General features: G+C 37.3%; 2 protein-coding genes and 4 long non-coding RNA genes across 10 annotated transcripts; 3 read left to right on the top strand and 3 right to left on the bottom strand.

Moving 5' to 3' along the window:
- Window positions 1–12180: 12180 nt before the first annotated feature.
- Window positions 12181–17215, bottom strand: LOC130010939 (uncharacterized). Its single transcript, XR_008786224.1, has 4 exons — window positions 17159–17215; window positions 14466–14565; window positions 12685–12799; window positions 12181–12344 (listed from the first exon to the last, which is right to left on the bottom strand). It is a non-coding gene; the product is annotated as an uncharacterized LOC130010939 (long non-coding RNA).
- Window positions 17216–49334: 32119 nt separating this feature from the next.
- LOC126810261 (uncharacterized) lies at window positions 49335–56378 on the top strand. 2 transcript variants are annotated; one of them, XM_050535286.1, is made up of 6 exons: window positions 49335–49489; window positions 50884–50965; window positions 51415–51762; window positions 53107–53403; window positions 53702–53786; window positions 54900–56378. In XM_050535286.1, exons 2-6 carry the CDS (start codon window positions 50899–50901, stop codon window positions 55123–55125), a joined length of 1023 nt encoding a protein of 340 aa, XP_050391243.1. In that variant the 5' UTR covers window positions 49335–49489; window positions 50884–50898; the 3' UTR covers window positions 55126–56378. The 2 variants fall into 2 exon arrangements, with proteins under 2 accessions (XP_050391243.1, XP_050391241.1); XM_050535284.2 differs by having other exon boundaries at window positions 49401–49555.
- A 5725-nt stretch (window positions 56379–62103) lies between these two features.
- LOC126810276 (uncharacterized) lies at window positions 62104–73531 on the top strand. Its single transcript, XR_007675132.1, has 5 exons — window positions 62104–64123; window positions 66045–66395; window positions 68709–68816; window positions 70018–70096; window positions 71680–73531. It is a non-coding gene; the product is annotated as an uncharacterized LOC126810276 (long non-coding RNA).
- Window positions 73532–74395: 864 nt separating this feature from the next.
- On the bottom strand, window positions 74396–86058 carry LOC126810267 (uncharacterized). Of its 4 annotated transcripts, none has more exons than XM_050535295.1 (6): window positions 85917–86058; window positions 80704–80785; window positions 79550–79897; window positions 78789–78962; window positions 77838–77937; window positions 74396–77055 (listed from the first exon to the last, which is right to left on the bottom strand). In XM_050535295.1, exons 2-6 carry the CDS (start codon window positions 80750–80752, stop codon window positions 76758–76760), a joined length of 969 nt encoding a protein of 322 aa, XP_050391252.1. In that variant the 5' UTR covers window positions 80753–80785; window positions 85917–86058; the 3' UTR covers window positions 74396–76757. The 4 variants fall into 4 exon arrangements, with proteins under 4 accessions (XP_050391252.1, XP_055955049.1, XP_050391253.1 ...); XM_056099074.1 differs by lacking the exon at window positions 85917–86058 and adding an exon at window positions 84007–84027; XM_050535296.2 differs by lacking the exon at window positions 85917–86058 and adding an exon at window positions 81799–81985.
- Window positions 86059–105156: 19098 nt separating this feature from the next.
- Window positions 105157–111083, top strand: LOC126810273 (uncharacterized). The gene is made up of 4 exons (XR_007675125.2): window positions 105157–105204; window positions 107178–107277; window positions 109104–109218; window positions 110920–111083. It is a non-coding gene; the product is annotated as an uncharacterized LOC126810273 (long non-coding RNA).
- An 8005-nt stretch (window positions 111084–119088) lies between these two features.
- LOC126810302 (uncharacterized) lies at window positions 119089–122499 on the bottom strand. The gene is made up of 3 exons (XR_007675163.2): window positions 122138–122499; window positions 121703–121778; window positions 119089–119216 (listed from the first exon to the last, which is right to left on the bottom strand). It is a non-coding gene; the product is annotated as an uncharacterized LOC126810302 (long non-coding RNA).
- Window positions 122500–144179: the final 21680 nt, after the last annotated feature.

The raw sequence follows: 144179 nt of genomic DNA, 5'->3' as shown, positions 1-144179 counted from the left end.
AAAGAATGCAAGACAGACTACATGTTACTCCACATCAAGTGGAGCTCGCCATTGCATCCATTGATAGTACCGGAGAGCAAATTGGACACCCCTCGTTACAGTAAAATGTCAGGATGAAAAACACCGTTTTGACGTATTAGGAAACAACGTTTTTAAAACCAAGATGTAGTTAGATCCATGCATACTTTGTTTTGCTATTGATTTTAAAGCGGTATGAAGTGACAAATGTAGGTACGAATAACCCACGAACAGGAATTGGGCGAGCGTGCGCTAAAGAATGCTAGACAAACTAAATGTCAAGTGGAAATTAGACGTCACAGCTTTACAGTTCACATCTGTCTAAATGAGTTCGTATCACATCCCGTCTCACTACTCCACTGTAGACGGACTATATTACAACACTTTAAACTACTAATGAATCTATACGATATTCTGGAAGAAAAAAAGGATTAAATATTTCCTGATAATTGTTCCTTTATTTGTCATTCAGATGGCACAAAAACTCGAAGTCTCGTGTTCACATTGGCGTGTTATAGTTTTTTCACGACTAGAGGTCGGAACCAGAAACCGAACGCGGATGATCCGGACCATCGTCTGTTAAAGATGGCTGCCCCCAGGGACATGGTGATGTCATTTTACTCTGCTTTAGACCTCGACCATCACCCTAAAAAAACCTTAAGCTCAAGGAAGGTCTACACATCTCTCCATAGAGGATAACGAATCTCTGTATTATATAGTTCAATAAATAAAAATAATACTTTCATAAAGTTAAATTAGCGCGACTCAAATTAATTTTAGAGATGACAAAATTCCTTGTAATTTGACTTTACTTTTTTCATAGCGCAAGTATTGAAATTATGCGTAATTTTTAGACTTACATAGATTCAGACATAACAAACGAGACAAAAAATATCTGATCATAGAGGTAGCAACCATTTAAAATTCATTCAAGCTTTCGTAAAATCATATACTTAACAAAATAGATTCTTTTAAAATGGTATACACTTTGGTTTCATCGACACTGCCATCTTGGAACTAATCCGACCATGCCACAATAGCATGGTTCAATATTGTAGGACTATGTTCCGGACTAAATGAAATTCGGATTCAGTTAGTGAGGAAATCCCGATAACCGAAGGTCGCCCTGGCAGTCTGTACAAATTGTTCCCCATAGCACATTGCATGGCGTGTGCCCGTCTTTATTAAACGTTAAACCCCATTCCATTTTATTTCCCTTAACGGATGTTGTTAGAAATAGCATGTCAATTAAGCTTATATTGATTTCAGTGAAGTTGTAGTTTATCCTGGTAATATTATTTATAAAACAAAGCATGGGTGTTTTTATTATCGACCATTTCATGACGCTGTAAAAATAGTAATAATATTTCTAATAAGTACATAACAATTGATTATTAAAAGTAATCCAGTTTCCACTTTAATTTGAGGAGGTATATGTGCAAAAATAGAGTTAGGGTAAAGAGTAAGTGCAACTCTGTAATTGTCTTTGATAATAAACGGTGCTGCATCCATTAGCAATAAGACTCTTTAATTGCTTTATGGCAAACACTTGAAGAAAATTTAACAGTAAGAGTAACTGCAACTCTTAGAAATAATACTCTTTAATTGCTTCATGTCAGGCACTTGAAAGAGATCCAACAGTGAATGTTTACAAAAGAAACATTTTAACTGTATTTCAGTTAAAAGCGAGTAAAAGTAAAATGTGTGTTCATTATACGAAAATTAGGTTTCTCGATTATAGATAATGTGTTCATGTTTAATGGGCATTTATGTTGAAGAATAAAGCAAATCCCCAAACCGGTTCTCGTTAGTTCGTTAAGGTATTGATAGTAATGCCAACCAGTCAGTATCACCGGGTGTAATGAAGTAGTGACGCTATGGTGGTGCTCATGTATATCCATTTAAAACTCATTTGAAGAGTTCGTGGAAGTGTGATGAGTTGGATGAACTCAACTAATTAGTGGAGTCGGATGAAGAAATTAAATGATGCTTAACGTCATACTGTTCTGCACCGATTAGGATAATGAAAACGGGCATACAGTGTGCTATGAATATGTGCGGGGGGATGTTACACCCGGCCAGCGACACTACTGCCCACTCGAATTATAAATATCAGAGGTTCATTTACATGAACGCCTATGCGTACGGTACCTTTTTTTATAATCTTTGTCTTGTCTGGATATCGTTAACTTGAAATCCATATATTTTTGTTTGTTTTAGCGACAAAAACTTAACGAATTAATAGTGGATTTCATTAGCATCTACATAATTAAAAACAAATACCGCACCAAAAGATATGTTTTATAGCCTTGACAATCTATTTGAAAGCAATTAACTTCTTCTAGGTGACTCTGTCATTTTTTAAAAGTGTATACTGACACCATTTAACGTCAAAATAAGACGTTATGACGACATGGCGTTCATTTATAATAATTTCTGACTATATATTCTGAGTAGTAGGGGTCATGTTTCTATCACTAATAATTTTATAAAGTGAAAACTCCATATTAAAGTAGTTATGAGGCTCCAAAGGTTAATTTGGTGGCCATTTTGTATTTATGTAAATTAGACCCTTTCCCCGCCCCGAAAATCAGAGAACTGAATATATTATTTGCAAAATAGTAGCTGGTGCGACGCAAACAATTGTATGAATCTGCTGAATTATATCCACCCAAAACAAAACATTGAAATTCAGAATAAAGTTGTGCTCACTTGATATCAACCAAGCTCTTGTATTTGAATATAACAACAAGCGGTTGCCATGCAAGATACGCCCACATTTTGCAAGAGATGGACAGAGAACAAGCTCAGAAAAAGAAGTGATTTTTTCGTACAATCAAGGGCCATAATTCAGGAAGTTATAATCCAATATGTGCGAATATATAAAGGAACCAAGATCTTTGGGTTATAAATATGTATTTCAAGTTTCATCAAAATCGGATCAAAATTGTGACCTCTATAGGGTCCACAACCTTGATATACCATATTTTTACGCTATTTGAGAACGAACGGCGGCCATTTTGTCTGTCAATTTTGGGCCAATTTTCACGAAATTCGAACTCCGTCGTCCTTAGGGTGTAACGGTGACATAATAATACGTTTTTTTAAATCTGATAAAAATTATGACCTATATAGGGTCCACAAGCTAAAAACGCGATTTTTCGTACAATCATGGGCCATAATTCAGGAAGTTACGGTACGATATGCGCGAATATCGAACGGAACCGAGATCTTTGGGTTATAAACTTACATTTCAAGTTTCATTAAAATCGGATAAAAATTGTGACCTCTATAGGGTCCACAAGCTAAAAACGTGATTTTTCGTACAAACAGGGGCCATAATCCATGAAGTTTCGATAAAGCTATATTTCAAGTTTCGTCAAAATCGGACAAGAATTGTGACCTGTAGAGAGTCCACAAACAAATTGTGGATGGACAGGGGCGACGACAATATACGTCCACATGAAAATGTGGGCGTATAAAAAGTTTCTGTTGTTCTTAATTAGAAAGCCTGAGCTTGGCCACCTTTAAAATACATGAAGAGATAACTAATGTTGATAAAGCACTGTGAAAATAATATCAAGTCGTATTAATTTCATTGGTGGTTTAATATGTAATCAATATCTAGAAACTACCCGTGAGAATATTCCACGGTTTCAATCTAACTGGAAACAGGTGCGCGCTTGTAAAGACTGTACATGCTGGGAACCTTCTTAATTACAGTTACATAGAGAAGACAAAACGTTAGGGGCACCAAGCCTGTACAAGCTGGAAACCTTCTAAATTACAGTTACGTAGAGAAGCCAAAGCGTTAGGGGCACCAATACTTACAAGCTGGGAACCTTCTAAATTACAGTTACACAGAGAAGACAAAACGTTATGGGCACCAAGAATGTACAAGCTGGGAACCTTCTAAATTACAGTTACATAGAGAAGACAAAGGGTTAGGCACACTAAGACTTACAAGCTTAGACCTTCTAAATTACAGTTACTTAGAGAACACAGAGCGTTAGGGGCACCAAGACTGTGCAAGCTGGGAACCTTTTAAAATACAGTTACTAGAGAAGCCAAAGCGTTAGGGGCACCAAGACTGTACAAGCTGGGAACCTTCTAAATTAGTTACATAGAGAGGACAACACGTTAGGGGCACCAAGACTATACAAGCTGGGAACCTTCTAAGTTACGGTTACATAGAGAACACAGAGCGTTAGGGGCACCAATACTTACAAGCTGGGAACCTTCTAAATTAAAGTTACACAGAGAGAACAAGGCGTTATGATAAACAAATGCTGATTATCCACATTTTGTGGTGTTTTTCACACGGCGTGCTTTCTCGGAGATTCTTTCTCACAAACATATATAGGAACATATCAAGGAACCCTATTATTTTTTTAGTTTGAAGAAAGCAAGTATGATACTCTTGTTAAATGTAATCATTCTTTCGTTGATGTGCTATGTGGTTCATACACATCTAATTTCTGAATTTACAGAAACCAACATTATTGCTGATAAGTGTGTAGACGATGGTTTGCTAATAACCACTGCTCGTTCTAGAATAGATTGTGGTGCGTCTTGTAGTGCCAATCGTGAATGTCGACGATACGTATTTTGTTCTTCTGATTCAACATGTAAATTATTTCAGCATGGCACTGATTGCGTTGTTACTGGAGATTCGTCTAGCTGTACGTGTTATAGAAAGGTAAGGTTTTTTTTACTATTAATATTTTAATTGAAAGCTTTATTTATTATATTTATTTCTCTGTGCTAACAAATTTGTTAAAAGGCTTTGTGACCCCCTAGTGAAAAGACAAGCTTCAACATTCAATAAACTCAATTGCGTGTACCGATCTTTATTGAGTGGAGGCTGACCTCATGACCTAATGCATTTTGTAAACATTGAATTATTTAAAAAAAACTAAACGTATGTGCACGTGTTTTCAACATCCACCAATGTTTGCCGATAAATTTTATTTGTAGAATATTGGACGAAATGCAGATGCTACTACCACGTGTCCCATCGGATACTATGGTGATAACTGTCAGAGTGTTGTCCAAGGTAAGCTTTCAATGGCAGTTCAGTTCTTTCGGGGCATCGGCGCTATCGGAGAAAACGCAACCGACCTTATATTTTTGCTAGTTGATCTTTTAAATATAGTTTAGCAATATATATTTTACAATTTTTCGGTGCTGAGATGGTTCTAGGGATCGATCATCACTCTTTTAGATGAAACCAGGGTTTGAGATTTGAACTGGTAATTGGCCAGAAAACGTCACATGCCATCGGTTGGGAACTAGACTTTCAAACCTTGTCGGGGGTCCTTGACCATGCTATTCCAGAATTATCGGGTGTGTGTTAAGTGGACGTATAATTACCATTTATCTCTGTCACTTGCTAGCCACAATGGTTAAGTAGGTAGGGCGCTGGCTCGCTATTTCCGGGGGTCGCGCGTTCGATCCCTGCATTGGCCGAGAAAGTTCATCGAGATTTCCCTCTTGTCAGTGGTACAGGGCGGAGTGCATAACAAGGACAGCTGCCTAGTCGTTCGGATTGGACGAAAAACATACTTCTCATGTATACATTGGCGTGCACGTAAAAGATCCCTTGGCAGTTCGAATTCGATATAAGAGTAGCCATAGTGCCGCTGTCCGGGCAAACTTTTTCTCATAGCACACTGTATGGCCAATTTCCGTCTTTATTAGCCCAGTATAGGAGCAGAACAGTAGGACGTTAACCTCAACTTCATTTCATTTCTCTGTCACTATTTACCCCAGTGCTTTGACCTACATGTATATATCTCAATATAGCCGATATTGTTCTAGGTTTTATGATTTCCCCGTTTATCACATACCAGACGGACGTCTGTGGGGCTGACATGACACGATCTCAAGATTCGTTAGTCTACACATGGGGTTACAACTTCAAAAGTATGCACAGGGATTACTTTTATTCAAGATTACCGTATTTCATTACAAAAATACTGTATGTGCACGAAAGTACCGTTGGAAAATGGCGTTCATACTAAGCAATTAAGATGCCGATCCATTGAAAACCATAACAACTGTATTTTACATTTAATGTGACAAAAGTAACGCGTTGACTAAAAGATAGAAATGATTTACATCGCGTTCTCTCTCAATGCAATATGATTTTATATTTGTTTATTTTTTGTAGACTGTGAAGATGCTTTTACAAAAGGGATGCAGTTGAATTTTAATGATATATACATACTGACATACATAAAACCAGTGATGTCATCGGCGTCATTTGAAGTTAAATGCTATTTTACAAATGGTGGAAAGACGGAACTTTTACAGAGAGGCCGTTGTAGCAGTGTAAACTTCAATCGCTCCATGGTTGAATATGAACAAGGGTTTGGAAATATCGTCAAGAATTATTGGATTGGATTCAACAAGTTAGTTGATATTTTGCAGAGCTCGCCCTTGACATACCGATTAAGCGTTAAGTTATACAAGTCCGATTGGAATGCATGTATCACGTACTATAACGGATTCCAGATCGGCGACAAGACATCGGGGTACAACATTAGTTTCAAATCGATCGGTAACAATGGTTGTGGTGATTCAATAACTGGAAGTCTGAATTTAGCCGGTAATCCCTTCTCTACTTATGATGTTGATTACACTGGAGTCAATAAGTGTGCCAGCAGACTTGGAGGTGGCTGGTGGTTTGAGGATAGTCCTGATTGCACCCGAAGTTTCTTAACTTGCTCTCTAAATGGTTCAATATCAGAAATGTTTTGGACTGACAACTTAGGTGAAAATCCTTTAAAGGGGGCGATTTTAACTTTATCTAGAGATTTGCCTTGAGCATTAACTTTAATGGATCTATGCGCAATATAAGAATTTGCTATTATTATTATTCATAATTATTCATTCAACCTCTCGATTACGGTCTTAGAACTGTACAGATAAACAAGAGTGGTGATTGGAATGGGGGGGGGGTCTGTAATGTATTACCATGGTGGTGACCCCATTTTCATGTGCGCATATCGGACCGCAAGTTCCCGGATTATGGCCCCTAATTATACGAAAAAATCGGGTTTTGGCTTATGAACCCTTTTTAGGTCATAATTTTTATCCGATTTTAAAAATCAAAATACCACCGTCACACCCTGATAATAATAAAGTTCGAATTTCATAAAAAAAAATCGTACCGAAACTTCATGACAAAATGGCCGCTCCTTGAACGAACGTAGTGTAAACGTATGTAATACCAAGGTTGTGTACCTGCTAGAGGTTACAATTTTTGTCCGATTTTGATGAAACTTAAATATATGTTTATGCCCCAATAAAGCGGTTATTTTCGATATTCATGCATATCGGATCGTAACTTCAAAGATTATGGCCCTTGATTGTACAAATTATCCAGTTTTTAGCTTGTGGACCCTCTAGAGATCACAACTTTAACCCATTTAAAACAAAACCATTTACAACCTAATGAAGGTTGAGTTCGAATTTCGTGAAAATCAGACCGAAACCGACCGACAAAATGGCCGATCAGTATACGCGAATAGTGTAAAAGTATGCCATACCAATGTTGTGGAGTCTCGAGGAGTCATAATTTTTATCTGATTTTGATGAAACTTAAACCATATTTGTATATCCCATAGATTTCGATTCATTTTGATACTTACACATATCGGACCATAACTCCCCGGATTATGTCCCATGGTTGTACGAAAAAATCCTTTTTTTAGCTTGTTTTCTGTCCATCTTTTCCATGGCAATTGCTTGTTGTATTTATTCCGACTATAAAAGAGATCCAGTGATTTGCTCAGAAACGTCGTTGGGGACTGGAATTACTTTTAGATTTACTCATTTGAAACACAAACCTTGTTTAAATTTTGAAACAAGTATGCGTTAGTCAGATTACATGTAATTCTGTTTTGATGGAAATTAGCAGAACTGTCTCATTTAAAACAAAAATGTTACCGTATTGTATGGTATTTTTGTAACCAGTTTTTAACATCGGCCACAGCGCTAAGTCAGTATTTGCTTTATCACCAAAGGATTCAAAGCACTCTGTGGGCTTTTTGAATATTATAGTTGTACGTTGGCTGCATTCGGCAGACTCCGGTTACCTACATCTAACCTCGGCTGTATGATGGTATGTCGCTACACCCATACAATTGGTTTACTTACCAAGAAAACTTGCTGCCTTTAGAAAGAAGTTCTCAAAATGGCGAAGCCCAAAGAGTGTGTAGAGTTTGCATTGCAAAGTTATGCTTTATTCAAAAAGAAAATCAGATAAATTTGACACCCCCCCTCCCCAAAAAATCCAAGGGTTTTCCCTTCAACTGATGTAATTGTGAAACCCCCGTCCCTTCAACTTATAGTATCAAAACAATTCCTACACATTTAATCAGTCTATAGAGAAAGAAAAGCTTCCAGCTTTCACATATTATGAACTATTTACTCACATCAAGGCGATACGCAGGGAATGGGTTCCAATGTCTCTCTCATTTAGAAACGTATAATTACTATATATTGGAAATGAAATAAAATGGGGTTTAACGTCCTGTTGTTCTGCTCCGAACTGGGCTAATGAAGACGGGCATAAGCCATATAGTGTGCTATGGGGGAAATTTTGCCCAGACAGCGGCACTATGGCCTACTCTTATATCGAATGCCAACTGTCAAGGGATCTTTTACGTGTACGCGGAACCTCAGTTTTTCGTACCATCCAAAAGACTAGATAGCTGTCCTTGTCAGGCCCTCCGTCCTGCATCACTGACAAGCGGAACTATGCCGGAAAATCGAGATGAACTTTTTCGGCCAATGCATGGATCGAACACCCGATCTCCAGACTAGCGAGCCAGCGTCTTACCCACCTAACAAATGCATTCTTCCTTGTTCATATCTATGTTTCGAATTTTCAATCTTCCTGTTAATATTAGGATGAGCTTTTCCAATTAATTTTTTATTAATTTTTCTAAAGAGTTGTTGGTTCTTCGCGTGGTTTGGTTGTGGTACCATAGTATTTGTGTAAATTAGCCGCCTAACCATTGCGTAACCATATAGTCGGCCAATTGTCTATATTTCTCATTTTCACAGCACTGCCATGTCACTAAGTCGTTATCCTTTCTCTTTTGCTGTATAGGAATAAACTTAGATTGTAACTAAGCATTGGCTATCGTAGAAAAAAATGAATATGAAATGTCTTGGAATGATTTGCGTATTTAATTATATCTATGAGAAATAATCACAATGAGCTAAATTTCGATCAACTGCCAGCTTTATATTGAACTGTAGCCTATTATTTTATTAATTAATGAGTGAGTTGAATTCTAATAAAATTCAAGTTCATGTAATTTAAGTGAACTATATTCATAATTTTATTAATTAGTGAGTGAGTTGAATTCTGATTAAAATCAATTAATGTGAACTATATTCATTTTATTAATTAGTGAGTGATTTAATTCTGATTAAAACCAATTTAAGTGAACTATATTAATAACGACTGGTACCTGCCTCATTAACGCTTTTAATCCGTTTTTAACCCATCAAAGAGTGCCGCGGTCGACTTTCCAAATTCTGTTCCGTCGGCGATATGGGAAGACCCCATTATTATCTCTCATCTTGTTCATCTCTTATAAATATTAGTTGTATCTGCTAAATTCATCTCGTTTCTAATTAGTATCAATGTATTACATCTTGTTAATCCTTTGTGATTGTTATCAATATATTACTTCTTTCAGGTTATTAATTCTGTGTAATTAATGATTAATATGTTGTATGGTTTCCAATTGTTATCTATACATTGCTATCTCTCGTCTCGTTTATCTCTTATAATTGTTAGTTGTATATGCTAAATTCATCTCGTTTCTAATTGTTATCAATATATAAATATTACTTCTTATTATAATCATTTGTAATTGTTATCAATTCTTACACCGTGTTAATTCTTTGTAATTGTTAGTTGTATCTGCTAAATTCATCTCGTTTCTAATTGTTATCAATATATAAATATTACTTCTTATTATAATCCTTTGTAATTGTTATCAATTCTTACACCGTGTTAATTCTTTGTAATTAATGATTAATCTGTTATATGGTTTCGAATTGCTATCTATATATTGCACCACATTTTTGTTAAATATCATTATTTGCTTGATAACGATATCTATATGTGTATGGAAACGTAGCATGTTAATAAATTCTGAAGTAGTATATCCATATAAGTGTTTTTAATTTGATCAGATAACATGTATTTTAATTGGTTACCCATTATCAATATATTTGTTATTTCCCGCATTCTAATATTCCTGTTTGATCAATGGTCATTTATTTTAACTTAACTCTATTCCATAAGCCTGTATGTTCATCAACATGTTGCACTGTCTATAAATACGTCTTGGTTTAAACAATGGATATATTTTTTTTTATTATTTAAACAATATGTTAATCACATGATGTCGAAACTAATCTCCGTTTCCATTAGCCCCGTCGGAGCAGAACCATAGGACGTTAAACTCATTTCATTTTATTTATTTCCGAAAGTAGCCAATGGCTTAAAAAATGGCTTCGTGAGAGAACAGAGGGATTTCAAGACAGAATATAGTTTAATTTTGTTCAAATTAGTTCTACACTACAATCAGTACACGGTTTACAAATTTAGAGAAATACACTAATTATGGATATGAAATCTACTGGGCATAATAATGCAGTTATAGTCACTGGCATATATACATACTTTGTGCCCACATTATAAGTTTCCTTGTGTGTTGTTCTCGCTGAATTCGTGTAGGGAAGTCCACCTTTACTGTTGAGTTAAGTTTGTTTATAATTTTGACACGAGGGAGTTTTATTAGAAATCGTACCAAATGTTGTAATGATGAAGGGAGATAAACTGTGGATAACTTGTGGATGAAGATCACAGCAATAATAAAGCTACACGTTCCTAAAGAAATGAAATGAAATGGGGTTTAACGTCCAACTATTCTCCTCCTAAACTGGGCTAATGAAGACGGGCATACGCCATACAGTATGCTATCAGGAGATTTTGCCAGGGCAACGGCACTACGGCCTACTCTTATATCGAATTCCAACTGCCAAGGGATCTTTTACGTGCACGCCAATATGTACACGGGGCCTCGGTTTTTCGTCCCATCCGAACGACTAGACAGCTGTCCTTGGCAGGCCCTCCGTCCTGCCTCACTGACAAGGGGACACCACGCTGGAAATCTGGAGGAACTTTCTCGGCCAATGCAGGGATCGAACACCCGACCTCCAGGCTAGCGAGCCAGCGTCTTACCCACTTAGCCACGTGATCCCCCTAGTCGTTAAAAGTCCATAAAGAGAGAAAACACAAATAGAAAGTACATAAATGATATAATCATATAATGTAATTATCATGCATGTATGTAAAGTGTTGAATTACATATCATTACTTTACAGAAGAAATATAACCTTGTGTTAGCTACTCAAATAAATCTTTAAGACTCGTAATACATTGACAATCGAGAATAGCAACGGAACGCTGTATTAGCCTTTCGAATCCAAATGGCCCTGCCTAGTATTCATTCAGGATCGCGCCACAGATTTTTGTCCCACACCTTTCAAAGAAAACAGGGGGACTATTAAAATGGGTTCGTCCGTCTGTCTGTCCGTCACACTTTTTGGAACATAATAACTCTCCTTCTAATTGAGCTAGAATGTTCAAACTTGGTGTGGGTGTTTATTAAGTTCGATAATGGACATTTTCTGCTTAGGGTAACCAGAGCGATGAGCACTTTGATTTGTCGAGACTTTGGAACACAGTGACTCACCTTCTAATTTGGCAACATTGTTTACACTTAGTGTAGGTGTTTATTAGGTGAATGCCTTGATGGAGTTCGAAGATGATAAATTTCTGCCAAGGGTAACCATAGATAATCAATTTGATTGGTTGATGCTTTGGGACACGATAACTTTAGTACTAATTAAGTGAGAATCATGAACCTTGAGCTATAGGTTCGATAATGAACATGTTCTTCTGAGTGTAATTGAGGAAGAATGTTCAGACTTGGTGTAGGCATTCATTTATTAGGTGAATGTCGATGATGAACATTGTCTGCTTACGGAACCCCCGATTATAGATTCATTATATCAATACCTTGACTAAGTTTGATGAGAATTGTCTGCTTAGGCCAAGGAGCGATATTATTATAAGATTATACTTATTTTATTGGCAAAGTTACTATGGACATAATTTCTCCATGCAGATTTCCGATGAGTTTGAAGCATTTACAAACTGGTAACAACAATCGTCCAAATTTTGTTGGACACATCCGTGAACAGACATCGTACCAGCATTATAACCAATTCTGAAATAAAAGTCAACATGTTTGAATACAAATTGGCAAGGGGGGAGGGGATTTGGTATCATCAAAATAGTACTCGCTATTTCTGTTTTGAGTAAAGTAGACTGTTTTTACTTCCGACACAGCATGACGGATTACTCAGTACAGGAACATTAACAAAAAATCGAGGCCTTTCTTGACCGATTTTAAAATTGCATGTCGCTGACAGTTTTACATATATTTATCATCTATTTTTGAATTATTATAGCAAGAATGGCTAACTCGTTATTGAACTCTTAACTAATTAATGTATCTTTAATCAACAAATAAACAAATGGTGTTCGATTTCAAAAAGTAATCTTACCCACAATAAGAAATATAAGACGCTCCACAAGTATATCTTTGACATTCAGTGTAGTTTTTCACAGATTCTCCAACACTTAGATTACCCGCAGGTGTTATGCATGGTTCCTCGTCACCTAAAATATAGATACATTCAATTAAACAATTGGCCTGTGATATAAATAACTCATATGAATCAATTTTCCTATAATATAAATAACTCGAACGAACCAATTTAAATATAGTATAGGATACCTATAAAGAAACATATATGTATGCACGAAGGGAATAATGAAAATAGATAAATTGATCAATACTTCTGTCTGTTCGGGTTGGTCACTCCATTCTGGGTCTGTGTTACACGTGTTCGAACACGTTTTCGATCACGTGTAACAGCATTGGATCTTTGTGACAACCACTTATTTAACTCCATAATATACTAAGCAGCAAAAGAAACGTTAGGTTGGTATATTACTCTGAATAGAAGCATTACATAAATCTTGCCAAATGTTTTTATTGTATATTTGTGACCACATCTCCAACTTTACCTGAGCAATAAAACTCCTTCCCAAACACAGAATTGAACTCAGGAAATGTTCTCAAAAACGTAACCTGACTTCAGAGATGGTAATGTGTTCTCCATGATTTTCATGTAACTCATGCTGCACGTGCTGTTCACTGGGACAAGCCCTATAGAATGCACCCCCATACCTCGTTGAATCATTGACACTACAACGTCAGCAACATTCCACGACTCAAATCTCGGAGGAACCAGGCGCTTGGAAGACTCGACGCTGGTCACACTGCCCAAGCAAGGGCTTTCAGGCCACCAACACCAAGGATGATCGCCCCGAACTGGTAGACAAGACCGTCATGTTGTGCGACAGCACGTACAGAATCCCTTCACACAGGCATCTGAGACAGCACGTCAAACAGTGGGAACACAAGGAAGACCGATCAGTACCGATTCAATTCCCTCACCAGAGAGAACACCCATTGCCGTGGACCGATTCTCACTCCTCGCCATCGACGTGAACGTCTGCAGTTTGCCCAACAACACCAGCTCTCAGACCCCACGTCATACCAAATTTCGCATGTCACCGAAACAACGTTTTCCAGCATGACAACGCCCGTGCCCACACCGCCAGAGTTTCGCAAGACTTTCTACAGCAGAACGCTGTCAATGTTATGCAATGACCCGCCCTTAGCCCGAACTTAAACCCGATTGAACATCTTTGGGATGAAATTCAGAGGAGACTTAATAACGTCGTATCGAGTCGATGGATTGCGCCAGGCTTTTCTGAGAGTGAGGTTCCAAGTGCCAATGGTGTTAACCAATCGTCTGGTCTACTCCATGTACAGACGCTGCGCTGCTGTTATTGACACTCGCGGTGGACCTTATACACAGTTGTCGGCGCTCTGATCCTAACCGCCCACTACCGATCATGTCAAAAAATTTAACCCATCGGACACTGGTCAGTTGTCCAGCCCCAAAAGTCAGTCCCACGCTGATTGGATAGTCTTCAGTCGAGGATGGACTAGCATCAGGCGTTTGGTGCGTGACTAACGCTAACAAAGGATGCCAAAACGATTAACACTATATTGACTGAAATACGTACACAGACTAAACCAATATTAGCTATTTTAAAATTTGGGGAATCGTTTCAAATCGACCAAATTAATAAATCCCGAATATTCTTCTAAGCATAGTATACGATTCGAACCTGGTGTATTCTCGTTGGAGGGTACATTGACCTAACAAGACAACCAACCTCGCTCCCTACAAGATACTTTTCTACTTACCCGGGGGATTCTTTGCCATAAAGCCACAAGATGCTTCGAATTCATAAACTAGCACCGCTAAACACGCGACTACAAGGAATATACTAACACACTTCATCTTCTGAAAAATTTAAACAACTTTCATCTAATTCATATAATAATTAGAAATAAAGGATCCGTTTTGGATATATCTTATTTTATACTAATGGTTATCTTCCGTTTGAATGACCCCATAGAATGCTTATGCTAGTCCCACGCAACTGTGATATGATTATTTTTCGACATGTAAAGGTCATGACTTTCTGTGGATGATGACTGGTGTTCATATTACTAATTATATTTGCGTCTGGATATATAGAAAATATCCCAAGAGTCTTTTTTGATATCTAAAGAAGATATCGCAGTAGATTACGAAATCGATCACACAAGCGATATCTACTATAGAATGTATTATTGGGTGATAAAAGTCTATATGACGATAGCAATAACCAATGTACCGTATAGTCAATCTTACCCTTTTGCTAGGTCCCTACTATTAAGTCCCACGATATGTACGTGCGAAAAAGTTCGGATGCGACCAGCACGGTTGCTACGACTGACAACAAAATATGATACGACCCGATAGGATCACCACAATTAGTCCACTATTAAAACCACGATTTCAATCGTGGCGCGATAGTCGGAACCTAGCATTAGTTACGTTTGAGATAATTAAAGAAACTGTAACCATCCACAAATGAACAGCTGATCGTTACTCGTTCTACGACAAATAGCCTGTCACTCATAATGATCATATTGTGCAGCCCCTTTAAAACACCAGTCTGTTTTATGTATATGCTGACAACTACAAAACTGGGGTGTCTGATTAAAGCTCGTGTCGCCAGCCACAAATACAACAGAACACGAGGACCGCATCACACACAGACAAAACCCGCGGACTAGACAGAACACCTGGACATTACAACATCACAGAAGACAAACCCGCGGACAAGACACAAGGACATTACAACCAATTGTATCAGATCACTAAAATGGAAGTCGGAGAACGGCCTTGAGCGTCCCGGATTCTCGTGATTCACAGACTTCACCAGAAATGAAGACAAACTGGCAAAGGAGACATTCCACTAAAAAGGTGAATTGAGTTTAACTTCCTGTACCCACCTGTAAAATGGGGGACCTCTGGGAGTCAGCGGGTTAGGCCTGGAGCTCGCGTGTTCGATCCCTGCATTGGTCCGGAGTGGTTAACCCTTGTCAGTGGTGCTGGACAGAGGGCCTGCCAAGGGACAAGGTATAGTCGTTCAGCTCGGACGAAAATCCGGGGTAGCGCGTGTACATATTGGCGTGCGATATAAGAGTAGGCTGTAGTGCCGCTGTCCGAGCAAATTGCCTCATAGCACTATGGTTATGTACGTAGGCATTATCCCGGTCGGAGCAGAACAATAGGACGTTAAACCCCATTTAATTTCCAACCTGTAAAATGTAGAAGGTTATTTGCCATGCAGTGTGTTATAGAGCCCATTTTGCGCCTAGTGTGGCGCTACGGTTGCTCGTCCACGCAAAAGGCAAGACTATTTCCGAAGCGTTGTATAGCTCTAGTATAACCCAGGACCTTGTTTCACGAAATTTTAACTAAGATAAAATCCAAATTTTAGTAATTTGATTGGATAATATTAGATTGTTTTTAGTGTTTAGTCAATCAAAATTGAAGTATCTACTAAAATTTGGATTTTATCTTTAGTTAAACATACATTATGCAAGTCTTTATTTAGGCTTCAGATGTCATAGAAATTATAAATTAGCTCTTTATTTACACAACAAGCACAAAATCAACTCTGTAGACCCACGGATGGCTTGGATGCAGCTTGGATTTAAACGGGATTTCGGTGACTCATTTAATTTTAAATGGCGTCGTGAGCGGAGATTAACCGTTAAGTTGACGTCATACTCCCGGATCGAGGCTAAATGATAGAGTGTACGAAGCGAGGCCGCTGTTGAGCGATGCCTTAACAAATGGCATCTTAACAATTTAAAGTGCAATAAACTAAACACAGATAATGACAAATTATACAATTCCCGGAGACCGTGTGATGACTAATACAGACGGACAGGTCTTCTGTCTGAATAACATCAATAAACTAAACACAGATAATGACAAATTATACAATTCCCGCAGACCGTGTGATGACTAATTACAGACGGACAGGTCTTCTGTCTTAATAACATCAATAAAAATATTTTTATTTCCCCAATAGGCACGACGCCACTGGTGTATACCTATAGATTTATTATAATTGTATTATAATATTATGTCCAAAATACAAGTAAAATTAGTAAGAATGAAAATTTACCCTCTCACTCATTTTGTCCCATTATTATAAAAATCCAAAAAGGTAAAACACAAATTCGGATATGATGACAGCAGACAAAAGACGGCAGAGATTATGTAGGTGGAGTTAACGCCTGTCAACAAAACGATCGGCCATACTAAGAATCGGTGAAAATGGAATTCAATCCCATTTCTAGTCAAAAAATTACACTGGTGATAAATATGTTCAGAATAAAGTAATCTGACTGAAATTTTCAATATATTCTTCTTTTATCATCTATTTTTGAACTGTTATAGCAAGAATGGCTAACTCCTTATAAAAATCTCCCTAACATTTCGAGAAACAGAGCCCTTGTTAATACGTAAACGACCATGGAATCAAACTTACCCCGTATTTTACAGCAGCCAGTATAATAATAATATCAAAACAAACTAGCATGATATTTATATATTTTGTGTTGTTCACATCTGCTGTCCACGTGGCCATAGTTTTTTTTATTCACTGACAGATTCTTAATATTTACTTATTTTAATTGACAGATTTGTAATTTAAAACTACTAGATAAATATTATTAAATTGATTATACCGTGTTAATTTAAATATAGTTGTATAATATCGATACGTCTAAGGTATTTAAATTTAAGTCACAATTTTAAAACTGTCAAAGCAACCCGTCGCAAGCGAATAAAAGCAAACGGCACTGTTGGTTTTTGGGGTGGTTGCCACTTATTAAAATGAAAATAAAATATGCAACGGCTGGAGTTCTTCTTATATTAAAAGAAAATGCATATAGTTGATTAACTTTCATAGCAGCTTGAAAATTCTGTAATTTAAGTTGCAGGAAATACCTATAAAACACAAATTTATATGGAAAATAATCATAGGCGTACGGGGCCAGTATATTTTCCCGACAAATATATTTCTTTACAGTCCGCCGAGCCGCGGACGACCAAGCTGTCCGCCCACTCGCGCCAGAGGCGCGAAGCGTCCGACGGGGGTTATGGGGGGCCTGCCCCAGAAAATTTTGAAAACCAGACGGCCGTAGACGCGATTTCCAGGCATTTCGAATACTTTCTAGTAATTTGGAGTGGGTAGTAAATTATGTCAGTTGCAGCATAAAAACTGGTAAAAAGTCATCTTTAAAATACAAGCTCTATTACTACGAAAACAAGAATAAGTCGAACGATTTACTTTTGCCACATTTTTCATTTTATGAGACTTCACATTTTTTATCCAGATCTCACTATTCACTGGGCTCGTCCGGTGCATGGAGTTGCATGGTAGTATACAGGAACACAGTACTCAAGAACTGAGAAGGCCATGTGTACGTGCTAGTTTTATTCAGATTGCGTACGTGTTCATCATTGACTGGACTGCTTTCTTTCCGCTTCCATATTATTAAACATATTCAAAATCCGACAGACGGCGAAACGCTTCCCGACAAACTGAGCATTCATTCCCGACAAGACCATACCCCTACCCCCACCCCATTTTCAAAAACTCCTCGGCTAATGACCGATCTCACAATTCTGAGCTCTTTTCAGATTTCTATTTTTTTTCATGAAAATATTTGGGGGGGGGGGGGGGCGGTGCCTCGTACGCCTATGAAAATAATCACTGGGTTTATTTCACACTACGTTTGGTAAATTTATCATAAAACTTATGTCATGTTGTAATCTCTAATCACATTGATGTCAGAAAAAGGGGACCAACGGTTAGCGAATTCTTCAAATAGCATTTGTACATTTTACTTTTTTCTAAACTAATATCTATTTTGGTAAATTTATCATAAAACTTAGGTCATGTTGTAATCGCTAATCACAATGATGTCAGACGAAGGGGACCAATGGTTAGCGAATTCTTCAAATAACATTTGCACATTTCACTTTTTTTCAAAACTAATCGATAAGTGTCTGTTTACATAATTGGCCATTTATATTGTTACAGACGGAGCCGAACTCGAGTTACATTTTAAATACAATATACTTTTTTACTATCGTTTTATTAATTTTATAAAAACTACTAATCAGGTTATGAATTTAAAACAATTTTTTTTTTCTATGGTTTTAATTATTTTATAAACACTACTGATCACTATAGGAATTTAACACAAATCTTTTTTCTACTTAAAGGCTCAATACCACTCTTGTTGTAACTGAATAATATGTCCCAATCTTTATTCTGGTCAACAAATTGTACTATTTTACAATATTCCAAGTAATTGACGATACAAATTTCATCTTAACACACCTTATTTAACAATTTTGAAAAATCTAACATAATGGTTTGAAACGTCTAACGTAAACTTTTCAAATGAAACTTCGATTTACAAATATTTTCGAACCCTCTGGACAAGTAAAATAGGATGTAATGGATAATTTACACAACAGGTAGGACACTAAAACATCTAGTACTTAGATAGAGATATTATTTATTTTCTGGAGCTTTCAAGCCAGCAAGAGTGGTATTGTCCCTTTAATAGTAAACACCACCGTGCATGTTCATCTTGAAAACAACTACATAGATAATATTGAAATTGCGCTGTACTGTAAAAGATAATATTTCCATACAGTTTGTTTTTCTTCGTGTATTAATGCTTTCATTTTAAATAAAAGTAGAAACACACCCATTGGAAGTAATTTTAATTACTGGTTCCGAACTTCCATGTCAGTCAATCACCCATTTATGGAAGCCTATTGCTGCCATGTTAAAATCTCGACTTCTCGCCCCAAGGAAACGACTTATCGCATTCTTGTCTCGCAATTTCAATTCCGACGCATGTTCACTTACTATCAACATCAGCACAATTTACCCAAATCTACACTAATAGTCCAACTCAAATCGCATTAAGTATCATCGTGTGTCGTTTTATGAACGCTCCTGGTGACAATAAATATGTTATTTAAAAAATTAGAAACTGTAGTTTTTGTAAACATATACAAACTACGGCGCAGTTTATCAAACAATCTACGTTTCTGCACCAATGAAGATGATCGAGAAGTGCAGCTTATAGCATGGACCCAAAAGGCCACCGTGGCTGTAATAATTACTTAGTCCAAACGATTCCGAATGTGATCTCTACTGTACGCATATGATCTTATAATTTTTATCCAGAAATAAATATAATATTGTGCGTGTGTGAAGAGATCTTTTAAAGATACATTATGTAGGATAAAGAGCTAGCCATTCTTGCTATAACAGTTCAAAAAAAGATAATGCAAAAAATAATATATTGACTATATTTTATTCAAATTACTCTAATGTGAGCGAACATATTTGCCTTTAAAGGTTTGACAAGGTGTTTGTACTGGTTGTTCGAAGCTAGGCCTTGCTTCACCATTTTGAAATTAAAAATCAAAATATGGCTGAACCGTTCTAATCTACTTAATATCGAAGATATATGATGGCATCGATAGTTGAGTATGGATTTGTCATGTTAATAAATGTCTAATTAATATATACCAATCCAGGACTACATAAAAACTTGCAATAAGCAGGTTTAGCTCTTGCATAATGTATGTTTAACATTTGAGAAAAAATCGGATAACCCACAGATAAGCAAATTCTTGTAGTAAATAAATTAAATTGGTTTTAACGTCCTACATCAACAGGGCTAATCAAAACGAGCAAATGCCATCCCGTGTGCGTTGGTGGCAATTCGAGTTTTAACTGTCAGGGGTTCTTTTAAGTTCCCAACAGCATGTGCATTTTCCCTCAATTGTCCCTACAGGTTTCACGGCAGCTAATACATGTGCACCGAAATATATTATTTGTAGACGTTTGGACGGAATGCAGATGATACTACCACGTGCCCCATGGGTTACTATGACGCTAACTGCCAGAACGTTGTGCAAGGTAGAGTTAAAGTTTGGATTCCACGATAAACATTGGTCCATAATGTTTGCGAACTGGAGAGTCAACCATGTCTGGATTTTGAAGAACGTGCTGAAGACGTCCGCCAAAGCATCTAATTATTTCCAACACACCCCCATGACAAAGCTAGATTTGACAGACCCCTTCCCTACAGTTCAAAACACACGACTACAAATACGTAGTCGTACATAAGTATCAAAATGACACAACTCTGTCGCCACTCACATGTATATCGATCACGCATCTAAATTGAGTTATTTGAAATGATAAGCCCAAATTATCTGTGGTAGAATCATTCACTATTCAGTCATTTTGTTTTCTAAATGGAACCCAACGCAAGTGTGCATCCCTAAAAAAAACCATGCATAATATATAAATGTCCCCAGTTAAACTTATTATACATAACCTGTTCAAGACAAAAAATAAAGTCATAAAATGAAATCGACTAAATGTTTTTTTTTTTTTAAGTTCGCCATGAATATTGCTAATAAACTTTGAATATCGATTTTTCAATCTAACTTCCCAAGGAGCAGGGTGTCTTGAACCAGCTGACGATATTGCTTGTCAAATATGTAATTATTAAGGTGGTGGTGTGAACAGGTACTCGCCTTCTCTAGCGCGTGCGTTTTAAATCATAATGCATCAGCCAGAATTTGGCAGTAGGGCATAGATACGTGTATCACTGGTAAAAGGTTTATTTTGTCTTAAATATTGGATATCAGAAGCCCATCTTCTACCCGTAAGATCACAACATCAGTGTTGATTTTAACTGACAAATAATTTGTGATTTCATTGTCGAACACTTTAGACGATATTGAGTTCAAGACTTACCTAACTTAAATATAAGCATCTCAAAGATAACAGGCTCCGGGTTTAACTGCGGTCAGTTCTTGCGACATCTGTTTGTTTTTGTTTAAATGTATCTATTGATTCAGTGTAAATATCTCAAAGGGTCCAGTTTTACCCACTGGCAGTGTTTGTTTAACCGGATATTTTGACCTCGCCCCTGTCCGTTCGTCCACAATTTATACAGGTCACAATTTTTATCTGATTTTCACGAAGTGCAATATTGGTTTATATTCCAACGACCTCGGTTCCTTTTTACATTGGCATGTATCGGACTGTAACCTTATAGATTATCCAAAGATTGTACGAACAATCTCGTTTTTAGCTCGTGCCATCCCGTCGTACAGTACCACCTAGTTGTTTGGGTGCTGGAAGTTTTATGACTACGTCATTTTTGGAAAATGAAGCATCATCATTTTTATTCAAGACAAATGTTGCTTCTCTTTGTAAACGGCTGAATTATCGTTGCACCTTCATATCCATTACCATCTACAACATCTACCCGAGCTATGTTGGAGGACGCTTCGTCTCTTTGTATTAAATTTTACAACCACAAAAGTCTCTTCAATTATTTTGTCACCAAATTCTTCGAAATCACTACCACTGTCACATAGTTCCAAATCATCAAGATCACGTTCATTTGAAGAAGACATTTTAGGGCTTACCTCAAATAATGATCGTTTTGTTGTCGTCACCAGTTACAATTACCTTCAAAAGTCAAGTGGTGTGCTTGAGTGTAATTTTGCATAGGCAGCATTGTTTCGTCACAGTTTTAACTGTTCTTTAGTATGACTTAGTTTTGTTTCACCCTATTCCTCTTTCAGATATGGTACTAGAAATTAACAAGGGAATGAGGGAGAGTTGGACCATTGCAAAAATCTCCATGACTGTCCCAACCCTCCCTCATGTCAACCATATTTGAAAATCTCATTTCTCTTTATCTTACAATGATATCAAAGAATGTCAACAATATTTGAAAATCTCATTTTTCTTCACCTTACAATGGCCTCAGAGAATTTTGTATTTGACGTCATATAGATGCTTATCTAAGTTATCTATTTAGATCTTACTGTTCAGAAGAATGCATATTGTACAAGAACTGTAAAACAAATAACCTCTTTGTCAAATTTTTACAATTTTTTGTATAAAAAAAAACTTTTTTTGAATGAAAATCATACACTCTATGCCTAAGTTCATGGCGCCTTAAAAAAATAAGAAGACACTGGTCGAAGGCACCAACAGGTGGCAGCATCTGTAATAAATTACGTCATGTGACAATGCCCCTTTAATCTATTGGCACCGGTTCTATCTGATTAGATAGGATTTTATCCAACACTTAACAAGTGAACCAAGTCACTCATTCGCATTTTCATTGAAATGATGATACTTTAGTCGGCTTATATATAATAATATTAGTTATTGACCAATGTTGTCTAATTATAAAATAAAAGAAAGATGAACCATGTAACTAATGGTATATGTAACTAACTAACTGACAGCGTTAATACCATGATCTTGTAGGGTTTCGACTTGTTTTTTTCTTGATTTTATCACGCAATGATACAATCATTCAATCTATTTATTGTGAAATTCATTGAAATTATGTCAGTGCCTACACTTTAGAATTCCAAATACATGACGTTGACTGTGCATTATGAGTACTAAAATAAAGATAAAAGATGCAAGGGGCGATATTTTCTACCTGATAAAAAAATACATCCACCCTCGCCAAATGCAATACACAATTTTTTTTTTATCTTGCTGCGGTGGGCGCATGTATCGAATATGAAATCATTTTTTAAAAAAAACCTTATCCATGCTTCTTGTTTGGTTTCGCGTCTCTACTAAGCAGAAAATCCAGATATCTTAGCGAATGAAACATGTTAAGACTCTTAGAAAGTTAGATCTCTCCGATACAAACCAAGTGGAATGACATGGTGTTAAACATTCTACTGTTCTGCTCCTACTGGGCTAATAAACACGGGGGATCCTTCACAAGCTCTCGGTTGTTTATCAATGACGCATAAATCACCCCATGTTTGCGCAATATGGGTGAATCAGTGGGCAGCTCGTGCGCACGTTAACCAGGGGGTCCCGTATTCGATCCCTGCGTTGGCCGAGAAAGTTTATCGGGATTTTCCAGCGTGGTTCCCCCTGTCAGTGGTGTCGGACCTGGCAAGGGACAACGTAAGTCGTTCGGATAGGGCGGAAAACTAAGGTCCGTGTACAAATTGGTGTAGCCGTAAAAAAGAGCCCTTGACAGTTGAAATATTGAAATAAGAGTAGGCCATATGTACTACTATTTGATAATTTATGCGAAATTGTATTAGACGACTATAAGTGCACCAGAGGATATGAGTTATAATTTGATAAATACATATGTTTTATTTGTATTCTCTATTGTCAGTTTGTTAGTTATGGTTTGAGTTTATTTAGAACGCAAATTAATTTGTTTATGAAATATTGTGAGAATAACAGGACGGGGGGGCCTACGTTTAAGGACATAATCTTTGTCTTAAAGCACGTGATAGGAGAGTTACCATTTCATATTTGGCATGAGTGACCAATCATTATAAGTAATTATGTAATATTTGGCCAATTGAATAATTAGTAGCGTAAATCTAGGATATACAAGAAACTGGATTTGGGCGCTACGTCAGACAGCCATGTAGTTCATGTAGAGAGAAGATGTAATAATTTCCATCAGCATACTACACGCAAGCGAATTATTGAAATAACATTAAACCATATGTTAGTACCGAAATGGCCTGGTGTGTGTCGAGTGGACGTTAAACCCCTGTTATCTCTCTCTTTCAATTAACGCACACTGATCTTACATTGACAAACATTAATGATAATTGTAAATCGTAAATCTCATTCCCCCCATAGCACACCCTGTGGCACCTCATGTGACATCTTTCTTTATTTTGAATGAATTCATAGTCCACTTCCCAAATGAGCCACCGCAAATCACCCCCAATCTTACCTTCCAAATTGTTTGGCATCTTCAATAGTCTCTGGTAGAGTCTGGTTCAATGTTTCTGGTAGTAAAAGTGATAAGAGACCAGCGGCTACAGATACTCCACCAAATACCAGCTGGGGTAGAGCTGTGCCAATGTCACCTTTAACTACACTTCCCTAAAATGTGACCAATACATGCCAACGATCATAAACCTGTTTCCAGTAGATTTACTGGCATAAATCAGTCCCACGTTGCACACTAAAGAGAGAGCAATTGGTCGTATATGGTATAAACGTATTGGAACTGTTCAAGTTTATCAATTCGGCTTACGGTAGATTTACTGCCTGGAATGATAGCCCACAGCTTCCGGTGTTTAGCAAAAGTTCAGGTAATCTTGAAGACCCCACGCCAAACTTGCTAAAATACTTGGATACGTCTTGGCAATGATACTTTAACATATACATTGTTAGTTTTATAGTGTAGGAGGGACATGTTGGAAATTAGAACTCATGTACTAAATATGTTGCCTCAGAAAATAAAGTCATTATTATTATTATTATATTATTATTATTATTACATCAACAGGCCTCAGCACTTATTTTTCCAATTAAAGCTCTTTAACCTTTTTCAGGGATATGTTCACTTACCAAATCTGCGATATACGGCGACAACATTCCCCCAATACGAGAACAACTAGAACTGAATCCAAAGGCGGAGTTTCGTGTTACGGTAGGGAATAATTCTGCAGTATAGATATAAATAATGGCGAAAGCTGCCGATGCACCAAGCTTCCCAACCATCGATAAAGCTATTGTAATCCATTGGTAGGCTGTGTAGGAAGAATAACAGCGAATTAGGTTATGGGTTAAAAATATAAATATTAGTCCATAAACTATTCTGATTAATTTTCACAAATATCGACCACATGTGCTTACGATATAATAACAAGCCAGTGTTGGGTAAAGTATTTTTAATCCGACTGATATTTTGGTTTGGTTTTGCTCATTAAACATACATTATGCAAGAGCTAAATCCGCCTATTGGGAGTCTTTCTTTTAGCCTGAAATGTGATCTAAATTATTAATTAGACATTAATTAACTTATCCAGACCATAATCAACTTTTGGTGTCAACGCTAGCCTGTGATATTTATTGGATTATGATCCGATTTGCTGCCCAACTTTCATTCATGATTTAATCAGGAAATGGATAATCGAGTCTTATGTTTTTTATCGTACCGACTTTAATAATGATGACCGAAGCTAGGCCGAAATTTCAATCGCTTAATTCTCGGTTCATATTGGATCAATTTGACTGAAATTTTCAGTCTAGGTTTTAACTATTAAAGTGAGAACTGACAGCTTTTTATCTAATCGGCCATAATGTATCTTTAAGGAGTGGTTCTAAATGAATACGCAAATAGGTTAGATTTATTGACTTATATTATAACCATGTTTACCGCGGATTAAGCATTGACAAATTAAACAGTCCCAATACATGATCATAACGACCCCAAGTATTACACATCATAAAATATAAAAGTAACATCAAATTACAATACCTTAGCCTCGTTCACCCAAAACCTCATAGTCTTCAACGTACGGAGGGTCTGGGAGCCGTGGTCAGTATTTGACAAAAAGTTCCATTGCCCATGCGTAAGCGGGAGTTTTTTTTATGTGGTTCATTATCCAGTATATTTGGCCAAGTCAAGTAAGAGTTGCGCCCCTTCCCGTAATAAGTCCCTTAATTCTTGCATTATCATAAACAAACATGACCCGTGACGACGAATGAGGATTAATTGAAAAAAAAAACATAGATAAGGCCCATGAAGAGATAAATTTTACAATAAAAACTACTGTCTGTTCCAGGCGACACCACGATTCGAAAATTGCTTGCTATGTCTTCAATTGTTAATTAAAATGGTTAAAACTGAACGACCTACCTGAAAATGTCATCCTCTTAATACCTATCGCACGTTAACTAATTTCAGATCAAGCTATATAACCTTTCTCTCTTGAAAAATCGTTGTTTATATACTTCGCGGTATTGAAGACAGCCATGCTTGACCTAGTTATTTGGAATAAACCAAATCGAACAGGGGTGTGGATTTGACTTGGGGTCGTTTCGTCCTACTTGCATGTTTACATAGTTGTTTCGGCTCAGTAGAATATAACTTGCTTAAATGAGCTATTTACGGGAGGTAATATAAATTTGCTATTTGGTTTCAGACCACAGTTGTTTACTCCACTGCCTTAGATATTAAATTTGTGAAATGCCCCTAAGCAAGTGATAATACGACAGAAAACGGAACGGGTTGGTAGCCACACAAGGTCAACTCCTGATAGATAAAGTGCACGTAATTGCGTTTTTGTGTTCAGACCACGGGTGTTTTTTTTTTGTTTTACATTTAATTTATTCTTTTTGATTCATTTTGAACTTAATTCAATTGATGCAAGTCTACCTTTTAAACAAGAAAACGGAAAATAAACCGTTTTATACAAATCATTTATTTACACAAATTCACAGAAAATTCCCCGACTATATACAATATATATTACATAAGTTGCCTGGCCTATCATACAATTTACGCACACAATCTACACACTTCACCACACTTGCGCTTACATCAATCTCTTTCCCAGTACTTTCACATGCATCCACCTTTCACACAAATCACAGCCCACCCAATCCACAATCGCATCCGATTTATTTCCCGGTGGGTTCTCACAATCACATACACGTTTATATCATCTTCATTCGCAACACCACCGCCATCCATATTCTCAGCAACATTTTCACTACCACTCTCTACACTGACATTCTCGCCCAAATCCTCACCCTCGCATTCATACTTGCTGTCACTCCCTAACGAAATCACGTTTGGTGGTACTTCCACCGCTTCCCCAAACCGATCCCCCGCCTTGTCTATGACGTGTTGACATGCCTTAACCCAGTCTCCAGTTGTCACACTAGTATTGGCCTTCAAAACCATACGCTTAAGGCCTTTGATCTTAAGATTGATGTTTCTTCGGGCGACATAGGCCTTTTCTTGTGCTAAAATGAAAGTATATTTGATTTAATGTGGAGACACTGAAATGTTATATGGTGTAGTAAAAGCTTTCATAAATGAATGTTTTAACCCTTTTTAACGTCGCAGATAAGAAAAGATTTATTATCTTTCAATGCCGTTAACTTGACCGCCATCCACATTTCAGTGTTAAGTATTACCTTGAATTATTTCTATTTGGTTTAACTCGCAGTGCCTTACTGGTAACCGTAAGACTAAATGTCGATGCTGATGGGCTATGTCGTCGGTCTTATATTGTTGAGGAGGACGATGTAAGGTCAGCATTCTTAATAATTCTGCGTGTAAGTACAATACCTCATGTAATCAAAGCTGCAAACAAATTTCAATCCACTCACTTGTGGGACGTATTTCTTGGTAATATGTTGACGCGTAACGTCGTATAATGTGATATAGATAATCATTAAATCAAGTTTATTGAATACAGAACATATCATATGTGTGAAAGTCGAATATCAATGATGAAACATTTAAATGAACTGCACTTACATACTGGGCATTGTCGTGTAGTTTATGGATTGTCTCTCTTATTGTCATCAGGTCATAATTATCTAATTTTGTTGAACATTTGTTAACCTTGTTTTTTTTTGTTAAGGGTATATTCAATGCGTAGGCAATCTCTTTTTTGGAACGTCTATTATTCATTTTACTCTGTTTCTCAAAATAAGTAAATAAATGATTGATACATTGGTTCACATCTCGCGTAATCTTCATCTTAAAATTGTAAATAACAATAATCACTTACCTAGTATCCACCTTCTTATATACACACATCATCGTGCACTTGCAAGGCATGTGATGAAAGGATGATCCATTATTCAAGGAATTATATTTTCTACGATTCGTTTTTTTCTATCAATTCTACGACAATATCTGAAACAAATCTTGTGTGCCTGTCGAACGCAAAAATATAAAAAAAATAGTTACCGTTAATCAAAACTATTTAAGTCCATACAATTATAAGATATCGTACAAATTTACACTTTATCAGAAAGGTTACCATGCCATCTAATGCTGAAAATAAGTGTTTGTTCTGTGAGGAATATTTGAGGAGACATGCAATACTATGAATATCTAAGGAATATTAAAATACCGGTAACCAAATAAACCTAGACACATACACACCCACCACTCACACTGTCGCAAAACAAACGGGCGAATCCTCCTGCACAAATATTATTAACCCGAATAAACCAGATTTGTGGAATACCTTATACCCCTACATGATATACGAGTGACCCAACTTACGCAAGCGCAGTGGTAATGTTTATGTTCTGAGAAATTGATTAGTGTCGAAAAATGTGAAATTTACAAGAGAATAAAGGATATTATCGACCTTATTGGCGTTAAGGTTCGACGTAGAAAGTAACGGGGTGACATTTCCAGGTAGGTCGTTAAGTTTTAACCATTTTAATTAAAAATTGAAGATATAGTAAGCAATTATCGTGTCGTAGTGTCGCCTGGCACAGACAGTAATTGTCATATAAAAGGGTAAACGGACAACAATTTCATAACAAAACATTAAACTATTTATTTCACTATGGCGGTCGTTTCTGGCAGAGGTATCGTCTCAAGGTAGATAGACTGTACTTACATTTATCTAGGTATAACACGGGGAATATTGTTAAGATACAGGCTATTCCACCTAGCAACATACTCGTACAATGTAGAGCTTTTCTACCCCATCTATCCAGCAGCAAGATACATAGAAAATACGAAAACAGCTCCACGATATTAGCGATGGTAAAATTAACATAAATGTTTCCACTAAGATTTCCAACATTTAAACCTAAACCGTAATATACCATAATAACCACCACCCTGAAACAATATGTGATACAATTAAGGTCATTATTTGAACATACATTCTGCAAGAGCTAAATCTGCCTATTGCAGGCGTCCTTGCCACATCCGACACAATATTTTAATAATTCAACATTATTTTCATGTATAACTGTACGATACAAAAAACACAAATCTGCGCAGACCGGGGGTAACGGGTTTATAGTTTATGGAATTTTATCGTAAAGAAAATTCGTGCTATACAGCAATTAACGATCAACAAAGCCTTATTTTCGTATGTGTTGCCTATAGCATCGGGCAGTAACGGCTAGAGAGGACAGCCGATAAGAATCCGTTACTACTAGTCTAAATGGGAGAAACTGGGTCGAAATATTTATCGTACGTTGCCCTATTAAATTCTAAAATAAATAGACACATTCTTACCAACCCACAATGTAATGTCAACATAGTTCATTTACACGGTTTATATATTTATATGAATTTTATAGTGTGCAAAAATGTAAATCTATAGCGTACACGTAGGTAAATGTCTATGAGAGTTTTGTGTGTTGCAATTAGTGCAGTCGCATTCCTACCTTATTTGGGTATGAACGGATTATTGAAATAACAAATACTTATTGATATAGACAATGTCAAGTGCCAACACCCCCTACCCCTCCGTATATGGAACCGTGCTGCACACCCATCAAAACCAAAATCACATATACCAATTACAGTACCAACATTAAAATTTAGATATGCATATGCGTGACAAATTCAGAAAGCGTGAATGTCGGAACTGGCTAGTTTGCGATATCACCGTACCGGTGGATGCATAACAGGACAGATAGTTTCTAACATTAAAATGCAAAAAGGTATTTAACTGATTAGCTGACAGCTATGATTTATTACTGAATTAGGTATTCTTTCTAAACTCTTTGTTTTTACCGATTTAGTTGTTTTTAAAGATGCAGTATCTAAGAATGGCTACACGACCCACTGAGGCTCTGTGAGTATGACTCCTCAAGACCAAGAAAGAGATTGAGGAACAGACATGGCCTATATGTCATTAAAATAATTAGATGCTTATTAAATACTAGTAGTTTGAAAGTAATTAAAAAATTAAGGTTTTTCATCCTGGTAAGGCTATAATATACAATGTCAAATTGTTTTGGTGTTACAGGAATTACAAAAGGTGTGGATGAGGTCATATTTACAAAACAGGAGACTTCGTGAAAAGGTTAACGATGCCTTTTTCGATGTGAAACAAGTATAAGTACATTTTCCGTGCCACTGGGTAGCATCAATGTACTGTCCTACTCGGTTTTCTAACCCAGCACACTTGCATCCTGCATCTGACACAATCACAAATTAGTTGGTTACGCCAATGGCCACAGCTTGTATGCATTCGGAAATCTGGATACAGAATCCCGCAATGTTTCCATGCTACACTACAACGCATACCTAGATAACCAAATGTCGCCATGGACTTTTGAGTTCGGATTTGTTGCTGCCTATTTTTACCAAAAAGCAATTAATACCACGATTTGAACGATATGGATAATCTATATCTTCCCTCTTCAACAGTAAACCTTAAAATAAATACTTAAACGACACTGGATGTTTTCTGTATTGATCTTTTAAATAATATATTATGACAATAATCCATATCAATACAGAACAAGTTAGAAGACGGAATCCAAAACTTATAAATACAGAACAAGTTAGAAGACGGAGTCCAAAACTTATAAATACAGAACAAGTTAGAAGACGGAGTCCAAAACTTATACATACAGAACAAGTTGGACGACGGGGTCGAAAACTTATAAATTCAGAACAAGTTGGACGACGGGGTCGAAAACTTATAAATTTCACAAGACTAAGTATAATCGTAGAATATGATCGAGCTCGTGTATTTAAGCATAATTTCGACGATATTTGAAGTAGTCAAGACACACCCATCTTCTGACTATTCGAAAACCAAGAGTATTACAGATACGTGTAAGGAAGAAGATTTTCTGTTATCAACTAGTACTCGTTCCAAACTAGATTGTGGAAGTTCTTGTGGTGTGAATCCCGAATGTCGACGATTTGCTTTCTGTTCGTCTGATTTAACATGTAAATTATACCAACATGGTACTGATTGTATTCTATCAGGTGATTCTACTGGTTGTACCTGTTACAGAAAGGTGAGTATTCAACATGTATATTATATCAACATGGTACAGATTGTATTATATCAGGTGATTCTACTAGCTGTACCTGTTACAGAAAGGTAAGTATTGAACATGTACATTATACCAACATGGTACTGATTGTATTCTATCAGGTAATTCTACTGGTTTTACCTGTAACAGAAAGGTGAGTATTCAACAAGTATATTATATCAACATGGTACAGATTGTACTAGTTGTACCTGTTACAGAAAGGTGAGTATTCAACATGTATTTTATTCCAACATGGTACAGATTGTATTCTATCAGGTGATTCTAATGTTTGTAACTGTAAAACAAAGGTAAGTATTCAACATGTAAATTATATCAACGTGGGGGAGTAAGTCTGCTTAATGGAGTGGCGAATGTACTGCTGTTTTTATTAGAGGTAACCAAGGTATGTTAATAACAGGCCAATTGCCTACACATGAACATAGACAGTTCATATGGGCGGCTTATCTGACGACCCCATTTCACTCGCAAGGAGATACACCGTCAAAAGTGAAAATGGACGTTTTTGATTTTTGTCTTAATAATGAGTAATTGCTCCACCAATCCTCAGACATTCAGCAATTCGTCGTGGCATGCGCCTAATCAACCATGTTCCTAAAGCAACGACTGCGAGTTTTACAACATCTGGCCGCTGCTGGTTTACTTCACAATTCCCCAACTTATAGCTACACTATCTGCAGACACGTCAACAGTAGCATCCAATCCGAGATTGTGACATAGCGAACCCCACGGAAACCTTGACATTGGACGAAATTTGACCTTTGGAACTCGATTATCACAGGTAGACATTTTAGCTTGAAAGCGCGAGACCAAGGAATCTGATTTGATCACAAGCTGGGTTTATACCCAATCAAACTTAGTTCCGGAATATACAGAGTGTTACGTGAAGGGCTAGATAAGATGTACGTAGTTAAAGCGAGATCAAGCCTTCTATTGAAGATGCTAATCAACCGTCCAATCACGATTTGGGGAATCCTCTTGCAGTGCCACGGTCAATTCTTGCAGTGTTGTCGGTTGACGTTGACGAACACGTCTGCCGATCAAATTAAACGTAGCACACTAAAGCAAAGATACGCTAAACAGTAAATCTTATGCAAGAACCGATAGGAAAGCAAACATGGATAGATAAAAATGCACGCGGAAGTTTTTATCAACCCTTCCTTGAAGTGTCAAATTTGACAATGAACCCCCTCCCACGTGTATGGCGCTATTGCGTGTCGCATGTGCAGCTCAGTGGTTCTGTTGGGGCGATAAAATTCTTCATCTGTGAACATACTCTTAAAGCATGTCAAATGTCCATGGCTCTTTATCATATCGCATCCTGCATAGGTATTTGCATTCCAATATCCCCTACGTTTTTGAAGAGTATAATTAGGCCTACACTGTAACAGTAAATACCAAAATATAATTATTGAAAACAGTGTATCAAATAGATTATTATTATTATTATTATTATTATTACAGAATATTTATAGAGCGCCCTTTCATATAACATGTTCAGGGGCACTTTACAAAGTGGCAATGTAATCATAAATAAACAAACTAATTATGGACATGTTAACGATTGTATACAGAGCCAGTTAAAAGCCTGATTAAATAAATGTGTTTTAAGTTTTTTTTGAAAGAATATAGAGATGTACAACATCGTAAACTAAATGGTAGATTATTCCATAAAACAGATGCTTGATAATTAAAAGAGCGCTGAGCATAAGAGACTAGTTGAACATTTTATCTAAGGTACGTAATGTTCGGCCAGGTGTATAAAGTTCTAAAAGATTCGGGAGGTAAACAGGAGCTAAATTATTTAAACATTTAAAAGTAAGTAATAAAATCGTAAAATCAATTCGATATTTAACAGGTAACCCGTGTAAATTAAGTATATAAAACAGGAGTTATGTGGTCACATTTCTTAGTTAAAGTAACAAGTCTAGCAGCAGTATTCTGTACTCTTTGTAATTTATCTATAAGCTTTAAAGGTAAACCAACTAAAAGTGAATTAAAGTTATCTAATCGAGGAGTGACCAGATAATTAACAAGTGACTTAGTGGCCCCTACAGTTACACATTTACGTATTTTACCTATATTTCTGATATCAAAATAGCACAATTTACAAATATTATTTACTTGAGCTCCCATACGCATAAAACTATCAAAGATTGCGACAACATTACGAGCAGAATAAGATGAAAATATATCGCAATTACCAATTACAACAGGGGGTTTATCATGTGCAAATTTACTTAATTGATGCCTTGAGCCTAATAACAAATATTCGGTTTTATCATTCAATTTTAGAAAGTGCTTTGACGTCTATGTATTTAAGTGAAAGTTTCTTGCAATATAAGCTTATGCTTCAATGTTTTTTCTTCTGATTCCCACTTCAAAACTTCGAACTATAGTTTATAGTTAATTTAAAAATGATAAGCCTAAAGTCGTAACGACTTCATTTTTTTATGCAAAAGAGGCCTAGTATTTTTTTTTTAATTGATGCTACTGCAAAATTTTTTATTAAACATGCATTATGCAAGAGCTAAATCTGCCTATTGCAGGTCTTTCTCTAGGCCTAAAATGTTTTCTAAAGTATTAATAAGACATTAATTAACTGATCCAGGCCTTAATCAACTCTCGATGGCATCACATTTCTCCGATATTAAATAGATTAGAATGGTTCAGCGATACTTTTATTTAATCAGATATGGCGGACCGAGACTTAGCTTCGATCAACCAGTACGGTGGTTGAAATTATTGCACACGTCTGTCAAACATTCAAAGGCTTATATCTTCGCTTGCAATAGAGTAATTTGAATGAAATTTTCATATTATTAATTTTACATCATCTACTTTCGAACTATTATAGCAAGAATGGCCAGTTCTTTATCTAAATCTTACATAATGTATCTTTAATTTGGCCTTGCTTGCCATGTTTATATATTTTCATCCAACAATAGTTTTTTGGTAGATTATTTAATTTCAAATTTTATTTATTAATCACTAGGATGACGTTGTATAGGCGTTGTTATCAATCGGGTAGTCCTTTCAAATCGTCTAACAAATTGATTAGGCCCTAGATCTATTCAAACTAAAGCTTTATGTGAACTACGGGGAGTCCTGTTACAAATTTAGCGGAACACTTGAAGAATCTGGACGTTTTCGAGGACGATCACTTTCCTCAAATAATAAAATAAACATGATTTCTACTTTAATCATATGGATCACCGTCATTGTGACATATTCTATATAATAAAGCCCCAAAAGATACCAGTTAGCCAAAAAGACTTTATTTTTAACAAGACCTTTCAATCACCAATTTTTGGGTTGACATTGTTGAATTAGAACTGCATTTTAATTTCCCTTTGTTTACATATCATTCATCCGGGCACTTCCGTCATTCTTTCCCGGTTGAAACATGGCGGCCGATACCCAATGACGGCCCACATCGTTAACATTACGTCAATGGGGATCACGTGAGCACAACACACTCTAGTCAAAATATACACCCCCGTGGTCAGCTCTTTATCTAATGACACTATTTGATGAGACTAAAAACATATTTAAACATACATTATGACGTCACATTAATAATGATGTCATTGTACTAATCTTATTAAACATACATTATGCAAAAGCTAAATCTGCCTATAACAGCACTTTCTTTAGGCCTCAAATGGTTTCTAAATTATTAACTAGACGTTAATTAAGTCATCCAGGCCAAAATCAACTCTCGATGGCATAGAGTTAAACATGTTAAGGCGAAGATAACTGTTGCATGCCGTCGGGCTTATTTATCACGTGACTTGATTGAGTGAGAATTATTTAACAGCTTGTATTTTTCATCCGCCGCTGTCCATTTACCATCAAAGCCTGAATAAAGTGTTGTTAACTTATCGCAAGGTCTTCTGGACAATTAAGTGTCTCTATTTTCTTACAGCCGTTAGCCATTCGATCAACTCATAAAAAGCTTCCCTACATCACTCGACGAGACATCATATGTGTTTTGCGAGAAATTCAATTATGTTGATATCTTCAATATATACCGACCGAAATTGTGTTGATATCTTCAATAAATACAGACCGAAATTGTCATAATTTTATAGGCAATCACTTCCCGATAAACACTTTCGTGGGCACAAACCATCGAATACAACAGGGCCAACCTCTAATCTTCCGACTTTGTGCAGAATAACACTGATGACAACTGTACAGGAACTGTGTGGGCATTTATAAATTCTATGGTTACAATCTTATCGTATATTAATTATTTTGTCTCACTCCGGCTTCCGTACTGATAAGAGGAGACTTACGGTCCTTAGTTACAGTTCGCCATGTTTCTGTTTACAAAGTTGCGTGGTTTTTGGTTTTTCATAAGCTTGGTTGGCCACAATGTAAGAACCCTTTATTTGTGAATTATAAATGTATTTTACATTCCAATTCTTATTTACTGAACGTTTGTGTCCCTTGTACTTTTTGTTGGCAGGTCTAAATTCATTGTTTTGGTAATTGTCAACATTTCGATGTTTTCATGTCGTTTTTCTCACTGAAGAACAGACGACAGAAAGTGACACCAAAACGGACACACATTACGCATTTTCGGCTACTTGTCGTCCAATTCCACAATGAAATTTTTTTTTTTACCTCCACGGGACCTCGGGCTTTCGTCCCATCCCGAAATAAGGAAAATGAATACATTAACGTGAGAGAAATGGAGATTATGGTTCACTCGACAAAAACTAGGTCATTTCGGGACTAACGTATGATTCAATTTTATTTCAATGATCCGCTTTCGCGTATGTGTTTTTAGCTGTGTGAGGAAACCGGAGTACACGGTGAAAACCCACGAGTTTGAACAGACGACCCTACTCCTCGTCACGTATAACCGGGTAATCGAACCCACGCTACTTAACACAATGGTAGACGTTATGAGTCAGCGCGCACGCGCTAACCATTCGGCTATCCAATCCCCTTACATTAAAGTAGTTAAGTCTGACTCGGTATCCACCAAAGTCTTCGGCAATGAAAACACGAATTATTTGTAAATTTAAATCAACATAGGTGTTATGGTCTTACCGGGAAAAGATGAGCTTCTGATATCTAATATTTAAGACAAAATAAACATTTTAATATTGGAATACGAATCGTGTACCATAATGCGTGTCAGCGCCATTTGTAACAAGGGACTGGAAGAACGAGGCTAGGCATATTCCACAAGTCATGTCAAACTGTGACGTCATATTCTTATCTGGAGAGCATGCGCAGTAAATAATATCGGTGTAGACTGGAATAACCAGACGCTAGGTCAATTTCTAGGTCCCAAAATGTTAGCGATTTAGCTCCTTTAATGTTGATTATAAAAAATCATCAGCGTGAGAAAATCACCACATGTGATGATGCAAATGTCTAAAAAAAAATATATATTGCATACAACGATTTTCTTCATGTTTTACTTTTTCGATATCGGCCACTTTTCCAATAGTTTAATTTAATTGAAACAAGCGGTTGCCATGCAAGAGATGGACAGAGAACGAGCTAAAAAAATGATTTTTCTTACAATCAGGGGCCAAAATCAAGGAAGTGAAGGTCGGATATGCAGGAATATCGATAGGTACGAAGATTTTTGGGATAATAATAATAATAATAATGTTTTATTCAGTAAACAGGTCATCGACCCAAAGTTACAAGGTTGTAAATATATAAATAATAAATATATACATGTATACAAATATATCAAACAGGTCATTAAATAAATAAATTAGCTACTATTATGAACATTTTAAAAAGTGTTAATTTATTTACAATAAACAGTTTAATTCATAATTTGACGATTTCTAATCTTTATGGCTGCATTTATAAAATTTGACAAAGATAATAAAGATTCTCTATCTTTATATGTACACAATTTATAAAAATAATTAATATCGGAAGAGTCTACAAAATCTAAATATTTAACACGAGTGTCTTGTAATAATTTTTGGGATATATACATATATTTCAAGTTTCGTCAAAATCGGATCAAAATGGTGAACTCTAGAGGCTCCACAACCTTGGTCTTACATACTTTCACACTATTTGCGTTCACGGAGCGGTCATCAATACCGTGATATATTTTTTAAAACCGGGTAACCTGTAGTGTCTACAAGCTAAACACGTTATGTTTCGTACAATCAGGGACAATAATCCATGAAGTGTCGATCCATGGCAATATCGGTAGAAATCGATTATGACCTGTAGATAGTCCACACCAAAAAACCTGTGGAGGGACACGGACGTCCAGGGGCGACAATATACGTCTACATGAAAATGTGGGCGCATAAAAATGAAATAATTACACAAAGGTGGCCTCGGAAGTCCAAGCTTTGAAATTGTAGCTCTCCTAGAAATAGGTTAGAAAATGACTCCGGGACCGGATATCTAGTCTTCGATAGTTGCATCGTTTGAAAAACATGTAATAATAATAATCTATTTATAAAGCGCTGAATATCCAACAAACTTGTTGCTCGAGAGCGCTATATACACAAGATATATTTAAAAGATGAAAACCATTGGACGATAAACATAGCATGCTCTCATATAGCTGCGTAGCTGGTCTAGATATATATATATATTTGCAGAATATTGGAATGAATGGAGATGGTACTACTACATGTCCGTTGGGATTCTATGGTGCAAACTGTCAACATGTTGTCGAAGGTAATATTAACAATATGTGTATAGACCAGACCATTGATTCTCAATCAGTGCTAAGAAAATGCGAAAAACCACGTGATCGCAATTGGGTACTCACTGGTGTCTACTGATCAGTTTATATATGACTAGTCTCTATCAGCGGCTGTGTGCCTTCTGACTTGCCATGTTTTTATTTTGCAAAATCCAAATATTTTTCATGTATATTTAGCCAGGTTTCCGCTATTTTTTCATGTGTTCCTAGGTGTGCCGTTGGCAAAAAAAGGGTTGAGAACCACTAGAAAAGACACTCGGCGACATCCACATATTTTGTTAAGGCTCTAGATTAAGGACATTGATGTCAGCCAATGTTACATATACGATACATTCCAAATGTATCTTTAAAGCCTAATTTATGTCGCCCTACGACTCTATAAAACTGACGGCGACTAACGACAACAGACAGCTTATGTCGCTACGACTGAATTATCCATGAATGGACACAACCATGAGTAACCATTTGATCATAGTCGCAGGTGCGCTCATTTCGCCTGGCGTCCGCTGAAGAATCGGAGCTACAACTGATCACTTGACTGACACGTGATAACCTTCAAAATAGCCCCAAAATGAAATGAAATGAAATGGGGTTTAACGTCCTGCTGTTCTGCTCCTATACTGGGCTAATGAAGACGGATTCCACTTGTCCCCCATAGTTGTTACCGCCCCCTGGATACCACTTGACTAAATATCCGAATCTTATTGGCTCATAGGCTACGTCAGCGAAGCGCCGACTCAAGCCAGTCGTATGTGCGCTCATGTCGTTTGCGACTGGGGACAACTAGTTGTTTCCAGTCGTAGGAGTAGAACATGAGCGACTCAGAGAAACTAACCAGTTCCAGTTGATGGTAAACCAGCCGACGATTTCGAGTCGCCGTCAGTTTTATCGCGTCGTAGGGTGACATAAGCTAGGCTTTACACAGATCTTTGCCACGGTTGATCCGTTACAAATATTTGAAGAAACGACAAGTGACGCTCACTTACAATAGTGTTTGATTCTTTCTTTGCAGACTGTAAAGATGCTTATAACAAGAATATCCAGTCGAACTTTCAAAAGAAAAACATTCTCACGTATATTAAACCAACGATTGCCGAAGAACCAGTTGAAGTAAAATGCGACCTTGGTCATGGTGGATCCACCCTACTACTGCATAGAAAAATATACTGTAGTTATGTCAACTTTAATCGCTCCATGGAAGAATATGAACAAAGATTTGGAAACATCGTCGGGAATTATTGGATCGGTTTCAACAATCTACTTGATATTATGCTTGGTTCAACGTCTACGTACAGGCTACAGATCATGTTATTTACAACTACCTGGATCCCTTGTTCGATCTACTATGAAGGATTTCAGATAGGAAATAAATCATCTGGATACAGCTTTGGTTCTAGTTCCACCACACCCTCTCTGGATCACGCTGATTGTGGTGATTCAATGACTGGAAGTATGAATTTAATTGGCAATCCCTTCTCTACTTATGATGATGATTATACTGGCGTCAATCAGTGTGCGAAAAGGCTTGGAGGTGGCTGGTGGTTCGAAGATAGTCCTGATTGTACCAGAAGTTTCTTAACTGGCCCAATTTCAAATATGTTCTGGCTGGATGATCTAGATGGAGAGGTATTGCCTCTTGTGTTGATGGTTCTATTTAAACTGTAGCTACACCTTGAATATGAAAGAAATTAGTTTACAGTGCTATATTCTAATTGCTAAATTGCTAGTGTTAGCCTTGTCGTATCTGGATTATCGCCCTTTTACTGTTGACATGAATTACTTTTGACGTCAAGTGGCAAACTACCGCCTTTACGTTACCTCATTTAGCTAGATGACCGCTGTCAAAGCTAGTAGCATATTTTCCTATTAGTTACTTTTTGTATTCAGGTATATTCTCTGTAGGACATTTATATTCCATGTAGCACATGACCGATCATGACTCGCACTACTATTTTACAACATTATGGAAATATTCCCGTATTTTGATTGAAGTTTGTGTCCGTACAGACAGGCCCCTGAATGTACAGCGGGGCAGTGGACACTTACGGTTAATTCCCAGATCCATTCACTTGATCTGATATGTGCTTTTATATTGTGTGTGACTTGTCCGTAGATTAGTCTCTCCAGTTGCGAATAATTACGTACTTTATTTCTAATAGATGTTTGATCAACCTGGTTTCTGATACAAAAGAACAACTGTATGGAGTTGACAATTTAACATGTATGGTCCTCCATCTGTTTGAAAATCGAAAAATATCGCCATTGTAAACCTGTTGTGTCTGCAAAATTATTGCGGCATTGGCACCTACATGGATAGTAATCTTCTAATGACACTCGATATCTGACACAAATTATTATTATTATAATTTCATTTTTAAAGCGCTACATTATAACAATAGTTATATCTAAGCGCTGTACAGTCATATCTACACAATGGTAGGCACATGGTTCTATGTATATGCTGAAATACATGTACATTTATTTCCCTCGGCCAATTTTATGCTAAATTACGGAGACTGCACAAATTTGGAATTAACGGACACTTTCCATGAGAAGCTGTCCTTCAAGGTTGAATCGTTTATAAATGCCTTAAAGTAGCTAAGTCTCTAACTCAATAGCATCCAGTCTTCGACACTGAAAACGCGAATTATTTGTCTATTTAAATTAGCTAAGTCTCTAACTCAGTATCATCCAAAGTCTTACACGTTGAAAATACGAATTATTTGTAAATTCAAATCGACATTGATGTTGTGATCTTACCAGGAAAATGTAGTCTTCTGATATCCAATATTTAAGACAAAATACACATTTTACCATTGGTAAACGATTGCGTTTCAGCGTCATATGTAACAAGTGACCAGAAAGAACGAGGCTAGACATATTCCACAATTCATGTCAAACGACGAGGCCATATCTAAATCTAGAGAGCGTGCGAACTAGACTGGAAGAACCAGACGTTAGAAATTGCTATTCGGTTGAGACTAATGCCGTATTTCGCTGGACACAACTGATTTGATATACAATCAGATAACATTATATGCCTTGCGACCCATTTGGTTCAATTTCTAGATCCCAAATATTAGCGATTTAGCTCCTTTAAATCAACATTGGTGTAGTGATCTTACCGGGAAAAGATGGGCTTCTGATATCTAATAAACACATTTTAATCATTGGTACTCGAATCGTGTACTCGAAGAACGAGGCTAAACATTCCACAAGTCATGTCAAACAGTGGCGCCGTATTCTTATCTGGAGAGCATGCACAATAAATACTATCAGTGTAGACTGGAATATCGAGGCGCTAAAGATTGTCATTCTATATAGACTTCTGGCGTATTCGCTGGATATAACACATTTGAAATTAGAGTAAAAACGGAAACGATTGAAATATAAATCAGTTTATATACATTCATATTACATTATTGCATGCGTTGCGACCCATTTGTGTCAGAAATATGTCCCAATATTAGCGATTTAGCTCCTTTAAGACTCGTGTATTTTTAAGGGTATGCCAGTTTACAATCGTTACTGTCGTGTGTATTGACTTATAGAATTATAAAACAACTTTATATTTATGTTTCAAACTGTATAAATATTTGCACATTTGATTATATTGATGTGATGTCATATTACACTGAGTATATCTCTTCTAGCACTTGAGTGAATGATCTACGCTTTATTATAATCGACAAGCAGGTCATCGATTATCAAACCTGCAATAAACCGCGCACGCGATCCATAATCATCAAGAAATAAAAACGAAAATATCAAGTAATTCTGAACAATGTTTTCTGAAATAAAAAAAAGGTGTGGCAAGTTCATTCTAAACAAGACAATGTGAGGCTGATATCCTAAAATAAACAGATGACACATTAATTTTGTACATTTATATACAATCAAAGTCAGCCAGGTTTTGAAACTACACTATATTTCATCACTCTCCATCAGTTAGAATCAAAAATTATCTTGTCCCAAAGCGTCAACCAATGATATTGCTTAGCTCTTCTTACCTCTAAAGGCCAATATTAATCATTCGTCTAATGAACGTTTATACCTCGATTAAAAGGAGAATTGTTATGCTCCAAAGTCTTGACCAATTAAATTGCTTATCGCTACTTAGTCTAAGGTATTAATTATATGAATCTATACTCAAGAGTTTCGTCGCTCTCACTCAATTAAAACCAAAATTATCACGTTCCAAATTCTCTACCAATCAAATTTCTTATCTCTGCTTAACCTTAGTGGATACTCATGATCGAACGCTGTCAAGGCATTCACCTAATTGACACCTACGCCAATTGTGAACATTCTACTTCAATTAGAAGGAGCGTTATTGTTTTCCAAAGTCTGGACCAATCAGATTGAAGTCTCTACTTCGCCTATAAAACTATAAACGAAGTTTCACCACTATCAAAGTAGTCGAGCTCCAAAGTCTTGACCAATCAAATTGTTTATCGTTCTGCTTATCCTGTGGTATTGATGTGATGCAACTATACACCAAGTTTCATCTCTCACTTAATTACAACCAATGTTATCTTGTCCCAGGGAATCAACCAATTAAATTGCTAAGCTCTGCTTACGATAAACAGAAAATGCCCATCCCCAAACTCCATCAGGGCATTTACCCAATAAACACCTACACCGAGTGTGAACATTCTACCTCCGTAAAGGATCAAATTATTTGTGCAACTTGTATATCTAATTGTGATATTATATTTTTACATTTCGAGATAATATTGTAAGAATGAACATCATCAACATATTTTGCCATATCAAAAATAGATTAAGTTATTTGTGGGGAGGGAAATAATTCTCCAATATCAGACACATGTTTTGTATCAGATATTTGACCTCCAGTAAAGTAGTTATCTTACACACTACTAGCATCCGAAGTACTACATGAATGTGATTCACTTCTGATTAAAGCCCAGCCTTCCTTAACATCTGGGGGGTTGGGTGGCCGAATGGTTAGCACGTGCGTGCTGTATCATACGGCCTGTCATTGAGTCAACTGGCGTGGTTTCGAATCCCCGGTTGTACGTGACAAGGAGTAGGGTCGCCCCTCCAACCCCGTGGGTTTTCTCCGGGTCCTCCGGTTTCCTCCCACAGCTAAAGACCCCTACGAGCAAGCGAATTATTGAAATAAAATTAAACCATGTGTTAGTCCCGAAATGACCTAGCTTGTGTCGAGTGGACGTTAAACCCCATTTCTCTCTCTCTCTCTCTCTCTCTCTCCTTAACATCTGTCTTATATACAGAACCCTTAACGACAAGATTCAATGCTCTCTCACAAATTGCACGTTCTAATGGTTTGTTGACTATTTTGCCCTTTCGAAATAAACTGTCAGTAGTAAATGTACGTTTACAACTATTATTGTCATCTGGAAGAATTCTGTGCAAACTCTTTTGTACGAAACTAAACATTAATCTTTTCAGTTGACTGTTTAAATAGTGCTGTCTATATCAAGGAATTTACGCTCTGTGACATTATCAGTCAAAATAAGTGGATTGCGGCGTTCAGACGGATGTGCTAAATACATCTGTTCAGCTGTAAAGGATTTGGACCATAAAGAGGAATACCAATACCTATTCAAATAACTTATTAGGTCATTTTTCGAGGAAGCAGACATCATGTTATTTGGTATTATGTCTTGAATTAAATGTAAATAATTGTTGATCAAGATATCACGTGATTCTTGATCCCATGCCCGCATTACACATTTAAAGCCAGTTTCTAATGGTCTTAAAAATAATTTGTTCTGAGGATTTTCCACAATGTTCCGTGCACAGAATGGAAATTAGACCAATTTGACCAACAGCACTTCGTGTAGCGGTATCTTTATCATGCTGTATAGAAGATAATGGGATAATCTCTATTAAGGTCATCATTACCTCTTTGAAATAAAAGTACAGACCCAAAGTTGGCTTCTAATAATTTTTCCGTGTTACGCCAATCTGAGCCTGGCAGAGGAATGTCATCCTGATTTTTCAAACTTAATTTCACATCATGCCTGTCAACTAACTGATCTCTATTGGAAATAGGGGGGTTGGATGGCTTAGTGGTTAGCAAGTGTGCGCTGTATCATTAAGTCTGTCATTGAGTCAACTGGCGTGGTTTCGAATCCCCGGTTATACGTGACAAGGAGTAGGGTCGCCTGTCCAACCTCGTGGGTTTTCTCCGGGTCCTCCGGTTTCATCCCACTGCTAAAGACCCCTACGCGCAAGCGAATTATTGAAATAAAATTGAACCATATGTTAATCCCGAGATGACCTAGTTTGTGTCGAGTGGACGTTAAACCCCATTTCTCTCTCTCTCTATTGGAAATTTGTGTTAGGTTAAAATTTGTGTCCTTATTTCCGTGTGTAATATTACCTGACACCTGTAAATTACTTTGGATGTTGGTTGCTGATAAAAATTTATTTAGGTGTGGCTCTCACATATATCCTCTGTTGATCCCAAAAATCTCTAGTTGAAAGTGTTGGTCTAGACTTCTCTGGTGATCTTAAATCTGACGGATGAAATTTTTTCATAAATTTGCCAAACATTTAAATTATTACTGAATATTACCAGCTTAATTTCCCAACCACAGGTAAAATGCCCATAATTTATTTGGCTGACTTTTGTAGACGTAGATGTTGATATCAATTGAGGTGGTCTCATAACTTTATGTTTGCAGAAATACCCATAGCAAGCGTTGCAATATGCTATATCATCAATTAAAGACCAATGTGGACTTGTTTCACTTAGATTTAGTACAGGAAATTAATGTATCACAGCCAGGACAACCTATTTCATCTCCATTAAAACCAGAGATATCTTAAATAAAAGCATTCTGACATTTCGTTTTGCAAATGTTTGATTTTGATGCAGATTTAATATACATAGTAACTACTGGAACAATTTTTTCGGAATATGTATCTCCTGTTAATTGATATATTTCATCAAATCTGTGTGTTTTACCCCAGTTACCATTTTCAGTAACAGAAACTTTCTTAGTATTTTTAGTTTGGTAGGTGGATGTTACACATGATGCAATTTTTAAATCTTTAGTAAAATCAAATTTATCAAAATAGTTATTATTTCCTACTGTCATGTTACTTCCTCACATTCTTTCCATATTGGGACATCTTTACTTTTGACCCAACCATAGACTGCATATCTGTAACAAAACGAAGGAATATTCGTAATTGCTTCAGGATCTCCTTATCGTTCTGCAGTACAGGGAAATGACTTTGCTATAGAATTACCAGTTTTCAAAACACATTCTAACTTCAGTTTATTTGATTGTTTACAATAATAAACAATTGGCTGCCTTTCAAATATAGTCTGAAGATCAGGTGTTAAGGTTAAATCAAAGGACTGTTTGTTTGTATCTGACTTTATCTTATTTGTACCCATAATACTGCAGTTTCACTCAAAATAAATTCTTGTATTTGATTCATTACAAAAGAATCATCTTTTCCTGAATGGGAACATTTAAAAGTTTTAGATAAATATTTATTGGTAGATTTCAATTTATATTTCAATATAAGACTTGATGTTTTCTTTGAAAATATAATTAAAGGGCCTCCTACTACATAATCATTTATACGTGAATGGCTTATATCATTGCTTGTATTTGTACTGGTTTCTTTAGATTTAGTCTTGTTTGAATTACATGGAAGTGTCTGTTTACCTTTTGTTTTGGTGATCTTTGGTTTAACACCAACAGGTAAAAAGTCATCATCAGAATCAATAATCTGTTCTATTATATTAGTATTATTATTTAGATGTAAGCTTATTTGTTCGTCAGATTTTTGCAATACATTATTTATGTTTATTTGACCAGTCATTAACCATGAAATGATTGCAAACCGAATACTTTTCGAATGTAAAGAAAAATATGGTATAAAGTGTTTAAATGCTTGTACTTCATTTGAAATATTAATATTATTAGCCACTTGATATGTAGTTGACAAAAGAAATTTAAAAATAGCTTGTCGAAGTAAAAGTACAGATATCCTCAATATAAGAGACGGCTCACATACTGAACCGCAACTCTGTTTTGGATATAAATAACACATTTCTTGACATGCATTATGAGTGTGGCCATTTAAGTTAGGACTATGTGCTATTTGTATTTATGCCATGCTTAAATTGTTCAATAAACATGAATTATAGCCACTAATAAAGTTGTTTAAATTGAACATTAAACTATCTGGTAAAGCTAAACCTAATGTATCAATATAAATGACTTTATTAATTACTACATCATACACACGGAAAGAAAAATGATTCCCGTTGATGGCTTGCTCTCCTGTCTCAATATTGATATCTTTCCCAGCCAAATATGTGAATGTTTCACCAGTACTTGAATGGGTTAAGGATTTCACACAGAGAACAAAAACAAATTTAGTGATGTTAGGATGCTTAGCATACAGTCTGGAGCCTGTATTTTGAAGATCATGGATGGAATTTAAATAACCAACATAATCTGAGTCGGATATACACTCTTTCAGTAGCTCAATAAATTTATCAATTACTGAATCACTTAACCATCTATCACACAGCAATTTTTTTAATTCTGATACTGGCAACTGATAATTACCAGGAATTTTCGGTTTAAAAGAATTGGAATTGTTCTGAAGAATATTTTTTGAATTCAACAACCTGTTCAGGGTTGATATTGTCTATCGGTGTAAATAAGGGTTGCCATTTCAAAATGTATTTATTTTCATTTTCTAATTCTTGTCTTAAGTTTTTAGCAAAGAGTCATCATAATCAATACGACACACATAATCATTTATACGTGAATGGCTTATATCATTGCTTGTATTTGTACTGGTTTCTTTAGATTTAGTCTTGTTTGAATTACATGGAAGTGTCTGTTTACCTTTTGTTTTGGTGATCTTTGGTTTAACACCAACAGGTAAAAAGTCATCATCAGAATCAATAATCTGTTCTATTATATTAGTATTATTATTTAGATGTAAGCTTATTTGTTCGTCAGATTTTTGCAATACATTATTTATGTTTTTTTGACCAGTCATTAACCATGAAATGATTGCAAACCGAATACTTTTCGAATGTAAAGAAAAATATGGTATAAAGTGTTTAAATGCTTGTACTTCATTTGAAATATTAATATTATTAGCCACTTGATATGTAGTTGACAAAAGAAATTTAAAAATAGCTTGTCGAAGTAAAAGTACAGATATCCTCAATATAAGAGACGGCTCACATACTGAACCGCAACTCTGTTTTGGATATAAATAACACATTTCTTGACATGCATTATGAGTGTGGCCATTTAAGTTAGGACTATGTGCTATTTGTATTTATGCCATGCTTAAATTGTTCAATAAACATGAATTATAGCCACTAATAAAGTTGTTTAAATTGAACATTAAACTATCTGGTAAAGCTAAACCTAATGTATCAATATAAATGACTTTATTAATTACTACATCATACACACGGAAAGAAAAATGATTCCCGTTGATGGCTTGCTCTCCTGTCTCAATATTTATATCTTTCCCAGCCAAATATGTGAATGTTTCACCAGTACTTGAATGGGTTAAGGATTTCACACAGAGAACAAAAACAAATTTAGTGATGTTAGGATGCTTAGCATACAGTCTGGAGCCTGTATTTTGAAGATCATGGATGGAATTTAAATAACCAACATAATCTGAGTCGGATATACACTCTTTCAGTAGCTCAATAAATTTATCAATTACTGAATCACTTAACCATCTATCACACAGCAATTTTTTTAATTCTGATACTGGCAACTGATAATTACCAGGAATTTTCGGTTTAAAAGAATTGGAATTGTTCTGAAGAATATTTTTTGAATTCAACAACCTGTTCAGGGTTGATATTGTCTATCGGTGTAAATAAGGGTTGCCATTTCAAAATGTATTTATTTTCATTTTCTAATTCTTGTCTTAAGTTTTTAGCAAAGAGTCATCATAATCAATACGACACACTGTTCATGTTGTAATTAACATTCGTTATCTCACAATGCTATACTTAAAATGACCCAGTTTGTATTGAGTTGACATTTAGCTACATTTCCTTTCTGTTATGGGCTATATCTAGTCACTAGACTACTAAATACTATTTTTGTTTTACGCCCACATTTTCAGGTTTTAAAGCACAGCTATAACATGTTGATTGAAACGCTTCAAAGCGAATGCTTTTTATTTGAAACATTAAAATTATCTTCCAATTTCAGCAAAGTGACGTGCCTAAGTAGGTAAGACGCTGGCTCGCTAGCCTGGAGGTCGCGTATTCGATCCCTGCATTGGTTGAGAATGTTCATTCAGATTTTCGGGCGTGGTTCCCCATTGTCGGTGATGCAGGACGTAGGGCCTGACAAGCACAGCTGTTTAGTTTTCGGATGAAACGAAAACCCGAGGTCCCGTGTGTACATTGGCATGCACACAAAAGATCCCTTGGCAGATGGAATTCGATATAAGAGTAGGCCATAGTGCCGCTACCCGGCAAAAGTACCTCATAGCACACTGGCGTATGCCTGTCTTCATTAACCCAGAAGGAACAGAACAGTAGGACGTTAAACCCCACCTCATTTCATCTAAGTGACTTCACATTCAGCGGACAGACTGACACAACATCGGAAATCTGTTGAGTTTGGGGTTTTTATTTGAGCTACAGACCATGTTCACTAACAGCAAATTAGGTCATTACCTGGGTGGTTGACTGGATTTTAAATGAAGGAGCAGATTCCTTATCCAACCGGGTGGGTTTCCTGGGGTCCTCCGCACCCCCCCCCCTCCGGCTTCCAAATACAAACGCGTGATGAATTATTGAAATAAAATTAAATTGAATCAGGTTAGCTCTCTCTCTCTCTCTCTCTCTCTCTCTCCCTCACAGACATTGATCTCTAGAGAAAGGGAAATACCCAACTGTTTACCTCTTTAAATATACATTAGGTTGCGAGATAAATAGTCACAAGTAAAGGACCTTAATACATGGTTTTCTTTATATTGAAGTGGTATCTAAAAACGTTATAGTGTCTAATCTCCTAGAATAGGTTTTAATTGTCATAAACACATTACGTCTCGTTTTATTGCTGTTTCTTTTGTAAACGCGCGAAAATACTTGATAATGGAGAAAGCGCAGTAGACGAATTTTGATTTAATGTCAAATAGGGAGCGGGCTAGTCGTAGACGAATGAGTCGCGGCTGTGTCTGGTTATTTTGAGATATTTACTCGTCAAGATCGGTCTGTAAGTGTTTTTATTTATTATAATGGAGAATTGTTCAGGATCAGATTGATGGTTACTATTTTTCTTGTGAGTATTGATCAGTTTGGCCGGATTATTCGATTTGACTGCTTAATATTTCTACCGGTTATTATCTACTACTTTTCATGATTTTTATATTTCCAACAAGTGTTTTGAGGTAATTTTCCAACAAATGTTTTGAGGGCAGTGCTTGTGTGATTGTGATAACTGTTGGTTATGTCAGTCCTTGGATATAAAAACAGGGCTAATCACCACAGCACACTAATATATGTGTCCGAATAAAACCGAGTTCAAGGAAATGAACTGGGGCTTAACGTCCTACTGTTCTGCTCCGACTGGGCTAGCAAAGACTGTCATACGCCATACGGAGTGCTATGAGGGAAATAAATTTTGCCCGGACAGGGCCACTATGGTCTACTCTTATATCGACTTTCAACTGCCAAGGGATTTCTTTGCGTGCACGCCAATGTGTACTCTGGTTTTCGTCCCATCCGAACGACTAGACAGCTGTCCTAGTCATGTCTTGCACCACTGATGATGATATTTCTCGGCCAATGCAGGGATCGAACACGCAACCTCCGGGCTAGCGAGCCAGCGTCTTACCCACTTAGCCAACGTGGCTCCCAATATAGATTATGATCACGTTTTACGTATATCTAAACAGGAGTATTGACTTCTAGATTTAAGACAACTATATAAGTTATGGTCCTGCATGAACCAACGGCAAGGTGAAACCACGTCGAGTTAAAAAAGCTAGGCCTCCTTCAATTAGATGAACAGTAAAGTACTGAATTGGGTTGATGGAATGTGTTATTTCAATTAGTGTAGCGACAGAACAAGTTCTATGAGATCATTGTTTTATTTTACCTGCAGATTTAAAAAACCTTTGATTTCAACAACCATCTGTATGACTTTAAAGGGCGTAAATCTCGATCGAAATATTATCCAGAGTTTTGACATTACAAACACCAATGCTTGGCTGCTAATATCCAATATTTAAGACACAGTTTTAAAAAATTGAATGTAAATCAGTTTTACTAATAATAATATGTGCTCTTTGACGCATTTTAGTTCCTAAGAATAGCGATTTAGCTCCTTTAACTGTATATTTTTGGTTGTCAGTTTTAAAAAAATGAATGTAAATGAGTTGTACTAATATGTGTTTTTTGACCAATTTTCGTTCCTTAAAATAGAGATTTAGCCCCTTTAAGTGTATGTTTGGTTGTCTGTGAAATTTATATTCTAGATTTCTAACATTTATATATCGTTCAATAATAAAACAATGATCACCAAGCTAACCCGTACACTGCTGATACATTTAGTGTCAGAAGACCACAATTACCTAAACCATTCCTTATATTATCTGTATGTTTTAGGAACAGAAAAGCAGAATGCTGATTCAAAAATCGCACCTAATAATCATCGTCTTGTGTATTATCTCTGGAATATCAATCACAGGTAAGCAACTGATATTTTAAAATCACATATCAGTCAATCTCCGCTTGTACGTGGCAAGGAATAGATTAACCTTTTCAACTCCTGGGTTTTCTTCGGCTTCCTCCCACCTAAAATTGAAATAAAACTGAACAATAAGTTAGTCTCGAAATGAACTAACTTGTGTCGAGTGTGCGTTAAACCCCGTTCATTTTCTCGATCTCTCCATTTCATTCATTTGTGAAATGTGAAATTATTTTGACTGTTTTGGTCAACATACTAAATACTGTTATTCTTTTTCTATCGTCATCTGTAATGGTAAGGGTACACCCACACACATCGGAATGTCTATGTCAATACAGTAAAGGTAGTGCTTCGAATAACTTCTAAGGTGTTATGGTCGATTCTTGAGACCAATATATGTTGCACTTCATCAATTAGAAATGAGTATAGTGTTATGATCATCTTTGCAGATACGGCATTCAGTACCACATGTTATGGATCTGAGCCAGTCTGTACAACACATATAATGCAGTGTAAACGACCCTTGGTTGTATATATTACCAATGCTAACTATGGATTCAGGCCCAATTGTTCAGCTGTGGGTATTTCCAACTGTGACGACACCGCGTGCTGTAGAAGTCAGGATAACGACTGCATTTTACCCTTTAACCGATCAGATGTCGATGTGTTGCACCGGAACTGTTCTGGAAATACAACATGTAAATTGCCAGGGTCTTTGACTGATCAGATGTGTGATAAAGACAGAGATTTGCGATACAGCTCCTACAGTCAAATAGAATTTGAATGTGTTATAAAAGGTAAGTGCAGGCTGAATATCTCAGGTGTCATGGGACTTAAACATACATTATGCAAGAGTTAAATCTGCCTATTGCAGGTATTTCTTTAGACCTGAAATGTGTTCTAAATTATTAATTACACATTAATTAACTTATCCAGGTCATCATCAACTCTCGATGGCATCGGATTTATCCGATATTAAATAGATTAGAACAGTTCAGCCAAATTTTGATGTAAGCTAAAAATGAAGGAGCGAGACTTAGCTTCGAACAACCAGTACGGTGGTTGAAATTATTGCACACGTCTTGTCAAACCTTCAAAGGCTAATATCGTCGCTCACAATAGAGTAATTTGAATGAACGTTTCAAATTATTAATTTTACATGAACTATTTTCGAACTAATATAGCAAAAATGGCTAGCTCTTTATCTAAATCTTACATAATGTATCTGTAAGCTTCTGATTGTATTGCCATTCTCTAAAATATAACACAATCCTAAATAGATGACTAGTACATGTAATTTTTTGGATTATCCATGTTCCCTGTAAATCATCAGATGAAGTTGTCTTGTTTTTGACATTTTCGAAAGCTCCAGAAACTACTACTCTAGATCACCTAGTCACGGCTATAATATACGCTCACTAAATAGTCGACAGATATGCTTATGATTCAGACAGTTTGGGACACTAGAGTGATCTGTAGATTCAGGTGGGTTCTTGTGATCCACGATCTGCATCAACTAACAATTCACGTTGTTGTTCAGTGTCAATTTGGGACGCTAGAGTGACCTATAGATTCGGTGGGTTCTTGTGGTCCACGATCTGCATCAACCAACAGTTCATGTTGTTGTTCAGTGTCGATTAGATATTTATTGGCTAGATCTGTTTCTTAAGGGTAAACTACTATATAGACTTTTTAAAAGAGACAATTTTTTATAAACAATTTTAATTGTAAATATATATATCATCGTATTTTTAATTTTTAAATATTTGTGTACATGATGTTGTGATTTTTATTTTGAATCGTTTAATATACTATGATATTTGTTTTTATTTCTGTACATGAATTCTGTGTGGTACTATATATTTTGTCTCATACTAGCTATTCACCATGTTTGGCGAAATATAGCCCGGTTGGAGCTAGCGTGACATAATTTCATTCATTTTATTTCGTAAGGCCTTCTGCAGATTCCGCCATTCTCGATCAGATGTTAATAAGGTTAGGGCATGAGGGTTTGGGTTAGGGTTAGGACTATGTCCATGGGGTTGGGGTTAGCGCTAGCCATGTTCGTATATATTGTGACCTTTGACCACATCTGAAGATGGCCCTGAGAAATAGATCCAACCACTTTTATTATATTACAGGACAAACACCAACAACCACGCCCTCAATTGCCACAACATCAATATCACCAACAACTCCATTAACTCTAGCTTCCACAACAGAGAACTCGACAACGGAAACAACTAAAGCCAATGATACATTAACACGCAACAGTTCCTCGGGTTTCAGTAGTATTCCCCCTACTTATATCACAGAGAACTCGACAACGGAAACAACACGCAGCAGTTCCTCGGTATTAAGTACTACTCCTAATATTAAACAATCCAACATACTACCCAACGGGGCCACTGTTGATGATGAAAGAGTAACCAATTCAGGTAGGATCATAATTTATATTTGTCTTAAATCTAGAAGTCAGTACTTCTGTTTAGATGTACACAAAACTTGCTCATAATCTCTATCTGGCTGCATTTGGTTTGGAGAACGTTTTATGTACATGATAGTTATGAGTCAAATTGTTTAAAACAGTTTATGAAATGCTTGATGCCTCATTTTCGCTAAAATATTAAATTTCTTAAGTCTTAATCCACGCTACGTTTTGATTATTTGTAGCAACCTGGGTTGGTAAAACCTACAATATGGTTATCACGTTTTTTAGGTTTTTTTCTATTTCAGATTTAAAGTTAATTATAGGAGCTGCTGTTGGTGGTCTTCTAGTGATTTTTATTATTATTATTGCCGCTGTCAATATCTATAGGTGGTATGTAGTCTTTATATATTTTTTTTCAATCCGGACACGGTGATGTGGAATTTTTGATACTCTCAATCAGATATTTTCTATAATCATGTCATTTTACGTGTAATATCCTGTGGCTGTGATATATTCAATATTCACGTCACTGTGATATCGGTTACAGTGCAATATTCGTGTCATTGCTCTATCGGTTATAGTGTAATACTCGTGTCAACGTGCTATCGGTTATAGTGCAATATGTCACTGTGGTATTGTTTATCCATGCTACTGCCGTATCTTATGTATTGCAATATTAGTGTCACTGTGACATTGTTTATGATACAGTATTCATGTTACCACGGTAGTGCGTTCAGCAGTTTCATCAATATTATATTGGTACTATTTTTGTGATGAATACATTCCGACTTCCTTTCTAAAATATGGTGAAATTATATTGATGATATCAATACAGTTTTATTATTTAGGCATATCTCACTACGCATTGACCATATTAATTAAAGCCACTAACAATAAAAGTGGCAAATGTCATACCAATGAGGATTACATTACAAAAAAGAAAGATCTAATTGAAAATAAACTGAAATGGTGCTTTTCTTCAACTATCTTTATAATTTCATTTATCCCTTTTTGTTTATGGGCCGAGAAAGTTCATCGGGATATTCCGACGTGGTTTGTCGGTGGTGCAGAACGGAGGGGCTGACAAGGACAGCTGTCTAGTTATTCGGATGAGACGAAAAACCGAGGTGCCGTGAATACATTATCGTGCATGTAAAATATCCCTTGGTCATAGTGCCGCTGCCCAGTCAAAATTTCTCTCATAGTACAATCTATGGCGTATGCCCGTCTTCATTAGCGCAGTCGGAACAGAACAGCAGTTCCTAAAACCCCATTTCATTTTTTTTTGTTTGTGGCGATACAAATGGTGCAGCTTTGGTTGCTCATTTTTTATTTATCTTTTTATTGGAAGTGAAAAATCGCGTAAACGAATTTAAACTGTGAAACACCATATAGGACAAAATACGTCCCCCCCCCCAATCCCCATAACATGAGAATGGTTCTAGCTAGCTCATGTGTTTGTTGATACCAAAGACATTAAAATATCTTATATATCTTCAACAGGAAACGACGGGCGAGAAAAAACGAAAGTAGCTCTTCAAATAGTAAGAAATACAACAATCATCATTCAAAGAGAGACTATGGTGCTTCAAACGGTTCTTACGATCAACATTATTCTACTATAAGATCTCTGGAAGGAGGGTTATCAACTCCGCCTTTACCACCTGCACCAACACGCGGGATACTTCGAGGTCCTAAAAGACATTCCGCGTTTTCTTACCAAGCCTGAATGTATTGCTGACTGTGTTACCCTAAGAGGATGTTACACACACACACACACCCACACACCCACACACCTTGACTTTTAATTAAACATATTTAACATGATTCGTCCTTAACAATTACGGCTTTTTCTTCAGATATCAAAACAATTTAATAGTGTAACATTTAATTAATTCTACCTTCAAGAACTTTGAAATCATGATGGATTTATTATATAAAATCGCTGTTCAGTGTGTGCAATAGGAGTCAATGGTGAACGCCAAAAAATGGAATAATACTGAAAATCAAGAAGTGGTTTATTGACTATATTATAATATAAGTCCCGGGATCAAAACAAGACGTAGTTAAAAGCAAGGAGGGAAATTCATTTCATCCAAATCGTATGTCAGATCAAAACCCCTAACTTTACAAGATGGTGGTGTACTTGTCCCCGTCTATTCAAAAGGACAAGGGAGGTTGTTCGGCCAAATGGTTAGCGCGTGCGCGTTGTATCATAAGGTATGTAATTGAGTCAACTGGCGTGTCGATTACCCGGCTGTACGTGACAAGGTTTAGGGTCACCTGTCCAACCTTGTGAGTTTCCTCCCACTGCAAAAGAAATAAAATTGAACCATGTATTGGACCCGAAATGACCCGTTTTGCTCTCTCTCTCTCTCTCTGTCTCTCTCTCTCTCTCCAGGACAATAGTTATGCTAGGTTTCCACTAACACGATTCGTGCTCTGATTGAAATCGTGATTTTAATCGCGGAGTAATAGAAGTGATCCTATCAGGTCTTATCATATATTGAGGTCAGTGTTGATCGTATCGAAACATATCCTAATATATCTGCACGTAGCAGATCGTGGACTCAATAGGGACAATCCTGTCGTAACGCATCGCACGACAGTGGGAACCTAGCATGTGATGTGTTCATTTTGGGACGTAAACAGTTTTGTATTGGTTATTATATTCTCCTCTATGGAGAAAATGTATCGAGTGGAGTATAGATATGTGATTATTTGACGTGTGTATGAGTTGTTGATTCTATTGTTAAATATGTAATGTAAAACTAGGTTTAGAAGGCCATTATAACATACATCACGGTGAGCGGTCGAATCATTGTTACTTTATGCAATGTAAAACTAGGTTTAGAAGGTCATTATGACTATTGAAACAAACATCACACTGAGCGGTCGAATCATTGTATTGACAGGGTATTAAATTGTTGTTACCATTCAACATACTTCAAATAAATAAATGACATTTGGCATGTTGTTTAACTTGGTGTGCATATTATCGATTCGACATACTCATATATAATAGTTTTGAAGCCCCGATGGTATGGTTGGCCTATTGGTAGAGGATGTCGCCCTTCGAGTTCTAACTGGCTAGTCAACACAATTTATCTGTGATTGATATAACTCACGGTGGATGCGGACATTGAACACCAAGATCAACAAGCACGGGGGTTCATTGACTAGGAACAGCGTGTAGTCCTTCGGTTGGGGTGAACAACGAGGCCCGGTTACACGTGGCTGTTGTGAAAAGTTGGTAACGCAACTGTCCGGGAAATAATTAAGACCCATGTCTTTTGTGTGAAACTATAACTTGGGCAACAGTACATAATTACATAGGGGGGTTGGATGGCTGAATAGTTAGCGTGTGCGCGCTGTATCATAAAGTCTGTCATTTAGTCAACTGGCGTGTTTTTGCAAACCCGGTTGTACGTGACAAGGAGTAGGTTCGCCGGTACAACCTTGTGGGTTTTCTGCGGGTCCTCCAGTTTCGTCCCACTGCTAAAGACCCCTACGCGCAAACGAATTATTGAAATAAAATTAAATCATATGTTAGTCCCGAAATGAATAAGTTTGTGTCAAGTGGACGTTAAACCCCATCTCTCTCTCTCTCTCTCTCTCTCTCTGTCTCTCTCTCTCTCTCTTACACACACACACACACACACACACACACACACACACACACAGAATTACATATTATTATATCTTAAATAAAATAAAATAGAGGACAAAGTCATGAGTCACTAAAGAAAAGAGCTTGCTGGAAGCCCAACAACACATTGGTGTTCTTCTTTCATTCCCTTACAGGCAGTTTCTAAGAACACTGATTTATTTCTAGGTCACAAAAAAACGTTTTCGGTGTATTTTTAATAGAGAAACAAAAGATACATTTAACAAGTTTCTAGGATTTAATGAATGTTGTGATATAACGCTATCATATTTTCAATCCAATAAAGGCGACAATGGCTCACATCATGACAATCTAATATTCACGTGGCAGGGTGTGTGGGCGGATCTTGTACCATGACTGACACTTACGCTATCAATCATTGTATATTTGACCGCCATTTGAAAGAATTATTTACGACATTCCGGTATTGAGCTGAGTTAGTGTTAAATGATAAGGCCAGCTCAATTTGTCGTCATAGTTAACAAGGTCAGTGCTAATACCAACGCTAACCCTAACCCTAACCCTGGACCTAGCCACAATGGTTAACCTAAGCTACAATGACGTGCCCTAACCTTATTTACATTTCAGCGATCTTGACAAAAATTGAGCTGGCTTTACGAATAGATTCAACCATTGAGGTGGGGGTATTTGTACATTTTATTATTATAGATAAATAAAGAGAGATAACTCTATATGCACTACATGCGGCAATCTATGATTGATAATAAAACATACGACTGGAAAATTTAAATGTTCCTAAATATTATCGTCTATAATATCTTAATTATTTATTCTTAACATCTGCATCAATTGAATAGCACGGAGGCGTCTTTAAAATGGGGTTTTAGCGTCCCGCAATTCTCCACCAATTTGGGGAGCCACGCTGGCTAAGTGAGTAAACATTAGATCGCTAGTCTGAAAGTCGTGAGTTCGATCCCGGTGTTGGCCGAGAAAGTTCATCGGGATTTTTCGGCATGGTTTCCGTCGTCAGTGGTGCAGGACTGACGGCCACACAAGGACAGCTGTCTAGTCGTTCGGATGGTGCAAAAACCTAGGTCTCGTGTACGCATCTGCGTGCATGTCAATGATCCCTTGACAGCTAAAATTCGATATAAGAATAGACCGTAGTGCCGTTGCCCGGGCAAACTTTCCCTCACGGCCCACTGTTTGCCCAGTCGGAGCAGAACAGTAGAACGTTAAACGTCATTTCATTTCATTTGATTTATAATATGTAAATATTTATATTAGTGTTAGTAAAAAGAACTTCCGACTGTCCAACCTCGTGGGTTTTTTGTGGGTCCTCAGGTTTCCTCCCACTGATAAAGACCCCTACGCCCAAGCGAATTATTAAAATAAGTTGAACCATATGTTTGTCCCGAAATGACCTAGTTTGTGTCCAGTGTACGTTAAACCCCATCTCTCTCTCTCTCTCTCTCTCTGTCTCTCTCACCTGTTAAATCTCCATGCGTCTCGGAGTACATCTGTGCACATAAAAGAGGGAATAATAGACATGTTAACCAACGTAACATGATTCTAAAAGTAACATAGTATTTACAGCAACATTACGTTACATAATGTAAAACAGACGAGTCGAACTTCCGATAGATTTATCCTATTATATTGTCACGTTTATCAGAAATATATTATATATATAATTAGTTTTGTTAGGAGTTCTGTTGTCTATTTGACGTATAATTAATTTGTATGTCGTGTGTGAAGTCTCTTCCAGGTATAATTAGGTTTGTTACTTTTGTTAAACGAAAAAGTCAAGTCTATAAATTATTATTAGTAGACGTGAAAATAAGCCCTACTTAACGTGGGGAAAATTAAAGGACAATATAATTAGAAATAGTCCGTACATTCCCTTGTTTTTATGCATTCTGTGCTTAAAAAAAAAATGGCAATGCACGGATTTTTTCTATTTTTCTCGCGTTCTCTTATTTAGTGACCGTCAATTATTTTTTTGAATTGTCAGACATCCTCCAACAGTATTATGTAACAACTGTTGGTCTTCGAACGAATTATTATTGAGCAGAAATTGGCCAGTGTATATGTTATCACTCATCACTTCAGACAGTTATAACTCGTGTTTTCTTTTTGTGTTCGTCAGTTCCCGTTCCTGAAATCTTCATTACGCATCTATCGTAGATGATCTCTTGTGTTAAAATAGTTTATTTAGAACGTGTTTAACCAGTTCTATCACCTATGTGATAATGACTGACACCGATATTGTCCTTTAATGGCAGACGACTGGTTGTGTTACACAATTTACTAGAAATTATAATTCAGAATAAAATTGTACAGACTTTTTAGACGAGACGAGGCTAACATGTAGGTGGGTTGGATGACCTAATGGTTAGCACGTGCGCTGTATCATAAGGTCTGTCATTGAGACAGCAGGAGTGGTTTCAGTTCAATTCCCCGGTTTCCTCCCACTGCTAAAGACCCCTACGCGCAAGCGAATTATTGAAATAAAAAAATTGAATCATGTGTTTATCCCGAAATGACCTAGTTTTGTCGAGTGGACGTTAAACTAACTCTCTCTCTCTCTCTCTTTCTCTCTCTCTCTATCTATCTCTATCTTTCGGTTCGTGCTATTTATTGAAAATTTCTACATAAATATTTACATACGTTGAATATAAAATATATAAATCTGAGTTCTTGAAACAATCTTCAGTTTATATCAATTCATCTTCCGTAAGAAATTATTTATACAAATACTTTCTGTTGCTATAGAATATCTGATATATCGTAACTTAAAGGAGCTAAATCGCTAATATTTGGAACCTAGAAATTGACACAAATGGGTCACAGCGCATATAATAATGTAATATGAATGTATATGAACTTATTTACATCCAGTTGCTTCTGCTTATGTTCGGCGAAATACGCGAAGAGTCCCAATTGAGTAGCATTTTTTGGCGTCTGGGTTTTTCTATATTGTTTACCTCGGTAGTATTCTTCCCTAGGATATATTTAGCCTCGTTCATCGAGTCGCGCTACAACAAATGGCACTCAAAAGCATTCTGACCCGCGATTCTTGTGCAATTTTTAAAATGTACATTGTGTCTTAAATATAGAATATCGGAAGCCTATCTTTTCACGGTAAGATAACAATGTCAATGTTGATTTAAATTGAACAATAAGTCGTGTTTGCAATGTCGAAGACTGTGAATGACAGAAAGTAATGAAATGTTAATACCAGTTGACTGGTTGTGTGGCACTATTTGTTGGAAATTATAAGTCTTTTGATGGGCAGACTAATTTTTAATTCGCTCGAATGCAAGCTGTGAGATTATCTATCGTTGATCTTATGATTTTAAATGCATCATTAAATGGTATATAATCAATTTGATTACATTAATCCGTGTAAAATTAGATATTACCTGGATCAAACAGTTAAAAATACAGTGTCCGAGGAATGCAGGATTGGTACTAATAAACAGAATGGAAAATGGGGTTTAACATCCCCACGACTCGTGGAATTGAGAGAAAGAGAGAGATAGATAGAGAGAGAGAGAGAGAGATGGGGTTTAACGTCCACTCGACACAAACTAGGTCATTTCGGGAATAACATATGGTTTAATTTTATTTCAATAATTCTCTTGCGCGTAGGGGTCTTTAGCAGTGGGAGGAAACCTGAGGACCCACAGAAAACCCACGAGGTTGGACAGTCGACCCTACTCCTTGACACGTACAACCGGGGATTCGAAACCACGCCAGTTGACTCAATGACAGGCCTTATGAATAATTTAAAGAATGGTTGGTACTAATGAATAGTGTTCGAAAAAAAAAAAACAGAATGAGAAATGGGGTTTAACGACCCTCGACTTGGGGTATTAGGCAACTTTTAGAATGAGCGTAAGTAATATATTAGATACAAATATACTAAGGATATGTATAAAAAATAGGGGAGTTGGATGGCCGAATGGTTATCGCGTGTGCGTTGTATTATAAGGTCTGTCACTGGGTCAACTGGCGTTGTTTCGATTCCCCGGTTGTACGTGACAAGGAGTAGGGTCGCCTGTCCAACCTCGTGGGTTTTCTCCGGGTTCTCCAGTTTTCCACCCACTCAAGAAGACCCCTACCAGCAAGCTCAAGTTTATTGAAATAAAATTAAACCATGTGTTAGTCCAAAAATGAACTAGTTTGTGTCAAGTGGACATTAAACCCCATCTCTCTATCTCTCTTGTATACAAAATATTATAATTGTAATGGTTTAAAATTGAGAAAATAAACATCTTATACGTCACTAGCGATGGTTGAACGGGTAGAGAACCGGTCGGATAAACTATTTAAAATGAGATGAAATAAAATGAAATGGGGTTTAACGTCCTACTGTTCTGTTACGGCCTACTCATATATCGAATTCCAACTGCCAAGGGATCTTTTACGTGCACGCCAATATGTACACGGGGCCTCGGTTTTTCGTCCCATTCGAACGACTAGACAGCTGTCCTTGTCAGGCCCTCCGTCCTGCATCAATCACTGACAAGGGGGAAACCACGCCGGAAAATCTAGATGAACTTTCTCGGCCAATGCAGGGATCGAACACCCGACCCCCAGGCTAGCGAGCCACTTACCCACGTGATCCCCCATTTAAAATGAAGATCGTTGGAGTATCTCATATCAACATATAATATAATGGTTGAACGGGTAAACTATTCAAAATATTTAAATTTAAATATCTGTTCTCATATTGTATCGTTTTCTTTCCTTTAAAGAAATAATGATTACTCCGTAATAACTAAATAAATAAACAGTTATAAATTTCCCACCCCTGTAATATAATCCCGTCTGATGAAATATATCTATAAACGACACTACACTTGTACATGGTCTCGTTATGCAGAAATCCCTACACCGGATGTCAACACTAAACCCCTTTATTGAGGATAGCGATAAGCTCGGGTGTGTTTGAGTATACAGGACAGGAAATTACCCATTCATAGCAACTCATAAATAATCAACCATTCAATCATATCCTTTACAATCCCCGGCTTCAACTCATTCATAAGTTTTACCCACGTGGCTAATACTCGTAATCTGTGCACTGTGCAGTATTTTATATTTTATGGACTGACTAGATTTATATGCATATTTAAATGATATTTAATGTTTTAAAACATTGATAGAGAAGGTTTGTCGTATTTTTTTTCGATAGAGTTAATGAATAAAACCCACTGTTTAACAAACTAACACATGGGTCTTGCAGATATCGGAATTACTGAATCCAAAGCGCAAGGTGTAGACAGTTGAATAACTGCACTGATTGCATCGTGTATACGCAATACGCAATCTATAATTGTTTTATTATATGATACTGACTGAAGGATCCTTTTAAAACATCAGTATTATTTATAATGTGTCTATCTGTTCTTGGGTGTAATGCACAGGTGTGTATGTGGATATCAACTTAAGAATTATCTGGAACGATCGTGTACTAAAGCGGTCCATGATCAACTTAGGATTAATAAATAAAGGAACTCTATGATCTTGGGAAATTAAACCCAGTGTACTGCCTAAAAGTGGATTTTAAATGTAGTTCAGGATTCAAGGGGAATCTACATTTAAATAAATTAAAAAGACTGTCGTGTAATGTTTACTTCCAATGCAGCGAACACAATGTGAAAGCGCTGCTGGGACTTATTGAATATTTTATCGATTTTCCCAAATAAATTTGGATTAAAATTTACGTAAATAGTGCATTTATGTGTTAAAGGATATACATACAATCTAATAAAGTTTGGATGTGGGAATAATACTGCGGATGCAAATATTATAAATCTCGTGAGTGCATCTCTACATGACGTAAACAAATTTAACGCGCGCATATTAGTGTGTCAAGGGGTTATTAAAGGATATGGGTGTTTTATGACACTGAACACCTTTAATCGTAAACTCGCCCAGTTTGTGAAGAAGGAGATACGCATGACTCATTATGAATCAGATTAATATGATAACGGCATAGTAACAATATTTTTGTTATTTAATAGGTGGATCGTTCTGTATTGAGGATAATAAAAAAAATATTCTTTTTATTATTAATAAATACCTCAAAAATGTATAACCCAACAAGGATAAGATTTATAAGAAATTAAGCATTTTGATTTATTAAATAAATAATACATTGCAGTGGATGATGGATAATTATTACTTTATAAAGTGACAACAATGAATTTTATCGACACGGCATTTTACAGAACGAACATCGAAGTCATTTCATAGGATTATTGTACGCAATTCACACATCGGATTATTTGACTAAATTTGACGCCAAGTGATCTTCAGCCTCTGCTCATATCAAATTTTTATGGTGATAAATTATAAAATTATTACAATTAGCAGTTAGATACAAAAGATTTGTTCTTCTTTGGAATGTGTATACAATAACAGATTATTTGTACGCGATAACCGTGCCGAGGATTAAATAACGTATATCATAACTAATGGTTTGTTTTGAACGACGTTGGTTCACATGATGTTCAGCAGTGATTTAGATATCAGTATCTGTGTATACATAATGTTTTGCAGTTGGAATAGAGAGTTACGTTATAAATAATCCACTGTGTTGATTTGAAAGATGTTCATTAAAATGATGTTGTGATTTGGATATGGATACATATTGTACGCTTTATATTAAGCATAATGCTTTGCAGTTCGAATAGCTTTGCATTATAAAAATAATGTTTTGTTTTGATACAAGTTCATTCCGTTTATATATAATGTTGCATGTGGAATAACGTTACATGTTATGCAGCTCCTACCGTTTTGATTGTCGATGTATGTATGTATGTTTTGAATCCGATGTACCTTCGAATTATCATGAAAATGTGACATTTGTTAAACTTGGAATAATAGAAACCGTAACATTCAAGAATAACTAAAATTGGAAGTTACCCATAAAAAGTTTAATACGACTCGTCTGTTTTACATTATGTAACGTAATGTTGCTGTAAATACTATGTTACTTTTAGAATCATGTTACGTTGGTTAACATGCCTATTATTCCCTCTTTTATGTGCACAGATGTACTCCGAGACGCATGGAGATTTAACAGGTGAGAGAGACAGAGATAAATGGGGTTTAACGTCCACTCGACACAAACTAGGTCATTTCGGGACTAATATATGGTTCAATTTTATTTCAATAATTCGCTTGATCGTAGGGGTCTTTAGCAGTGGGAGGAAACCGTAGTACCCGGAGGAAACCCATGAGGTTGGACAGGCGAGCCTACTTTTTGCCACGTACATCCGATTAACTGAAACCACGTCAGTTAACTAGATGACAGACCTAATGATACAACGCGCACGCCCGTCTTTATTGACCTAGTTCGGAGCGAAATAGTAGGACGTTAAACCCCATTTCATTTTATTTCATTTACAACGCGCACGCGCTAACCATTCGGTCACCCCCCCCCCCGATTTTACAGGTAAATATCTAAGGTATTGTGATCAGGTCCACCCGATTAGATTTTATTACATACTTTGAGAAGGTATTTGTTGAGTAATAAAACCTTGTAGTAGTTTATCGAGGGCTGGCCCATTAAGGGTGGGGAAGGGGCAACAAATAAACTACTAGAAGGTTTTATTACTCAACAAATACCTTCTCGAAGTATGTAATAAAATCTAATCGGGTGTCAGGCCAGATCCGTGACCTCGTTGTTGAGCTATATTTGATATTAATAATCATGTTATTTATCATTAGTTACCCACTGGAAATGTGGCCTACGTGATTTCCGTAGATTACAAAACACATGCCGCGAACCAGGCGGGTGTCTACAGCTATATTTGTTGCCCCTTCCCCACCCTTAATGAACCAGCCGGGTGTCTACAGTTGTATTTGTTGCCCCTCGCCCTCCTCCCTCCCAGCCTTTAAAACGTAATGATTTCCTTAGATTACACAACACATGCCGCAAACAGAACTTAATGAAGCCGCCGGGTGTCTACATTTATATTTGTTTCCCCCGCCCCCTTTATTAAACCAGCCCGGTGTCTACAGCTATATTTGTCACTACTCCCCCCCACCCACACTTAATAAACCTGCTGGGTATCTACAGCTATATTTGTTGTCACCACCCCTTAAATGAACAGCCGGGTGTCTACAACTACATGTATATTTGTTGACCCTCGCCCTCCCCATTAATGAACCAGTCGGGTGTCTACAGTTGTATTTGTTGCCCCCCTCCCCCCCAGCTTATTGGACCAGTTGGGAATCTACAGCTGTATTTGTTGCCCCCCCCCCCCCCGAGTCTTAAAACGTAATGATTTTCGTAGAGCATGTATTACTACCTCCCACTGCCAAATACCCAGTACCCAAAAGAAAAATATTTAAATAACCATTGAACCATATGTTAGTCGCAAAATAACCTAGTTTGGGTCGGTTGGACGTTAACCCCATTTCATGTCAACCATGAAGATAATATATCTCAGTGGTATATCTCAGTCCACCACATTGCTATGGCACGTGCCGAGAACATGATTTATGGATTGGGTCGGTACATACTAAACTTAGGCTGTCTGTCTACAGTTAGCGCCGCTTGAGAACAGACACTAAACTTGTTGATCGACATTTTAAGTCCTAAATCGAAGATTTTAGTCGAAAACACCAAGTATACTTCGAAAATTTTGTTGAGTATTTATTCTGCTTCTATTTAATAAAATTGAAAAAGGTTTTTTAGTCTTTGTGTTTATGACAGAGGTAAAACGAAGTAGAAACGCATTACAATACAGTGTACTAATTTTTGGATATGGCGGTCATTTAGGGCAGAGATCTATTCTCGAGAAATGTACAGAATGTCTAGCAGTAGTGACGGGAAATCTGAAGCGCAATAAATATGTCTATTGATTGTATTACTAAGTATATAATCCGCCCCATTATAATAAATGAAATACTAGCCGATTAACCCCAACCCACCCATTGCACACAACAATGCGCTTGTCACATAAATACACATCTCTTTTGTAAATTATTTTTTTCAGATCTAAGATCCACCACAGCTTGTAATGGTGTAAAGGCTAGATGTACACGTCACCGTTTAAACTGTCCGGGAACGTCTGTTATTTCTATTGTGAAAATAACTCTGGGATACAAACACGGATGTGCTGCCCTGACCGGAATTATGGGTTGTTTTAATATAGACTGTTGTCAGAAAGAATTTCGCGATTGTACTTTAACATTAAAGGAGCATGACTACCTTAAAGTATCCAAAAGGTGTTCTGGTAGGGGAAAATGTGGAATAGCGGGTATTAAGAGTGAAAAGAGATGTAAATCATTTAGAACGAATGCATACAGTACCATTGAATATAGATGCATTAAGCCATTACACAAAGGTATTTTCAAACATTTATTATCAGTTTAATTTAAATTGATTAGACCCCTTTCATTACAAACTACGTGACAAGGATTAGGGTTGCCTGTCCATCCTCGTGGTTTTTTTCCGGCTCCTCCGGTATTGACCCACTGCAAAAGATCCCTACGCGCAAGCGAATTATTGAAATAAAATTAAACCATATGTTAGTCCCGAAATGACCAAGTCTCTATCTTCTCTCTCTCTCTCTCTCTCTCTCTCTCTCTGGGGATCACGATGGCTAAGTCGGTAAGACGCTGGCTCGCTAGCTTGGAGGTCGGGTGTTCGATCAGTGCATTGGTCGAGAAAGTTTATCCAGATTTTCCGTCGTCATTTCCCCTTGTCAGTGATGCAGGACGGAGGGCCTGACAAGGACAGCTGTCTAGGGACGAGAAACCGAGGTACCGTGTGCACGTAAAGATCCCTTGGCAGTTGGAATTCGATATAAGAGTAGGCCGTAGCGCCGCTGCCCGGGCAAAATTTCCCTCATAGCACACTATATGGCGTATGCCCGTCTCCATTAGCCCAGTTTAGGAGAAGAACAGTAGAACGTTAAACCCAATTTCATTTCATTTCATTTCTCTCACTCTTTCATTACAAACTGAATTTAACATAATTTATATATTAAGAACAGGTTTATGTTTGTGTTGATACTTTTGTAATGATTTTGTCCGAATAAATTATTATTATTTGAATAAAAGAGGGTCAATGTAATATGTTGATATGATTGACAAACTAGATACCCGCCTACCATTGAAATATGTAGGTGCCGAAATACATGTGTGTTTAAACTGTCGACATAACATTAAAAATCACAACACAAAACACAAGAGACTACTTGTCGAAACGTCGTGCTATATGTGTATAAACCAGTAATTGTTTTGTATATAAATTATGTTGTGTGTTTCAATATCATTCTATTGAATATTTAATACAGGTTGTAAGGGATAGCACACATTTGTCACACGCGTTGTCCATATACGCGTTTCCGTAGGGTTTCATGTAACCGGCGACGGTTAGTCCTAAAACACCAAAAACAGCGAAAATAACTTTGTATATAAAATTCAATGTATTGGATGTATTTTTCAAAAACCCAGGAAATATCACGAACTGAATTTTCATCATCCTAGGTCAGTGCTTATGTGGAGACTCAACCTCTCCCCCAAATTCCTAAACCTAACCTACAACAATCTCGCCAACAATCACGTGCCCTAACCTTATTTACATCTCAACGACCTTGACAAAAATTGAGCTGGCTTTAACAAATAGATTTAGGCAACCGGCGACGGTGCTTGCATGGAAAACGGGCATTAATGCTGGCAAGATTAGGCATTGCGTACAGTCTGGCAAGGTGCTTGACTTTATCCGTGCAATATGACCATTATGATGGTTACAAATGATCAAGTATGGTACCACACCGATCATAGGTGAATATTCGCTAGGCTGCTACACTCACTGATAGGGATGACATCGGCGCGGCTTTATGAACCCGAATATTAACTTTTTTCCTTCTGCAAATTAAATTCTAGAACATTTTTGTAATTATTATATAGAAAAATAAAAAAGGTGTTTGAAGTATGTGTAGGTATACAATATTTCCTATTTAGTGTACGGGAGCCACGGTGGCTACGTGGTTAAGACGCTGGCTCGCTAGCCTGGAGGTCGATCCCTGCATTGGCCGAGAAAGTTCATCCAGATTTTCCGGCGTGGTTTCCTCTTGTCAGTGATGCAGGACGGAGGGCCTGACAAGGACATCTTTCTAGTCCTTCGGATGAGACGAAAAACTGAGGTCCCGTGTATACATTGGAATGCACGTAAAAGATCCCTTGGCAGTTGGAATTCGATATAAGAGTAGGCGATAGTGCCGCTGCCCGGGCAAAATTTCCCTCATAGCACACTGTATGGCGTATGCCCGTCTTCATTAGCCCAGTATAGAAGCAGAACAGTAGGACGTTAAACCCCATTTCATTTCTTTTCTATTTAGTGTATATGAGTATGTAACATAAGTAAAAGTTTCCATTCAAATGGGACCAGTAAACTCTTATGTAAACAATGCACGCGCCATTAAGCCGATGATTACTCCGCGTGATGGAACGTCACTTGCTGAAAGCAGTCATCTTCGCAATACCTCTGTGAAATATATTGGTATGATACGTGTTACCATTTTACCTCGAGCTATCCTCAAAATTACTCATACTCATGAATGTCGAGTGATTTCAATACGTACTCGTTTATCTATTGTACTCCTTATCAGTGAACTGGGAATATATTAGCCCCGTTTTTTTTATTATTGCAGATAAATCTGAAGAGATAACTATTTCACCTTTATATAACAACAGCGGAAATATCACCGGTGGTAGCGATAATCGTACTCTTGCTGTCAATCTTACTCTATTTAATACAGGTGAGTAGACTATTTCCTCGACCCCAGCACCGAATTCACGAAGACTTAAGTTCAGAATTTACTCAACATTCAATCACCTTTTATGAAAAATCTCGTTGATCTAGATACACAAAAATGTGCACATAGTTTTTTATTGGTGTATTTGATACATTAAAACAACAACAGTTTAATAAAGGGCTGTGTTTTAGTTAGAATAAGGCGATCAACTTTGAGTAAATTCTTAATTAAGTCTGCGAATGCTTTGTGAACTTGGACCGGATTTAGATACCTAAACGGTCGACGAATTTCACGGGGAACGTAAGGGTTGATGATCTCTAAAATTAGAAATTAAATTACATTCCAAATATACGGGTGTTCGATCCCTGCATTGGCCGAGAAAGTTCATCCAGATTTTCCGGCGTGATTCTCCCTTGTCAGTGATGCAGGACGGAGAGGCTGACAAGGAAAGCTGTCTAGTCGTTCGGATGGGACGAAAAACCGAGGTCCCGTGTACACATTGGCGTGCACGTAAAAGACCCCTTGGCAGTTGGAATTCGATATAAGAGTAGGCCGTAGTGCCGCTGTCCGGGCAAAATTTCCCTCATAGCACACTGTATGGCGTATGCCCGTCTTCATTAGCCCAGGTTAGGAGCAGAACAGTAGGACGTTAAACTCCATTTCATTTCATTTCATTTCATTCCAAATATAACCTGTTAGTAAAATGAATGATAGGAAAATATTTGTTGAAAACATCGGAAGAAGACGTTTCAGAAATTGTATGAATGGAAAACCGTGGAACCTGAGATAAAATGTTGGCGACCTCTGTATTTTTATCTTCAGATATGGCGTGTGATCACTAACCCGGAATTTTTGTAACCTAAATGTCCACTCGACGCAAACTAGGTCATTTCAGAACTAACGTAAGGTTCAATTTCATTTCAGTGATTCGCTTGCTTGTAGGTCTTTAGCTGTGGGGGAGGGGCGGAGGAACCCGGAAAAACCCACGCGGTTGGACGCGTACATCCGGGGAATCGAAACCACGCCACTTGACTCAATGACAAACCTTATGATCCAAAGAGCATGCATTAATCATCCCCCCGCCCCGCCCCGCCCCTACACACACACGCCCAGATTCAAATAATACGTTAAACAACTTACCATTTCATTTCACGTAATATAAATTGAATTATAATTTATTGATAAATTTGTTTTTCTAATTTAGATTTCTCAGCTGTAATTTTAGGAGGTTTAACAGTGTTAATATCTGTTGGTATCATATTAATTGTGGCCTACTGTTTAAGGTAAGTTATACACACCTTTTAAACCCGAGGGGAGATGATACATATTAATTGTGGCCTAGTGTTTAAGGTAGATTATACACACCTTTTAAACTCGAGGGGAGGCGATAGATTTTTGTTGTGGGAACATTCTTATCTAAACATAATGTGGTTGTGTTCGATAAGAGAAATAACCGAAGTCGCCCTTACACTGTGTCAGTGTATCTTAAAGACATAAGATTAAATCATTCCTGTTGCCACTCTTTACATCAATTGTTTGCACAACCGGGTCTGTACGGTAAATTACTGGACTTTTTAAAGATACAATTTTTACAGAAAGTGTTGTGATAATTCTTTTTAATGATATATTTGTGATTTTCATAATATATTTATTTAAATGATATATACATAAAGTGTTGTGATAATTGTTTGTAATAGTATATTTGTGATTTTCATAATATATTTATTTAAATGATATATACATAAAGTGTTGTGATAATTGTTTTTTATTGATATTTACTGTGATATTTGTTTTTATTCATGCATATGTATATCTAACTATTGTGATAATCATTTAGTTTGTCTCGCGTAAATCACCGTATGTCTGGTGTAATATAACCCAGTTGGTGTTCATTCATTCCGTGTAAGGGTATAGTAATAGTAAGTGCAGGGGGACTGCACCACACAAAATTTACAGAAAAACAAATACATCATACTCAGGAAAACACAAACAGACAAACAAAAGAATCCCCTGACAAGTACATGCAATCACCCTTGCATTATGGCTCAAGGGAAACGGAACCAAGTCATAGGATTGTTCACATATATTACCCAAGTAAAACTCGTGTACTATTTTAATGTAAGGAATTTTTTTAACTTGTCATTAGTTATATTAAATTATAAACTTTTATGAAGTGTCAAAAATGTTCTGCTCCGATTGGGCTACACCACACCGTGTGCTATGTAGAGCAGTAGAACAAAGTTTAACCCCATTGTATTTCATTTATTCCCTATTAACAACAACATCACGATGTATGCCACATAGCTATTGCTGTAGCTATTGGGAATAAGGATTTGACGATCTGTGGATCATGTGTGCATGCACACTGCTCAGCAGTGAATATTCTTCGCTAGTCCGCTTCACTCATAGGGATGACATCGATGTGACTTGATGAGCCCCACATATTAACATTTTTCCTTCTGCAAATTAAATTTTAGAACATTTTTTTAAGCATTAGAAAAATAGATATATGTGGGTAGAAGATATTTCCTATTTAGTGTAAATGGGTATGTGAAATGAGTAAAAGGCATCATTCTGCCTGGTCTAGTTGCATCTTATGTAAACTATGCACGCGCCATTAAGACAATGATTGACACCACGTGATGTGACGTCAAGCATCTTTTACAGAGCTATTAGTCTTGGCAGTACCTCTGTGAAACAAATTGGTGTGCATGTTTCAGTCAGGGCCAGATTCTTCTCCGTGTGGTCCCTAGACTAAACTCATACAAGTGGGCCACGGGTGTGATGTAATTGGTAAACCCAGTCCTGATTGTAAATGCCAATCATCTCTGTTTAAATACATTTTATTTTATTTTGTCTATTTCAGACGAATCAACATCAACCGAATGACGGAAATCTACCCATCGTTTAGTATCAGTGACAATAGACATGGACCTTATGTATACCAGAGAACAAATGATAGCCCTGCGTCGGGGCTCGAACGTACTGGAAATCTGTATATACAATATCCGATAAGACAATCAGTACGGATTGATTGCGACCATAAGACATTAGAACAACGTGTGACAACGGTGTGACATTATTATGATGAGTTTCGAGCGGGTTGGTGACAACCATAAGACATTAGAACAACTTGTGACCACGGTATGATATGATTATGCTGAGTTTAGAACAGATTGTTTGCGATCGAAAGACATTAGAACAACCTGTGACCACGGTGTGTGGAGGTGACCACGGTCTGTGGAAGTGACAGCGTAGGACTACAACAAGCGAGTGATGGAGGTGTGTGTGAGAGAGAGAGAGAGAGAGAGAGAGAGAGATTGGGTTTAACGTCCACTCGACACAAACTAGGTCATTTCGGGACTAACATATGGTTTAATTTTATTTCAATAATTCGCTTGCGCGTAGGGGTCTTTAGCAGTGGGAGGAAACCGGAGGACCCGGAGAAAACCCACGAGGTTGGACAGGCGACCCTACTCCTTGTCACGTACAACCGGGGAATCGAAACCCCGCCAGTTGACTCAATGACAGACTTTATGATACAGCGCGTACACGCTAACCATTCAGCCATCCACCCCCCCCCTGATGGAGGTGTGAAGTTGGACGGCCACATGCAGGTTAATTATGCCGAACGACTTTAAAACAAGGATGACCACGATATGCACTAGTGGACTCGGTGCAGGTTAAATATGGCAAAACGACTTTAGAACAAGGAATGACCACGAAGTGGGAGTTAAAACATAATAATGAGTTTAATGAAGTTGGTTGAGACAACAAGTGGAGACAATAAAAGTAAACAATGTTGTTAAATTTCATTTCACCGAGGCTCTTATTACTGTAACCCGGGTATTATTTAGTCCAATTTACAAGCGTTTAATTTCTCGATCACTTTTAGAAAATAAACAACCCAATTGATTACTGATGTATATTGATTGATTTTAAACAGTGGTCAGTAAATTAAATAATTGTGAATTGGACACACATCAATATTAATCAGTCAGATATAAACTGGACACAAGTACAAATTAGATAATTTGTTGTGGTTTTATATGATATTTACAAATTTTTAAACAAAGATTTAATAGTAAACGAATGTGAAAGAAATGAGTGCTAGATACACAAGATTAAATGATACCTGGGTTACAGCGTATGTGGCTGTTTGACAGCGTAAATTGATTGACATACGTTTACAAGATGTGACACAAAATAAGTCCTGTCTTGCTGTCGATTTACACAAACACAATATTATGCGAGCACAGTGATATATTTCGATTTTGAAAGTTGCACCTAAATTCTTGGATTTTTGCCATTATTATAATTTACGTTTGTTATGATTAGACAGTATTACAAGGAAAATAACTACAGTAAATAGACAATAAATATTGAAGTGATTGCAGGGGACGGTGGGGGGGGGGAGGGTCAGGTGTTATTTTAATATCTGTTTTGCTCCTCCGTAATGTTATGTAGTAAAGAAATGTTTCAAGGGAGACAACTTGTGTAAATAGAAAAAAAATGTTATATTTGTTGTGTCATTTCCATGGTCATAGAAATATTTTCAGTATGAGCTATTTGACTGATATTGGACAATGCAAGGGTCTTGCGATCATAGCATGTTGTTTTGTGAACAAACTGTGCATTTGTTTGGATTCATTGACAATGTTTTGTTTGGTTGGTTTTTTTAAATTGTAAACTGTAATAAAATGTATATATTAAAGATCTACAGCGGTACTTTGTATTATTTCTAATTTTCGACAATTAGTGACATAACATTATCCTATAACGATGGTGGTCCGTTACGCTTTAGTCCGTCCTCATAGTAGGAGGCGCTGGCTCGCTAGCCTGGAGGTTGGGTGTTTGATGCCTGCATTGGCCGAGAAAGTTCATCCAGATTTTCAGACGTGGTTTCCCCTTGTCAGTGATGCAGGACAGAGTGCCTGACAAGGACAGCTGTCTAGTCCTTCGGATGAGACGAAAAACCGAGGTCTCGTGTAAACATTGGAATAAACGTAAAAGATCCCTTGGCAGTTGGAGTTCGATATAAGAGTAGGCGATAGTGCCGCTGCCCGGGCGAAATTTCCCTCATAGCACACTGTATGGCGTATGCCCGTCTTCAATAGCCCAGCATAGGAGCAGAACAGTAGGACGTTAAACCCCATTTCATTTCATTTAAACATACATTATGCAAGAGCTAAATTTGCCTATAGCAGGTCTTTCTTTAACCCTGAAATGTTATCTAAATTATTAATTTATAATCCATTCTCGATGGCATTGCTAGCCCGCGATCTAGAGTGGATTATGATCCGATTTACTGCATAACTATCCTTCACGATTTAATGATTAAATGGAAAATCCAAACTATGATTTTTGTCGCATCGACTTTTGTAATGATGATCGAGGCTAAGCGGAAATTTCAATCGCTTAATTCTTGGTTCATAGTGGATCAATTTGACTGACATTTTCAGCAAATTGCTTTACATTATCTTGTTTTTAACTATTATAGTTAGAACCTCCAGCACTTTATCGAAACTCCCATAATGTATCTCTAAGCTTTACATTTACGTAATTACAACAATTCCATCGACTGTAATCTAAAATTATAAGATATTTAATACATATTGCATGTCAACATAACACAACGATATAACACCAGGCAGACAGAAAGTAAATAAAAAAAGGCCATGGATTATTATAATATAACATAACGATATAACACCAGGCTGACAGAAAGTAAATAAAACAATGTTAATGTAAATAAAATAATGCTATGGATGATACTGTAGAATATAACATAACGACATAACACCAGTTATGGATCATACTCTGAACATTGTAACGTTTTGATACAGATATTACAGACACTGACAGAAATTAAATAAAACAATATTATCGACTATACTTTAAACATTACGGGGGTGGGGTGGTGATGGATCGCAGAATTGTTAGCGCGTGCGCGTTGTATCATAAGGTCTGCCATTGAGTCAACTGTCGTTTCGATTCCAACCTCGTGGGTTTTCTCCGGGTACTACGGTTTCCTCCCACAGTTAAGGACCCTTACACACAAGCGAATTATTGCTATACAATTGACCCATATGTTAGTCCCGAAATGACCTAGTTGGTGTCGAGTGGGCATAAAGCACGTAAACACAGTGACGGTTTTAATACATATAAATATTACATTACTGACATCACAAAGCCAAAATGAGAAATGAATTGGAGTTTAACGGCCTACTGTTCTGCTCCAACTGGAATAATAAAGACGGACATACGCCATACAGTGTGCTATAAGGGGAGATTCGCCCGGGCAGTGGCACTATGGTCTACTTTTATGTGCACGTCAATGTGTACATTGTTTTTCGTCGCATCCGAAAGACTAGACAGCTGTCCTTGCCAGACCCTCCGTCCTGCACCACTGACATGCCAATGTATATACGGGAACTCGGGTTTTCATCTCATCCGAACGACTAGACAGCTGACCTTGTGAGGCCCTCCGTCCTGCACCACTGACATGGTGAAATCACGTCGGAAAATCCCGATGTACTTTCTCGGCCAATGCAGGGATCGAACACTCGACCTCCAGACTAGCGTACCAGCTAGTACATTAAATGAAAAAGAGGTTAACGTCCCACATATGTGCATCGAGTGGGCTAATGAAGACAGGTATAAGCAATACAATGAGCTATGAAATTATGCACTGCAGAGGAGAAACGACACCGAATAACCACGAATAACACCCGGGGCCTGTTTCACGAAATTCTAACTAAGATAAAATCCAAATTTTATTAATTTGATTGGATAATATTAGATTGATTTTAGTGCTTAGCCAATCAAAATTGAAGTATCTACTAAAATTTGGATTTTATCCTTAGTGAAGCTTTTGAGAAACAGGGCCCCGGAGTAAAGCCAAGGTCAAGTAAATAAGAGAAATGCTGTCCACTATAAGTTATAAAATATATACTACTTCATTCACAATTATGAAAACCCTAACATTGTTTACATGGCATCAATACAGCTTAACATATCGTTACTGCTTTGGGCTTAACACCGGCTTCAACCTTGTGTGATGTCACCGACATATGTTTATATGCTATGGCAATATTCGTGGTATTTCTTGCCAATTTAATATCCGTATGCTAGTACCCGTCTAAGGGGTGGGGGGTATGGTTGGTCTGTTTGTTTAACGCGTGTGCGTAAAATCACAAGGTCTGTCATAGCGTCAAGTGGCGTGGTTTCGAAATCCTGCGGTGCGTGATAAGGAGTAGGGTCGCCTGTCCAGCCTCGTAGGTTTTCTTCGGGTCCTCCCACTGCTAAAGACAACTGCGCGCAAGCGAATTATTGAAATAAAATTGAAACATATGTTAGTCCAGAAATGACCTAGTTTGTGTCGAGTGGATGTTAACCCCCTCTCCCCCCCCCCCCTTTGGAGTGTAGGAGGTGATAAGAATATACCCTTCCGAAATGGCTGGTAGGAGCAGCAATGGTTACACCACCTTTCATTTCATTGACATAATGATATTCATAGTATTTTATGGCATGATAGAGGTCACAATATTTTTTGGCACGATAATATTCATGGTATTTTATGGCATGATAATATTCACAGAGTTTTATGATAATGTTCATAGTATTTTATGGCATGATGATATTGATAGTATTTTATGACATGATAGTACTAGTAGCATTTTATCAGCATAAGCATTATATGAAGCTTCCATTTTTTACAAAAATATCAGTTCATTAAGAGTTATCTCTAACACTGGACAATGTTTATACGTTCTAGTGGAGACAGTTTTAACACGACACACCATTGTCCGTCTAAAACAACACGTTAGACAAAACATGCTTCAATATCCAACTAAACAACAACGATATATAAGATATCCGCAAATATTCCAGATAACCTATATATGTTTCCTTTTCTAATGGGTTCACGTGACTTTCGGACGTTTAACCTAATACTTTAATGTATTTACCATCCACGGTTTCGTACATTTCACCACTCTGTGAGTCCAACGTGGTTGTTTTCGTATTTTGGCCTCTGGCTCCTGGTAAGTTTTGAATACCTTTTAAATTATAATATTCCGTACTGTCCGAACGGGCATAATTCCCGAGATTTATATAAGTTGATTTCCCATCCGTGTCTAAAGCATCATATATTGGTTTGGGTAGGCTGTCTTGACGACGTTGAGTCGTATCATATTGGTGTTCCACCACGGTGCCCTCTTTGTTCATGGTTTTAATTTTCCTGTAATAATGAAACACATCATTAAATTTCTAAACCCACGTGTATCGCGCAGGTTATGTGATTAAAATACAGGTCTATAGTTCGTTTTATTTATACTTTCGAAGCCCTCCACTCACGAAACAAATACATTATACCGAAATTTTGAACTATTAAAAAAAACACGAAACGAAATAGCATGTGTTTTATTCAGATTATTTTAACAACCTATTGTAAATCACTCAAGCACTTTCAAAGGTTAATTACTTTTATAAGGATCTGGCAATACATAAAGTATAGCCGATCGGATAGGACGAGAAACCGAGTTCCCAATTACACAGGTAGTAGCGCCGCTATCCAGGAAAGATTCCCCCCATATCACACTGCGTGGCCTATGCTTGTCCCATGTACACATTGGCGTGCAAGTGAACGAATCATTAACAGTTGGAATTCGAAATAAGAGTAAATCGTCTTCATTAGTTCAAATGGTGTAAGACAGTGGACAGCTTAACCGCGGGGGTTGGATGGCCGAATGGTTGTACGTGGCAAGAAGTAGGGTCGCCTGTCCAACCTCGTGTATTTTCTCCGGGTCCTCTGGTTAATTCCCAATGCTAAAGACCCTACGCGCAAGCGAATTATTGAAATAAAATTAAGCCATATGTTAGTCCCGAAATGACATGGTTTGTGTCGAGTGGAAGTTTAACCCGATCTATCTCTCTCTCTCTCTCTCCCTCTCTCTCTCTCTCTCTCTCACACGCTATCTCTCTCTCGCTAAAGCGCATTTCATTTTATTTTGTACAACATACCTTTGGAAATATAAGAACTGTAAAATCAGTAGAATTACACATATAATAACCAGTGTTCCCAATATACCTCCAACAGTAGAAGCTGCACATGGCGCATACACTGAAAAGATAATAACACCACCATTGAGTTAACTCTTGAATTGGCTGCATTAGACAAAAAAAAATGGGTCTCAAAGCAAGCAACAAGGGATATGCCATTTTACATTTACTGCAGGGGGCGAGGTTAGCACATGCGCGCTGTATCATGACGTCTGTCATTGAGTTAACTGGCGTGGTTTCGAATCCCCGGTTGTACGTGACAAATAATTGAGTCGCCTGTCCAACCTCGTGGGTTTTCTCCGGGTCCTCCGGTTTCCTACCAGTGCTAAAGACCCCTACGCGCAAGCGAATTATTGAAATAAAATTTAATCCTATGTTAGTCCCGAAATGACCTAGTTTGTGTCGAGTGGACGTTAAAACCCATTTCTCTCTCGCTCGCTCTTACATTTACTGTAATAAAATGGGGTTATTCCCCTTTAACGTGGAAACAAACAATGTTCACTGATGGTTTGATATATTTCATGTATTCCTCGGAAGATCACTACCGAGAAAAAGATAAAAAAAAAATAACGTAAAAGTTGGAGTGTTCTTGGAACGTGTAGATCTTCATCTTTCAGGGAATACGAAACAGCTTTCCAACAAATGTTTGTATATATGTAAAACAGAGAAGAATTTTATGCTTATTGTATTTTGTATAAATATCGTTTTATTTATCTTCTAATTAAAACTGAAACTTCACAGACTGCAATTCCAAGATCCAAGTACGAGAAAGATTAGCAGTCAAATAGAGAATTGTGCTAGGAATAAATACCTAAATTCCAAAATATTTCCCTTCATCAAAATTCTAATTTTAGACTAATAAAGATACTAGGACAGCGCGATGGAACAATGCCCAATTTGAGTTACACTCACCAGAATCGGCGTTGCTCTGTGTAGAAGCAGTTGTTGATGCTACTGGTGTTTCACTCTGAACTGGTGTTGATGTTGGAGCTTGTGTAGTAGGTGGTGTAGTAATCAGTGGCGGTGTAGCTTGTGTAGTAATTAGGGGTGTAGTAGCCCGTGGAGTGGCTTTTGTAGTCACCCGAACTATTTAAAAAAACAAAAGGATAAACATGAATATCAAGAATTTCTTTTCACAGCTTAAAATGCTGAACTTTCCTTCAAGCTATTACGGTTGGATGTTTCCATGTACGATGAATTTATGACACTAAAACAGTATGCGTTGAATATTAAGTCGAACATTGTTGATGATCTACGGGACCAGTTCCCATAATTTGAAATGCATTTTTTCGAAAAGCATTTTAATTGCCATCTTAACCCTTTTGTTCTTATGTATTAGGAATATAGCCTTCTTATCTGTACAACCATTTGCAATATAGCCATGGGTTCTGTCCATAGCTCCGCCAAACAACCCCCACCCTTATTCCCTATCGCAGCCTCTCTCTCTCTCCGTCATCCCACCCCACTCTTATTCTCTATCACAGCTCCTTCCCTCTCTCCCCCTCGCTCTCTCCCCCCTATCTCTCTCCATCTCTCTCTCTCTTACCTATGGTTGAAATGGAGTTATATTGTATTACACTGCCCCTCTCTCTCTCTCTCTCTCTCTCTCTCTCTCTCTCTCACACACACACACACACACACACACTCACACACACACATACACACACACTTACCTAATGTCGAAATGCAGTTATATTGTATTACACTGTAAGCCGGATTGGATGAATGAGCCGAACAAGCTGTAGATGTATCTTTCAATCTTTCAATTTTACACGATGAGCTACCATCACATCCTCCTTTTAGTTCCAGGAGATGCGTCTGATTAACAGGTATCTTACAATCAGCAGTCTGTTCCACACAGCATGTTAAATTAGTACAATCACCAACACTACCACACCCTGGTCTATACCCAAACGTCACAGAGGTCAATGAGATTACCATCGGGTTTTCACAAGTAAGTTGGTGAATTGTACAATTGATGGACAACTGTGAACTGTAACATGCGGAACTTGTTTTTGCCTCTGAAAAGAAAATCTTTAATAATTATTTATACTTTCTGGGTTTAAAATATGATGAGTAAAACGACCCTGAAACAAATATCAAAATTGAACAATACTACGAAAGTATTCATATCTTTCCTCATTATTGAGTACGTGCATAAGCAATGCAGTGTGCTTTGCGGGGAAATTTTGTCCGGGCAGCGGTACTGCGATCTATTCGATTTCAAACTCTCAGGGATTTAAAAAGGTTAAAAACTGTCTTTTATGTTCAGGGGGGGGGGGGCGAATGGTTAGCACGCGCGCGCTGTATCACAAGGCCTGTCAGTGAGTAAACTGGCGTAGGAGTAGGGTTGCCTATCCAATCTCGGGGGGTTTCTCTGGGTCCTCCAGTTTCCTCCCACTGCTAAAGACCCCTACGCGCAAGCGAATTATTTAAACAAAATTAAACCATATGTTAGTCCCGAAATGACCTAGTCTGTGTCGAGTGGACGTTAAACCCCATTTCTCCCTCTCTCTCTCTCTCTGTCTCTCTCTCTCTCTCCCTCTTTTATTTTCAGCAAATTTTACCTGGGCCTACTTTTGTTACTGTGAAATTAGACTGCCTATGATGTTTGATGTACACGGGACCCCTTCTCTTACTTCCCATCTAACGTCTAGCCTCTCCACCACCCCGCACTATCTCCACGGCTAAATGACCCCCAATATTCACTGAACCATTGTGGCTCCAACAAATTTACAAGTTTAAACTATTGGCGTCTCTGAAGCTTTCAAGATGGCGATTGACACACCTTGAATTTAAGTAGAAACAAGAAAACTTGTCAACTTACCAACACAGTTGAAGAGAAGACAACTGATGACGATTATCAGGACATTCATTATAACACTTAAAATAGTACTGTCGTCGATCAGCTGAAACAAATAAAATTTTGTTCATTTTTAAAACATCAAACGTTGGACATAAAACCACTTTCAAATTGAAGCACCATTTAGTACCCTTGGTGCTTAAAATATGACGTTAATCAACTTTGTGTTTTATCGTACCGACTTCAGTAATGATGATCGAGGCTAGGATTAAAATTCAATCGCTAATTTGATATCTTGGTCGCGAGTGGAGCAATTTGACTGACATTTTCAGAATATTCCATTTACATCATCTATATTAAAACTATTAAAGCGAGAACTGTCAAGTTTTTATCTAACCTCCGAAAATGCCACTTTAATGCCTGTACATCCTCCCGGGTTTTTCTCCGGGTCCTCCAGTTTCCTTCCACAGCTAAAGACCCCTACGCGCAAGCGAATTATAGAAATAAGATTGAACCATCACTGTGTCTTCCAACTATGCCAAAACCCATTTCACCTTTTTTCACTCTTATCAATGCGCTTTGCAATACAAACAGAATCTCCACATAATTAAATTTTTTTCTTCAACATTCATTCATAGAAATAACGTGGATCAAACACACGCAGCCGTTCTGGCCTCACTCCTCGCTAATGATATGTACATAAATAAATAGATGTATTGTGCCACAGCTTCTTATTTTCGAGGGTTGGATGGCCGAATAGGTTAGCGCGTGTGCGTTGTACCATAAGGTCTGTCATTGAGTCAGCTGGCGTGGTTTCAATTCCCCGATTGTACGTGACAAGCAGTAGAGTCGCCTGTCCAACCTGTGGGTTTTCTACGGGTCCTCTGGTTTCCACCCATTGCTTAAAATTCCATACGCGCAAGCGAATTATTTAAATAAAACTTAACCATATGTTAGTCCCAAAACGCCTGCCTAGTTTGTGTCGAGTGGACATTAAACCCCATCTCTCTCTCTCTCTCTCTCTCTCTCTCTCTATCTCTTCTGATTTTACAAAATTATCGGGTAATCCCTTAGATGTTGTCTCCGTTTTGAATACAATCAAAATATAATCACACTCACATGAATAATTAGTCAGGTAATATACCACAGTTTAAGTTAACGTAATTAATTCAACATTTTCATATGGATAATAGTCGGCTTATCATTTAAAATACTAATTAACATAATGAATTGATCGTGACTGACATATGACAAGTCATCTTATCAACATCCGGGTTTAATAAACATCAGGCAAGTTTTAATTCTATGAACAAATAATTCTCCGATAACTACTCCCCTCTCTCAACTCCACTTGTCTTGGTTTACAAATAATGAAATAAAAATCTGCCTTTGTCATGTGGTTATATATATTTAAATATACAGCTTAACCTTTCATTACTGAAGCAACCGACTCCATCTATTTGTTTAAAGCTTTATTTTGACATTAATGACAGGAGTTTAGCCTCGATGAAAATAATCATACTACAATGCTTTATTGTAACAAGGACAGCTGCTGTCTAGTCGTTCGGATGGGACGAAATACCGGGGTCCTGTGCACATATGGCGTGTACGTAAAAAATCCCGTGGCAGTTGGAATTCGATATAAGAGTAGGCCGTAGCGCCGCTGCCAGGGCAAAATTTCCCTCATAGCATACTGTATGGCGTATGCCCGTCTTCATTAGCCCAGGTTAGGAGCAGAACAGTAGGACGTTAAACCCCATTTCATTTCATTTCATTTTTATTGTTAATTATTTGTAATTGTTTATCCATATTATTACTTCTCTCATCTTGTTAATTCTTAATTAATGATTAATCTGTTATCTGCTTTCCAATTGTTAACTATATATTGCACCAGATTTTTGTTAAATATCATTATTTGCTTGATAACGATATCTGTATGTATATCGAAACGTAGCATGTTAATAAATTCAGAAGTATTATATTCATATAAGTGTTTTTAATTCTTTATTTATGTAATTCTACTGCCGTCTGCATTAGCGCAGTCGGAGCAGAACAGTAGGACCGTAAACCCCATTTCATTTTATTATTTTTTTCCCTTTAATTTTACTGACTGATTATAGTTTCATGCAAGCAATATATACATGACAAGTAAATAAAAAAAAACAAAGGAAGTGTCTCGGTGGGGTGTAAATAAATGAAATGAAATGGGGTTTAACGCCCTACTGTTCTGCTCCTAAACTGGGTTAATGAAGACGTGCATACGCCATAAAGTCTGCTATGTGGGAAATTTTGCCCGGGCAGCGGCGCTACGGCCTACCCTTATATCGAATTCCAACTGCCAAGGGATATTTTACGTGCATGCCAATGTGTACACGGGACCTCGGTTTTTCGTCCCACCCGAACGACTAGACAGCTCGTAGACGGAAAACAACCCAAGACAGATACTAGTCATAGACACATAGAATGACACAAATTAAATAAAAACATGGTAAGTCAGACGGATACAACCGTAGACAGAGACTAGTCATAGACACATAGAATGACTCAAACTAAATAAAGAAAACCACAGCTATGACATTACCAGTAGACACCTATGAATACTCAATTGGAATCACGTGGTTTTTCACACTTTCTTAGTCTGCCGTTCACAATTTCGAGGCACGCTGCTTGAGAATCAATGATATATATCACGTGTTCCAACACAGAATAACAAATGAATTTCAAAGTGAATATCGCATATAAAACAAAACAATTGGCTGATTATCAAGATGACGCTAACACTTATTCCCTCACACAAGCTATTTAGACGTCCTTCATTCCACCAGACAAGCTATCTGGAAATCTCTCCTTCACACACGGTCTATCTGGACACCCCCAAGCTACCCGGACATCCATAATTGCCCAACACGTTCTATCTGTCATTCTCCCACTATCTGGACATATCTCATTCCCCGACACGCTTTGTCTGGACATCCCTCATTTCCACACGCGTCTTATCTGGACATCCCTCATTCATACACACGCCTTATCTGGACATCCCTCATACACGCTTACCTAGACATCCCTCATTCATACACATTCTATGTGGACATCCCTCATTCATACACATTCTACCTGTACATCCCTCATTCATACACATTCTACCTGTACATCCCATATCCATAACACGTTCTATGTGGACATCCCCCACCCCATACACGTTCTATCTGGACACCCCTCCCCCCTCCCCCCTACGCCTTAATTAAACATCCCTCATTCCCACACACGTTAAAGCTCAACACCTGATTTCTCCTCCCACTCCACCCCATGCCACTATTAACTACCGACCTTGTTTGTTCCTTAGTGAAAGTAACATTATGTACATCGCATAATATTAAATAATTATCAACATGACTTCCTTTTGTTGACATAAGATTGAATAGGTAATACTCGGTGAATCTACGTACTGTATTGTCACGACCACTAGATCAGTGTATCTACGCAATCAACAATTGTTCAACAGTACATAGGCCTACAGGCTACACTCACGTCTTCTGCATATTTACTACTTGAGACAAACAAACACGTACTAAACTTGTAACGCAATTCTGTTGGGATAATCGTTAGCATGATATGATTCGAATCCAAACGACTAGACACCGCTTCTTGTCTGACACCCCCCCCCCTTGAAACACTGACAGTAGGGAAAACAAACTAAGAATATCCCGAAAAACTTTCTAGGCCATATGGAAGTAAATTAATGTTCCATGTCAATACGAGTCTATAACGGTCTTAATCCGCCGTTATCTTGCGGTTAAGTTAAGTTACCTTTCTGGACAGTAGCACGTTTTTCGACAATCTTGTGCGCGTAATAAGGATTTTAAACATACATTATGCAAGAGCTAAATCTGTCTATTGCAGTCTTTCTTTAGGACTGAAATGTTATATAAACTATTAATTAGACATTACTTAACTTATACAAACCATAATCAACTCTCGATGTCATCTTATGTGTCAGACTTTTACTGGATTTGAATCCAATCTGCTGCTCAACGCTCATTGATGATTATATCCAAAATTGGATAATTGGATGTTTTTTTAGCATAACGACTTTAGTAGGCTTAAAATTCAAAAGCTAATATCTCGGTTCATAGTGGGGCAATTGGACTGAAACTTTCAACATCTTCTATGTACGTTATCTATTTTTTAACTATTATAGCGAGAACAGCCAACTTATTATCTAATTTGCCATAAAGTATCTTTAAACTAGTACGTTTGAAGTGCATTTTACTTTCATTATAAAACACTAACAGCTAACACAGACGTTTAAACATAGAAAAACAAATAATCGATTACGTGTTCTTAATTCCATTGTTGTATTGTATTTAAAATACATGCATTATAAATATTTAGGCCTTTGATCTTGTTGTTACCATGCATGGTTTCATCCTTGTTATTGTAATTTTGTCTATATATGTTGCTTCAAATTTTGTTATATTGTATTAGCTTGAAAACGTTGAGAGAATACTCTTCGAAACGTCGCCTAAATAAATCAGTAGCTGTTTTCCATAAGTATGTTTATAGTTTATTTATCTGCCCAGTTACTAAATGCCACTTAAAGAATATAAATTTGATGTTGTTGAAATATTCATAATTCATCTTTCACAATATCTCAGTTAAAATAATCCCATGAATACTGTTATATTACGTGTAATATTTAAAGGGACTATCCCTATTTGACCAGAGCCTCAAAAATAAAAGTCCGAGTACGTATGAAATTTAAGCGCAAAAATATAGATGAATGGTGAATTACCATGTCTCAAGATTTCAGCTCAAAATATTGAGTCGTTTGAACGTGAAAGCCAAAACTCCTCATCCGGACACGTAAACCTTTTAAGATTTCGGGTCAGTGTTTTCGTTGGGCGATCTGATAATCGATTCCCGTTCCTTGAGATGTCTATACAGTGGATGAATGATGTGCTGTACTTGATAATGAAAGGTAAATTTCAACCCTAACCCTAACATCGGATCTAGCCCCAAATGCTAACCCTTACCCTAACCTAAATCTCACCAACCATCACGTTCTCTAACCTTATTTACATCTCAGCGACCTTGACAAACATTGAGCTGGCCTTAACAAATAGACTTAGCTATACTTAACCGGTTAATATACTCATACGATCGTTAGTACGTAACTTAGTAGATAAATATAAGATTTAACATATCAAAAAAACAATTTAAAACAAACACGAACATACCGTAGTTTTCTTCTTTGGTTATGATATAAATAATTCGTCCATCTATAGTAACAAATAATCCATTATTATTCCCATACGAATGTTAAAACTAATGTCGCTACGACCTGATAGATGAGTATAATATTAAACTTTAATGACCCCGTCAACCAATTGTAAATAGGGGAAGACGGATCTTCACTGATTCGTTCAAAATACGTCATTAACTATAAGTATTGCAATTACGGAAATGAGATAGTATGTGTAAAGGGTCGATTGTACTTATAAGAGAGAGAGAGAGAGGGGTGTCAACGTGCACTTATAGGAGAGAAATGAAATGAAATGAAATGGGGTTTAACGTCCTACTGTTTTGCTCCGAAATGGGCTAATGAAGACGGACATACGCCATACAGTGTGCTATGAGGGAAATTTTGTCAAGGGATCATTTGCGTGCACGTCAATGTGTACACAGGACCTCGGTTTTTCGTCTCATCCGAATGACTAGACAGCTGTCCTTGTCAGGCCCTCCGTCCTGCATCAATGACAAGGGGGAACCACGCCGGAAAATCTGGATTAACTTTCTCGGCCTCCAGACTAGCGAGCCAGCGTCTTACCTACTTAGCCACCGTGACCCCCCTTATAACCCTTATAAGAGAGAGAGAGAGAGAGAGAGAGAGGGGGTCAACGTGCACACGCCACAAACTAGGTCATTTCGGGAATAATTCGCTTGCGGGTAGGTGTCTTTAGCAGTGGTGGGAGAAACCGGAGGACCCTGAAAAATCTCACAGGGCGACCGTACCTCTTGCCATGTTCAAGCAGGAGAATCGAAACCACGCCACTGGAACGCGTCAAACCACTAGACCATCCAACCATCTTTATTTTAAAATAAACGCGTTGGTGCTGTCATCTATACGGGGTTTGGTTTAAGGACTTGAGTTCAACCTCGAATTTCATTGCGTGTACATTCGTTATGTATTGCTCGTCGATAAGTACACTGTAACAAAAAAAAAACAAAAACAAAAACAAAAAACGAAAAAAAAATTCGTGAAAAACTTCAAAAGTTCGGGAAACAAAACTTAACAAGAAAATTTTATCCATATTTGTTTTCCCTGAAATTTACAGAAATTATTTTAATTGACATAAATTCCATTTTTCAAATACCCCCAAAAAAACCCAAATCCTAATCATTTCCAGAAAATATTTCCCATTTTTAAAACTTATCTCAAAATCAATCAACCTCCCCCACTGCTAAAGACCCCTACGCGCAAGCGAATTATTGAATAAAATCGAACCATATGTTAATCTCGAAATGATTATTCTAAGAGTGAACTTCGCATGTGCAAACAGAAATAATCCGTTAATTCCATGTCATTCCACCGTTTATTCCGTAAAATAACAGCATTAAGTCCATTATAGAATGGAATAAAGATTGTACCCCTACATTTTACGGAAATTTCCAGTTTACTACTGAATATTTCATAGAAATACATAAAACACCTAATTTGAAGAAATAATTCACACTTTTAACACATTTTCTCCAAAAAAAAACAACATCAATTAACAGAAAAAAAAGAGTTAAACTACGAAATTCGACCACATAAAAACTGGATCATTTTTACAATGTAGAGGCTAAGTATTCCGAAACCAGACAAATTTCATCTCTGACGTTCCCTTACTCTTGATTGTGTTTTTAGGTTATTCTCAATGGCTCCATTATCTACAAAAAATGCATATTTAACGTCTTCGTGAATGTGTGACGATTTAGCTGCGTTGGATGTATATATATCGTTGCCTGCCAAACTAATTTTCTTGGTAAATTTTTATCATGATTTTTATAATTATAAACATAATTATTATTACATTTATTATTATTATTATTTTTATTATTCATTGTTGTAGTCACAAACGTGTTTATATCTGGTTTTACAATACAATACAAACATTATAAAAGATAAAGAGTGTATGAATTAAATGAAAAGACATTGAAACAGGGTTTAACGTCCTAATGTTCTGCTCCGACTGGGCTAATGAAGACGGGCATACGCCATACAGTGTAAGTCTTACCCCACGAGTCACCGTGGATCCGTGTATGAATTAAAATGTTAAATACAATAATAAACAATATTACGATGTCATTTACTGACGAATTAAGTCATTAATATATATGAATCATTAAGGATTGGTTGAAGTTAAACCTTATTTCCGATTTAGTTTGACAAAGTACTGGTTTGGTGTGTAATCCACGATGCATCGTTTCAACATGATAGAGATAAATTTACCGGGAAGTGAATACTTATAGATAAGTAGACGACCTAGTTATACATTACAAAAAGCTTTTATCACAATAAAGTCAACATTGTAATTTGATTGTTTGCGGATATGTAAAGATATGAATGACACTGTATAACATAACTTAGGTTTAACGTCCTACTGTTCTGTTCCGACTGGGCTAATGAAGACGAGCATACGGCATACAGTGTGCTATGAAATAAATTGTGCCCGGGCAGCGGCACTACGACCTACTCTTATATCGAATTCCAACTGTCAATGTGTACACGGGATCTGGGTTTTTCGCCCCATCTGAACGATTAGACAGTTGTCCTTGTCAGACTGCTCTAATGACAAGGGGGAAACCACGTCGGACAATCCCGATGAACTTTCTCGGCTAGTGCAGGGATCGCACACGCGACCTCCAGGCTAGCGAGCTAGCGTCTTACGCACCTAGCCTCCGTGGATACCACATTGTTTGAAACTATACACGCTGTTTGTTTTAAAGCCCCAGTCATGACTACTGCATTTGTCGGACAATATCTTATTTTACACGACTTTAAATTAATTAGTAACAATATCCCTATCGATCGGTGGGGTGGGGGTAGGGTTGGGTGTGGATGGCCGAATGGTTAGCATATGGCGCGGTATCATAAAGTCTGCCATTGAGTCAACTGGCGTGGTTTCGAATCCCTGGTTGTACGTGACAAGAAGTAGGGTCGCCTGTCCAACCTCGTGGGTTTTCTCTGGGTTCTCCGGTTTCCCCACTGATAAAGACCCCTACGCGCAAGCGAATTATTGTAATAAAATTGAATCACGTGTTAGTCCCGAAATGACCTAGTTTGTGTTGAGTGGACGTTAAACCCCATTTCTCTCTCTCTCTCTCTCCCTATCAATCTGACTTAAACGAGTATGATCAAAATATTTTTCCTACCACCTATAGCTGGATTCTGCTTGTTTATATCATCTGACCGTCTTTATATCGTCCCGTGTACACATTGACGTGCACGTAAAATCTGATATAAGAGTAGGCCGTAGTGTCGCTGCCAGGGCACAATTTCCCTCATAGCATACTGTATGGAGCAAAACAGTAGGACGTTAAATCCCATTTCATTTCATTTAATTGCAAACGACATTTCGGTTCGTAAACACGTTGTACTATTGTGTTAGTAAGACACGTTTTCTGAACCATAAATAAGGGGTGTTGGGTGGTCTAGTGGTTTAACGCGTGCGCCTGAAACCATAAGGTCTGTCATTCAGTGAAGTGGTGTGGTTTCGATTCCCCGCTTGTACGTTACAAGGAGTAGGGTCGCCTGTCCAACTTCATAGGTTTTCGCCAGGTCCTCCGGATTCCTCCCACTGCTAAATAAATACCCATATTTTCGCTGTAATTCTATTCAAACAAAATACACAGAACATAACTTCATTGTTCAATTAAGAGTTATCCCCCTTTAAACAACATTATCTTCAGATATGGAATGAAATGAAGTGGGGTTTAGCGTCCAGCTGGTCTGCACCGACTGGGCTAATTTGCATTAGACCTACTTTGTCTCTAGCGGAAATAGAAAGCGGGCATCACGTTAATGTTACGCGTCCATGTCGTAGTCACATAATTCGGAATTCATAGTTTATTTATGGCTAATCCCGAAAATCCAGGGGGGGGGGGGGGATGGCCTAATGGTTAGCACGTGCGTGCTGTATCACACGGCCTGTCATTGAGTCAACTGGCGTGGTTTCCAATCCCCGGTTGTACGTGACAAGGAGTAGGATCGCCTGTCCAACCTCGTGGGTTTTCTCCGGGGCCTCCGGTTTCCTCCCAATGCTAAAGACCCCTACGCCCAAGCGAACTAATGAAATAAACTTAACCATATCTTAGTCCCGAAATGACCTAGTTTGTGTCGAGTGGAAGTTAATCCCCATTTCTCCCTCTCTCCCGATTATCCAGACACGTCAACCATAGAGGTTCTATGAACGACATTTCGCCAGGACAGTAACTGAATTGTATCTATCAAGGGTTCTTTTACGTACACGCCAGGGTATATACCGACACCAGTCCCACCCGAACGATCAGACTCTTCGTCCCGCGAACCGCAGACAATCATGATGACCTTTCTCTGGCAAAACCTTGCATGAATCGAACAAAAGGTCTCCATGTCTTGGTTTCCTACTAAACTACGTGATTAATTATTATAAAACATGAATTATATTATACTTACATTAACAATAAGAGAGAGAGAGAGAGAGAGAAATGGGGTTTAACGTCCACTCGACACAAACTAGGTCATTTCGGGACTAACATATGGTTTAATTTTATTTCAATAATTCGCTTGCGCGTATGGGTCTTTAGCAGTGGGAGGAAACCGGAGGACCCGGAGAAAACCCACGAGACAGGACAGGCGACCCTACTCCTTGTCACGTACAACCGGGGATTCGAAACCACGCCAGTTGACTCAATGACAGGTCTTATGATACAGCACGCACGTGCTAACCATTCGGCCACCCCCCCCCCCCCACATTAACAATAAACGGAAACGAATTTTACTTCATGCTGTTGACTGTGTATAGCTGTAAGAGATTCAAAGTTTTATTTTGTTGTCAAATTTGTTAATTTCAGCACATGTTGCCTCTTTAACCACTTTTTGTTTGGAGAATCTAAAAACAATATTACTATTTGTTGTTCCACCACTCAAATGCACTGGTGGAGACATATCGCTCTACCAAGCTTCCCGTCGACCGCCGTATTGAATTATATTGATTATAATTGAACACAACTACGTTTGTGTCTTTTGTAATTCGCTGGGGAAGAAATTATCCCTTCCTGCCTAACGGAGGGTACCGTGTTATTACATGAACGGGAATAGAAATTCGAACGATTTAAATATAGATATTTTATTAAAACCTTCATTATTTTTGTACATGTATTGATAAAAGGTATTCAAATTCAAATATATAAATACAAAATTACCAAAATAGTTTAGTAGAACGTGGACCTCGCCAGTTGATGATGTGTTGTCATGGATACCGTAGTAATTCTAGGAGGGCAGCACTATATAATAAAACATGACTGGTGATGAAAAACTGCGGGTTGGGATGACCTAGTCGTCTGAAGTGTCGCGCTTCCAATTCTAGCTGATCGGTCATCTCGTGGATTTACTCCGGATACTCAAATTTCCTCCCACAGGAAAGAACCTTGCGCGTGCGCTCAGCAAAATAAAATAAGACAACATGTCTGCGATATCACCATCGATGGAAGCGGACGTTAAACACTAATAAAAGAAGAAAGTGATGAAACCCGACACATTACTTGGAAACTTTTGTTTGAGCTCATAAAATGTAAGTTGTCAATCCTCAAGAAACCTCGACTTTATTTTTATCGTTAAAAAATGAACATGCATTTATTTATTTTACTGCTAATTTTCAGTTTCAAGGAGATTTCCTTAAATATAATTTTATTTAACTGCTCACTGTGTTGATGTTACCCATATTATAATAACCAGTTTGTTCTCGTGTATTTCAAGAATCATAAACAACAGTTGGTTGATCTGTTGTTCCTCTTGGTACCGCGTCATAAAAATTAAACAGCATTCAGTTTATTGCTATTTTAAGTTTAAGGGGCGTGTCTTAGATATATAATTTACATGTTTAAGTATACCACTTTTTTCCAACCATTACTACAACTTCAGTGAGCAGTTGTCCGTTGTTATCTTGGAAATACATTTCTACCATTGGTTGGGGCTTCTTGTATAGTAGTACTTGACATACCACGGAATCTCACGATATGAATTGCTACGCTGTTATAGGTGGATGCGCTGGTGATATCCTTTGATAGAATAAAGAGTGTAGGCTTTTGTATACATTTCGTTTTTTTTTCTGTCATGGACCAACCAAGTTAAAAGGGATAACACTAATTACAGACGAACGGGGTTTAAGATATAAAGTACGGTGGGTCAAAAGAGACAATCAAATGCGTCCCTCTTTCAACCTGTATGCATGTATTTGTAGGTTTAGTGAAGACAATTTTTGTTGGTTGCGAAGTTCCAAGCTTAATAGCCCCTGTTAGCTCCTTCGTCTTTAGCAATGTTTAAAATATATAGTGCGATCAGTCATAAGGGTCAATCAAAGGCTACCACCCTCTCTCAACCTGAATGCATGTATTTTTAGGTTTATTCCAGAATCACCGAGATGGCTAGCATCACAAGGAAAGAGGGGGCAAGCTGAAACGATTCTTCGTAAGGCTGCTGGAGTGAATAAAGTAGAACTTTCAGTTAAACTGTTTGATGAACATACTCTAGATACCGGACCTCAGGCTAAAGTTTATGAAATGTTTACATCACCAGTTTTACTCGTCAGAACCCTGATTATCTTCTTTAACTGGTAATATATTCTGGTCTTTGGGGGGAGATTCGGTGACTCATTGGTTCTGACCGGGGAGAGAGAGAGATGGGATTTAATGTCCACTCGACACAAGCTAGGCCATTTCTTGTTGAATTGAATTTGGCTTTAAGTTTAACACCCCTGGTCAACTTCGCCGAAATTAGGCAAACCAAAGAATTATGTATGTTATGTTATATTAGATAATCTAATCTTTCAACACGAAAGTAACTGGTGATTGTTTTAAATTAAGCTTAGCTCCTACATACCGGCTTACTAATAACCATACGCGGGAGAGCCAATAATGGCATGATACAACCGGCATATTTGATAAAACGAAATCTTCCTCGCCTCTAAACCAATTGATAACCCTGTACGCCTAAAATACCACAGGCTTAATTTGTCTCTGCTTGACTATAGGTAATTGACAAACATTTTGTATTGGCTGTTCGTTGAAATAATGCATGCTTCGGTAGATTATTGCAAAATGAAATGAAATACGGATTTACGTCCTACTGTTCTGCTCCGAACTGGGCTATACAATGTGCTATTAGGGAAATTTTGCCCGGACAGTGGCACTACGGCCTACTCTTACATCGAATTGCAACTGTCAAGGGATCATTTACGTGAACGCCAATATGTAAACGGGGCCTCGGTTTTTCGTCCGATCCGAACGACTAGACAGCTGTCCTTGTCAGACCCCCCGTCCCGCATCACTGCAGACAAGGAGGAACCACGCCGGAAAATCTGGATGAACTTTCTCGGCCAGTGCAGGGATCAAACACCCGACCTCCAGGCTAGTGAGCCAGCGTCTTACCCACTTAAGTTCTCACTATAATAGTTAAATAATAGATAATGTAATGGGAATACTCAGTCGAATTACTCCAGTCTAAGCCGAGAAAGCCTCGTTTTAAAAATCGGATAGCCTTGATTGTCATTGTTGCCTTTGTGGCGAAAATAAAAAAAGTCTCGATTATCCATTTTGCGTTTAATCATCAATCAACGGTAGATCGGATTCATATCTAATGAAAAATGGAAGCATCAGCCAGCATCGAGAATTGATAATGAATTTGTAATGTTAATAAAAGTCTAATTAACCGTTTATATAACATTCCAGGCTTAAAGAAAGGCCTGTAATAGGCAGATTTAGCTCTTGCAGAATGTATATTTAATTAAAGGACAATATTGGTGCCAGTCATAATCACATATGTGATAGAGCTGGTTAAACCCATTCCAAATATGATTTTAACACAGAGATCATTGCTATGATAGCTGAGTAATACAGGTTTCCTGAATCGGAAGTGACGAACGTCAAAGGAAAACACTAGTCATCACTCTATATAACTGACTGTGTGATAATAGATACACGGCCGAATTTCGGCTCACTAATAATTCCTTCGAAGACCAAAAATTGTTATATGGGACTGTAAGAGGATACCCGACAATTCAATAAAGGAATTGAATGTCATTACATAAGAGAACACGAGAAAAATAGAAATAGTCCGTACATTCCCTTGTTTATATTCATTCTATACCGTATAAAAACATGGTAATGCACGGACTTTTTCTGTTTTTCTTTCGTGTTCTCTTATCTAGTGGCAGTCAATTCTTTTTATGAATTGTCAGATATCCTCTCACAGTCTCACACAATAACTTTTGGTCTTAGAAGGAATTATTAGTGAGCAAAAATTCGCCCATGTATCTGTTATCACTCGTCACTTCAGTCAGTTATATAGAGGAATGACTCGTGTTTTCCTTTGGCGTTCGTCACTTCCGATTCAGGAAACCTGTATTACTCTGCTATCGTAGTAATGATCCCTGTGTTAAAATTATATTTGGACCGTGTTTAATTAGTTTTATCACATATGTAATAATGACTGACACCAATATTGTCCTTTAATGACCCTCGTTGTATCACAAACTGTTTCAGGATGGTGGTTAGTATGGTATACTACGGTTTAGGTTTAAATGTTGGAAATCTTAGTGGCAACATTTATGTTAATTTTACCATCGCTAATATCGTGGAGCTGTTTTCGTATTTTCTATGTATCTTGCTGCTGGATAGATGTGGTAGAAAAGCTCTACATTGTACGAGTATGTTGTTAGGTGGAATAGCTTGTATCTTAACAATATCCCCTGTAGTATATCTCGATAAATGTAAGTACAGTCTACATACAGCTAACTATCTACCTTGAGACGATACCTCTGCCCTAAATGACCACCATCGTGAAAAAAATAGTTTAATGTTTTGTAATGAAATTGTTGTCCGTTTTCCCTTTTATATGACAATTAAACATTTTCATTGCATATGAAAATGGAAGCGAAATTAACACTTCTCGAAATTCTCGAAGTAATCTAAGATTTGAGTATTAGATGTAAATGAAAATATATCCCTTAAGACAGATATACGTCATGCAATGTGTTATGAGGGAAATTTTGCCCAGACAGCGGCGTTATGTGTAGCACCATAGGTCGTCTGTCAGACTTGGAGAGCGGTAGATGACTAAAACCAGTCGCCACATCAGTATCATTCCATTTGGTTTGTATCGAAGAGATCTAACTTTCTAAGAGTCTTAACATGTTTCATTCGCTAAGATATCTGGATGTTCTACTTTTTTTTTAAAATCCAGAATTAACCCTACCTGAAAATGTCACAATTCTAGAAAAGTGAAACAACAATGGTGGTGTGTATATTAAGGATACATGACATCCTCGGTCAACGGATGGCTTTTAAAACTGACCTTTTTCCAAATTTATCCGTATAAAATATTTTGTAGGCAATAGAAAAGTGCTTCAGGTCCTCTGGCCAGTTTTTGGAACCACGATTATTCTTATATTCCTGTTGAAGATTATTCCAACATTATGATTGTTGGCATTTAAATAGATGTGTATAGTCGGATTAGATAATAGTTGTTATCACTTCTTGTTTGCAAATCAATTTAAACGATAACAAAGGTATGGTTATGAAGGGTTTGGGTCATCGAGATGGTCATGGTTATATGTTTATCCGATAATTTCGATCAGTTATCATGTATGGCTTAAGTACACATTATGGGAGATTAGATAAAGAGTTGACTGTTCTCGCTATAATTGTTAAAGTTACAATTTCATATTTTCTAAGAAAGTCAAAACATAATTATTTCTATGTCTTTTGCTCAACAGGTTGTCAACTCACTATTATACGATCATAGGTTATCTTTCTCACACTTAAAAATCTTCGCATCGGAATTAATAACACAATTACCTCCCTTGTTTTTCTATTCCCCACCATCGAATAGCTATCTTCAAACGTTTTAAGGGCAAGGTAAAGTGACACCATTTTGTCACAACACCTGAAATGGGGGGTTCTCAAAAACGGGATTTACACCAGCTTTAATGTTGGTATCTACATGTGCCTGAGATGATACAGAACAATAAAAAATGGATGGAAATCCAAAATAATGACTTTGAAATAAAATATTTACCAAGTCAGGACTGCGCCGCTACAAGCTTTATAAAAAAGAACACAGGAAAATTAAATTGGCTAAAAGTTGCTCAGATAATCAAACTCCAACCATCAAGACTTGAAATCTGAAAAAAAAATATCAAAAATTAGTTATAGGACCTCAAAGTTTTCAAATATTTTGTAAACAAAAGGTCATTTTGTTTCATGCACTACTTTCAGTGTAGATGTATGGTGTACCACTAATGGCACAGTGGACAGCAATATTGCCCTATGATATGAGGTACACATTGTACAAATAACCTTCATATTCCGGATATGACATCTAATTACAATAATAGCAGCCTTTTTGCAGGGATTTTTCATGACTTGAATACAGGGCTATATTACAATGTATGTATGTCTGCTAAGGGTTATTACATGAATATAGTTATACCATAATGATGAATGTATTATTTGTGTGAAAGGGAGAGACACAGAGAGAGAGGTTTAATGTCTTCTGGACACAAACTAAGTCATTTCGGGACTAACACATGGTTCAAATTTATTTCAATAATACGCTAGTGTGTAGGGGTCTTTCACAGTGGAAGGACCTAGAGAAAACCCATGAGGCTTGACAGGCGACCCTACTGCCTGTCACATACAAGTGGACAACTGAAACTACGCCACTAGACTCAATGACAGACCTTGTGATCAAATGTGCACGCGTTAAATGGGCACAATTCGTTATACCCACCTGTTATTATATTAAAGTCAACAAATCCTAAATCACATTTCAGTTCCTGGCCTATATTTCTGAAAAATAAATAATGTAAAGGTGTATTTTTCAGTTCATTTTCTAAATCCAGCACATACACAAATTCTCAATATACATGTACATGTGTAAAACATTCAGCATTATTTACAAACTTTCCAATGGGAAGTGATATCAGATGTTCTAGTTAATTAGATATTGACATACATGAATCACATCCATTCACAGATGTACAATGTTTCTGTCTTCTAGAAGGCCTACATAGATTTGTAAACTTGCCAACAGGGTTTGTGTAATATTAATAGTGATATTTTGGGCATACCCTGCCCATGCACAACACTTGTCACTTTGCAAAAGTGTAACTTAACTGTCTAGATAGGAAATTTTTTTGATTGGCATGTATTTTATGGTTGCTTTTGGTATGCTAGATTTAAAAAAAGACAGCTACCATTGTAGATACATTAACCATATTCACATATTTTATTTGACTCGGAATGTTTAATGTTTTTGAGGTTTTTTTTCATATAAATTGACAATACGTACCATTTTAAAGTTTTTTTTTATCATAAATGCCACATAATTTTTAATGCTGCTTTAAATTCCATAGAAATCATAGTTTTCCATGTTTATCTGTCAAATTACACAAGTCTCTAACTCAATATCATCCAAAGTCTTCCACCTTGAAAATACAAATTATTTGTCAGTTTAAATCAACATTGATGTTGTGATCTTACCGGGAAAAGATGGGCTTCGGATATCCGATATTTAAGACAAAAAAAATCATTTTACCATTGGTACACGTATCGTGTACCATAATGCGTTTCAGGACCTTTTGTAATGAGGTACTCGAAGAACGGGGCTAGACATATTCCACAAGTCAAGTCATGCCATATTCTTATCTGGAGAGTATGCACAATAAATACTATTAGTGTAGACTGGAATAACCAGACGCTAGAGATTGTCATTCAATTGAGACTTCTGACATATTTCGCCTAACATAATTGAATTGAAATTTGAGTAAAAACGGAAACGATTGAATGTAAATCAGTTACATTATAATATGCGTTGCTACCCATTTGTGTCAATTTCTAGGTCTCAAATATAAGCGATTTACCTCCTTTTACTTTAAAGCAACCGGGCCACCATAATCTGTGTAGATTATCTTGTCCAATTCTGTAAAAAAAGAATAAAAATTACAAGGTATATCAGTGAAAAGTTTCTATGAAACAAATCCTAAATAAACGACACATAATTATAATAGTATAATTATTATATAATCATTTTAAAAATGAATAACCCAACAAACCATGTCTTAAATAAAGTAAGACACAAAAAATAATTTAATAATATAGGCCTAGGCTAAAACTTGATAATTTTAACTTATATATAAACCCATAAAATTTATCACTAGAAGAAATTGAAAATATCCAACAATTAATTTTCAAGTTAATAATAATGCATTTTGGCAAAGTTTTAATTTCAAAAAGCCCAAATGATTAGGCAAATAAATTGAAGACTGTCGTCTTTGGCATGTGCTACCTGTGGCGTTCCGTAGTCCCAAACAAAATACAGGATAAGCAATTAAAAACTATTTTTTTCCAAATTGATACCACCACAAAATAAGTTGCAACGCAAGAATGCAGTGTGTACTTAAGAAACATGAAAATAAAATTTATTCAACGAATTTGAGATCACTTGACGACGAAACCACATGTACCAACTTTTTTGACAGTTCGTCCCATCTTTCTAAAAAAAACATATCTCCAGAGATCGGCTATCCGATCACAAATGACATCGATGCTACATAATGCCACAGTACCTTTCAAATTTTCTCCCTACAAAACATTTCTCTCAAAATATTCACGAAATAAAGTTTTTGCCAAATTTCTTAATTGTTGACATTTGGAGGCCGAATGACACCTTCTAGAAGTTCTGCAGCGAATGGCAATAGTCCGGCAAAGCCAATTTAAATTCCATAAGTTACACTTCACCAACAAATTGTAATACAAGCAACATATTCTTACTGATGTGTGTCAAATAGTATGCCACATAATATGACACTTATTACAGCAAATTATAAACTTGAGCCAAAAACTCATTGAACGCGGAGTAATGCCTGTAAAGGGTGAAGGTCGTTTGAGCTGTGTTCGGAACTCCAAATTGTATATAATGGGTGATCAGAAAGAAACTATATATATATATAGGTATGTAAATAATTGATTTCCCTCGATTTGTATTCCGCCAGTAGGTTTGATCAACCCGGCGATTTTTCGTGTTTCAGTGATATGTTAACAGAGGGTCACTGGAGAAGAAGGGCGAGACGAAATAACAAAATGGCTAAAGCACATTCGAGTATGTACCTAACGTTATGAAAGACGTATGACATTAATAGAGAGAGGTTAATTGAAAAAGCGAGTCTCGACGGTTGTTGTACACACCATGGGACAATAGTTGAATGTGATAAGTAACGTCAGAAAGTTCAAATAATTCTTGTAGGTGTAACCGCGTTTGTTGGACATTTTGTGATATTTTCACCATAAATTTACGCCTCAGTGCTCACAAGATCGGTTTAAAGGGTCAGTGGTAGTAAAAAAAAATGATCTTTGAGTCATGTTTTTTATTTTAGGCTTTTGTATCCAAGGGCCACTGTTCTGGTTTTTGAAATAAATTTTTCATCTTTTCAGGTGTTGTGACAAAATGGTGCCACTTTACCTTGCCCTTAATTTGAAGATGATATTTTTGCCAATTTCTCAACTGGCAATAGTGAATTATAGGATTATTCTTTAACAAGGTAGGACTGTTTATAGATACCATTTATTTTAGGGGTTTATTTTAATACATTTTAAAAATATAACTTACAAATATGAAATTGTAACTTTAAAAAAATAGATAACGTAAATAAAAGATGTTGAAAATGTTAGTCAAATTGCTTACAATAAACCGAAAAATTACCTTTTGAATTTTAAGCCTAGGCTCGGTCATCATTACTAAAGTCGATACGATAAAAACATAATCTCGATTACCCATTTTTGGATTCAATCATCAATGAGCGTTGAGCAGCAGATTGCATTTTAATCCAGTGAAAATCCGAGACATCAGATGTCATCGTGAGTTGATTATTGTCTGGATAAGTTTACATATATTTAATAGTTTATGTAACATTTCAGGCCTAAAAAAGATATGCAGTAGGCAGATTTAGCTCTTACATAATTCATTGCTTATTCAGGTTCCCATGACAGTCACATAATAAAGTTTGATGTGTTAAATTCATTTAAATAATTTGACAATGTCATTACATTTCATTTTAGATTTCAGCAACAATTAATATACCGCGAGCAGATATCCCCATTAACTTTTGGTGCGGATTGACTTTAGTATTGGTCGCAACATGTTCTTGTCTTCGTTTTTTATATAAATTTACAAATATTATGATGATGACTGCTGACCGAAGCACGACACCAAAATTCTACAATTAATGTATTTATTACTTAATTGTGTTTTAATCGGTATTTTTTATCAGGTAGAAAATAACACCCCTTGCATCTTTTATCTTTATTTTAGTACTCATAATGCACAGTCAACGCAATGCATTTGGAATTCTAAAGTGTAGGCACTGACATAATTTCTATGAATTGAATGATTGTATCATTGCTTGATAAAAACCAGAAAAACCAAGTCGAAACGTCGAAAGCCTACAAGATCATGGTATTAACGCTGTCAGTCACTCTATCAGTTGTTTGTCCAACCGGGTCTATATTGTAAAGCGCTAGATTTTTAAAATGAGACAAACTTTTATTCAAAATGTTAATTGTATTTAATTTATCATGTATTCCATTTTAAATATTTATATGTGTAAAGGAATTTATATATTTATTTTTAATTATATTTTCTGTGATATTTATTTTTATTTACATCTATAAGTACATCGGTGCGATATTGTTTTAATTCTTCTCGTTAAACTCACCATATGTTTGGCGCAATATACCCCGGTTGGAGTTGACGTGCCATTAAACAAATTTTTATTTCATTTCGAAACGTCGATCAGTAGTACCATAATGTTGTCTAAACTATTTGCGTTTTACAAGAGTTATTCCCCATTGATATTGTCCATGCTTCGACTAGGTTTATCTAGTCTTTATCAAGCAATAAGCAGTAATTGTATTCAATGGAATAGTGACCTGTGCATTTCCAGATACATTACCACATGCCACTGTAAAGTCGTATCACAATTCAGAGCAGCTAGTTAAATATATACCATTACAGTAACATGGTTTATCTTTTTTTCTTTTATAATTAAACAACAACTTGGCCCGCCTTCGTTAGCCCAGTTCGGAGGCAGATGAGTAGGACATTAAACCCCATTTCATTTCATTTCATTTCATCATCATTTCAATGAAAATGCGAATGGGTGACTTGGTTCACTTTTAAGTGTTGAATAAAATTCCTATTTAATATGATTTAACCGGTGCCAATAGATTAACGGGGCATTGCCACATGACGTAATCCTTTACAGATGCTGCCACCTGTTGGTGCCTTCGGCCAGTATCTTCTTTTTATTTTAAGGCGCCATGAACTTAGGCATAGAGTGTATGATTTTCATTCAAAAAAGTTTGTTTTTTTTATACAAAAAATGTAAAATATTGACAGAGGTTAGTTATTTTACATGTCTTGTACGGTATACATTCTCCTGAACAGTAATATCTGAAAAGATAACTTATGCTCCTGTTTGCTCACTACACTTGCTATTTTAGCGTTTTCCGAGATTTTATCCGGATTATCGCCCTTATTGTTAAAATTGTTTGACGTTCTAACTCATGACGTTAACTGGCAGACTATCGCCATTCAGGAGACGACCACTGCCAAGATTGGTCGCATTATTTCTGTTACGTCTTTTATGTATTCCTGTGGGAGGAAACCGGAGAACCCGACGAAAACCCACGAGAATGGACAGACGAACCTACTCCTTGTCACGTAAAACCGGGGATTCGAAACCACGCCAGTTGACTCAATGGCAGGCCTTATGATACAGCGCACACGTGCTATGGACCCTTTGAGATATGTACACTGAATCAATAGATACAGTTGAACAAACAGATGTCGCAAATACTGACAACAGTAAAACCTGGAGCCGTTTATCTTTGAGATGCTTATATTTAAGTTAGGTAAGTATTTAACTCAATATCATCCCAAGTCTTCGACAATGAAATCACAAATTATTTGTCAGTTAAAATCAACACTGATGTTGTGATCTTACGGGTAGAAGATGGGCTTCTGATATCCAATATTTAAGACAAAATAAACATTTTACCATTGATACACGTATCTGTGCCCTACTGTCAAATTCTGGCTGATGCATTATGATTTAAAACGCACGGGCTAGAGAAGGCGAGTACCTGTTCACACCACCTCAACTTAGTAATTACATATTTGACAAGCAATATCGTCGGCTGGGTCAAGACACCCTGCTCCTTGGGAAGTTATATTGAAATATCGATATTCAAAGTTTATTAGCAACATTCATGTCGATTTCATTTGATGACTTTATTTTTTGTCTTGAATAGGTTATGTATAATAAGTTTAACTTGGGACATTTATATATTATGCAGGTTTTTTAGGGATGGGACACATGCGTTGGGTTCCATTTAGAAAACAAAATGACTGAATAGTGAATGATTCTACCACAGATAATTTGGGTTTATCATTTCAAATAATTCAATTTAGATGCGTGATCGATATACATGTGAGTGGCGACAGAGTTGTGTCATTTTGATATGTGTAGCCGCGTGTTTTGAACTGTCTGTCAAATCTAGCTTTGTCATTGGGGTATGTTGCAAATAATGGGATGATTTGGGGGACGTCTTCAGCAAGTTCTTCAAAATCCACACATGGTTGACTCTGTTGCTCACGAACATTATGGTCTAATGTTTATTGTGGAATACAAACTTTACCTTTATCTTGCACAGCGCTCTGGCAGTTAGCGTCATAGTAACCCATGGGGAACGCGATAGTATCAGCTGCAAATAAAATATATCGATGCACATGTGTTAGAAGACATGATGTTTGATTGAAATAAGAGCCCATTATATTAGCTTTTTATTCCAAGATGGCTCAGTGCGGATGGCACTGACTCTCTAACATTTAGGTTCACCGCCCCGTGGTTTCCCAGTTTCAATGTTGCAGGGACAATGGAGCGACAATCCACATGCCGTAGGGCACTTGATAGAACCCCTGAAAGTTAAAACTCGAATTGCCACCAACGCACACGGGATGGCATTTGCTCGTTTTGATTAGCCCTGTTGATGTTGGGCGTTAAAACCAATTTAATTTCTTTACTACAAGAATTTGCTTCTCTGTGGGTTATCCGATTTTTTCTCAAATGTTAAATATACATTATGCAAGAGGTAAACGTGCCTATTGCAAGTCTTTCTTTCTGTAGTCCAGAAATGGTATATAAATTATTAATGAATTTATTAACATAACAAGATCATAATCAACTATCGATGTCATCATATATCATCGATATTAAGTAGATTAGAGCGGTTCAGCCATATTTTGATTTTTTAAATTAAAAATGGTGAAGCAAAGCTTAGCTAGCTTAGCTTCGAACAACCAGTGCACACACCCTTATCAAACCTTCAAAGGTAAATATGTTCGCTCACAATATAGTAATTTTGAATAAAATATAGTCAATATATTTATTTAACATTATCTATTTTTGAACTATTATAGCAAGCTCTTTATCCTACATAATGTATCTTTAAGGATCTCTTCACACACGCACAATATTATATTTATTTCTGGATAAAATTATAAGATCATATGCGTACAGTAGAGTTCACATTCGGAATCGTTATTCGTTTGGACTCAATAATTATTAGTTTTCATGGGAGCCACGGTGGCCTGTTGCAAACATGCTATAATCTTCACTTCTCGATCATCTTCATTGGTGCAGAAAAGTAGCTTGTTTGATAAACTGTGCCGTAAATTAAATATCCGTGATCCGTCCCCAACAAGATTGTTTTTATCTATAAAAAGTAGTTTCTAATTTTAAAAATAACACATTGTCACCAGGCCTGCTCATAAAACGACACATGATGATACTTTATGTGATTTAAGTTAGACTATTATTGTAGATTTGGGTAAATTGTGCCGTTGTTGATAGTAAGTGAACATGCGTACGAATTGAAATTCCGAGGCAAAAACGCGAGAAGTCGTTTCCTCGGGGCAAAAGTCGAGATTTTAACATGCCAGCAATAGGCTTCCATACCAAGACGATTGACTGACAGGTAATTACAATTACTTCCAATGGGTGTGTTTCTATTTTTAATTAAAATGAAAGCATCAATACACGAAGAAAAACAAACTGTATGGAAATATTATCTTTTACAATACAGCGCAATTTCAATATTATCTATATAGTTGTTTTCAAGAATGATCATGCACGTTGGTGTTTACTATTAAGTAGAAAAAAGAATTGTGTTAAATTCCTATAGTGATCAGCAGTGTTTATAAAATAATAAAAACGATAAAAAAAAGATTTGTGTTAAATTCATATACTGATTAGTAGTGTTTTTTATGAAATAATTAAAACGATACTAAAAAAGTATATTGTATTTAAAATGTAACTGAGTTCGACTCCGTCTGTAACAATATAAGTGGCCAATTATGTAAACAGACAGTTATCAATTAGTTTTGAAAAAAGTGAAATGTGCAAATGTTATTTGAAGAATTCGCTAACCGTTGGTCCCCTTCTTCTGACATCAGTGTGATTAGCGATTAAAACATGACAAAAGTTTTATGATACATTTACCAAATAGATATTAGTTTTGAAGGAAGTGAAATGTACAAATGCTATTTGAAGAATCCGCCTACCGTTGGTCCCCATCTTGTGACATCAGTGTGATTGCGATTACAACATGACATACGTTTTATGATAAATTTACCAAATAGGTATTCTCTGCAACTCAAAATACAGAATTTTGCAAGGAGCTATGAAAGTTAAGCAACTATATGCAATTGTTTATATAAGAAGAACTCCAGCCGTTGCATATTTTATTTTTATTTTAATAAGTGGCTTGTTACCTTCAAGCTTCAACGCACCAAGATGCAATCATTTGATAAAACTCATCAATAACACAGGTGTTAGGCAACCTTACAGTGCCGTTTGCTTTTATTCGCTTGGTCGGGTTGCTTTGACATTATTTTTTTTTAAATTGAGACTTAAATTTGAACACCTTAGACGTATTGATATTATACAACTACATTTAAATTAAGCAGACGAAATCAATGTTCTAATATTTATCTAGTAGTTTTAATATTATAAATCTGTCAATTAAAATCCAGTAAATATTAAGAATCTGTCAAAGAATAAACAGCTATGGCCACGTGCACAGCAGATGTGAACAACACAAAATATATAAATAACATGCTAGTTTGTTTTGATATAATTTATTATACTGGCTGCTGTAAAATACAGGGTAAGTTTGATTCCATGGTCGTTGTACGTATTAACCTGGCTTACACTAGAACAATACAACGCTTCGGAAATAGTCTTGCCTTTTGCGTGGATCAGTAGCCCTAGCGCCACACTACGCGTAAAATATGCTCCATACACACCGCATGGCAAATAACCGTCTTCACTTTAAAGATTGGGACTGGAATAGAGTTTAACGCCCTACTGCTTTGCTTACGCTATAGTGTTATGAGGAAAATTTTGTCCGGACATCAGCACTATAGCCTACTCTTCTATCACACGGCAATATGTACACGCGACCCCGGTTTTTTTTTCATCCGTACGACTATACCTTGTCTCTTGGCAGGCCCTCTGTCCTGCACCACTCCGGACCAATGCAGGGGTCGAAAACGCGAGCTCCAGGGCAGCGAGCCCACGCCTAACCCGCTGACTTTCAGAGGCCCTCCATTTTACAGGTGGTTACAGGATGTTGAACCCCATATCATTTCAATTTATCTTTTTAGTGGAATGTCTCCCTTGTGCATTTGTCTTCATTTCTGGTGAAGTCACTCGAGAGGTCTGGAACATTCAAGGCCGTTCTCCGACTTCCATTCTAGTGATCTGATACTATTGGTTGTAATGTCCGTGTGTCTTGTCCGCGGGTTTGTCTTCTGGGATGTTGTAATTTCCAGGTGTTGTGCCTTCTCCACGGGGTTGTCATATGATATGCTGTAATGTCCAGGTGTTGTGTCTTGTCCGCGGTTTTTGCCTGTGTGTGATGCGGTCCTCGTGTACTGTTGTGTATGTGGCTGGCGACAAGAGCTTTAACCAGACGCCCAAGTATTGTAGTTTTCAGCATATACATAAAACAGACTGGTGTTTTAAAGGGGCTGCACAATAGGCCTATGATAATTATGAGTGACCGGCTATTTGTCGTAGAACGAGTAACGATCAGCTGTTCATTTGTGGGTGGTGACAGTTTCTTTAATTATCTCAAACGTAACTAATGCTAGGTTCCCACTATCACGATTCGCGGCACGATTGAAATCGTTGTTTTAATGGTTGACTAATTGTGATGACCCTATCAGGTCGTATCATATTTTGTGGCCAGTCGTAGCAACCGTGTTGGTCGCATGTGAATGTTTCCGCACGTACAGATCGTGGACTCAATAGGGCCAATCTTATCGTAATGCATTTCACGACAGGATAAGGATAAGAGTGACTATACGCTACATTTGTTAAAGCTATCGTCATATAGACATTTATCACCCAATAATACATTCTACAGTAGATATCACTTGTGTGATAAATTTCATAATCTACTGCGATATCTCCATTTGATCGATATCAAAAAATAATCGTAGGAGATTCGCTATATGTCCAGGCGCAAATATAACTAGTAACATGAACACCAGTCACCATCCACACAAAGTAATGACCTTTACATGTCGAGTAATAATTATATCACAGGAATTCGTCTAGTTGCTGCGGACTAGCATCAAATTGCTATGGGGTCATTCAAACGGAAGATAACCATCCGTATGTAATATATAGAGAGAATCTCCTACGAGTCATTTTTGATATCAAAAACAACATCAACACAAGTCCATAAAGTAAAATAGAAACGAAGCTCTAGTAGTGATGCATCATTTTTTGACAGCAATTCAACCATTGCAAAGTCCTTTATATTGACCCAGTGTTTCCATCAAGGTCAATTAAATAAAGATAGTTTATTTTTAATAAAATAAAAAGAAGTTACTTTTGATAAAAAAAAATGAACTGTTATTTGAAAGTTCCTTTTCAACTGACCAATCAAATTCATGTAAAGCGATATCTCCTTAGGAGATATCGCAGTAGATTATTTAATGTATCACACAAGCGATATCTACTGTAGAATGTATTATTGGGTATTATATACATATATATATATATATATAAAACGGATCCTTCATTACTAATTATTATACGCATTAGATGAAAACTGTTTAAATTTTTCAGAAGATGAAGTGTGTTAGTATATTCCTTGTAGTCGTGTGTTTAGCGGTGCTAGTTTATGAATTCGAAGCATCGTGTAGCTTTATGTCAAAGAATCCCTTGGGTAAGTAGAAAAGTATCTTGTAGGGAGCGAGGTTGGTTGTCTTGTAAGGTCAGTGTATCCTCCAACGAAAATACACAAGGTACGAATCCTGTACTATGCCTAGAAGAATGCTCGGGGTTTATACATTTGGTCGATTTGAAACGATTCCCAAAATTTTAAAATAGCTAATATTGGTTTAGTCTGTGTTCTGTCTATTTCAGTCAATATACTGACGACATTGACTGAAAACTGGCAATTAAGTAAATCCTGGCATTTATCTATTTTTGGTACAGAATATTCCCAGGACCTAATATGATCAATCATTGATCCAGAATACAACTACACAAACCAATGTTCACTCTGACGTCCACGGATCGTGTGTCACGTTATGACCTGAAAACATTAGGACATAGATCTGTACTTTGGAATTACTTGCCCGAAGATCTCAATACATCGGCCCTCATTTGTTACACAATAGGGGGACAATTATTGAAGCGTTTTCATATCAGCTGTGACACCTGAAAGAAGTGTGTGTGTGTGGGGGGGGGGGGGTAAATATACTCATCATGTCAGCTGTGACATATGAAAGAGGGGGTGGTTAACTTAATGCCATGTCTGTTAAATGTAAAGTAATGTGTACATAAACTTGTCTTGCATTATGCAATAGCTCAGCTGTGTATAATTGTTTTGGCAAACTATGTTAGCGTTATTCACACACCAAACTCCTGTCGGTAGCTAATTGGCTAACGCTTTCTACCCAATCGGAGCATAGTCCATAGTACATCCTCGACTGAAGACTATCCAATCAGCGTGGGACTGACTTTTAGAGCTGGACAACTGGCCAGTGTCCACGTGGTTCTAAGGTTTTTATCTGATCGGTGGTGGGCAGTTACGACCAGAGCGCCGACAACTGTATATTAAATGTTTGACAGAATAAAAGTCCATTCGCGACTGAAGACTATCCAATGAGGCAACATTGTGTGGGTCTGGGGCTACACAACTGACCAGTTTTCGACGGATAAAAGGTTGTGATCAGGTCGACAGTGTGCAGTTAAGACCAGAGCACCGACAACACTAAATGAATTAAAGATACATTATGAGAGATTAGATAACGAGTTGACAGTTCTCACTATAATAGTTAAAAACTAGATGATGTAAAGGGGATTTGCGGAAAACTTCAGTCAAATGGATCCACTCTGAACCGAGATTTTAGCGACTGAATTTTCGGTCTAGTCTCGATCATCGTTACTAAAGTCGGTACGATAAAAGAAACACAGTCTCGGTTATCCATTTGATGATGAAATCATGAATGAAAGTTGAGCAACAAATGGGATCCTAATCCAGTAATAATCACAGGCTAGCGTTGACATCGAGGGTTGATTATGGCCTGGATGAGTTAATCAATGTCTTATTAATATCTTAGATAACATTTCAGGCCTAAAGAAAGACATGCAATAGGCAAGTTTAGCTCTTGCATAATGTATGTTTAAGGAGTACAACTGTGTATTAAATGTTTGGCAGAATAAACGTATTATGGAAATAAATTAGTTGTCGTCAAGATCCAGTGCTGTTACACGCTATCAAACAAACAGACCCAGAATGGAGTGAACTACCCGAACACACTGAAAGAAAATAACATGTACTGTACTAGGATTGATCAATTTGTCTATTTTTCTGTTTCGCTTCGTGCATAGATATATTTTTCTTTATAGGTAAATTGTATCCTTCGATCTATTTTTACTATAGGTAAATTGGTTCGTTCGAGTTATTTATATTATAGGAAAATGATTCCTATGAGTTATTTAAATTACAGGTAAATTGTTTAATTGAATGTATCTATATTTTAGGTGACGAGGAACCATGCGTAACACCTGTGGGTAATCTAAGTGTTGGGCAATCTGCGGAATCCTACACTGAATGTCAAGAATATACTTGTGACAAGTCTCATATTTCTGTTTGTGGGTAAGATTACTTTTTCAAGGTACAACTTTTAAGATTGAACAATCTTATAGTAAAACTATGTGTTTATTTGTTGGTTAAAGATACACTAGTTAAGAATTTAATAAAGAGTTGGCCATTCTTGCTATAAAAATTCAAAAATAGATTAAAAAAGAGAAAATATTGAACATTTCAGGCAACTTACTTTATTCTGAACGGAGTTGTCACTCTTAGAAGTTTGGACTAGAAATAGGCATCAACTACGACAATTGCCGATCGTTTGATTGACAGACGATAACTCGATCCCCATATTCTCGATTATCAGGAACATTTCAATGGTTATGGTACCTTCGCTTGGTAGGTCTTTCATCACCATTTTCCGGCAGTGACTAACGGTAAATGTTAGCTTGGTCGGACCTTTCTTTCTTGATTTAATTTTAAATGGATGACTGTTTAAATCCAAGCTGTATCCAAACCATCCGAGGGTCTACAAAGTTGATTTTGAGCTTGCATGTAAATAAAGGTCTAATTAATAATTTCTGTAACATCTGAAGCGTAAATAAAGACTTACAATATGCAGATTTGGCTCTTGCAGAATATATTTTTAACAATGTTTCTTAATTTGATATTTTAGGCCTGTAGATAGTAGCCAAGATGGTTAAGACAATAACATCAAAACAAAATCAATTCTGTTTTCCTTATGTATTAATTTTAACTAACTCTATTTCAGATGACTGTATTGTATATTTTGTAATTTTAATTTATTAATGTCCTCCTTTCAACTGTATGGCGAGGGGGCGCTATAGAGCATGATGTCTTTCAATGCCCAGCTTATGTGTGGGGGGGGGGGGTCGCGTTATCTTTTTTCCTATCTCTTTTAAAAAACACCTACGCGTAAACGAGTTATTGAAGTACGTTTGTGTACCTAGTTTGTGTCGAGTGTACGTTAAATCTTATTTCTTTTTTCGGAAAACAAAATAAAAAAGGCACAGGTAAATATGTATTCGATACAGGTTTTCAATATGTTTTTACTTACATCTGACGGATGAGTTACTAACAAACTAAAGTTGAAGCCAATTACTTAAAACAGAAAGAGCTCGTACTATTTTGGTGACCGCATATGTAATATTTGTATAAATTAAGGCAACTATATGTAGCATTATATCATTATATGTAAAACTGTCAGCGACATGTAATTCCAAAATCGGTCAAACAGGGCCTCATTTTTTTGTTAAAGGGACAATAACACTCTTGCTGGCTTGACAGCCCCAAAAAATAACCTTATTCTAAGTACTAGATGCGTTAGTGTCTTACCTGTTGTGTAAATTTTATCCATTAAATCCTATTTTACTTGTCCAGAGGGTTCGAAAATATTTTTAAATCCAAGTCACATTTGAAAAGGTTTACGTTAGGCTTTTCAAATCAGTTTTCCAATTGTTTAAATTAGGTGTGTTAAGATGAAATTTGTATCATCAATTAATTGGAATATTATAAAATAGTACAATTTGTTGACCAGCATAAAGATTGGGACATATTATTCATTTACAACAACAGTGGTATTGAGCCTTTAATGTTCCGGTACTGAGTAATCCGTCATGCTGTGTCGGAAGTAAAAACTCTACTTTACTCAAAACAGAAATAGTTAGTAATATTTTGACGATACCCCGCCCCGCCCGACCACCCCCCTTGCCAATTTGTATTCAAACATGTTGACTTTTATTTCAGAATTGGTTATAATGCTGGTACGATGTCTGTTCACGGATGTGTCCAACAAAATTTGGACGATTGTTGTTACCAGTTTGTAAATGCTTCAAACTCATCGGAAATCTGCATGGAGAAATTATGTCCATAGTAACTTTGCCAATAAAATAAGTATAATCTTATAATAATATCGCTCCTTGGCCTAAGCAGACAATTCTCATCAAACTTATTCAAGGTGATGATATAATGAATCTATACTCGGGGGTTTCCGTAAGCAGACAATGTTCATCATCGACATTCACCTAATGAACACCTACACCAGTCTCAACATTCTACCTCAATTACACTCAGCAGAAAATGTTCATTATCGAACCTATACACCAAGGTTCATGATTCTCACTTAATTAGTACTAAAGTTATCGTGTCCCAAAGCATCAACCAATCAAATTGATTATCTATGGTTACCCTTGGCAGAACATTATGATCTTCGAACTCCATCACCGAATAAACACCTACACTAAGTGTGAACATTGTTGCCAAATTAGAAGGAGAGTCACTGTGTCCCAAAGTCTCGACCAATCAAATTGCTTATCTCTCTGCTTACCCGGAGCAGAATATTTTCATTATCGAACTTAATAAACACCCACACCAAGTTTGAACATTTAGACTCAATTAGAAGAAGAGTTATTGTCTTTCAAAAAGTGTGACGGACAGACAGACGGACGAACCCATTTTAATAGGAGACAAAAATAGGTGGCGCGATCCTGAATTAATATTAGGCAGGGCCATTGGGATGCCAGAGGATTATACAGCGTTCTGTTTTATTCTCGATTGTAAATGTATTACGAGTCTTAACGATTTATTTGAGTAGCTAACACACGGTTATATTTCTTCTGTAAAGTAATAACATGTAATTCAACACTTTACAAACATGCATGATAATTACAGTATATGGTTATATCATTTATGTACTTTCTACTCGTGTTGACTCTATTTAAGGACTTGTAGCTTGATTATTGATTATCACCGTGGTCTTGACCCACAAGTTATCCACAGTTTATCTCTCTTTATCATTACACGTTTTGGTACGATTTCTAAGAGAACTCTCTCGTGTCAAAATTATAAACAAACTTAACCCAACAATAAAGGTGACCTCCCTACACACATTCACCGAGAAAAACAAACAAGGAGAATTATGATATGGGGGACACACAGTATGTATTTATCCCAGTGACAATTTATGCCAGTGGCAATACATGCATTATTATTATGCCGAGTGGATTTCATATCTATAATTAAAATACAGATGTGACGTCACCCTTTGATGTTGGCGTACCATTATTTCAAATAATCGTACGGGCAACTTGCCAATCGTACCTTGTCAAATATTAGACTCGAGTGACGTATTTCACTGTAAACGCACGTGCGGAGTGTATGTATTTTAAGATGTTTAATGGTCTCGAGCTGAGACATTGCGTAATATATTGTAAAAACACTCGGACCTGACGGTCCTCTTGTTGTTACAATATATTACTTAATGTCTCGCTCTCGACCATTAAACAATACTTAGTGTATTTCTGAAGATTTTGGAGCCACGGTGACTAAGTGGGTAAGACACTGGCTCGCTAGTCTGGAGGTCACGTGTTCGATCCCTGCATTGGCCGAGAAAGTTCATCGGGATTTTCCGACATGGTTTCCCCTTGTCAGTGGTGCAGAACGGAGGGCCTGACAAGGACAGCTGTCTAGTCCTTCGGATGAAACGAAAAACCGAGGTCCCGTGTATACACTGGAATGCACGTAAAAGATACCTTGGCAGTTGGCATATGCCCGTCTTCATTAGCCCAGTATATGAGCAGAACAGTAGGACGTTAAACCCCATTTCATTTCATTTCAGTTAAAAGGTGGATGCAAAAATACCATTAGAAAATGGCAACATTAATTTTCGCACTCTCTAGGTCAGAATTTGTTTTAAATAATAGAGTTCTGCTAATATCCACCAAAAAAAAAATTACATGTAATCTGACTAACGCATACTCGTTTCAAAATTTATACAAGGTTTGTGTTTCAAATGAGTAAATATAAACGTAATTCAATAATACGCTATGTTCCAGCCCCCAGCGATGTTTCTGAGCAAGTCAGTGAACCTCTTTCATAGTCCGAAGAACAGCTATGCAACAGACGTCCGTATTTTGGAAGAGATGGACGGAAAAGCTAAAAAATATTTTTCGTACAATCAGCGCACATAATCCAGGGATTTATGGTCCGATATGGTTAAATATCAAAAGGAATCAAAATCTCTGGGAAATACAAATATATTTTAAGTTTCATCCAAATCAGATAAAACAAAATATGACTTTTAGAGGCTCCACTATTTGCGTACAATGAGCGGCCATTTGGTCGGTCAGTTTCGGTTTGATTTTCACGAAATTCGAACTCGGTCGCTTGCCTTTCATTGGGAATTTAAAGGGATTTTGACGAATTAGTTAAAATTAATGTCTGGCGTTCACGTGGGCTACGCATATCTCGATTTGTCCCGAATCCAACTTTGTCCTGTTCATAGATAGAGAGAGAGAAATGGGGTTTAACGTCAACTCGACACAAACTAGGTCATTTCGGGACTAACATGGTTTAATTTTATTTACATAATTCGCTTGCGGGTAGGGGTCTTTAGCGGTGGGAGGAAACCGGAGGCCCCGGAGGAAACCCACGAGGTTGGACAGGCGACCCAACTCCTTGCCACGTACAACCGGGGATTCGACACCACGCCAGTCGACTCAATGACAGACTTTATGATACAGCGCGCGCACGCTAACCATTCAGCCATCCAACCCCCCTGTTCATAGATAAGTCGTATATGGTTCTTTTAGTTTGTGAATGATTCTTATGTGGTTCTTTAACATTCGTATTGTTCGTAGCTCGACCACGAACGTTTTTGTATGTCAACATTTTTCCAGTCCTGTATTCGAATTTATGTAGATATATCGTAACCCCGTCGTAGCCCTTTCCTATCGTCCGTAACGGATTCCTATTTGACATTCGTGGTTTCCTAAAATTCGTAAAACCGACTCGAAAGGCAAGAAAGTCCCGGATCCGCCTGGAATCCACTACGAATACCCCGAACCCTCCCCGGATAATTTAGGGTTGGAAGAAAAATATGCTGATTGTTAAGATAGGTACGAAATGAGAGAAAAATATGCCGAATGTCAAGATGAGGTTACGATAAAGGTACGAAATGAGAGAATCATCTACGAATTTTAGCGATTCAGTTAAGAATGGGTCAAGAATATGTTGAATTGTTTACGAATATGCCTAATTAATTTACGAATACACTTCTATCTCCACGAATGATGCCTATACAACTAAAAGTTACGAAAGCTACGAGAAAGCGCTCCACATTATTATAATCAGCATACGATGCCCCCAACGCTTTGTTCTCCTGTTGAAACTGTAACTGAGAGCTTGCTCGTCTCACTAGCTATTTTGGCATCATCTAATAACTAACAGTAAAGATTGTCTTAATTGATTAAGGCAGTTAGATACCTGCTCTGCAGTTACAATTAATTCAGATATAATGTCAGCAATCCGCTCACATTCATACCGATGCCCTGTCAATGTTTCGTCGTCCTGTCTATTAATAAAATTGTTACCAAAAAATAATCAATGAAATCGGACAATTCGTAAGAGTTATGAATAATCCGCTCATATGCATTCCTGTCAAAGTTTCGTCCTGCCTATTAAGAAAAAAGGCCTACCGACATGACAACGAAATTATTGCATTCTTTCCAAAAATTTAATCAATGAAATCGGACAATTCTTAAGAGTTATGAACAATCGTATGGACCATTAATTTTATCAGAGACGATATATACTGATGTCCTATGACGTTAACCATGACTAATATAGCGATTTTGTGCTATATGATATTTACAATGGCCATTTTTACTATTTTGATATTATAATTTTGCACTTTTAACCATATATTTTCTCTTAATATAACAACCCTCCTGCTGATAATTTTGATTTGCAGTTGCACGTGCTCTAGTAAAATACACGCCAGGCTCCTTTTGATCTGCCATCACTTAATTTTCTTTAGCCTGCACGACACAGGGAGCATGGCGTCTTCGTGGAAAAAAAAAATTAAAATGGATTCAGAAGAGGACGAGATTCGTGGTTATGTTCAGTGCCAGTCACCAAAAAAAAAGAAGAAAATATCAGCCAACAATAGACTCTACCTATTATTGGTATCCAGATGAAGCCCAGAGTTATCTTCATGAGCTGAACGTCAGTTATTATAATAGCCAATCAACTAATAGAATTACTGGTCAGTTATACATCTGTTTAACTTATTTTATGAGTTAGGCAACCGCCTTTGGAACAAAATGTCAGTCGTAAGTTGATGTTAATGGTGGTGTTTGTTGCGCATACGAAATTCGTGCCGAGTGGAGCGATAAAAAAGTGTGTTTTTTAACCTTTCATACGCTAAAATAAACAAAAAAAACATGGCAAAGTAAACAATTTGTTGGACCGTAATATTCTGGAGTATTTTCTACTTGTTCTCCGTTCATTTCTTGCAACAACGTGTCTAAAAGGGAAGTATACTAAACAAGTCTACTTAGTGTAATCGAATGCAAATAATAGAAAGTAGAATGTCCATCAACTGGCCTCGTGTAATTATGACAGACAATGTGCTATGAGATATTTTTTCATGGACGAAAGGGTTCTTTTACTTGCAAGCAAATTGTACATCGGACCAGATAGTGTCCTTGTTAAACTCTACACAAGTAACAAGGAGAACATACTCCTCGCAGTGTTTCGTTTGATTAGAGCTAATCCCACTACTCACTGCTGTAAAGAAGGCAAATTCTTGTTTTAAATTATGACTGCTCAATGGTCCGATTAACAACCAATAGCTAGCTGCGTAACAATACTAAACAGAGCTCCATATTGGACCAAATATGTTTACATAACGTTACGACTTACGATTTTATTATGCCCAATTAACCAGTGCATAGCAGAATTGCCCAATTAACCAGTGCATAGCAGAATATTGTGTGACAAACGAGGCTATCAGCACGGACATATTGTAAACAATACTGTTTTGAGTCGGAACAACACTTTCACCGTTTATAATACCTTAAATCACTGTCCAAAGTTTTAGGAAAGGCCCCTAATTAAAAGAAGGGCCGTCATGTTGCTGTGCTTGGAGATAGATTAGAATAGACACGCTCCCTCAAAAGCGCAAGTATCAGAAGCTAATCCAGCAATGGCCAGAGAGGGATTTCTCGGGCAATTGCTTCAGGAATACCCAAGGAGAAATGATCTACCAACAGTGGAGTAAACCCAAGACCTGTTTAGCGACCGAGCGTCTCCCGGGCACCTTTAAACTTAAACTAATTAGGAGGTGGGCGGGGTGTAGTCTGTCATTGGCTTGTTAAATTAAGTTAACAGGTATTGTTTTCGATAAAAGGGGTCGTGGTTGTACAACCCGATAGCTAAAGGACAATTATAAAAGGAATTGATGTTGCCGACAATGGACTGGCGCTTTTTTCATCCAAACGAAACGATTTCGTATAACTATAAGCATAAAGGTAAAAGGAATAGAAATTATGATGATAATTGACTTATGGTCTAATGGATGTTATCTTAAGCTACTTGATTGGTATTTTTCTTATAGATTTGCCTCTTTTGGTTGGTAGTGCCGATATTCCGCTCGATGAAACTCTCTTATTAAACAATGAATCTGCTGGACAAATAATACGATCTGATTCATCGTATTTGCTTATTTGATCTGCTGGCTGGGTTGATTCGCTTGATATATCCTATGTTAGTCGGAATGCGGTTTAACGCTCTCCTGTTCTGCTCCTACTGGGCTAATGAAGACGGGTCCCGTCAGAGTCCACTGTAAAATAATAATATGGCGTCTTTGCACTTGGCGGAGAGTGAAATCGTGGTAATTGAGTGGAGTATGGGCTTGTGGGCAATTTTCTTCAACACATTGCTTCGGCTTACAATTCACCTAGATGGGAGGTCCACTCTAATTAATCGGCCTTGCATGGCCTTGTTTAGCTGACTAGTAGGCGCACCTTTCTGAGAAATCTATATTGTATTGTTTTCAGTTCTACCGTTGTGGTCCGGGTGCGCACGTTAAAGCAGCGGTTCCTGAGAACTGGATACAGTGAACTATTAAATTGTTACTTTTAGTCTAGGTATAGCTCTGGCTATCCTCGTACGGCATGTACGCCGCGTATCCCTACAGTAGCCTGCATAGATAATGTAACCCTTCTATCAGACGTAATGGTAACATTACCCAAAACAGAACCCACATCCTGACCTTTGATAACCACATCTGCGTAGAATGATCAGGGCTGGTTTTGCTTGCCAGTACATTTACGTTTTACATCCCCCAAAACATTGCCTTGTAGTTATTGACAACGCTTTGGTCGCGGTAAAATCAAAAACTTATATAAGTGAAAAGCGATGTGTGCTCGATTTTGACAAGATGATGGCGAAAGAAAGAATATCTTGTCAGATGTATTATCATGGCATACTGTTCCTCATCTCATCAAACACCCCTTAAAACTGTGGCGTCCAACGCGATCTAACCACGTTGAAAGGGTTGGGACAGTGTCACAGAAAGCGATGGGGTTCGTTCCTCTCATGACCGAATGCTTCAAAGCAAATCTTAAAGTATTTGTTAGCCAGCAGTTGCATTGCAAGATACGCCCACACTTTGCAAGAGTTTGTATCGTACAATCAGGGGCCATAATTCAGTCCGGTCGGCTATGCGCGAATAGCGAACGAAACCCGAGATCTTTAGGTTTTGAACATTCGTTTCAAGTTTCATCAAAATCGGATACAAAATGTGGCCTCTATTAATTCCACAAGCTACACTCAGGGGCCATAACCCATGAAGTTACGGTACGATACATGCCTGATCTTTAGGATATAAACCTATACGCCAAGTTTCGACAAAATCGGATAAAAATTGTTCACCGGAGTGTCCATAAACAAAGTGTGGACGTCCGGACGGACAGCGCGACAACAATATAGCTCCAGCCTCTGTCCTGTCCACACGGAGGGAGAAATGGTCTCCCAGAATCCAGTAAAAAGCGACCGCTACATTGTTAGCAATCTAATTTTGGACAAAGACAAATTCTGTGATATAAAAACCCCACATTACTGACATGTGAACTTATAGAAAAGGAAAACAAGTTCGAAAACATGGGAAACTGTGATTATCAACAATACTTGTGTAAATAAAATAAACAAAATTCTAAAACCACACGCTTTTATCCATTTTTTAATATTTAATAATCTACAGCGAAATTATCGAGATGCCACTAAAGTCATTAAATTCGTTCAAATTGATTTGCAATGCTGTACAAACACAATGGTTATTAGTTGCAGATGGTAATTAAAATCCCCGGTATTCGGATCTAAATAGACAATTGTGAGACGTATTTCTTCAATAAAAAAAATCATATTGATTTGAAGATGCAGGATTCCAGACATTTGAGGTCATATACACTAACATAATATTTTTTAAACGAGTTTGTAAGAACAATAACCAGATATTCAATAGGCTGTACTATCACATGTAGCAACCATAACCAAATAGGGCCTACTATCAAATATTAGATAGAAACAAACCGGGCGCTGAATGAAATGGTGTGGTTACTTTTTTAATAAAGTCAAAATCGCCTCGTTTAAGAATTCTCCACCCAAGTTGTCCATCCAAAACATGTCTGACACTGAACCATTTAGAAAGCCAGTTAAAAAGCTCCGGGTACAATCAGGACTATCTTCGAACCACCAGCCACCTCCAAGCCTACTGGCACACTGATTGACTCCAGTGTAATCAACATCATAAGTAGAGAAGCGGTTTCCATCTAAGTTCACACTTCCCGTCATTGAATCACCACATCCATTATGATTGATGGAGCTGAAACTAATGTTGTATCCCGATGTTTTGTCACCGATCTGGAATCCATTATAGTAAGTGTAACACCTATCAGGCCTAAACAAGGTGACATGTAATTGGAATGTCAAGGATGAGCTATGCATAATATCAACCAACTTGTTGAATCCAATCCAATAATTCTTGATGATATTTCCAAACCCTTGTTCATATTCCACCATGGAGCGATTGAAGTTTACACTGCTACAGACACTTGATCTCTGTAATAATTCCGTCTGTCCACCAGAATTTAATACACATTTAACCTCAAATGGTGCTGGTGACATCACTGGTTTTATGTATGTCAGTATGTATTTGTTCACAAAATTCAACTGCATATCTTTATCAAACGCTTCACCACAGTCTATAAATAAGTATACGAATATAAAATGATATTTATCAACAATATTATATTGGGCTAGCAGGCGATGGAATAAATATTTAACTATTCGCCAACTTTTATAGCACTTCTGCTGGTATGAGGTAACTAGACAGATCGAAGTGATTCGTCTGGAACCTGGAACAATCCATTTTTATCCCTGTTTCGAAACCCAATTTTAAGCCTTGGCGTGGAAATATAGTAGATTCACAATCCGACCCTAGCACCACTGGGGACATTTTATATTCAAGATGGCCGACATTATTATTATTTATTTTAATATAGTGGGGTAAAATTCAGGACCGATTCTTTCGGACCTTGGTATGTACATGGTTTCTATCAGAATTTGACCCGCGGAATCCAATGAACTTGGGTATTCCTCCTGAAATTCATGTCGCATTCCGCTAGGGGGTTCAAATTCAGAATGGATGCTCATTTTGGAGGAAAACTCATAAAGTCCTCCAAAAAGGTGTGTAATATTTTGTGCAAGGTTTTATGTGTCAGTTACTTCAGATATAAGCATAAAAACATGTTCCGACCAAAGGGTATTCCAGGTTAAGCTCGTATTCAAAATGGTGGCCATAACGGTGTAAGTAATGTATTTTACTATAGATTTTTGGATTCTGGAATTATCTAAATGGTGAAATGTGTCAATATGGTTCCCAAATTCAACAACAACAAAAACAAACTAAGTTTAGTAAAACATGAAAGAAAATAGAACCGGTAATGTAAAAAAACTTCTGTATCACAGGACTAAGAGCACAAATTACATGGTCATAACGAACAGAAGCTACGGAGGGCAAATTTCCAAGCATACATTATGTATTGTTTAATGGTCGAGAGCGAGACATTAAGTCATATATTGTAACAACATGAGGGCCGTGAGGCCCGATTGTTTTTACAATATATTACGCAATGTCTTAAGCTCGAGACCATTAAACAACTTAAAATACAGACACGTGCACGTGCTTTGCAATGAAATACGTCACTCGAGTTCAATATTTTACCAAGTTACGCTTGCCACATTGCCCGTACGATTATTTGAAATAATGGTACTCCAACATCAAAGGATGACGTCACATCTGTATTTTAAGATCCACTACGAAACCCGTCCTTGTCAACTAGAAAGTAGAGGGGAATAAAGGATGGGAAATATTTCCCAGCCTGATACAAAATCCCAGCGAGTATGAGTGACCTAATAACTGACAAGACAAAGTTCACCCCCGTTGCATAATGAAATGGGAAGATTCAGACTGTTCTACCAATTGCGAGTATTCCAGTGATTCAATAGAGGGTGAGTTAGACAAATACGCGAGGTTAAACGAGACAAATAATTATGTGAGCCGCAGTTAGCTTTTAGAAACATTTGCGTTCAACTCACGATGATCTGCTAGCTGATTTTGTTATACTGTAATAATTTCTACCCTTATAACAATACGAAGGGAATCATGATCGGGTTTGAATATATTTTGGTGGGAACATGTTTTTTATGTTTAAATAAGAAGTAATTGACAACGAAAACCCATATTTCAATATTATTATTACAGACCGTTTTAGGAAACATTATTGGTTTCCCTAAAAAAAGTAGCCCCCATTATGAATTTCGCCCCCTAGTGGAATTAGTGGTCACTTTTAAGAGGAATACGAAAACTCTGTTGATTCAGCGGGTTCAATTCTTAAAGAAACCAACTTCACACCGAGGTCCGGGAGATTCTGTCATACTTTTACCCCTCTAAATAACCGGAAAATGCCTAAGGGCGGCCATCGTGAATATCTAAATTTCCCCAAGGGTGCCATCATCCGGATTGTGAATCTATACAACTAAACCTAAAAATATATAATCCATCAAAAACATTAGGTGGGCTACAATTCCAGGTTTGGAGACCCGATGCGGAACTATTGCCACTATATTAAGAAAGAACGGGAGCCTCAATGGTGCCAAGACAATGGACGAAATGCTGACAAAGAGCGATAAATGGTACTAGCATGGCCGGGGCACCGGCACATCAGGGAGCAGTGGGACAGGGTGTGGTGTTGGCCCCCAAGAGTTGCAATTGTGGTGGACAAACGATGAAATCAGATACCATTTAAAAGCCCATCAGACCAGAGTGCAACTTGGACAACTATAAAGAATCGATATTTTAGTGCACAGTCGGCAAAAATGTCAGGGCTGTTGGCAATTGCCCCGTGCTACAGATGCTTTTTTGTGGTGGGTTGGGGGAGCCGTAGTCCAGCTCTGAACGTAGGTCTCTTTACAGTCGAGCGGTAAAAAGTTGCCCAGTAAAATTGACTGGGGCGGTCGATTATTTGGACTCAATGCTAGCTTCCCTGGACGTAGTGTCGACTGTAAAGAGACCTACGTTCAGAGCTGGACTAGGGAAGCCGTAGCTCCAACATTCCGGCACACCGAGACATGTTAATTCACCTGCAACAACTGAGTAAAATACCGATATTAACCATTAAGCGCTTACCTTTGACAACACTCTGGCAGTTATCGTAGTATCCCATGGGACATGTGGTAGTAGCATCTAAATTCCGTCCAATATTCTACAAATACAATTTATCGGCAAACATTGGTGTGAGTTTAAAAGACATGTGCATCTGATCTGTTTAGGTATGGGTTCAATATTTCAAAATGCATTAGGTCATGGCGTGTTCCAATTCATGTGTTAGCCTCACAATAACCTAGATGTGGTCGTTACACATAAATAAAACACAGTTTTCTATCTAAAGAAAAACAAACAACAACATTACTTTGTTGTAGCGTGTCCCCGAGACGTTTCGAAGAATTGGTTAAAACTAGGAAATACATATAAAAAATACCTTTCACGTACAATAATGACAGTAAAAAAACTAAACATATAAATACAGATTCCACTTTGAAAGTTAATAGTAAAAAGACTAACCTTCCTATAACAAGTACAGCTAGACGAATCTCCAGCAAGAACACAATCAGTGCCGTCCTGATATAATGTACATGTTGAATCAGAAAAACAAAATACGTATCGTCGACATTCAGGATTCGCACTACAAGAGGTACCACAATCTATTCTAGAACGAGCAGTGGTTAATAACAATCCATTTTTCGCGCACGTATCAGTAATGATGTTGGTTTCTGAAAATTCAGAAAATGGATGCGTGTGAACCACATGGCACAATATCGAAAGAATTATTAAATTTAACAACGGTGTCATCTTTGCGAATTAAAACTAAAAATCTGTTTTCCTTTTGTAATTAAATTTGAGATGTTCGTGTGGAACACGCTACGAGAAAGTACACCATGGGAAAATAATTCAGAATGCTCTGTCCTCTTGGTGTAACTGTCTTAGAGGGTGCCAAGTTTATACCATTTACGCCAGCACGCACTTATTGTCTAGCTATAGTAACACAATGGGAGATTTTCTGACAGCTATGTATAATGTTTCTAGAACATGCGCATTGATTCAATGTTACACAATCAATAAAAGGAAAACAGCTCTATATTATTTTTGACAATGCATTATCTATGTATTCACTAATGGATAAAGCACGAGCCTTCGGTTATGCGGGGGAAAAGACTCGAAGAAAGAACTCGAGATGATAGAAAAACCAAGGCCGATTGGGATTTCTGTCTGAGGCCTTTCTAAACCAGCATAAACGGAGACGAGTGCTTTATCTAACTTATAAACCATTTGAAACACACCAAATTGAACCTCGATAAGAGAAAGCGAAAAATAACGAAGTTTGCTCCTATAGTCCATGAGCTGGATATAAGTTTGAAACATAAACATGTAATTTAGACAAATGTATTCTCTACGTCCAATTATGGCCAATCGTGAATTTTCAGTTTCGAAATTAAAGTATACTCGTGTGGAATTGTGCAGAATGTTCTAATCTAATGCCGTATTTACGTTAGTAACGGTGTTTGGTCGGACTAGCCTCTCACCGACACTGCCTGTCTCTATATGAAAACACTTTACTGGTATCAACATTGACAGTTTAGTCCGTTAACTGAAGTACAACAAGAATTCCATTCCTAAATTTTGAATATCGACTGAGCAAACCAGCGGACCCGTAACTTTAGGTCGTCGCAAGTGCGGGTTTCCTGATCGATAAGTTGTACTGGAAAATCGTGTTGAATTATTTTAAAGTGTGTCAGATATGTCGAGAAATGATTCCTTTTGGCGCACAAATAAGCATAACGGTGACAAACATATTCCAAAATAGCGTAAGATAGCCGACATGTAAATTTTGTAAATAAGAACGGGCGGGGTTAAATTTCCCTTCTGACATTATTTAGAGATCCTAAAAGAGACATCATGTGGGCTTTCCTAGAGATACATACAGACCGGGTGAGAGCATCATGTACAACTACCAAGAAGTGTGTGACTCTTGCCATCCTTTTGACTCTTAGGTATTTTCAGAATCATTAATAGTTCCTAGGGGAGCATCATACCCATAGCCTCCTCGGCTGATAGGCTAGGGTGGAGACATGCAGTGTTCCTGGTCTCATCGGCATCATGCAGGGTTCTTGGAACGCACTCTCAGCCCTTGGTTCGAGGCTGGAATAGAGACAATATAGTATTTCAGCCTGAGTTCTAGGCTTGTTAAACTCAGGCTGCAGATATAATAAATCCGAATATTCTATCATAGATGTTGTAGATTCCTGAATTTGATATATTAACATTATTATAAAAATACAGAATTCCAGAGTTACTTGATCATATACACAACGTGGAAGTTAGAGTTAATTCATCTATATATATATAAAGAATACGTAGAGTCACATTTATGTTTTTTGGTGCAATGACGAAGAAGATAGTCACGACGTAATTACCCTTATTTGGTTCTTCAACATTGTTCGTAGCAGCAGGTCAGCTTCCTATTCGGATCATTACTCCCTAGAATTACTGAATAACCCCACGAATTGGGACCGAACCAATCATGGAAATTCGGAAGAATTTGTGACCAATCGATGCGGAACCGCGATTCAACAACGGATCGGCTACTATTGGCCGAATCACCATAAAACTATCCCAAATCTACGAATGTCACGATCTTCTCTGCCGTGGGATCCGTTCCTAACTTAACAGTTTCCGGAACCCAAATAAAAAGACTACCTATTACCAATATATCCAGAAGTTGCGCCAACCCTCGGGTCCGCCAAGGGTAAGAGGCGCTGAATGGGGCCGAGGCTGAGAGATAAAAATGGGCTTTAACGTCCACTCGACACAAACTAGGTCATTTCGAGACTAACACATGGTTAAACTTTATTACAATAATTCGCTTTCGCGCAGGTGTCTTTAACAGGGAGGGGAGAGTGAGAACCCGGAGAAAACCCACAAGGTTGGACAGGCGACCCTACTCCTTGTCACTTACAACCGGGGAATCGAAACCCCACCAGTCGACTCAATCATAGACCTTACGATACCGCGCGCAACTGCTAACCATTCGGCCATCCAAGCCCGCGTGAATGAGGCTAACAAACCCCATGCAGGATAAATAACTCTTACCAGGTACATTTAAGTCAAAAGTCATTTTGGATATTCTATTCCGAGATGTCCCTCTTCATTTATTAACCTCGTTGGATTAAATCATTCCATTGTTCAAATTAAATACATTTCGTAATGTTTGCCTCGTGAAATCGACAATACCCTGTTTATGTACATTAAATGTCGATATGATATTCGTGAACTAGTTATATATATTTATAGGTGTTTTTACATATTCATTTGTGTAGAATAATGTTATTTTGCCTTCAACCTTGTAAGCCGTGGACTGGAGTGAGTTATTGTTTACTCTCGTGGAATGGCCGTGGGACTGTAATTTTTCTGCACAGATTAATTTAAAAATACGTGGTTCCCCCTTGTGAGTGATGCAGGACGGGGGTACTGACTAGGACATCTGTCTAGTCCTTCGGATGAGACGAAAAACCGAGATCCCGTGTATACATTGGAATGCACGTAAAAGATCCCTTGGCAGTTGGAATTCGATATAAGAGCAGGCGATAGTTCCGCTGCCCGGGCAAAATTTCCCTCATAGCACACTGTATGGGGTATGCCCGTCTTCATTAGTCCAGTATAGGAGCAGAAAAGTAGGACGTTAAACCCCATTTCATTTCATTTCGATATACATTGATATATATGACGCAATGTATTATATATATTGGAATTGGTAAAATTTGCCTGAAGAAGTCAAGAAGCTTAATAAAGCAAAATTTCCCTCATAGCACACTGTATGGCGTATGCCCGTCTTCATTAGTCCAGTATAGGAGCAGAAAAGTAGGACGTTAAACCCCATTTCATTTCGATATACATTGATATATATGACGCAATGTATTATATATATTGGAATTGGTAAAATTTGCCTGAAGAAGTCAAGAAGCTTAATAAAGCGGAAAGTACTCGCAAAAACCTAGTTTTTTTCCCTAAAACATCTTTATTTCGAATATATATATATATATATTTATATATATATATGACGCTGTCTTGCACGAGAACATTAAACAACTTAAAATACAGACACTACCCAGCACGTACATTGTTAGACGTGGAGAGCGGTCGACGCTAAACCCGGTCGCCACATCCGACATATAACCCATGCATCGTTTCTTACTACATATTCAGGCACAGCCCTTGGTCGTCTAGGTGTTGGTTGGCTCTGGGCTGCTACTGTTTTATCTCTTTTCTTAAGGACTTCACCATTGTGTTTTCTCACGATACCGACTCAACTAAGTAACAGGAACAATGATAGTTTTTGTTTCTATACGTTTTTATATCACAACAGTTACACAGTAGTTTACATTACAATATTTAAAATTAACATCTCCTTCTTTCAACCCCGCTAAAAAAAATATTCTAACCCCGGTCTATCTTATAGGTGCCGAATGGCGTAGGCTAATTCGTAATTTTCTACTAAAGTGTATTCCAAACAATAACAACTTATCCTTGAAAAATGCAAATGACGAACATGCTTACTAAACTATAGCTGCGTTAACGTATCTAAATAACAAGCATACTTTCTATATACTAAAGACAGACACATGACATGCAGTGTGCTATGGGGAACAATTTGCCCGAACAGCCACGCTTTGACCTACTCTTATTTAAAATTACAACTGTTAATGGTTCTTTTACGTGCACACCAATATGTACACGAGACTTCGAGTTTTCTTACCATCAGAAGGACCAATACAAAAATTATCAGGAAATATTTTTAAAAAAAAATTCTTCCCGAATAGTTTTATTAGTAGTCCGACAACGGGTGGGTTGAGACAGTGTGTGATACAAACTCATTTAGGGAGATGTGAACTGTAAAGTTGTGCAAGTCTGATTTCCACGCCCCCCCCCCCCACTCCAAACCCCCTGCTCGCCCAATTCCTGTCCGCGGGTTATTTGTACGCACATTTGTCACTTCATGCCGTTATAAAATCAATAGTAACGATCTAACTACATCTTGGTTTTAATAACGTTGTTTCCTAATACGTCAAACCGGTGTCCAATTTGCTTTCCGTTACTATCAATGGATGCAATGGCGAGCTCCACTTGATATGGGTAACATGTAGTCTGTCTTGCATTCCGTATATGACAGTGTTGGTGTCAACCTTTATTATGTGATAGAACTAGTTAAACACATTCTAAGTATAATTTTAACACAGAGATCATTATTGCTTCTGTAGATGCGTAACGAAGATTTGAATAAACAGATGACGCAAAAATGGAAAACACGATATATCATAATATATGTCTGACTGTAGTAACGAGCGATAACATATACTATTCAAAAAAAGTAGGGGATATTTGATTTTGGGGGCATAATACTAAAATATGCAAATGACTACGAAAAAAGTCACTATAGAACCTAACAGAAGAAACATTTCCAGTTACATGTGACGCCCAAACGCACCAATAGCTACCGCATGGAATGCAGGTGATGCTTGGGATCATCATGGGGGTCCAACCCAAGATTTGCACAACTCTGACTTTGAATGTTACAGTCATTGTGGCATTGAATTCCAGGGTGGAAACATCAGTTTAATTGTTTTAGTGACCAGAAAACAAATTTTGATATGCGTCGGCTTACCCAAAATGAAAGGTTACGTGCCCTTGGCATGCTACAGATCGGCACAACACAGGCGGTTGTGGCGCGGACGATGAATGTTTCTCAGTCTGTCATAAGCAGGCTATGGTCCAGATACCGTGATACACAATCTGTACAGGACAGACCACGCTCAGGTCGACCAAGGGCGACAACTCAAGCCCAGGATCGATTTATCCGTACCTTGGCCTTGAGAAATCGTGTCATCACAGCAAATCAGATCAGCGCTCGTCTTCAAACAGACACTGGTGTGAGAGTGAGTGGCCAGACGATTCGGAATCGACTGCATAGGGGTCACCTTCGCGCCCGACGTCCTCGCGTGATCCCTTGTTTGAGAGATCATCACATTCAGGCAAGACGTCGTTGGTGTAGGGATCGTCAACACTGGGATAATCGACGCTGGAGCAATGTGATGTTTTCAGATGAGTCAAGGTTCACTGTTGATTTTTTGGACAGACGTAGGAGGGTGTGGCGTCGTCGAAACGAGCGCTTCCAAGACGTTAACGTCATCAGACATGATCGATTTGGGGGTGGTTCTGTTATGGTGTGGGGAGGCATCACTGTTGCTGGAAGAACGGCTTTACATGTTGTTGCAGGGCGTGTTACAGGCCAGTACTACCGGGACAACATCTTGGCAGTCCATGTTGTGCCGTTCGCACGACGTCATGGCCGCCGTTTCATCTTCCAGGATGACAACGCAAGATGTCACAGGGCCAGGATCGTTACAGGTTACCTCCAACAACAGAACATCACCACATTACCTTGGCCAGCACTGAGTCCCGACCTCTCCCCCATCGAGCATGTCTGGGACATGCTTGGACAGAGGTTACGTCAACGTCAACAACGTCCTGCCAATGTCCAAGAACTTGCTGCTGCGTTGCAACAGGAATGGGACAATCTGGACCAAAATGACCTTAGACGTCTCATTAGGAGTATGCCACGTCGGATCAATGCTTGTTTGGCAAACAGAGGAGGATTTACCCGTTACTGACTTGGTTGTGATGCTGTGGTAACTTTGCTGTTTGACCCCGGGTATCATTTTACCCTTATAATGGTCAGTCTGTGCCTTACTTAGTCTAACCATCATTTGGAATAAATCGATGAATGTGAACTTCATTTCATTTTGTCATTTGTTTCTTCGTCAGTTTCATTAGGGGACTTTAATAACACTTAAAAATCAAATATCCCCTACTTTTTTTGAATAGTATATAAACGGTCGAATTTCAGCTCACTGATAATCCCCTCGAAGATCAAAAGTTGTTAAATGAGACTGTGAGATGATATCGGACAATTCCCAAAAAGAATTGACTGTGCATTCCCTTGATTTTATTTATTCTCTACTTAATAAAACATGATGCACGGACTTTTTCTATTTTGTTCGTTTTATTTTATCCTCTGACAAGCTCAGTGAGCTGAAATTCGACCTGAAATTGCAATGGTGAGGTCCAACCCTTATCACAAGACATAAGCTCCTAATCTCTGATTACCGGATTATGATATATAACGACTAAATGATATACACTGTGTTCTTCCGGTCGCCTTGGAAACCAGCTGATTGATCTGTGAAGCAACTGAAAAATCCATTTGAAACTTGATGATAAAGGGAGATAACTACATTGGCGTGAATCGGACAGTGAATATTCCGATGATCTCCATCTTAAATTTATAGTAAAGAACCCAACATAACCTGATAGCAAGCAGTTGTCATGCAATATACGTTCACATTTTGCAAGAGATGGACAGAGAACATTGTGGCATCTAGAGAGTCCACAGCCTTGGTATTACACAAACAAGGAGGGGCCATAATCTAGAAGTTACGTTTCGATATATGTTAATATCGGAAGGAACCCAGATATTTGGAATATAAACACACATTTTAAAGATATCTTCCCGCCTACAAACTGGATGGGTTGATGATATACCTGGACTAAAATCATATTGGAGCTAATTAATCTATGAACTATTTGCTATTAGACATTGTATTCGCGAGGACATACTCCAAAGAATACAAACATTTATTAAAAGAAGCCATGTTTGTATCATGTGACTTGGTTGTCGCGGTAACTAGCAACGTGTGTGAAGCCTGAGGAGAATATGCTTGCATATAAAAACCGATGCTGCCCATTTACCATAATATCGAACACTAAGTAAATTTTCAGATCATCACCTGTCCACGTCTTCTTCCGCGATATTTAGCCCATAAACTTTTATACGTTTAAGTCTCTCACCTTTTCAACGTCCGCTCACAATCAGGTTTATCAACATATACACCAAGCGCTCCCATAAGGGGGAGGGGGGCCTATAAATAGAAGCACTAGATCCGTATACCATGATAACCGTCTTAATTCACAGTTCGTAAATTATTCATTTTGTCCTTCAATTTATCGATATAACTACGAAGATTTTACGAAATCAGAATTTAGGATGAAATGGTTTCAGTAATTATATTCAAAAGAATTAGAAACCTTCTAAGATTTGATTTAAACCGGATTCTGGAAAGAACTCTTTAACTCTTTATTCTATTATCCACTAAAACATTATTCATTTATATTTTGGTATATTTAAAAAAACTACATATTGAAACCTGTAAATTTCAATTAAGTCGGATTATTATATTAATAATCCACTAATAACATTTGCACAAAACATATACGCCCATTACAAGGTTGTTGAAAGGTTTTTATAAAACGTGTGTACTTGTATTGACAACCAAACCGTGTGATATTGTTAAGGTTTTTGACATGTTTTTATAAAAGGTGTTTACTTTTATTGTCAACTAAACATGCATTGTTTACGATTGCCGGTTCGTGCTATAATAGGTCAAAAGTAGATCATGGACAATAAATGAAAATGTCAATCAAATTAATTTATTGGGGTAATCTGTGGTCTATATCTGTGTTCTATAATAGTTCCTCAACAGGGGGTCTTCCCATATCGCCGACTGACCAGAATTAGGCAAGTCGACCGCAGCACTCTTTGATGGGTTAAAAACGGATTAAAAGGGTTAATAAGGCAGGGACCAGTCATTAGGAATGGTGTATTCCCACGAAGGCGCAGTTACAGAGCGTGACCAAAATTAATCCTTCCCACGAAGGCGAAGATATCGACTTTCGTTTGTCTACGATATCACCTTAGGTGGAAGTGGACGTAAAACCCCAGAAACGAACGAACGAAAAAGACATTTCATATTCATTTCTTTCTACGATGGCTAATGCACAGTTACAATCTAAGTTTATTCCTACAGCAAAAGGTGGCAGATACCTATGCGTTGCTGATTTTAAGTATAGACTGAATAAGAGAAATAATAACGACTTAGTGATATGGCAGTGCTGTGAAAATGACAAATATAGATAACTGGTCGACTATATGGTTACGCAATGGTTAGATGGCTAATTTACACAAATACAATGGAACCACAACCAAACCACGCGAAAAACCAACAACTTTTTAGAGGAATGACACGGGCGCCTAAAAAATATAATTGGAAAAGATCATCCTAATATTTTTGAAGTAATGGCATTTTTGCAAGAAGAGCAAAAGACGACTGGAATTCAGTTATTGCAGTGGCCAGCGACAACCACGTAAAAAGAAAAAAATATCTCGATATCAACAGGAAGATTGAAGATTCGAAACATAGATATGAACAAGGAAGAATGAATTTGTTAGAATTTTTGGACTGTTGGACACTTTATGCGTGCAAAAAGTTAAAATTATCTGTTATGTTATGTGTTAAAGGTTGTTAGAAATTTTAAAAAAATAAATGCTCCCAAAGTTATCTGCTTAATTAGTTTTATTCTTCATCTTCAGTCTATTGTTCTAGGACACTCAACCCCTTAACGTCGACTAAAAAATTTCCCCTAAAACTCGACAAGTCGGCGATATGGGAATAAACCCCTCAACAGATACTGGAAAATGAATGAATGGCATGATGTACCATCAAATTTCTATTAAATTTATTAAATGCAAACCTGTTTTTGAATCAATTTAAATATCGGCAATCCGATGGTATATATAGTGGATTATAGGTTTGTCATATGAAAAAATGTATAAACATAATAGTTTATATAACTTATAAAATAAAGCCTGGCATTAGGACGAAATAGCTCTTACAAATAGCAGGTATATACTAATGGACTGTCTAGCAACGGCCCTATATTCAAGCCAGTGCCCATTAAATCAATCACAAATTCAAAGGCTAGCAAGATTGATATATTCAATCAACGTAATGCACGTAATTGGGCTCTTTTGGTGTAAGATAAGCTCAAATTTGATTGTATCAGTTGCACACAAAAACAAAATGCATATAGTACAAAAGACCCAAATTGTAAAAGAGTAGTACACAAAATTAATACACCATTAAAATACAACAGTAATATGTGTAGCTAAAAATAAAATAGAACCATCATTTAATTTTTAAATAAATGAATAATAGCCATTTTCAATACTTCTCCATCTAGATCATCCAGCCAGAACATATTTGAAATGGAACCAGTTAAGAAACTTCTGGTACAACTAGGACTATCCTCAAACCACCAGCCACCCCCAAGCCTACTGGCACACTGATTGGCTCCAGTATTATCAACATCATAAGTAGAGAAATGATTACCGGCTAAATTCAGACTTCCAGTCATTGAATCACCACAAGAGTCGTAATCGGGATGGAATGAGATGGAACTAGAAGTAAAGCTGTATCCAGATGATGTATTTATCTGAAATCCATCATAGTAAATTATACAGGCGTACCAGCCTGCTTTAAATAACATGACTTGTAGTTTGAACGTAGATGATCCGCTATCCATTACATCAATTAAATTGTTGAATCCTATCCAATAATTGTCAACGGTGTTTCCAAATCCTTGTTCATATTCTGACATGGAGCGATTGAAGTTGACATCGCTACACCAAGATCTTCTGTTCAGTAGTTCCATACTTCCAGCAAATTGAAGCTCACACTTGACTTCGAATGGTTTATCCGCCATTACTGGTTTTATAAATGTGAGGATGTCCTTGTGCTCGTGTGTAAAGTTCGACTGGATATTCCTGTTAAAAGCATCTTTACAATCTGCAAGGATAATATATATTATTTTTATTAATTGTACCCCTTGTTTGTCCATTATCCCCTCGGCCGGATTTGTTCAAATCCTGGCATTTGTCGAGAGTGATCTTTGAGAATTAGCAAGTTCCTATCGTTCAGATAGGACGGAAAACCGATGTGCACGTACAAGGAGCATGAAGACCAGTGGTTAATCAATTTAGGGTAATAATTTACTCTCGCTTCTAGTTATTAATATTTATATATTTTTTTTAACTTGGGACATGACTCCGTTTGTATTAAAGATGCTGTATGTCGTCCGTGTCATCCTCAACAAATTCAGATGTAAATATTCTCGATTACCAAGTAACATTGCTACATAATACACAAAGCCTCGATTATCCATTTGCTCGTTAATTAACACGATTCGCTCAATGAACACCCCAGCTAGCTGGTGGTCCAGAGATCCCGTCTTGATTAGCCCAGTCGGAGCGGAACAGTAAGACATTTCATTTCAGATTGGTTTTCCAAACAGTTGATTATTATGGGCTTGTTTGACTAAATGTTTAAATAATAATTTATTTAGCATTTGAAGTCCGAAGACCCACTAAAGCTGATTTAGCTGTAAAGATGGTGGTGACGATGTTTTTAAAACACTTTCCGTCAGACGATATAAAATACAAATACTATCTCTTTCATAATAACCGGGTTGGCCATTATGTATAGCCTTGTAAAATGTACATCGTGACAATAAGTCGCGTATGTGAGATGCTGTTTGAGATAGGCCACGTTTCATTCCAAACTGAGATAGTATGTTGGTAAGTGATCCAAAAATATGGATTTCTTGCATACTGATACGGCGTAAGACATCTTTAGGCGTGGGTTATATAGTAATCCAAACTTCAACTCATTCGTTTTAATCGATTAGTGATGTAAATTGTTCTGCTTTGGGAGGCAGATTATTGATTGAATCACTTAATATAAGACGTGTGGTAATAATGCGCATTCAGTCGAGCTTGTAAATAAAGGGGGACAATGCCTATGTATTTGACCGGTTTCAGACCACAATTAATGATTTTTGTCTCCAAAACATAAATATTCAATTTACCGGGCAGGCCCCACCACCATTTAAAGAGAGACAAAAAATGGGGTTTAACGTCCACTCGACACAAACTAAATCATTACAGTACTAACATATGGTTCAATTTTATTTCAATAAATCGCTTGCGTTTAGGGGCTCACATTTAAAAATTGTCTACTTATCGCGGAATATACTAGAGAATCCTTTATACCTGCACAGATCACAGTTGTATTTGATTTAAGCACCGACTAGGACGGAACATCTTTAAACCGATAATAACCTCCTATATGTTCAACTGAGAAATGAAAACAACATCAAAGGAAACTAACAACTTCCGAAATATTTAAGCTATCGGTTAAAGACAAACTGTATCTTCGGTTTCTGAACTGTAAATGCTCGGACACCACCGCGATGGCGGGTGTGGCGCCAGGCAGGGTAAGCTTACTCTTCCGGACACCTGTAACCACTGTTTGTCGTGTATTTTGTACACGAGGAGCAGTCCATTTGCTGATTACACTATTTTGCTTGAATATACTATTTTGCCTATAACGTTTTTTAGGACTTCGAATTCTGTCTTATGGTTTGGATTGTTCGTACTTGGTTTTATTTTATTTATTACTACATTTCTAGCAACCCGCTGTTATAGACATCAGTATTCATTATTACAGATATATTATGTTAAAATCATATTGCTAATATTACCTTCTACAACATGTTGGCAGTTATTACCATAGAATCCCATCGGACATGTAATGGCCACATCTCCATCCCTTCCAATCGTCTACAAATAAAATATAAAAAGCCACGCCTGTACATGGGATATTCACCCGTCGCATAACATTCAAACATGATAACTTCCCTACTTTGTAAGAGCTACGATTGGATCATAATAGTGTAAAGCCAACCACTTGTCATTTCCAATGATATTAAAGCTCACCGGTAAAGCTTTATAATTTTTTTAAATAATGCAAGTAGTTATAAATGAATAGGGTTTAACGCCCTACAGTTCTGCTCCGAACTGGGCTAATAAAAAAAGGCATACGCCCATACAGTGCGTTACGGCCTACTCTTATATCGAATTCCATCTGTCAAGGGATCTTTTACGTGCACACCAATATGTACAGGGGGGGGGGGCTCGTTTTTCTTGTCCCATCCGAACAGCTAGACAGCTGTGCTGTCCTTGTCAGGCCCTCTGCCGTCATAAATTCATATCACCTGAACTAAGATGTATAGAATTCGTAAAATAAATACTTTATACAGGACAATAGAAACTGATTTAGCGAATTTGGCGCGGTATTCAGTTGTTCATATTTGTACTTAATCCAGACCATCTGCCTACCCGATGTAAAAACTCATTACATTATTAATATAATACTTCTCTTTTTAAATCCACCCTTGCCCTGTAGATGTATGTACTGTGAGACAATATGCTAGGTGGACAGGACCGAAGGGGAAGCCTACAGAGCAAGGGCCGGTTCCCATAGCGGTGTTGTTGGGCTTTTTTTTTTTTTTTTTTCAAAAACCAAACAGCAAACCTGTCAAACCAAAAGTGTTCTTGGCAAGCAAACGGCCGGACTCACGCCACTTCATCGGTGTCTTCGAACCATGTAAAAACTAGGGACTAGTACGATACGCTAAAAACGTCAGATTGTCTCAATTCGGCGAAGATTTGTCAAAAATAAAAAGATTGAAACAGTCGACCCTACTCCCCGTTACGTACAATCGAGGGATGGAAACCACGCCAGACCTTATGCCGCACGCGCTAACTTTTCGCCCCCCACCCCCCCTGGATTTATTTTAAAGCCAGTTAGTAGAGTAGCTATATTTATAATACACACCTTCTATATCTGGCAAAGCTTATATCAACACCGCTCTAATTGCAATACTCACCTTCCTGTAACAGGTACAACTAGTGGAATCACCTGATATAATACAATCAGTACCATGTTGATATAATATACATGTTGAATACTCACCTTTCTGTAACAGGTACCACCAGTAGAATCACCTGATATAATACAATCACTACCATGCTGATATAATGTACATGTTGAATACTCACCTTTCTGTAACAGGTACAGCTAGTTGAATCCCCTGATATAATACAATCAGTACCATGTTGATATAATATACATGTTGAATCAGACGAACAGAAGGCAAATCGTCGACATTCAGGATTCTCACCACAGGTATTACCACAATCTAGAATTGAACGAGCAGTAATTGATAATAGAAAATCTTCTTCACAACTATCTGAAATAATTTTGGTTTCTGAATAGTTCGAAGATGGATGTGTGTGGGCTACACCCACTGTCGCCGCAACGATAGTTAAACACAAAAGTTTCATCATATTTCACAATTTAATTTTGTCTTGCGGTAAATAAATTACACTAAATTGTCATTCGAGCATCCCATCCCAATGAACAACTACACTTCCCCTGAAACACGCATCAATTAAATAGTCAATGGATTTCAACATCGTCTTGTGACTTAATTATTCAGTTATATCAACTGCGATAAGGATGTTTGTCAGGTAATCAAATTGCATTTTAATGGACCTCTATATTTTGATTATTACAAAATAACCCTATTAGGCATTAAATTAATCTATATTAGCAACATTTAATATTGATACCTGTATTTGTTTAATGAAGAGAGAATGAAGAAATATCGAACGGTATTTGAAGTTAATCTTTGAGTGGCATTTAACGATCAGTAATCACATTAAAAGCATGACGTCTCGACAAGTATCCTCTTATCGTTATCAAGCACAGTGATAAGAGGGGTACTTGTCGACACGCCGTGCTTTTAGAATAAAACTAGTGATTGTATCCCATAAAAACTGTGATCTGGCATTTGAAGTGTATTCTAAATGCACTCTGATTGCATTTTAAATATTCTTTTGGCATTCCAACTACATTCTGATCGCATTTCGACAGACCACTTGAAACCTAAGTATTTTCTTGAACGTTCGAACCATATCCGGAGGCCATTCCGGGAGCGTTCTAAATATTTCTGTGTTCCAACTATATTCGGGGTCTAATACATCCGGAATGGGGCAAGAATCATCCGAGGCGGGTTTGGGGCGCAATCTAAATATCCGAACGGCAATCTTACAAAACGGTTAGAATTTTGGTCAATTTGAAAATCTGTCCCGAATGAGGCGCAAATTTTGAATCAAAATGTTGGGATGATAGACTAAGACAACAAATCCTAAGCGTGAGAGAGGAAAGGCGATTGGCAATGTCAATCGTATTATATATATATACACCACGGCCCCCGACAAATGTTTCGCGATCCCAGAATCACGACTCAGGAGATGGGAACCCAGTGTATATAAGCAAACAATGCGCATGACCTACTCGTATTTACTTCTTTTTAAACAAGCCATATGTTTTGTAATATGTGTAACAGAGAAACATGCCCAAAGGCAAAACACAAATATATATTTGTTTTTTGTCTCAATTACGTGATTGATGGAATATAAAATCATTCCATTGTGGCTAAAAGACATTTTAAAAGTAGCGTTATTGAGACACGTATTGTGTTTGTGACCAATATTCCCTCTGCTTATGTAAATATTATCATACAAACTATCTAGAAGGCTATAACCTAGACTGTGAGTTATCGAATTCGATCTTAAAGATACATATTCTGAGCTATAAATCTGAATATTCTAGGTCTTTATTCTGTTCTAGGTCTTTATTCTGAACTCAAATGGTAAATTAATTATTAATTAAACTTATACGAACATGGCATCCACATAATCGACCCTGTTAGCAATTTGGTGACTCTGATTTCAAGCAGATTAGAACGCCGATGCAGGCTATTGAAGAGTTAAATGATCAATTTGTTTAACAGCATACATAGAACGGCCAGCTGCTTACCCCCCCCCCCCCGGGTTTTAGGGGGTAACAAGAATATACATATCGTATGTCCTGCGACTGAAAGGATCCCTGTAATAGTGCAATATGTTTGTCGTGCGTGACGACCCGTGGCGTTGGAGAGTGGAATCCTGGTAATTGAGTGGGGATTGGGCTTGTGATCCCTTTGTTTGCAACACATTACTTTAGCCCATAGTTCATCTAGACGGTAGGTCAGTAGTAGGAGTTGCATAAGGCTGATTGGGCTCTGTTTGAATCTTAGTGTCTCTTCTGTTTTGATGCAAAAGAGTTATGTGATACAAATGGACCCATGGCCTTATTCACTTCCATTCTTCAAGATGTAGCTGAGCAGGCGATTCCAAAAACCACGACCTTACGAAACGTTTCAATAAACCATAGTATAATGATGATTGCAAATCCGCTCTGAAAGAGCGTGATCGTATCCTTAGACGATTAAAGATACATCTTTCCATGGAGAATGGGACTGCATATCAAATGGTCCGAGCAAAGGCCAGTAAAACCATACGTCAAGCAAAGAAGTCTTCATTGCAAGGATGTCTCGAGGATCGATTCCCGGACTACATCGAAGTCGGTATGGGGTAAGATTCGTAGGATAAAAGGTGGGTGCCTGATATTGCTTATTCTCTGGCCAATCATGTGCATGCAATTCATCATCCAATTTCTCCTGTGATGCCTTTCGAGGCATTAAACATCAACAGTAGAAAAGGCGACCTAATTTCAGGTCCCACGGTGACGAATGTGTTCCCATTGCACAGCTCTGTGATTCGTTAAAGCGACCTCGGGACACTACAACTTGTCCAGATGAGATACACAACCCGGAGAGAAACCCAACTGTATTCGACGTGGGACCCTATTCCTTGTCACGTACATGATTATAACCGAAACTACGTCATTCGATGGCAGGCCTATGATTTAAAGTGCATGGGATAGTTCACTTAGACCCTAACATCCCGTTACCCCACCCCCTCCAATTATGCTTATGAATAGTGGTAAAACTATATGAAACAGATCAACAGATCTTGAATGTATTCGTTCCATAGTGACAATCTTAATAATTACAATATTATGCTACTTCATTATTATTATGTTATTGTATTATTATTCTTCCATGGCGTGACGTCATTGTTATTTTATGTCGTGACAAGGTCAGGCAAAACATGTAGACAATTAAACAATAAAACTTTATTTAAAGGAGCTAAGTCGCTAATATTTTGGACCTAGAAATTGACACAAATGGGTCGCAACGCATATAATAATAATGTAGTATGCATGTATATAAATTGATTTACATTAAATCGTTTCTGTTTTTACTGTAATTTCTAATCAGTTAGGTTCGGCGAAATACGCCAGTGTTCTCAATCGAATTTCAATCTCTAGCGTCTGGTTATTCCAGTCTACGTCCATAGTATTTATTGGGCATGCTCTCCAGATAAGAATATAGCGTCACCGTTTGACATAACTTGTGGAATATGCCTAGCCTCGTTTTTCGAGTCCCTTATTACAAATAGGACTGAAACGCATTATGGTACACGATTCTTGTACCAATTGTAAAATGTTTATTTTGTCTTTAAATATTGGATATCAGAAGGCCATCTTTTCCCGTTAAGATCACAACATCAATGTTGATTTAAACCGACAAATAAATCGTGTTTTGAATGTCGAAGATTTTGGATGATACTGAGTTAGGGACTTAGCTACTTTAAGCATTTTTCGCTTGGCTACTGACCAGAAGTGGTCGAAATGTTGGTTACTCTGAGATATTAATGGTATCGTAATCTGTAAGTTTCATTGAAATCGGTTGATAATTCCGAATCGTCTTACCACCTGTGGCAAATAGCCCCAGACTTCAATAAAGTCAGATTGTGAAAAAAAACCTACTTATTTAATAATCCATAAAAAACAAGATGTATTTACAAAAACACATAAGATGCTTTGACAAGGTCAGACGAAACATTTAGACAATAACACTTTATTTAAGCATTATTAACCCGAGATTCCAATTAAGTCGGATTGTGGAAAAAAAAACCTACTTATTTAATAATCAATAAAAATATATGTATTTATATAAGCACCGAATATATATGCCATTTCGTATGCCCGTCTTCATTAGCCCAGTATAGGAGCAAAATAGTATGATGTTAAACCACATTTCATTTCCTTTTTTATATGACAATTAAAAGGTTATTGAATGATTTTATCAAAAGTATTGATTATTCAATATTGCATAACTAATTACATTTACACAAAATATATTGGAAGGGTTTTTTATTAAACGTGTTTACTTTGGATGTCAATTAAAGATACATTGTGTACGATTTGGTTAAAGAGTTGATCGTTTTTGCTATACTAGTTCAGAAACCGATGATGAATAATGCATATATTGAAAATTTCATTCAAATTACTTTTTTTTCTGAACGAAGTTATGAGTGTTTGGAGTTTTGACTTGACAAGAAGTGTTATATCTTGGTTTATATATTCCCTATTTTCCAATTTTAAGTTATTTAATGGTTGTCGTGTTTCAATCTATATAAATATCGGCCATCCGATCTATTTGATAAGACCAGTTCCATTTTTGTCAAGGTCGCAGAGGTGTAAATAAGATCAGGACACATGATTGTTGGCTAGATTGTAGGTTAGGGTTAGGGTAAGCGTTTGGGCTAGGTCCAGGGTTAGGGTTGAGATTAGCTCCACGAAATAAAAAAAAATAAATTTATTCAATAAAAGTTAGCCAAGTAATTGAGCTCTTTGTTATAAAAACATTATACATATTTTAAAGAAAAATGGTTTTAGTACATAAGAAATAATGTAGCGCACACTAAACAAACCACCCAATAAAAGGCGATGATGAAGAAAGCTATTGTTATATTCAATAAACGTAATCGAAGTATGTGAGCGAGTTTTCTTGACAAGTCTAGTTCATCTCCTAACCCAAACCCAATCGATGCATGTTTTTTTTTTCGTGTATATCTTATATTAAAAGAGAATCATCATCGCCAGCTTTAATAATTCTCCATCCAGATCATCCAGCCAGAATATATTTGAAATTGTACCATCTGACCTACCAGTTAGGAAACTTCTGGTACAAGTAGGACTATCCTCGAACCACCAGCCACCTCCTAACCTACTGGCACACTGATTGGCCCCAGTATTATTGACATCATAAGTAGAGAAAGGGTTACCGGCTAAATTGAGACTTCCGGTTATTGAATCACCACAATAGTCGAAATAGGAACTTGGTGAAACGGAACTAGAAGTAAAGCTGTATCCAGATGATTTATTTCCTATGTGAAATCCTGTATAGATGGTCATACAGAAGCTCCAGTCTGCTTTAAATAACATGAGTTGTAACCTGTACATTGATGATCTGCTATACATAACAGCATTTAAATTGTTGAATCCGATCCAAAAATTCTCGATATTGTTTGCAAAACCTTGTTCATATTCTGCCATTGAGCGATTGAAATTGACATCGCTACATCCAGTATTCCTACGCAGTAGTTCCACACCTCCAGCATGTGCAAGTTTACACTTTACTTCAGATGGTTGTTCAGCCATCGTTGGTTTTATATACGTAAGGATGTCTTTCTATGTGAAGTTCGACTGGATATTCATGTCAAAAGCTTCTCTACAGTCTGCAAAGCAACCATACAGAAAAAAGGTTTTATTAATACGTGTACCTTTTGATTGTCCACAGGCAACGCAAATCGTGTATTAAAATCAGTTCGCCTGTGATCTCTGACACAAATAAGAGATAGAGAGCAGGGAGGACAACTTTCATCATGTTAAGACGAATCGCCAGGCCAAATGACAAATTTAAATATAAATAATAAAAATAAAAACGAAAAAAACAATTAAACATGAAAATTAATCATTAATTAATCAAAATCTTATAATAATCATCCCTTGGCATTCACGCATGGATTATCCTTATTATACGATCATAAAATCATATTGTTACAATCTATATTTCTTTTTATTTTTTGTGTACTTTCGATGGCCTTCACTACAAGATCTGAACAGTTATAGTGAAAGGTCGCGCCAGGTGTCATACGAGTGACTTTTGACCTAATGACGTCAGACATTGAATAATCAATCAGCGTTGACGTTTCTAGTGGTTTACCCAAAGTTCCGCGCACTTCGCGCCAAAGCCTCGTCGTAACAGACTCTTTCATTGGCTAATCCCTCACATCAACCAGAACGTAAGTTATATAACAACTCTTCCAGATCCTAGCGTAGTAAAGACAAGTTAAACAAAATTTCAAACTATAAAAAACAAAACGAAATAGACTCTGTGTTTTAATCAGATTAATATTGTTAATATTACCTTTGACAACGTGTTGGCAGTTATTACCATAGAATCCCATAGGACATGTTGTAGCATCAGTTCCGTTCATTTCAATATTCTACAAATAAAAAAGACACTAGACTAGAAAGGGTTCCAATGGGGATAATTTTCCACAAAGGTACAACACATAACCTTGTCATACAATTAAATAATCCACATTGAAATCAAATTCTATAATTTTACGTGGGCGCCGTCATGCCACTTACCTGGACCAAATATCCTGCTTCCATCACGGTTAATATCGGTTGGGTCTATTTCATAAGGTTAACTTCAAGTTTGGTCAAAGGTCACGAGACGTGTACAGGGCTAGCCTTAATCCCAACCCTAGCTCTAACGCTTACCTTAATACTAACATACAATCTCGCCAAAAATCACGTGCCCTAAACTTATTTACATCTCAGTGACCTTGACGAAAATTGAGTTGGCCTTAACAAATAGATCTAGCCGGTAATACCACAATATTAATTTTTATGATACTCACCTTTCTGTTACAGGTACAACTAGTAGAATCACCTGATATAATACAGTCAGTACCATGTTGATATAATATACATGTTGAATACTCACCTTTCTGTAACAGGTACAACCAGTAGAATCACCTGATAGAATAAAATCAGTACCATGTTGATATAATTTACATGTTGAATCAGGCAAACAGAACGCAAATTGTAGACATTCAGGATTCTCACCACAGGTATTACCACAATCTAGTTTGGAACCAGTTGTATTTGATAATAGAAAAGCCTCTTCACAAGTATCTGAAATAATTTCGGTTTCCGAATAGTGAGAAGACGAGTGTGTCTGGACTACATAGAATGTCGCCGAAGCGATGACTAAATACAACAGTTGGATCATATTTCGCAATTCAGTTTTGTCTTTTTGTAAATATATTACTCTAGAATTGCCAGACTTCTTCTGAAACACGCATCAATTAAATAGTCAATGGTTTTACGTAACTTAATTGTTCAGTTATATCAACTGCGATAAGGATGTTTTGTCAAGTAATCGCACTGCATTTTGATGGAATTCTATATGCATTAAATTAATCTATATTAGACATATTTAATATTGATACATGTATTTGTTTCATGACGAGAGAATAGGGAAATATCGAACGGCATTTGAAGTTAATCTTTAAGTGGCATTTACCGATCAGGAATCCCATTAAAAGCACGACGTTTCGACTGGAATCCTCTTATCGTTATCAAGGACAATGATAAGAGTATACTTGTCGAAACGCCATGCTTTTAGAATAAAACTAATGATTGTGTACCATAAAAATGGTGGTCTGGCATTTGAAGTGTATCCTAAATGTACTCTGATTGCATTCTAAATATTCTATAGGCATTTCATCTGCAATCGATATATTCTGATCACATTCGAGGGCGAATCGTAACGGCAGGCCACTTCAAACCCAAGTATTTTCTTGAACGTTCGAACCATATTCGGCGGTCATTCCGGAGCGTTCTAAATATTCCTGTGTACCAACTATATTCGGGGTCTAATACTCCCGGAATATGCAAGAATCATCTGAGGCGCATTCTAAATATCCGAACGGCACTCTTGCAAAACTGTTAGAATGTTGGTCAATTTGAAAATCTGTCCAGAATGTGGCGCGAATGTTGAATCAAAATGTTGTGATGATAGACTACGGAAACAAATCCTAAGCGCGAGAGAGAGGAACGACGATTGGAAATGTCGAAAAGGGTGTATAGGGCAGAGTTATATATATTGTTCATAGCATTGTTTGAAAAAGCCTACGAGTAGTCCGCCACGGCCCCACGAAAAATGTTTCGCGATCCCAGAATCACGACTCATGGGATAGAAACCCAGTGTTTAAAGTAAAAAATGTGCATAAACTACACGTATTTATTTTTCTTTTAACAAGCCATGATGTTTTATAATATGTATAACAGAGAAACATGCCCAAGGCAAAACACAAATCTATATTTGCTTTTTGTCTCAATTACGTGATTCATGCAATATAAAATCAGTCCTTTGTGTCTAACAGACATTGTCAAAGTTGCGTTATTGAGACGGTATTGTGTTTGTGATCAATATTCCCTGTGCTTATGGAAATATTATCATACAGGCTATGTAAAAGGCAACTACTGAGACTGTGAGTTACCGAATTCGATCGTAAAGATACATGTCGGTGGAGAGTGGGATCCTGGTAATTGAGTGAGCATTGGGCTTGCGATCCCATTCTCTATAACACATTACTTTAGCCCATGGTTCTCCAAGGCGGTAGGGCAGTGATGGGAGTTACATAAGGCTGAGTGGGCTCTGTTTGAATTTTTTTGTCTCTTCTGTTTTGATGCAAAAGAGTTATATATTGCAGATGAACCCATGACCTTATTCACTTCAATTCTTCAAAACCAAATCGTTTCAATAAACCATGGTATAATGATGAAAGAGTGTGATTGTATGCTCCGACGACTAAAGACACATCTTTCCATGGAGAATGAGGCTGCATACCAAATGGTCCGGGCAAAGGCCCGTAGAACCA

Source organism: Patella vulgata, chromosome 2 (assembly GCF_932274485.2).
Source record: "Patella vulgata chromosome 2, xgPatVulg1.2, whole genome shotgun sequence".
NCBI classification, from domain to species: domain Eukaryota; kingdom Metazoa; phylum Mollusca; class Gastropoda; family Patellidae; genus Patella; species Patella vulgata.
Note: the sequence above shows the minus strand (reverse complement) of the source record. Positions and strands in the feature narration are given on the sequence as shown.

What these genes read in the sequence shown, in the direction of transcription:
- LOC126810261 (XM_050535284.2), top strand. An exon ending in CTCTGGAATATCAATCACAG is followed by an intron (nt 50,966 to 51,414) that starts GTAAGCAACTGA and finishes TCATCTTTGCAG; the next exon opens with ATACGGCATTCAGTACCACA. An exon ending in ATTTGAATGTGTTATAAAAG is followed by an intron (nt 51,763 to 53,106) that starts GTAAGTGCAGGC and finishes ATTATATTACAG; the next exon opens with GACAAACACCAACAACCACG.
- LOC126810267 (XM_050535295.1), bottom strand. Translation starts at nt 80,752, where the DNA reads ATGAATGTCCTGATAATCGTCATCAGTTGTCTTCTCTTCAACTGTGTT. An exon ending in TCTTCTCTTCAACTGTGTTG is followed by an intron (nt 79,898 to 80,703) that starts GTAAGTTGACAA and finishes TTTTCTTTTCAG; the next exon opens with AGGCAAAAACAAGTTCCGCA. An exon ending in ACAGAGCAACGCCGATTCTG is followed by an intron (nt 77,938 to 78,788) that starts GTGAGTGTAACT and finishes TTATCTTTTCAG; the next exon opens with TGTATGCGCCATGTGCAGCT.